The sequence below is a fragment of the Bos indicus genome, chromosome 11 (genome assembly GCF_029378745.1).
Source record: "Bos indicus isolate NIAB-ARS_2022 breed Sahiwal x Tharparkar chromosome 11, NIAB-ARS_B.indTharparkar_mat_pri_1.0, whole genome shotgun sequence".
NCBI lineage: Eukaryota > Metazoa > Chordata > Mammalia > Artiodactyla > Bovidae > Bos > Bos indicus.
Genome location: NC_091770.1, coordinates 67,969,400 through 68,113,578, shown reverse-complemented (window position 1 = coordinate 68,113,578; position 144,179 = coordinate 67,969,400). Strand labels below are relative to the sequence as shown.

General features: G+C 41.9%; 4 protein-coding genes and 2 long non-coding RNA genes across 13 annotated transcripts; 3 read left to right on the top strand and 3 right to left on the bottom strand.

Annotated features, from left to right (window-relative positions):
• Window positions 1–12,265: 12,265 nt before the first annotated feature.
• On the top strand, window positions 12,266–14,014 carry ASPRV1 (aspartic peptidase retroviral like 1). Its single transcript, XM_019969729.2, is given in 3 exon segments — window positions 12,266–12,358; window positions 12,360–12,397; window positions 12,399–14,014. Coding segments are annotated over 3 exon segments (1,011 nt in total). The 3' UTR covers window positions 13,279–14,014.
• Window positions 14,015–32,901: 18,887 nt separating this feature from the next.
• MXD1 (MAX dimerization protein 1) lies at window positions 32,902–63,378 on the bottom strand. Of its 4 annotated transcripts, none has more exons than XM_019970457.2 (7): window positions 63,279–63,378; window positions 56,650–57,919; window positions 55,805–55,904; window positions 50,955–50,984; window positions 37,769–37,883; window positions 35,892–36,051; window positions 32,902–35,703 (listed from the first exon to the last, which is right to left on the bottom strand). In XM_019970457.2, the coding sequence occupies exons 2-7, from the start codon at window positions 56,720–56,722 to the stop codon at window positions 35,513–35,515; spliced, it is 669 nt and encodes a 222-aa protein (XP_019826016.1). In that variant the 5' UTR covers window positions 56,723–57,919; window positions 63,279–63,378; the 3' UTR covers window positions 32,902–35,512. The 4 variants fall into 4 exon arrangements, with proteins under 4 accessions (XP_019826016.1, XP_070655021.1, XP_019826018.1 ...); XM_070798920.1 differs by lacking the exon at window positions 63,279–63,378 and having other exon boundaries at window positions 56,650–57,207; window positions 57,390–58,015; XM_019970459.2 differs by lacking the exon at window positions 56,650–57,919.
• SNRNP27 (small nuclear ribonucleoprotein U4/U6.U5 subunit 27) lies at window positions 58,155–74,680 on the bottom strand. 2 transcript variants are annotated; one of them, XR_011569322.1, is made up of 7 exons: window positions 74,521–74,680; window positions 73,258–73,378; window positions 72,505–72,617; window positions 71,696–71,775; window positions 68,044–68,108; window positions 66,917–67,078; window positions 58,155–63,378 (listed from the first exon to the last, which is right to left on the bottom strand). XR_011569322.1 is itself a non-coding variant. In XM_019970454.2 (6 exons), the coding sequence occupies exons 1-6, from the start codon at window positions 74,552–74,554 to the stop codon at window positions 67,024–67,026; spliced, it is 468 nt and encodes a 155-aa protein (XP_019826013.1). In that variant the 5' UTR covers window positions 74,555–74,680; the 3' UTR covers window positions 66,680–67,023. The 2 variants fall into 2 exon arrangements, 1 of the variants encoding a protein (XP_019826013.1); XM_019970454.2 differs by lacking the exon at window positions 58,155–63,378 and having other exon boundaries at window positions 66,680–67,078.
• On the top strand, window positions 59,149–63,660 carry LOC139185804 (uncharacterized). Its single transcript, XR_011569324.1, has 2 exons — window positions 59,149–59,249; window positions 63,022–63,660. It is a non-coding gene; the product is annotated as an uncharacterized lncRNA (long non-coding RNA).
• On the top strand, window positions 74,681–114,313 carry LOC139185803 (uncharacterized). Its single transcript, XR_011569323.1, has 2 exons — window positions 74,681–74,814; window positions 107,447–114,313. It is a non-coding gene; the product is annotated as an uncharacterized lncRNA (long non-coding RNA).
• GMCL1 (germ cell-less 1, spermatogenesis associated) lies at window positions 83,194–139,853 on the bottom strand. 4 transcript variants are annotated; one of them, XM_019970452.2, is made up of 14 exons: window positions 139,326–139,851; window positions 130,919–131,042; window positions 130,183–130,279; window positions 128,594–128,691; window positions 126,125–126,237; window positions 125,105–125,170; window positions 123,319–123,403; window positions 121,733–121,823; window positions 118,851–118,988; window positions 107,724–107,793; window positions 102,549–102,624; window positions 97,685–97,830; window positions 95,309–95,396; window positions 83,194–85,255 (listed from the first exon to the last, which is right to left on the bottom strand). In XM_019970452.2, exons 1-14 carry the CDS (start codon window positions 139,583–139,585, stop codon window positions 85,127–85,129), a joined length of 1,581 nt encoding a protein of 526 aa, XP_019826011.2. In that variant the 5' UTR covers window positions 139,586–139,851; the 3' UTR covers window positions 83,194–85,126. The 4 variants fall into 4 exon arrangements, with proteins under 4 accessions (XP_019826011.2, XP_070655019.1, XP_070655017.1 ...); XM_070798918.1 differs by having other exon boundaries at window positions 85,158–90,236; window positions 139,326–139,853; XM_070798916.1 differs by lacking the exon at window positions 83,194–85,255 and adding an exon at window positions 92,949–95,140 and having other exon boundaries at window positions 139,326–139,853.
• Between the last annotated feature and the right edge of the window lie 4,326 nt (window positions 139,854–144,179).

The following is a 144,179-nucleotide window of genomic DNA, read 5'->3' as shown; positions in this document are numbered from 1 at the left end:
CCTGGGATTTCTTTGGAAGGAATGATGCTAAAGCTGAAACTTCAGTAGTTTGGCCACCTCATGCGAAGAGTTGACTCATTGGAAAAGACTCTGATGCTGGGAGGGATTGGGGGCAAGAGGAGAAGGGGACGACAGAGGATGAGATGGCTGGATGGCATCACTGACTCGATGGACGTGAGTCTGAGTGCAAACTCCGGGAGTTGGTGATGGACAGGGAGGCCTGGCGTGCTGTGATTCATGGGGTTGCAAAGAGTCGGACATGACTGAGCGACTGAACTGAACTGAAACATCTTTTATGTCAGTAAAATTTATAATAAACTCATATACGTGTATATATGCATACATTATTTTCTCTAGCGGGTCTGTTGTTTAACGTTTATCAGCACACCACAGAGCAGATTTCCTTAGGCTGAGGAGTGATCAGAGACTTGGCTCTTTGGAAGGATACTCAGAAGAGGGAGGGAATAATCAGTGGAAAGAAGCTCCATCAATGTAGAGAGGAGGGGTGGGTGAGTGAGACCCAGGTGGAGGGATTAGTCTGATGCGTACAGAGTCCCCGAGAAAGGAGTGGGAGTGGACAGAAGCTGGGGCTTACTATTCTCTCTGCCTTGTAGGATGCAAGCCATCTTCTTCTTCTTTTTTTTTTTTTTTAAGAATATGCTATTATTTTTTTTTTCCTTTAACATTTTTTTTCTTTATTTTTTTATTTTATTTTATTTTTTAACTTTAGAATATTGTATTGGTTTTGCCATATATCAACATGAATCCACCACAGGTATACACGTGTTCCCCATCCTGAACTCTCCTCCCTCCCCATACCATCCCTCTGGGTTGTCCCAGTGCACCAGCCCCAAGCATCCAGTATCGTGCATTGAACCTGGACTGGTGACTCGTTTCATATATGATATTATACATGTTTCAATGCCATTTTCCCAAACCATCCCACCCTCTCCCTCTCCCACAGAGTCCAAAAGACTGTTCTATACATCAGTGTCTCTTTTGCTGTCTTGTATGCAGGGTTATTGTTACCATCTTTCTAAATTCCATATATATGCGTTAGTATACTGTATTGGTGTTTTTCTTTCTGACTTACTTCACTCTGTATAATAGGCTCCAGTTTCATCCACCTCATTAGAACTGATTCAAATGTATTCTTTTTAAAGGCTGAGTAATACTCCATTGTGTATATGTACCACAGCTTTCTTATCCATTCATCTGCTGATGGACATCTAGGTTGCTTCCACATCCTGGTGCAAGCCATCTTCTGAGAGCATGAGACAGGAAGCAAGGAGCTGAGGTGGTTTGGCTGCAGTGGTCGGTGAGGGGCAGAGAAGGGACCTGCAAGGATGAGGCTGACTCAGAAAGACAGGGGACCAGAATCCTAACCATGAGCAGCAGAAGCAGGGGTTTCAACCAGGTTCCAGTTCTGGGCCCCTCCCTGCAGGACAGATTGTTTTATTAATCTCCCAGGATGATTCCAAGAAGGAACAGAGGCTGGGAGAGGCTAAGTCCTTTGACCATGGCCCACAGCTGCTTAGTGGCTGAGTTGGGATTCAAATGTAAGCAGAGTGGATCCATAGACAAGGATCCTGCATAGCAGTGCTTGTCGCCTTAGCAAAGCCCTTCAGACTGTGCAAATTGGAAGTACCCTGGGAGAGAGGTTGGCAGTGCAGGTGTGGCATGTGTCAAGGGCTCAAATGCATTGCCTGGCAAACAGGCCTGGCAAAGTCACCTCACATGCCTGGTCCCAGCCTAGCATCTGTCTCCCAGCATGCTTCTGACATCACTCCACAGTGTCTACAAAGGATACTTTTTTATTACAGCAAATAGGGGCTTGTGTTATTTTGTATATTTTTGTTATTTTATTTTCTAATAATTCATTTTTATTGTTTTTTTTTTTTTTTTTTAAGTAAAATGTAGGATGGATTGTAAATGCACAAGGCCTTCACTTTCATACATTTGAGAAGCACTGTCCTAACCCATCCTTCTAATCATGTTGCTCCCTTGCAGGAAACCCTTAGTGATCCCCAAGAGGTTTTAAATGGTGAGGGCAGGGGACCAGTTCATGGTTGGGAGCTTAATTTAGTGTGTCATTACCAGCATTTAAAAAAGAAAAAGTAGAGTAAAATAGAAAACATGAGTGTATCACATATGGTAAGTGCATTTTCCTTATACACACATATATGGGCTTCCCTGGTAGCTCAGCTGGTAAAGAATCTGCCTGTAGCTCAGGAGATCTGGTTCAATTCTTGTCTTGGGAAGATCCCCTGGAGAAGGGATATGCCACCCACTCCAGTATACTTGGGCTTCCCTGGTGGCTCAGATGGTAAAGAATCTGCCTGCAGTGTGGGATACCTGGGTTCAATCCCTGGGTTGGGATGATCCCCTGGAGGAGGGCAAGGCAACCCACTCCAGTATTCTTGCCTGGAGAATCCCCATGGACAGAGGAGCCTGGTAGGCTATAGTCCATGGGGCTGGGAAGAGTTGGACACAACTGAGTGGCTAAGCACAGCACATATACATATGTAAATGTATTTTTCATATGTTATAATGCATATGTATGCTGGAGTATGATGAAAAATGTCTTCCTTACTAGGATCACAGTAACAGGTTTGAATAACACCAGTCTACCTGGTGAAGACAGCACTGCTAGCCTGACTTGCAAAGTCACAGAGGAGAGGCAATTGTTGAGGGAGAGCAGGTAGTGCTTCTGGGGAAAGAGTGAAGGTGAGCAGGGTCTAGCGGATGGATGAGCAGAGGGAATGATAGGAGTAAAGACCCTCACAGACCACGTCCTTCATGCTTAGATCGTGCTGGTGCTCCAGCTAGGAACTGGTCTGGCCCTGGCTTCTGGAAGCTTGCAGATGGCATGAAGACTACAGTCCCTGAGATGGGAGCTTAGAGGAGGGAGCCCTTAAGTCTGTCAGGGAAATCAAGGAAGACTTCCAGGAGATGGCAGTAGCTTAGCTGACTTCTGAGGGAAGAGTTAGAGTTCACTTGGAGAATAGGTGGGGAAGGCTTGCCCAGCCAAGTGACAGGCTTGTGAAAAGGCATGAAAAAGCCTTTCATGTTTGGGGAACTACAAGTCATTTGGTGTAGGTAGACCATGAGTTAGGGAGGGGCCTCACGTGCCCTGCTGAGAGTCAGGATTTTGTTTTGGCCTGAGGAGCCATGGAGGAATTTGGGGCAGAAGAATGACATGGGTGGCCTTCCATCTCAGGACTCTGGCATCCCCAGGAGAGTGGATTACCAAGGAGGGGACAGCGGGGATGGAGACTGTGGGACAGCTATTACAGTAGCTGGGCTTGAAGTAGGGCAGTAGCGGTGTAGAGGGCAGATGGACCTGGGATGGGGGTGGGCATGGAGGTAGGGGTGTGGGAGCTGGGGTAGGGACTCAGGAGGAGCCAGCAGAGGAGGCAGGCGGTGAAGGTGAATGATTTGGGAAACTGGCTCCACGGTGGTGCTTTTGCCCAGAAAAAGAAGAACACATGAGGCAGAGCAGGTCTGGGAAGACAATGTGTTTAGTGTTGAAAGTGGACTTGTGGGGTGTATGTGCCAGTGGAGCAGAGAGTTCAGTCAGGGTACAGGCTGGGGAGAGTGTAGAATGACAGGGGAAGGGCGGTAGAGGGAGCCTGGGGAGAAAGGCGCCATGAAAGACTAGGGGAGTGCTCTTTGAGGCACAAGATCAAAAAACTTGGGTCCCAGGAACCAGTGGGGGCAGGAGAGACCTAGGAGGAAAAGCAGATTGCCTGAGGGGCTCCTGGGATGCGGCCATTGGGAAGCCACTGATGCCCTTGGCAAGGGTGCAGCTCCAGGAGGAGGGGGCAGAAGCCAGGGGCTTGGGGAGTGAGTGGCACAGACACAGTGAAACAGAAGGAAGCAACATTGCTCTAGCCTGTATGGCGCCTTGTGCGAGGTGGACCTGCTCAGTGACAGGGGACGCAGGTGGCCTTGAGCCACAGTGGGGCACGTGCCTGCCTTGGTCCTGCGAGTGTGGACCAGCCCTTCTAGAAACTGACTGGGGAGGAAGGAGAGGAACAGTCATTAACCAAGGGGGATGCTGGACCAGCAAGGGACTTTTTTAGGATGTGAGAGCCTGGTGCCAGCTGACTCAGATGAAGACGGAGAGTCCATGAGGAAAGAGTACAGGACAGGAGCCTGCAGCCTGCAGGAAGCTGGGTGGCGGCCCTGGCAGGAGGGTCAAGGCTAGTGTTGTTGTCGTGAGTTTAGGGGGCTGGGCGCTGACGGGGAGCAGGATTGTATGTTGAGCCTGGAGCCTAGGGCCCCGTGTGTCAGTGGTGCTGCAGACAGGAGTTAGCTGAGAACCTCTGCTTTGGGGCTGGGGAGAGGACGCCCAGAAGGGACACCGACCCTGCCTGTCCTGGGTCACCAGTGGCTCCAGTGCCCAAGCCTGGGTGACACACAGACTGCTGGGCAGTGGGTCTAGAACCGGGCAGGCCAGGCTGGGGATGGTCTTGGCACAGAGCCTTGGTTTACTTTTTTTTTTTTTTTTTTTTAATTTGGTTGTGCAATGTCTTAGTTTCGGGATGCAGGATTTTTAGTTGCAGCACGTGGGATCTAATTTCCTGACCAGGGATTGAATCCCGGCTCCCTGCACTGGGAGCATGGAGTCTTAGCCCCTGATCACCAGGGAAGTCCCTTGTTTACTTACAATTTTACTTTTTATTATGGAATATTTTTAAACACACCCCAAAGTTATGGGAAACTCAAACTCTCATACCTATCATTTAGTTTCAACAGTTATTACTATTGGCAATGTTATTATCCCTTCTTTAAGTACCTTTTAAAAATTAAAAAAAAAATAGACAATTTTTTAGAGCAGTTTTAGATTCATAGCAAAACTGAGTGGAAGGAACAGATTTCTCATACACTCCCTGTGAAAAACTTTTTTACTTGAAAATAATTTTAAACTTATAGAACTTGTAAGAACAAGTTTATTTTTAAATAATGTTTTTATTAGAGAATATATTCTCAGAATGAATATAGAAGAAAATTAAGGTCCTCATGATCCCACCACCCAGACAAAGGTACTGTCCTTGTTTTGTTGTATTGGGTTGGCCAAGAAGGTTGTTTGGATTTTTCCATAAGATGTTAAAAAAACCTGAACCAACTTTTGGGCCAAACTAGTATTTTCTTCCAGTCTTTTTTCCATGTTTACACACATATTTTCAATTGGACTGCTGCATCTAGCGACTAAATGCCTTCCTGTCTTGTGTGTTAGCCCGAGGGCCTTCGCCCCCAAATCCCTGCACAGAGTGAGCCGAGAGCAACAGCAGTCCATCTAAATTGTGATGTGTGATTGCCCTCATTCCCCGGTTTCAGCTCATTCCCTCCTCTCTGGCACCCCTTTACTTTTTGTTTTTCTTGGGTAATACTAGTAGATTTCTGGCGGGATGAGGTGCCCAGTGCTCCGTGGACCACCATCTTGCCCACCTCCCATTCTCATCTCTCTGGAATTAGGGCACCCATGAGTCTTTCTTCCCCACTTACCTGAGAACTCTGTGAGGGCAGGGCTCAGATCTGATTCATCACCCAACGTGAAGCAGAGTTAGCCTCAAGAAATAGGTCTGGAATGGAACCAACCCGCTTCTTCAGCACTGCCCATCCCCATCTAGCTTCAGACTAGACTCAGAGCCTTACACACACTTACAGCTGCCAGCATGGTGTGTGACCCAGGGTAGGTGCTCGATAAATGGCTGTTACTGTTGCTACTAATAACCTGGAGATTTCCATCTGTGTCAGAGCTCCCCTGGCAGTTCCATCTTCCCTTTCCTGCCTTCCCCTCCTTCTTCTGGATGGTAAAGCAGAGACCACTTTGACACACCAGACGGAAGGAGCCACCCTTTGTCCCCTGTCTTCCATAAGTCAGGAGCAAAGCTGAGTTGGCCATGGATTCCAAAGCAGCAGCTCCTGTGCCGAGGCTGTTTTATATGTTTGCATTCCTCAAGATACCAGTTATCATTAGCAGCAAATTAAAGCTATTTTGGGATCAGTTCAAAGCTGCCTTTGAGGTATTTTAAGTTGGACAAAAGTCCTCTACGTGTCTAGCTTTAAGCTGAGCGTCCTGATGTCATTAGAAGCCCACTTGTACTTGGAGACTACAATCTGTATACCTTGATTTTTGTGAACGTTTCATAAATTTCAGGATTGTTTGTTAAAAGTGAGTTCATGTCTCCAGAGCTGTTTGGACTACCTGATGAGTCCTGCTGCCAACCTCAGTTGGCATCATTCCCCATGGGGATGGGAAACAGGGGGATCTTCTGGGGTCTTCCCTTAGAGCCAGTCCCTGTCGCCAGGTAGAACTCCTGCCCCTAGGGAGGGTGGCAGAAATCAGAGAAGAAAGGGATGAGGGCTTGGTCCAGGCTGGGGGCACCAGGAATTGGGAAGAAGGCGGGAGCCTATTTTGGAGGGTCTGGGTTGGGAGGAGGGGAGTGGGGAAGGCCTTCCGAACACCTTAAGTAATCTTCATAGTTGACTGAAAGATTAAAAACAGGGGAAGAACTGGTTTTGGCATATTGAACTTCTAGGGACTCAGCCAGAAACTTGTTCTGACCAGCTGTTGGTTGGTCCTGGCCTTGGCCCTGGGTCTGGAGGGCTGGCAGTGGCTTTAGGCCTGGGATCACTGTTCCCTAAACTTCTCTGGGACCCTCCAGTGTGATGGTCTTGCAGGCTGCTGACAAGGGGAGTTCAGCTGGTGGGTTGAGCAGGGCGGCATCCAGGTGGAAGGCTTTTAAACCAGGTGGTAGATGAGTGTCGAGGGGGTCACAAATGGGAGAAGGTGGTTCTGGAACAGTGGAGAACGGGGGCAGGGAGCTGGGGCAGGAATACTCTGTCCCCGAGCTGTGCCCAGGATCCAGGGTGGGAAACACACAAGGAAAAGCTGCCCTTGCGCCTTTGGCCACAGGTGATGTGAATGCCGGGTGTGGGATTCCCACTCAGAACAGCAGGCCTGGCCGTCCAGGGGCTGTGGTTTGGGGTTCGGGCACCTGCCAGTGCCGTGGATTTCCCCACATGCCTGGCTTGGGTCAGAGCCCACCCAGATGCCCTTGGATTCTGATCTGAATCCCTAACTAGATTTTCGTGCACAATTCACTGCTCTGCCCCTCTTTTCAGCTTGAGGACCTGATGCCACCACCCACTTAAGCAGGACACCGGAAGCAGCTGGGTCCCCACCTCCCAGGAGCTGTGCCATCAACCCTCCCCAACCCCACATTCACATCAACCCTCGGACAGGGCCTTGGGGGGAACGGGCCAGGTGGGAGCTGCAAGGAGCGAGGCAGGCTGAGGGAGTTGCTTGTGGTGGGAGAGCCTGCAGGCAGGAGAAACAGAGGGCGTCGTGTCTTTGGCCCCGCACAGTGAGGGCAGAGGGTGGGGGCAGAAGGCGGTGTGACCTACTTTCGAAGCAGAGTGGCTGTGACTGGGGCTCTTCAAGTGGTCAGCCTGCACACACACGTTGGTCTTAAACTCTTCAAAACCAGGCTGTTAACCAGCTGTATCCTGTTTTCATTAGCGTGTAAGCCACGGTGATGGGACCTGCCTAGTTTCCTGGGCCAGTAAGTATGCCCAGGGGCTAATAAACTGCAGGTGCCTCCAATAAATATGGTTTTAATACTTAGTGTAAATGTGTATGCAAAGAAATCTGTGAAAAGAAAGGTGGGAGCTGAGTTCTATATGCATGTTACATAATTGCTTAGTCGTTTTGAGCTGAGAACTAGAGTGTGACTGTGTGTTTGGTGTGGATTTTACATGCACAGGATGTGAGCACAGTGTGTGTGGGGGGGTGCGTTTTTGTGGACACGTGTATATGTGTGAGGGCTTCCCCGGTGGCAGGAGACGCAAGAGACATGGGTTCCACCCCTGGGTCAGGAAGATCCCCTGGAGTAGGAAATAGCAACCCACTCCAGTATTCTGGCCTGGAAAATCCCCTGGACAGAAGAGCCTGGCAGGCTTCAGTCCACGGGGTCACAGAGTCGGAAACAACTGAGTGACTGAGCATATATATATGATGCGTGGTAAGGAGGGTGTGTAGTGTGTGTGGGTATGTATGTGTGTGTTTGTGTGTGTATGTGTGTGCTAAATCGTTTCAGTCATGTCCGATTTTGCCTGGAGTGGGTTGCTGCGCCCTCCTCCACGCGGTCTTCCCAACCCAGGGTGCAAACCTGTGTCTCTTACATCTCCCGCCTTGGCAGGAGGGTTCTTTACCACCAGTGCCACCTGGGAAGCAGGTTTGATCCCTGGATCAAGAAGATCTCCTGGAATAGGAAATGGAAACACACTTCAGTACTCTTGCCTGCAGAATCCCATGGACAGAGGAGCTTGGCGGGCTTCGGTCCATGGGGTCACAAAGAGTCGGATACAACTGAGTGACAGCATATATGTGTGATACGTGGTAAGGAGGGTGTGCGTGTGTGCATGTGTGTATGTCCATGTGTGTATATGTCCATGTGTGTGAAGTCCCATCAGATGGGTTGGAGACACAACCAGCTACATAATTTACAGGGCCTGGAAAAAATGAGCGTGGGGCTCTTTGTTCCAACTACTGGGAATTTAAAGTCAGCAGCACATCAGACCAACCCTGGCCTTTCTGAGAGCAGAGTCCCTGGGACTTCACAGGTTGGATGCTCATGAAGCCGTCCCCACTTAGAGAAAGTGCACCTTCTGTCTCCCCTCAACCTTCTTTATTGCCTTGAAAACTCCTTAAATTTGTGTCTGCTCTTGCCCCATCCAGTTCCCAGGGTGACCTTGATCCTGGGAGTGCGGGGCGCCGGCCAGAGGCAGCTGGAGAGGAGCTGCAGAGCCCCTTATCTGGGCACAGCAAGGGCTGGTGGTGCCTTTTCTGCCCCTCCTGGTGTTACATCTGGGCCTCACCCAGAGCCCTGGAATCTGTAGGGTGTCTCCAGGCTCTTTGTTCAAAATGACCTCCTGAGAATGCCCAGGCTCCCTCCCAGGCCCCCCCACTTCCCACTCTGCATCCCAGGACCCCCCTAATCTCAGAACTTGAGGGGTTTGGCTCCTCTCTGGGTCTCACTGTACCCCAGCAGTGGTCAGGCAGAAGAAACAGTAAAGAGAAGGGGAATGAGGCTTCTGGGGTGTCCCCACTGCTCACCAAGGGCTTCAATTCTCAGGGGCCCCCGATGGGCCCTTTCATGGGCTTATAGTGTGTCACATGCCACCCCCCCACCCCGCCCGACCCCTAGGGCTGGGGAGGGATGAAATGGCAAAGGGGAGGCAGGGAGTGGGGCCAGCAGAGCTCAGAGCCCCAAAATCTCAATGAGGGGTGTGGAGGGTGGGGACCCTGTAAACCCTTCCTGTTTAACCTCCTCTTGGGATGTGCCTGCCTCCAAGCACACTTTGGAGATGCCAATGGGTAATAATGAGGGTGTTCCCACCCCAATACCTATATTTATCAATAATTAACCACGATTTCCTGGGTCCTGGGAGGAGGCAGTGGCACCTGGCCTGGCCTGGCTGGGCTGCGCATCAGTTCAACACCGACACGGCAAACCCAAGGTTCCTGAGTGGTTCTGAGGTGTTCCAGGGATGGGCCTCTCCCAAGGCTGAAGGGAGCTGGAGAACTGAGGTCACTATTTTCCTGATCTTCACGAGAGAACCTCCCTAATCCAACCCTTGCCAGCTCGCCTAATAACCATGAGGTCCCCTGTGTGCTTCTGTCTTGGGGACCCCAGGTGGGACTGTGTGGACAGCTAACCTAGAGGGGTTCGCCCTCAGGTCCAAGGACCCAGAAGAATAAGGGCTGTGGGGGAGCGTGAGGCAAGGGGGGCTGGAGAGGGGACTTGGGCACAAGTGGTTGGGCAGGAGTGGAGATGCTAGAAGCTTGTTAATCACTGGCTGTGGTGCTTTGCCTGCCCCAGAGAGAGTGACCAAGGTCTGCAGGCAGGAATGTGATGACAAGCTGGCTTTCCAGAAAAAGGGGGGCTTGATTTAGAATTTGCCAATTTCTGTGGTATAAATGCTCCCACCAAGTCTGGTTTCAAGCTGCCAGTTGGTTTAAGACTAACTCAGAAAATTCTCAAATATTTAGCCATCAGCTCTCATTGCCCACTAGATCACTGCCCCCTTCAGAGGCCATCAACAGCAAAGCCCAGGACCTAGCCGGATGCCTCTCTGAGCCCAACACACCTGCTTCCCTGCCTTTATTTGCAAAATGCCGTTACATGCACTGGGCAACTTGGGCCTGAGACAAGCCATTTAGCCATTCAAGCTCCTTGTTTTTCAGAATGGTGGAGTATGGCAGCTGGTCTGTCCTGCAGGTTGTCCCGATGCTCACTGGGGGGATAGACATTGAATGACTTGGCCAAAGTGTACACCAAACCCAATCAAGTGAGGACCATGACCCAGGTCCTGAAAGGCCACAGTCGGGGCATCCAGCAGTCCTAGTTGCTAGTTGAGAAGCCACCTTATTTCTTACTTCCCTCGGTCACATGCCAGCCTCCTAACTCATTCCCACTTCCAGGGGACCAAGGGTTCAAGGTGATGAATACCAGGGAGCCACTAAGTCAGTACCTGGGCCACAGAACAATGCCCATTCCAGGGACTGGGAGTCTATCCACAAACATCCACTTGCAGAAGGGGCTTCCTGGTCTTGTGGGTGCAGGGCCGTTTCTCTGGGTGCAGGTTTTGCATTGTGCAATCCTCTAGGAGACCCACCTGCCCAGTGACTCCACTTCCCCCTCCTCTGGGTTTCTGGAATGGCACGATGGCCCCACCTCAGCCAGGCAGCTGTGATGAGAGGTGTTGACCCAGCTGCCTCTGTGCTGGCTCACTGTGTCAGGTGTGAGGGGCTGACACAGCCACAGGGGCTAAGGGTCTTCTGGCATAGTCAGAGGCCCTGGGGCCAACCAGGGACTGGACCCAGGACTGGAGCCAGGGTCCTCTGGAATTCAACCAGGTACCACGTGATCAGTGGGACAGGGAGTTGGTGAGAGACAGGCTCTGGGCCAGGAAAAACAGCCCAGAGCCACAGGCGTGCTGCTGGTTCTTGCTCCTCTCCTGTCTTCATCTCTCCTGTTTGGTGACAGCACTCAGCAGGCTTGGAGCTCAGGAAAGAGCACCTACTTGTCCCAGAGTCAGTTTCTACTGGGCCTGGAGGCAGTCGTACATGGGCAGGACACAGACTTATGAATGAACCACACAGCACACTGCCATGGTTGTCACCTGGGAGTGGGCACAGAGTAGAGGGCTCTGTGGAGGGGTGGCATTTAAACAGGGTCATCAATGTGGGCCCCCCAGTAGCCCCAGTCACCCTGCACAAGCCCAAGTCAGACTCCAGCCATGAACTCCCAGATCTGTCTTCTGGGTATCCATGGGGTGCCCTGGGACGGCTCTCCACCCTCCCACCCCCAAGCCCCACAGGAGGTCCCACAGCCAGCCTCCTCCATCTAAAGCCATCCAGACTCTCACTGCTGGCTCTGCCAATACAGTGGGTGCTTCCCCCTCTTGGAATAAAAAGGAGTGGAATTCTCTTGCTGCTCTTTCCATAAATGCCCAGATGAAGAGGTGGTCTGAAGAACCTGGGGAACAGACTCTTACAAAGGTTTCTGGAAGGTGAGAGGGGAGAAGCCGAGGAGGGGGCCTGCCCAGAGCTAGAGTCAGAGCCTGACTCCAGGTTCTGGCACTCCACTCCCAGAAGGCAGAATGACTGAATTAGGTGTAATCAACCAGGGAAAACTACTGTAGCAATTGCATTCATGGAAAATGTGTGCATGTGTTCCCTCATTTAAAGAAACTATTTATGGGCATTCTTGATCCTGGGGACTCTCCTCCATCTCTCCAGAGAATCTTATGGGATTCTGTACTTGGTTCAGAGCTCATGAGAAACACCCAGCCCCTCACTTCAATCAGAGCAGAAACATAGTAAATGTAAGCTCCTTCCCCTTAACCACTCAAAGGGGGTCACACGAGGCTGAGGGCAAAGGGGCCTCCCCAGTTTAGAAGCTGATGGTCCCTGGTCCCTGCCTCTGGTCCCTGACTCCACCTTCCTTTAGCTGATGACAAACACCTGGATGTTGTAACGTCGTCCTGTCCTCATCTGTGATTCTGGGACACAGGCTCGGGAGGGTACCTGAGGAGGCCCCCTCTGACCCAGGCTGGCCTTCGTGGGCTGCCCGCGGCCTGTCCCGTTGATGGATGCAGAAGGGCGGGGCACTGATCCTGCCCGTCGAACAGGATGCTGGAGGGAGGGGGAGTGGGAGGAGCAGGGGCGGAGCTCCCAGAACAAAGGCGAATGGGGAGCCGTGGGGGGCCCAGGCTGGGTATCAAAAAGGCTCTGCAGCGTGAGCAGGCCACAGCTCTGCGCCCAGCAGTCCATCAGACAGCCTTCGCCTGGTCCCTCCAGCCTGCCAACAGCCGGCACCCAGAAACAGTCTGCTTAGAGAAGCCTTGTTCTCCAGCGTGATTGCGCTGACACTGCTCTGTGGCTTTCTCTACCTGCTGTGGGTTGTTGCTGCAGTTCCAGAAGGGAGCAGAGGGATGGCCGGGAGCGGAGTCAGGAGCCAGGAGCGAGCCTTCGTCCCAGAGCCTTTCGATGGAGCCAGTGTGGCCCCACACCTCTGGCTGCATCGCTTTGAGGTCATCAACCACCTCAACCACTGGGACCACATCACCAAGCTGAGGTTCCTGAAAGAGTCCCTCAGGGGAGACGCCCTGGGGGCCTTCAATGGTCTCAGTCCCGAGGACCAGGGAAACTACGAGGCTGTGAAAGAGACCCTCCTGAAGACCTTCGGGGGGCCCGAGGCTGCCCACAGCCACCTGCCCAAGGAGATCGTCTTTGCCAACAGCATGGGTAAGGGCTACTACCTCAAGGGGAAAATTGGCAAAGTGCCCGTGAGGTTCCTGGTGGACTCTGGGGCCCAGGTCTCCGTGGTCCACCCAAGCTTGTGGGAGGAGGTCACCGATGGCGAGCTGGATACACTGCGGCCCTTTGAGAATGTGGTGAAAGTGGCCAACGGGGCCGAAATGAAGATCTTGGGCGTCTGGGATACAGTGGTGTCCCTGGGCAAGCTGAAGCTGAAGGCAGCCTTCCTAGTGGCCAACGCGAGTGCAGAGGAAGCCATCATTGGGACCGACGTGCTCCAGGATCACAACGCAGTCCTGGACTTCGAGCATCGCACTTGCACACTTAAAGGGAGGAAGTTCCGCCTTCTGCCGGTGGGAGGGTCCCTGGAAGATGAGTTCGACCTGGAGCTCATAGAGGAGGAGCCCTCCTCAGAGGAGGGGGGGCAGCAACTCTCTTGTTGAGAAGCCCCCTTTGCCTCATCCCTCAGATATTGGCGGGAGGACCCACTGTGGTGGAGGGGACAGGCACGTCTCCTCAGGGGGTCACTGGACTTGGCCAACCCTCTGAAACCAACTTCCCCCCTCATGCCCCCCTCCCTTTTCTTTCTCCCCTCCCCGCTCCTCCCTCTGCAGCTGCTGAGTCGCTTTAGTCGTGTCCAACTCTGTGCGACACCATGGACTGCAGCCTACCAGGCTTCTCCATCCCTGGGATTCTCCAGGCAAGAACACTGGAGTGGGTTGCCATTTCCTTCTCCAACTGCAGGGGCCTTTATCTGCCCTGGTTAGGGGAAGCTTCCATTGGAAAAGGAACAGGTGAGGAGAGTAGGTTGGCTGTCTCAGAGGGGAGAGGTCCTTGTGATTGTCACACTGCTGTTGGTGGCCAAGACTTGGCGGCTAGAAGAAGGTTCCAAAAAGGCTACAATGATGGTCTTTGAGAGAGGACTGGGGGACCCCTTCCCTGGAGATGTGGCTCGATCACCTGTGGGCCAGGTAGTCTGACTCGACTGGGCTAGATCCTGGCTGCAGAGTCCTTTCAAGAAAGACCCAACCCTCAAGGCCAAGGTCATGGCTGCTTTGGGATTCTTCACTGTTGGGTCTTCCCACCTGCAAACTGTATTTCCTTCTGTCATTTGCTTTGAAACCCACTGCATCTTGTGCCAATAATTCATGACTTCAAACAGCAATAAAGAATGACTCATGGAAAAACCATGTAATGTGTTGATTGGGGATGAATGCAATGGATGTGAGAGGTTGGGGAAAACAGGGAATGAGTGGTAAAGAGAAGGAAGGTTCAAGTATTTTCAGAGGGTCTCGCTAGAAAACAGAAGAGAATACATGTACAGAGACAATATAGCTTGGATTTTCCAAGACAACCTCGATTTCAAATAGCTTGACTTATTTCCTCCATAATTCTTGTCATGTCTAATCTAATCCTGATTCCTCTAATCATTACAAACTGCAATATTTTAGTATCCAACTTGCCTCTTATACCCAAGAGTGACCCTCAAGTTGTGGTCTTGATTGGGGATTGGAAAATTACGGTTATTGTAAACAACTGATAAAGTCTCTGCCTGGAAAATAGGTTCTTACAGCCACCTGGGAGCCAGGACTTGGAGACAGAAAGCATAATTGGGGGCCAAGTGTTACCCTGCCTGGGGCAGCCCAAGGGCATTCTGCAGGACAGTGGAGGTGGGTGGGGGGAGGACACTCCAGATCCAGGAATGGGGTACCTCTCTCTTAGGGGATCTACCTCATATTTGCATCCAGGTTCCTGCCCCTCTCTCTAGAACTCAGTGGGACTGGGACTCTGAAAACTCCCCGGTCCAAAGGGAGACTAAGTGTGCAAAGCTTAAAGAACTTTGATGGGAGGCGGGAAGGGTCTTCTCCCTACATGAGGGTGGAATGAGCCTCTCCTGGGAGTTTCCATCTGGACATTCATGAGGGAGAGGGGAACAGCCTGAGTGGGAGTCAGAGGTGGGGATGAGCTTTATTCTAAGAAGCCTTTGGGGCCTTGACCTTGAACCTGTCTGAGCCGAGAGTAGTTGCTCCTCCCTCAGATTCCAGCTGTGATTCTCCTGGAAACTGCAGCACCCCCGGTCCCTAAGCCCCTTCTCCCCAGCATCCTAACAGGGATTGGCTACGTCAGCCACAGGGCGCGTGGGGCAGCAGCGGGTGCTGGATTGAGAGGAAGTTCTTCCTCAGGAATGTGAGGACCAGGGAAGTGTCAGCCCAGCCCTGGCCCTTGCCTTGGAGCCGAGGGGAAGGGGAGAAGGAGGTGGTCTCCTGGTATTCAGGTCCCCCATCCCCCATCTCAGAGTTGGTTTTCAACGCCTGACAAATACATCTCTCCTAGGCCAAACCCTCCCCAGAGGGGACAACCTAGGTGGCACCTCCCTGTGACCTATTTTCCTCTAGGTCCCTCAGATCCTAGGCACCTGCTGGTCTGGAGGAGGGAAGGGAAAGAGTGGGTGGGAGGGGAACAGGTGAATGGGGAGCTGGGTGCCAGGCTAGAATTTCAGGGCAACACCCAAGTTGTTCCCCACGGACGCAGGCTGCAGAGCCCTGCCTGTATGAACAGGGGCAGGATGACCTGTGTCCCCGCCACAGAGACCCTTCGTGCCCTGCTATGAGTGAGTCTGAGTCACCAGGCTCTCAGCTAGCTCTCTCTCCTGGGGGAAGCGAGCACCCGGGTGGGCCCAGCCAGACTGACGTCACAGCACAGGCCTCCTGGAGGAAGATTGGTTCCTCTTACCTGGAGACTGGACTGAGATAAGAGTTGCTGTGTGTGTGAAGGGAGCCTGGGTTGCAGGACCAGGACGCTGCTTCCTGGGAGCAGAGTATCGAGGGGGAGGGTGGTGAGCAGCCGGATACAGTGGGTTTCGGCCACACATCTCAGAGGGCTTGATCTCTGGGTGGGGAGTTGCACCTAACTTGTATGAAAGTGTTTGAACTGTGAAGGAGCAGCAAGATTCGCCTGGCTTCTGGGAACAGGACAGAGTAGAGGAACAGCAACAAATTCAGCTTGGCAGCCATGGCAGTATTCAGACTTCGGGTCTGAACTTGAGACAGTGGATAGGAGAAGACAGAAACAGGTGAGGCTGTGAAAGTCTAATTCTGGCTGCCTGTCAGAATCACTGGGAGGATCAATAAAATCCACTTCTTCCTGGTGGTCCTGTGCAGCTAGGCTCAAGAAGGCCTGGTCTTAATCCCAGCTGTATCTACCTCATTGCGACCCAGAGGGTGGTCCCTGGGCCAGCAGAAAGGCATTGTGAGCATCACCTGGGAGTTGTTAGAAACAGAGGCTCTGAGCACCAACCCAGACATGCAGCAGAACTTGCACTGAACAAAATCTCCAGGTGATTCTTACACACACAAATGTTTGAAAATTCCTATCCTAGAACTTTCTGATGCCTCTAGTTAAGGGGCAACTCATGATCCCCACCAGACACCCTTTTAAATAGTGACCCAGGTGGCTCTGGGGTAAAAGAATCCTCCTGCCAGTGCAAGAGTCGCAGGAGATGCGGGTCCCATCCCTGGGTCGGAAAGATACCCTGAAGAAGGAAACGGCAACCCACTCCGGTGTTATATCTTGCCTGGGGAAATCCCATGGACAGAGGAGCTGGCCTGCTACAGTCTGTGGGGTTGCAAGAGTTGGACATAACTGAGTGTGCATGCAAGCACCATATACTAAATGCCTACTAATTCTACTAACTTTGCTAGGTAATTCTTCATGCCTTTTTTTTTTTTTTTAATTAAATTATTTCCCTGACCAGGGATTGAACCTGCACCCCCTGCATTGGAAGCGCAGAGTCTTAACTACTGGACCACCAGGGAAGGCCCAATAATGACCTTTATAGTGAAAGAAAACAATTGTTCTCTGGTCCAGATCCAAGCCAGCCACACACTGCATTTAGTGGTCATGTCTCTTCAATCTCCTTTAATCTGAACCAGTCCTCAGTCTTTGTCTTTCATGATCTTGACATTTATGAAGAGCCTGGTCGGTTATTGTGCAGAATGTGAACCTACATTTGTGACTCTGATATTTTCTCAGGATTAGATTCAGGTTATGCATTTTTGGTAAGAGTATCCAAAAGTGATATTGTATCCTTCTCAAGTGGATCATATCAGGCGCTGTGGGACACCTATTTATTCCATTACTGGTGATGTTAACTTGAATTAGCTGGTCAAAATGGTGACAGATTTCCCTCTGTAAACTACATGTCTTTTCCCTGTATAATTTTTAAAAATATTTATCTTCTTTATTACTTATTTATTTGTCTGCTCCGGGTCATATTTAGAACACACAAGATTCTTTAGCTATGGCGTGCATACTCCTAGTTGCAGCATGCGGATCTAGTTCCCTGATCAGGGATCAAACCCAGGCCCCCTGCATTGAGAGTGCAGAATCTTGGCCTTTGGAGCACAGGGAAGTCCCTTCCCCATATAATTAATGAGTGTCTTCCAGGCTGAAGCTCTGAGACTATATAAATAGCCTTTCTTATCAGTCACCAATTAGACCCGTCAATGGTCCTGGCCTGCCAATGGTGATTTTCTAATTCTACCCTTCTACATTTGTTAGCTGGCATTCAACTCTGAAGAAGAGTTTTCCCCTCCTGTTTGTTTATTGTTTATTTAAATAATTGTAGACTCACAGACTATTGTTTTATTTGGTGAGCTATACTCTGTTACTATCATTCTGATGCTCACATTGTTTTAAATTTGGCCTTGGGAAACTCTTCAGACTGGTTTTTGTCTTTCTGGGACATGTCCCTACCATCATCTGAGCCCTTCTTTATTTATGTTCCAGGTTCATCGTGTACCTTCCCTGAACCACCCCTGAAACTGGCCATTTCTCCAAGACCCCTGGTTCCTTTAGGTGGGGTCTGGTATTTAGAAACTAGGACCTGGGTGTTGGGTATGCTTGTTACTACTAGGGTGTCAATACTCTTAGATGCTCTCAGTAGTCAGAACTAAGAAAAAAATAGTACATCTATGTATGCTTCTGTATGTATCTCTCAATATATATATATATGTGTGTGTGTGTGTATATATATACTCTCTATATATATTTAAAATTTGAGTTCACACTGAACCTCCAATTCCAACCCAGCACCATAGAGTTTATTCTAATCTCCCTCCTTTCCATATTTGCAACTTCTTTCTCCAGTGAGAAATCTGATCCCGGGTTACTTATTTGCTCAATTCTAAGTACCCAGAGAGTAGTTTCAGAATTGCTAACCCATAAGCCTATGAAAAACAAAGCCAGAAGCAACCAATTATTAATCACCTACTCAATGCCATGTGTGGGTGGTCCTTGGCAACAAATAAGAAAGATAAACAATGAAATTAGACTGCAGTCATCACAAGGCGAGTTAAGGCTCCCAGGTGTGCTTAGGTGCCCATCTGTGGCCATTAGTTTACCTTGAGGACATAATGTGTCCATCAGGAGGGCAGTTGGGGGCAGAGACCAAAGGTCACACATCCTTCTCTTACGGCAATGCTGAGGGAGTGGCCAGCCTCAATGCCCCAGAGAGGTGATCTGGCCTACCCACCTGGTCCTCAGTCCCCGAGGAGACACTGAGGCAGCTGTCAGAGCTGATGCCACCACATGTTTCGGTCCCATCAGGCACTGTCCTGGCCAGAATCCACTGCTACCAAGCAACCCTAGGTAATACGTGTGGATTCCCTGGCTTGGTGGCAAAGAGGACCGGCCGTGCTCAGGCCACTATGACCACCCACTCCACCTGGCTGTTGCTTCTCGCTGTGGACTCATAAATTGGTTCTTGAGTTCTGACTGCTCAATTTTGTGGGCCAGCCTTGCCTAAACCTGGATAGGGGTGAATTCTCCACCTGCTGCCTGTGGGACTTGCCTGGGGCCAGCCTTGCCCTGGCCTGTCTCTCTGAGCTCCACTTAGAGCATCTTCCAGCCCTGGGAAGGGTGTGAAGTGAGCCCTGCCCTCCAGGGATTCACAATCTGAAGAGGAGGAAGGCAGCCGGACAAAGGAAGCCCAAGCCTTAGAGTGGCCCAGCGTGGCATCCCCTCCTCATGCCCATGTGCGCATGGGCACAGGGGGCTCATGTGGTGGGGCTGGGGGTCAGGAAGGGCTCCAGAGATCTTTAAGTTGAGTCCTGAAAGACAAGTGGTTGTTCCCCAAGACGATGCAGGGTAGAGGGAGAAATGTGAGGGGAGGGAGGGAGACAAGCTGGGCTGGTGCTGGCTAACAGGGTGACTTGGGTTGGGGACAAAGGGGCAGGGTCCTAAATGGCCTTTGAGGAAACTCCAGAAAGCCAAGAATAACCAACGCTGGGTTTCTTCAGCTCTGAGATGCACTCAATTCAAGAGTGCATTATAAATTTAGTATTTTTTTAATTCTATTTTATTTTTAAACTTTACATAATTGTATTAGTTTTGCCAAATATCAAAATGAATCCATCACAGATATACATGTGCTCCCCATCCTGAACCCTCCTCCCTCCTCCCTCCCCATACCATCCCTCTGGGTCGTCCCAGTGCACTAGCCCCAAGCATCCAGTATCGTGCATTGAACCTGGACTGGCATCTCGTTTCATACATGATATTTTATATGTTTCAATGCCATTCTCCCAAATCTTCCCACCCTCTCCCTCTCCCACAGAGTCCATAAGACTGTTCTATACATCAGTGTCTCTTTTGGAGAAAGAAAAAATAAACCTTGTAAACATTAACGTATGTACCGATGGTTAACGTATGTACCAACTTTAAAAGTGGTAAAATGTGTTTGTGGAGGATGAGGTGGTGGTGGTGGTGGTGGGTCCTAAAGGAAACACTTGGTTTCATCTTGAGTACCAACTCAGATCCACGCAGCTGCCTGCTCGGAGGCACTGCGAAAGATGCTGGGACTGTGTTCAGACACTGCCAGCAAGATGGCACAGTTGATGAGTGATGTCTGTCCTGGGAGCAAGTGTGGAGAATAAGCACCTGCTTTGTCCATTGTGTGCAGTCAGGGGGCTTCATCCACAGGTAAGCGGAAGGCAGGGAAGTGACATGTTGACATCTGCATTTGTAACGCATCTGAGCCTCGCAGCAAACTCAGAGATGTGTGGGAAATGCCACTTAAAGGTATTTTCCCCCAATATTAAAGCTAATTATGTCTTACTCTGAGTCCCCATTCAACTGGGCTCTTAAGACAGTCACTCTCAGTCATTTTGGGGACATTTCCTGCTCTGGATTGGGGAAAGGTCCCAGAATCTTTGGCAGCACCGAAGCCTTGCAGGGAGAGGGGCTGCAAGTCATAGATGCCCGCATCTCTGTCCACAGGTTCCTTCAGGCCACGTGGCCGTGCTGATGTCTGTGCCATGCACGCTTGTACAAGAGGCCCGGGTCTTGGGTCCTGCCATCCTAGGGACGCCAGGCTAGCCACTGCCTGTGATGTCTTGTCACTTCTTTGGGATGAGGCTGCTGAGTGGTGTGAGGGTGTCTCTTCTCTCCAGGACTGACTGCTGTCCAACCCCTGTCTGGCCAGATCTGTTCTCATCTTTTCTTTCTCACCTACAGGCCTCCCCCTACCTCCCGTTCAGGACACTCGAACATATTGTCATCCGTGGGTTTGGGCAGGCACAAAGGATGGGGAAGGGACGTATCTTCTGATTTACAGGTGACACTGGCTTTTGGCCCAGGGACGTAAGAGAGCCCTAAAACCCGGTTACTTGCTCTAGATGGAACAGTCAATGACAAAAGCACACATTCACATTCTCCTGTGCCACCACCCGCAGATGGAGCACAGGGAACAAGTCGGGGTGGAGGGAGGCTGTCTGGGGTTTTTGTGGGATTTTTGCATTGGCTGACGAGGCTAAGCAGGCTCAGTGGGGAAAGGGGCCGATTCCCAAGATACCAACAGGATTTGGGGAACCTCAGTGATGGGCTATGAGAGGGGGACAAGTCTACATGAGACAGCAGTTTTGCCCTCAGGGCGCAGTTGGCAACTTCTGGACGTAATTTTGGTTGTTACAGCTCTGAGGGGTTGCTAATGGCATCCTCCAGTGCACGTGACCGCCCCCTCCAACCCGACCCCCCAACACAGAATTCCCCAGTCCTGCACATCAACAGTGCTGAGACTGAGACTGGCCTGAGGTGACTCGTGGATGCTGATGTGGACGTTTCTTTCTAAGTGTCACAAGACCCCTACAGTGTAGGTTTTACCCCGCTTTAACAGATGGGGAAGTTGAAATAGAGAAAGGTTAATCTGCTGTGTTGCTCTCACGGTAAATGATTGAACTGAGGTTGGCATTGAAGACTGCCTGCCTTTAGAATATTCAGTTCAGTCCACTGGAGCGGTTTGGACAAATGGAGTTTCGGCTAAAGTGAATTTAGGTTGTTTGCATCTATTATAAATAGAGCGAGGCAAGACAAAGTGGGTGAAAATAAATTTGAATAGCTGAAATGTTCAACAAAGAGGTCTTCATTAACTAAACAGTGTGTAAGGTATTTGCAGAACTCACTAACGTGTTAACTGTGGTCAGAAACATTCATTGATTCTATCGCTTTATAAAAAAAATTCACAAAAATAATCAAACAAGTAGAGGAGACATATTGGCGTTAAAATAAACTAGGAAGGAAAACCCTCCCTTAAACCTCACCCAAATTCCACAGCCTTTTTTGTTTTGATTGTTGCTTATTATTGCTTGATGAGTTTTTCATTATTTAAATTCCTTTTTCCCCTTTCTTTTACAAAAGCAATACTGCTCGTTTAGGAAAACCAGAAAATTAGGTCAGTCCAAAAATACACGAAGAAACTTTGCAAAGAGCCTTGTGCCCACTCACTCCGCCTAGGTCAGATGTGGCATATTTTTCCAGACCTTTCTCTGTAGACATTCATATGGATGTATTTCCCTTCATTCTTTCTCTTTCACTCTCTAACTCTTGGTTTTCCTTTTCAGCAAAAATAGGATTATGCAGTACTTTTCTGTTTTGTAAACTCATACTTTAATCGGCCAGTCCCCTATTTTTGGACACTCAGATTGTTTCCAACCTTTTGCTGTTACCAACCTCACAATACGGTGATGAAAACGAGCATACTGCAACCACGTGTGACACACACAAACCTCCCAGCTATACTGTTAAGTGAAAAACGCCAGACGCAGATCTGTACGGTGTGATTCCATTTACAAAATATTCTAAAACCAACAAGCAAAACTAGGCTGCAGTGCGTACAGATGTCTACTCAGGAGGAAAGTTATAAAGGCAAGAAAGGATATGATTATAGCAGAAGCAGGGTTGCCCTGTCCTTTTGGGTAACGAGGGTTCTGTGTTGGGAAAGGCCTTTGGGGGTGCCTGAGGGCTGACAGTGTCCTGGTTCTCGACGGGGTCGTGTCTATATGGGTGTTTATAATAATTCACTAAGCAGTACACTTATGTTTTATGGACTTTTATCTATATGTGTAACATTTAATGATAAAATTTTTAAATGAACAGAATTAAAATATTAATAATTGGCTAAAATATTAACTAGATATTTAAAGCAGAGAGTAAAACTATTCTGAAATTTAAGCAACATACTTGAAAAGGCGCAAAAGAATGCACTCCTCTTTTTTTTAATTAATTAATTAATTTATTTTACTTTACAATATTGTATTCATTTTGTCATACATTGACTTGAATCTGCCATGGGTGTACATGTGTTCCCCATCCTGAACCCCCCTCTCTCCTCCCCTCCCCATCCCATCCCTCTGGGTCATCCCAGTACACCAGCCCTGAGCACCCTGTATCATGCATCAAACCTGGACTGCCAATTCGTTTCACATATGATAATTTACATGTTTCAATGCCATTCTCCCATATCATCCCGCCCTCACCCTCTCCCACAGAGTCCAAAAGACTGTTCAATACATCTGTGTTTCTTTTGCTGTCTTGCATACAGGGTTATCGTTACCATCCTTCTAAATTCCATATATATGCGTTAGTATACTGTATTGGTGTTTTTCTTTCTGGCTTGCTTCACTCTGTATAATAGGCTCCTGCATTCCTCTTCAATGCTACATCAAAATTCTAGTTTTTGGAAAGTAAGGTGGAATGTCCTTTTTAGACCAAATTGTCCCTCAGGCTGAATTGTTTTCCTCTAAACTTCTTCTCAATCAAATTATTTGCTATCAAATTGCTTTTATTTTTGGCCAAGTCATCTGGATTATTCTAAAACTCAGGCAATTTCCATGGCTCTCATCGTGCTGCCTTCATTGTGCTTTGATGGTGATAAAGTCCTTAACATGTAGGAGAAAACTCATTCCGAGTCTCACTATCTGCTCTCGGGGCACATGACTTTGGAGACTATTGTCTGCTTCAGCTCTGAATTAGAAGTTCGTCTCTTACTCATTCACTCACTCACCCACCCATCCATCCATCTATCCATTTGTCCATCCATCCATCCCTCCATCCAGCCATTCAAGCATCCATCCATCCAGTGTGCTGGGCACTGGCCTAGGACAGAGCCACAGAGGAGAGTCAAGCCTCTGGTTTTGCACAGCTGTATTTGAATACCAGACAGAAAAAAAATGACTTGTCCTGTGGGGATAAAGAGAAATGAATCAGGGTGGGTGGGCGGTGGATTGAACTGATATGCAGTTTTATGCAGTTTTATGCAAAGGGGGTCAAGGAGTTCTCTTGGGTCAGCTGATGTTTGTGCAGAGCCCTGAGTGAAGGGAGGTGGCCAGGCTACCCTTCTAGGCAGAGGCCCAGCCCCTAGGCTAGGGCAGGTGAAACAAAATGAGTGAGGGGTAGAATGGTAGGATCTGAGCTCAGGGAGGGTTGTTGTTCAGTTGCTCAGTCATGTCCAACTCTTTGCAACTCCATGAGGGCCTTTTTGAATGAGTTGGCTCTTTGCATCAGGTGGCCAAAGGATTGGAGCTTCAGCTTCACCATCAGTCTTTCCAATGAATATTCAGGGTTGATTTCCTTTGGGATTGACTGGTGCAATCTCCTTACTGTCCAAGGGGCTCTCAAGAGTCTTCTTTAGCACCACAGTCTGAAAACATCAGTTCTTCAGCTCTCAGCCTTCTTTATGATCCAACCATAAGGATTCTGTCATATACTCTCACATCCATATATGACTACTAGAAAAACCATAGCTTTGACTATATGGACTTTTGAAATCGGCAAAGAGATGTCAGGGAGGGTGGCCAGGACCAGGTCAGGTGGGGACTCAGATGAGATTCAGATGAGACACAGATGTGCTGCTGAGCCAGGTGGAGTTCGGCAAGGGGGTTTGGGCCATTAAGGAAGGCTGAGATCTGAAATCTGTTTCGAAATGCTCATAGATGGGGGTGGGGAGAGCCTGGGGTGGAGTGAGGGGAGCAGAACCAGGGAGGAAGTTTTGCTGCGCCCTGTGCTGTCTTGAGCTGTTAGCCCCCATTCTGGGGGCCCCTACTTGCTCTGGTTTCCCCTATGGGCCTCTTTATGAGACCCGAGAGCTTTGCTCTGTGGTAGCCCCTTCACAGGAGAAGGCAATAGCAACCCACTCCCCTACTCTTGCCTGGAAAATCCCATGGATGGAGGAGCCTGGTTGGCTGCAGTCCATGGGGTCGCTAAGAGTCGGACACGACTAAGCAACTTCACTTTCACTTTTCACTTTCATGCACTGGAGAAGGAAATGGCAACCCACTCCAGTGTTCTTGCCTGGAGAATCCCAGGGGCAGGGGAGCCTGGCGGGCTGCAGTCTATGGGGTCTCGCAGAGTCGGACACGACTGAAGCGACTTAGCAGCAGCAGCCCCTTCACAGTGGAGACTTGGCATCCAGCCCACCTGGCGACAGGCCCCTGTGACTGGTGTGTTCATGACTGAACACAGGAGCCTGTACTGTCTCTTCAATTGCATCTGTCCATGACGACGCCCCTCACAGATCCACGACGCCCCTCATGGCAGCCTGTCAATAATGACTGGACCCTGATTCTGTTAGACGGTCTGCGTGCCAACTTGCTATCCAGGGGTCATCACAGATGTGGAGAACGTGCCAGCCACACTAGACTCCAGGTTCCCACAGTCGTGTTGAATGGCCAAGGGCTGAGGACAGTGTTCCATTTACACTGCCGGGCGCCATCTTGCAGATTGGCCTGTGTCCACTAACCCATGGTCCACTTGGTGGGGCCATGAGTAATTTAATAAAATGCTGACATTTGTGGGTGATTTACTTTTTAAAAATATGCACTAGAGCAGATTCCAGGCTAGTCCTATAAAAACACTATTCTCATTTGCTTTCAATTCAGTGAACTTTCTTGAGTTGGGAAGAAAAGGCGGTGTTCCTTCCGCTTCTGACAGGTGACTCAGACCCAGGTCAACTCTTCCGCTGCCTCCAGCCTGTGTGGAAAGCCCTGGAGGAGCCCAGTTCCTCTAGACGAGGTGGGGTTACCTTCTGCCCCAAGGCAGCTCTCTTTTATATTTTGGCAAATTCATTTCCACTACTTAAAGAAAAACACTTCACCTTCCCTCTCCTCACTGTTGACCCTCATCACCTCACCCTGGCTTAGTCAACCTCACTTCCCCCTGATTGCAAAAGAAAAGACCGGAAACTTTTTCATTATACACAGGCAGTGCTCCTATATGACCGTCCTCTTTGTTCTCTACATGAGTAGATCTGAAATGACTTCCAAATTTACATATATTAAAGTAGGAAACTTTTAAAATAAAAATCAAGGTGAAAGAAAAGACTAGGGGGAATTTAGAACACTAATTACAAATCACATAGTCTCACGTAATTACTAAAGGTGAGGTGTGCATTTAACTCTGAGCTTCCCAGCAGCCAAAGCAAGAAGACAAAGATGATCAACTCCATGATTCACCGTTTCTCTGAGGAAACACACACCCTTTCTTCAGGGAAAGCACTGGGATTCTTGCACTGGGTTCTGAATTTTTGCCCCGCCTTAAAGGACCTGAACTGAAGTGAAGTGAAAGGCATTCAGTCACATCTGACTCTTTGTGACCCCATGGACTATGAAGTGCATGGAATTCTCTTGGCCAGAATACTGGAGTGGGTAGTCTTTCCCTTCTCCAGGGGATCTTCCCAACCCAGGGATCGCACCCAGGTCTCCCGCATTGCAGGCGGATTCTTTACCATCTGAGCCACAAGGGAAGCCCAAGAATACTGGAGTGGGCAGCCTATCCCTTCTCCAGCAGATCTTCCTGACCCAGGAATTGAACCGGGGTCTCCTGCATTGCAGGAGGATACTTTACCAACTGACCTATCAGGGAGGCCCTTAAATGATCTAAGTGTGATGAAGAGAGAGGTCCTACCCTGATGATCTGTTTCCATTGATGCTTTTTCTAGACCCCATGCAGTTACTGCCTGGTGCTGGTCTGCTTGACCAGCAACTGCTTTGACTCAAGCTTTTAACTCCAAAATTGCAGAGAATGTCACCATGTCTGTAGTTGCTCAGAGTTCACACCTGAAGTGTGGCTTTTCCTTGACTGTCTGGCTAGTGCTCTAGCTCTGATTGGTCTGAATTCGCTGTTGGAAAGATGCATGCAAAGGCCGGGACTTGAGCATCTAGCACTCTTTTGATGAGTTACTTGAAAATGTCTCTCAGAGCCACCCCTGCACCGCCTGCTTTCTCTTTGAGGGTTGCCCTTACAGGGCTGGGGGATTCTGGGCTAGTTTTTTTTTTTTTAATATTTATTTACTTGGCTGTGCTGGGTCTTAGCTGTGATACACGGGACTCTATGATTGCAGCACGTGAACTCTTAGTTGCGGTATGTGGAATCTAGTTCCCTGACCAGGGAGTGAACCTGGGCCTGAACCTGGGCCCCCTGCATTGGGAGCTTGGAGTTTAGCCACTGGACCACAAGGGAAGTCCCATGTCAGGGAAGTCCCATTAGGGCTAGTTTTGCCTTTCTGAGCAGCACCCCGGGTGAGGGACCACCTGAAAACTGTGGCGGTCCCCCACAGTCAGTCACCTTCTGTCCCTGAGTCAGCCTTTCTCTGCTCCTCCTCTCAGTTTAACCACTTTCTGTCCACAATTTGTTGTCTAAACAGCACAGTCAGAATGACATATTTGAACACTTCCCTACCCTCTAATGTAATTTTACTTTCCAGGCTGATTTCTTTCTGAAAGTCAGAACTTTGTTTCCTGAAAATCTGTTGCATTCCTGACACTCCTCCAGCTCCTATCCTTGCTAGTGAACTAACTGTCATTGCTCAAAGACACTAAACTTTCTGACCACCAGGCCCTGGACTTTCCACACCGTGTTTCCCTTAATTCCCTCAACAGCCCCAAGAAGTAAATACTATTATATGTTCACTATGCAGACCCAGGAAACTAGAGCCAGGTCACCCAGAGTGGAAAGGGTGGGATCCTTCTGAGCAGAGTGTGTGTGTTTGACCGTCACCTGGGACCCCCTTCTGAGGCATCTAAGGGACACAATGCTCCTCCTGAGGACCTCTCCTCCCACTTGGCCATCCTGCTTGTCTTCATGGATCAGAATTCTCTCTGGTGTTTCATGAAAACATCTTCTGCCTTCTGGGAGGTGGGAATATCAACCAGGCAAGGCAGGAGTTAGTCAGACATTGTGTTTTTAACTGAACAAACTTCCCAGCAGATGGATGTTGGGTCTCCTATCCCCCTGCCCTCTGTGCAGGGCTGGGGACAGCCTCCAGGTGTCTTCTCTCCCAGGTCATGCTTTCTCTGAAGGCAGGCGGATCCTTGACACAGAGCTCTCTGCTTTGACTGTCCTCGCCCACCTCTGCCCCAGGTGCGGCCAAAGGGATTCTATAAAAGAACACCCCACCACCATCCCAAGGCTTCTCAGGGGGCGCTAGTGGTAAAGAGTCTGCCTGCCATGCAGGAAACTTAAGAGATGGGGTTCAATCCCTGGGTCAGGAAGATCCCCTGGAGGAGGGCATGGCAACCCACTCCAGTATTCTTGCCTGGAGAATCCCATGCACAGAGGAGCCTGGCAGGCTAAAGTCCATGGGGTCACACAGAGTCAGACATGACTAAAATGACTTAGCACACATGCTGAGGCCACAGTGAACCCCTTCAACCCCCCAAGTTCCCCAGCCATCAGCTCTTCCGTGGTCTTGGGGCCACTCCCTTTGCTCCAGTGCTGGTTCTTACCTCAGTTACCCACCAAGTCTGGAGCCTGTGTTCACAGAGATGCTGCCTTTGCTCCCAAGGAAGGAGGTTGGAGGAAGCTCCAGCTAGACAGAGCTTACCCTCCAATCTGCCTGAAGGAGGGTCCCTCACTCTCTTCCTGCATGTGGCTTCCTTTCCCTTTGGGCAGCCTGTCACCCCTAGTCAGCAGCCCCAACCACTTTGTCTGGGCTCCACACGGCCACTCAAGTCTCACCTGGGACAGAGGGGGCAGAGAGCGGACTTTCCACCCAGTCAATGCTGAGCCCTGAACAGGATTTCCTGTGGGGCCCTTGAGCCCTGGAAGCTGACTATCCCAAACAGAGGGGAAGGCCAAATGGGCTGTACGCACAGGCCTGCTGTACCAGGGTCTCCATGCAGGGAGTTTCACTGTGCCCCTCCTCGTCTAGGTCACATGACACCCAAGAGGTGGACAAAGCGGTGCTTGGTGGTGATGGGGTGATGGGGATCTGCCTATGCTAAGCAGATCTGTATGTGGTAAAGCTGGTTGAATCAGGAGAGTGATGTCACGGGGTCGTCAACCCAAAAGACATGGTAGAGAAAGAGCATCTTCAGTGCTTGGACAGAACGTCCTCCTTCAGGAGCTGCCTGGGTTGCTGCCACAGGCTCCGTGTTAGGGTCCAGAGACGGTGGTTATTCCTCACCACAAGCGCAGAGAGGAGAGATCTAGGGGAGGGTGATGACCAAGCCATGACAATCCCCAACTGTCTTGTGCTTTCCCTGTTTCGGCCCCGCTAACTGGAGCTGAAGGCTCCTCCACAGAAAGTAGGTGGCTGCATTCAAAGGCTTAAAACAGAAAAGGTGTCTATGCATGAAAAACTGATTACAACTTGACACAATTGCAATTTGCAAAATTTGAGGCAAGGGAGAGTGGGGCTCTGGCCAGAGGTCACCAGCCCCGTGGACTCAAGGCAAGATGCCTCAGCCTTCTCTCTGCGTCCCCACCTATGAAATGGGCATAATGATGGCACATCCCCAGGGCTGTGAGAGTTCCTGGCCAGGGGTTGGGGGGCACAGGGCAGAGCACTCAGTGCTTAATAAGCACTCAGCACGTGTAAGCTGACCATGGGCCCAAATAGCAGAAGAGAAGAAGACTCTTTTCATCAGGCTACTGTGAACAAAGTCAGGAAACCTTGAAAATAAGATTTGTCATCTGTGGGAGAGGTTCTCTTTAAGTGAGAGCTGTCTTGGTTATCTGTGGTTTAAAGCTTCCTCTCTCGGCCACAGTAAACAGGGGTCCTGATGCGAGGCAGAATGTAGCTTTCTTCCATGTTGCTGGCAAGTTAGTTTTGGTGGATTCAGTTTGGAGCCTGTCCACAGAGATGGGTCCCAGACTCACATGTCCTAGGAGGGCCTACCATATAGCCCCGCTTTTGGGGGAGAAAACAGAACAGGTAGGCCTTAGCTTTTCCCAAGTAGAACTACCAGAAGGAGCCTTTTTCATAACACCCTCACGTCATCATAGTTCACTTTTGGGGCACCATAAAAATCTTTCAAAATTTTTAGGTGGTTTTAGAATAAGAAGCCACTGGCCAAGAAGAAAGAAGCTTTTTCCTTAACTCTGAACAAGTGCTCTGCTGTGGGAACAACGTCAGGTCAGGACGGTGCACTCAGCTCAGCAAACTTGCCTGGCCAAGGACTTGAACACTAAGCCTGCTGCTCTAGAAAGGAACTCCGAGGGCAGGGTTTTGTGTGTTTCGTTCACTGGTATGTCTTCATCTCTAAGACAGAGCCTGGCCCCACCCAGGCACTCAATCCCTGTTTGTCAAATGAATGAATAGAAAGGGACTTCCCTGGTGGTCCAGGGGCTAAGACCCTGCGCTCTCAATGCAGGCGGGCAGTTCAATTTCTGTTCGGGGAACTAGGTCTCGCATGCCATAATGAAGACTGAAGACCCGAGTGCCACAACTAAGACCTGGCCCAGCCAAATAAGTGAATAAAAAATAATAAATATTTCAGAACAGCAGCAACAACAAGGGAAGTCTGAGTGGCAGTTACAGCCAGAGGAGTCTGAAGGAGAGATGGTTGGGATTTAACATGTGTCTTTGGTAGGATCGTGGATCAAGAAAAACAAATGAAGTCCAAATAAATTTTTAAAAAACGAATGAATAAATACGAATTAACCAAAGGGTTTAATATGTGAAAAAACAAATTTCCTAAACTGGGTGTGCTTTCTCCTCTCAGTGACTTGTCTTTCCTGGTGTGGTGTCCCCCTTGCACCCCATCACTCACCATGGGCTCCCAGCCACACCCCAGTCCCAGGAGCTCTCCCTTCTCCCTCACCTGCCTGGTTGTACTGACTCTTTGCCTGCAAGGGAAAACTTTCTCCAGGGCCCAACCTGAATGTCACCAGCTCTATGATTTCTCATAGCCTGTCCCTGCATGATTTTATTCCACCACCGACTGTATTGCATCGAATGGTGAGTACATCGCCCTCTTCCCCACCAGACCACGGGCTGCCAGAAAGGCAGGGTAGTCTGGTTTGCTGCGTGGCCCCGCATGCAGTCTGCATGATCAGATGTATTGCAGTGGAGCAGAGCCAAAAGCGAGTGCCTGAGCAGGAGAACAGGAGGAAAGCATCGGGGAAGGGCCTCAATCGGAGCCACACGATCAAAGCTCCCATTACAGAATCCAAGTCCTGAGAACTTTTGGCCAGCAAATTTTCCATGATTATTAAAAGGAAAAGAGAAACCTGATGAACTCAGTTCTCAAGTAAAAAACCACGAAAGGTTAAACTGGGTACAAAACATCAGGAAGACGAGAATTTCTTTAATAATGAAATAATTTATTATTTGTTAACGGTTGAACAATACAGAAGTTTACATATACACAGCAAAGATTCTCTAAAACATGGAGTAGTTCTCAAAATGCATGTACTAACTGTAGTAAAAAGCACCATTCTCTATGTCTTGACACAGGATTTACATTGGCATCATATTTACATCAAGAAATAAACATCTGGAAACAGAAATTCACACTCTTGTCTGCTGCTCCCTGTTTCGGCTGTTTACTGTTAGGGGGATGGCCCCCAACGTTGATGATTGACAGCGACATTCCTAGAGCACCAATTCTAAGGACAGGGGTCAAGGCAAGCTTGGTTCTCTGGTGAAAGCTAAAATGAAGAAAGCCCTCTCAATCCTCCACACCCTCCAGACAGAATAAGAAATCAAAATTTAAAATCTGGGTAAATCTTAGAAACAAGTGCTTTACTAATTCTTATTTTATGATTTTGAGAGAAGACAAAGATACTCAATTTCTTCAGCCATTCAATAGCTGATGGTAACAGTGCCAGGCAATTATTTCTTCTTTCAGAAGATAGGGTAAGAAAATCATCCATGTAATAAATTAATGAAAAAATCATGATAAATCACATATCATACCCCCCTGCCCCTATCCCCAAATATTTCCAAAAACAAAACATCCCACAGTCTACAGAGATCTGATCGTGTAGAATGAGAAAAAACACCTCATCTAAAAGGGTCTTTGGGTCATCTTCTCCCAGGAAGGGTTTTTAAAATCAGGAGTAGCCAGCTACTGAAACCTACTGCATCCAAGAGTTAGACATACAAAAATAAGAGACTGACATGCAGGAAATTGCTTTGCAGCCTTTGACTTTCTGGTGTTCAACACAGAGGGCAGGTAAAAGGGGAAGACAAAGACACTCGGGAAAACGAAGAAGAAAGAAAGGAGTGAGATTTGGGGGACTAAATGGATTATAAAGCACAATGAAAGTGGTATCCTTGCCAATTCAGTATGATATAAAAACCTGTTATATATCTGCATATACTTTTCAAAAGTAAGTTTTCTCTTTAAAGGATGGGGGAGAGGAAGAAGGAAGTCCACAAAAATGCATTATTAAGCCCCAAGATATTGCTAGGCAGTTGTTCTGAACATTACAATCCTACCGTTTATACTTTTTTCCCCCACACCCCAAGATTGGCTTTTGGCCACTTGAGGGACAGAGAAGAGACCCATAGGAAACCCAGGGAAAGACCCTTTGCTTCCTTTGAAAAAAAAGGAAAGGTTAAAGGAGAATGCCCATCTTTAAAAAAAAAAAAATCCTCAAGCCACTTAAGTGGCCAAATGTAGGGTCAGGGCCTTCTTAGAGCTCAATTCTGAATCAGCACTGAAATTATTTTAGCTTTGGGTTGACAGGAAGAAAAATCTAGGTCCTGCTCAAAAAGGTGATGGTCTTTGAAACACTAGCATAGATATGTGACTAGAGAAAGGAGCCGTGGTCACTATCAGCACCTTGAATCCAGATCTCTGCTTAGCAAAAGAAACCAAAAACACCCTGGGTGCGTGCCCGCCATTCTAAGCCAAAAGGCAGGGAAAGTTAGGTCTTCTGGGTGTTAGCAGAAGCACACAGAGATTTTCTCACTGCATGAAATTAAACTGCACTACGTACTCTTTTATTTTCTCACTTGCATTGCAATGGTTATCAGTAAGAGTGTAGATTTCTTCTTAGTTTCTTAAAACCAGTTTTCACATAAAAATATGCATGTGCCTATATTTACACACATCTATTATTTACGTACAACAGTCAAAGTCTTAAAGGCTGGGGTTTATATCTTTGCCCATCCCCTCCCCCCAACAACCCTAATAGAAAGGTTTTTCATTTTGCTTAAAAAATTAAAAAAAAGAAAGAAAAACCAGAACCAAAAAGACTGTCTAGCTTTTAACAGTCATGCTGGTGGATAAGTGAATGGCAGGGCAGACTGGCAAATCAGGGGGCTGATTAGCCACGTGGGGAAGAGGATTAGCTGCCTTGGGCTGAGTTTGCTGGTCCTGAAGCTTACAGTTTTGGTTACAGAGAGGCTTGTCTGGCACGCCGATTTGGTCTACCTCGAGCTTTGAAAGTTGTGTCTAACCCTGGTGTCAGTTTATCACAAGTGCATTAAAAATATAGAGATCTATCAAGTTCCACATTTATATGCCATCAAATGGAAAAGGACCAGACAAACAGTGCAAAGGTCAAATAATCACTATTTTATATCGGGACAGTACATTTCATATTTCAACCGAAAGACAAAAATGCAGTTTAACTCAAAAGGCACAACAATTAAAACACAGAAAATAACGGCATCTCTCAGATGCCTTATTTCTAAATTAAACAAACAAAATACATGAGTTTTGTTCCCTTCCCTCCCTCAACGCAAGCCCACAAGCTTTTCCCAAAGTCTTAAGTTTTCGATGCCATACAGCATCCAGCATCGTGGACTTGTGAGGCGCTTGAAGGTAGCAATTAAAATGCTTGCGAGGTCTAGTGAATGGCATTCAAAAGGGACCTCAAAGTGCAGTTATATCTTTTTTCAAACATGTTACAGGCTGAGCTGGCTCTTTGAACACTATCACTCTGCTTAAATTCAGGAAGCAGGCTTTAAAAATGCAAAAGGCATACAAGTTGTATTTCAGTGCAAATCTTCAGCTGGTAATTGGAAAAGATTCCAACAATTAAAAAACAGAAAAAAGAAAGAAAAATCTTTTGTATCACCTGCCCCTCCCCCCACCCAAAGCTGAAATGAAGAGAAAAACAGAACAAAACAAAAATAGAAGAATTACAGATGACTTTGGAATCATTTAGGAATCCACTACTTCCAATTAAAATTTTTTGAATACATTAAGAAATCATTTAAAAAGCAAAAATAAACACAAAGGTACTGTTTCAGACTGCTCTTCACGTCTAGAGTGAGCTTCCGTGTGGAGTGCGTTTGAACTTTTAGTTGTGGGCAAGGAGGGGGCGCTGAGGAGGTGCGAGGCTGTGCTGGGGGAGACCACAGGCCAGCTGGGGGCACAGGCGGCCACCACTCCCGCTTCAGCCAGTGAGCCCTTAGGTTGCAGTGCGGCTGTAGATTTTAGGAATGTTCTCATCACTTTGTGACACACACTCTGTTTCAGCGTCACAGTTATTACAAATGGTTCAAATTCAATGAAAAAGGTTCGCCAGAGGTTGGAAACATCGAGACCTCGAAAATATGAATGCAAAAATATTAAGGGGAAATGAACCAATTTTGTAGATACCTACATACAAAGTTTCTAGAACATCTATAAAAGCACAAAGTCATAAGAATTTATTTTCCATTACATTAGTTTATATAAAATGAATAAATAGTATTTATAGATTTAATGTGTCTTATGTACATATACATGTGCTCTGTTTTAGCTTAAATAAAAATGCTACAAAGTGGGAGACCACTTAAGGGAGAAATCATAACCAGAAAGAAAAATCAGCCTTTTAAACTATCAACCCAAAAGCCTCCATAAAGAAGTTTCTGGGTGCGTCCAAAAACAGTGAGGAAGGATTCTAGTAACACTGTACCATCCCCTCCTGTTCACCTGCAACAGAGAGTAGAAATGTGGACGTTTCCCCTTTCACTGATGATGGACACTAGCTCAGCTAGCGCCAAAGCTCAGTTATTGCTGAAAGTTACATAGGAAAATAGATTAAGATTGGACCAAATATCACTTATTCGGGGAAAAAAAAAAAAAAAAAGAGGCATAATCAGTTTGTGTTAAGTGGGAAATGGAGATCTCATTTATCTCTGAGGTAGGAAAAAAAAATGTTCCAGAGACAAGTAGCAAAACCAACTGGAAGGGGAAACATGCCTTCAGAGAGCAGGCACAGCACGGACCCAGGGACAGCGCACAAAAACAGACCATACCATTGCGTTTGTGAGGACAAATGATGTTGGAACTTCTGTAAGCAAGGTGTCCATCCGAAGGTTAGAAATACTGCTCCTGTCTGCACGGGGGTTGGGGTGTTCACTTGGGGTGTGTGTATACGTGTGTGTCTGTGTGTGTATGTGTGAGAAGGGCGTGTTTTCTGGAGGTATTCCTGACTCGTCACGGGTGGTGAGGGCCAGGGCTAAGTGCTCTTCAATGCCACTTTCAAAGCTTACTTTGGAGTTCTAAGATCAGGATCTCCACTTGAAAAGTTTGTTTCCTTCAGTTTCCTAAGCACAAGACACATTTGGACATTTCTGCTAGGCATGTCACACAGGAAGCCAGAAAACGTTAAGGAAGGTCTAGAAGAACACACGGGACAGTAAGTAAGAGGGGGAACTGCCGAGATGTGTGAGGGGCTTATTCGGCCTCAGAGTTCTTGGATGCTTCAAACGGATTGGAATGTACAGTCTCTCAGAGAGACTTGTGGAGAGAAAGAGAGAAGCTAGAGGATGCAATCAGAAATCCACGATCCTGGTCGGCGTCCCCCAACTTCGTGCGGGGCTAAGCAGCATTCTGCCACCCCAGACTGAGCAACATGGAGTCGAGATGCCCCCGGGTGTCCTGGCTGCACTGACTGGCTCAGCGGGGCCGGCCTGCCCGACACTGGGCAGGTGCGGGCTGCTCAACCCTTTTTGAGATGGAAATTGGGGATTTAAAAAAAAAAAAAGAAAAGAGAAAAAGAAAAAACAGAAACCCACAATCCTAAGCACTTCCTTGACAACTTTAAACGCAGCTGCTCTTGGTGACGTGGTACACGGAAGCCGACGTGCGAGGGGATTGTGGGCAGGTCCCATACGCTACCTAAATTGGAGCCGACAGGGAGGACCATCCGGGCGGCAGCCGAAGCGACCATGCTCTCCTAGAGACCAAGACACGTCGTCTTGTGACTGTCCTGGAGCTTTATTCTCTTGACGCTGGAGCTGGAGTAGCCCTCATCACTGCCCAGGCTTTGCATGCTTCCCCGCTCGTCCGAGTCGCTCACGCTGCTGCAGCTCCAGTCCAGGTCGCCCGTGAGATAGTCTGTGCTCTCGACGTCCACGTCAATCTCTTCTGTGGGGACGAGACAGACCTTGGTGAGGGCCTGCTTTGGGAAAGACGAGCTCGGCGGCGGGCCCTAACCACTGAGGGACCAGGAGGCCGGCTCCTGCAGGTCACACCCCTTGACTTCTCTAAGTCAGGGAGCTTCTTGGTCCCCCCTCTGCCCGGGTGGAAGGGGGCGGGGGCGGGGGGAGGCTCACCCCTGTCGGAGTCAGAGCGCTCCGAGGAGACAGTGGAGCCGGTGCTGTCCATCCGTATCCTCTCGATGCCCAGCTTCTCCAGCTGCCTCTTCAGGTGCCGCTGCTCTCGCTGCAGCTGGTCGATTTGGTGAATGGCTTTTCTGTCACAGTCTTCAAGTTTCTGTGGGTCGAAGGGGCAGTTGTTGAAGGGCGCGGGCACATTTCACAATCGGTGATGGCCCCGCACCTCCCTGTCTAGAGGTGAAATATGCCAGTTTCCCACAGAAGCCGTCTGCCGTGTCCCTTGTTGAGCTTCTCGCGGGGACAGCGAGCTGACTGGCTGGTGACCCCGTTTTCATCTACCTTTATCACCATCAACAGCACTGTGGAACCTGTACTGTTGTGTGGATTCCAGGGTGAGCTGACACACTGGCACCGGCCCCCTCAACTGCCACAGTGAAAAGACCGTGGCGGGAACCCCCAACCTGGTCTCCCTTGTCTGTGGTGACGCCTCCCCCAGCACCTACTCTCTGAGCAACTGTGTGTGACAGAAGCTTAAGAAACATACCTTTTCCTTTAAAGGTATGTTTATTCAAGTACACATCCCAGTTACACTGGTGATTTTTTATGTCATGCCAAGTCTCCGTTAACTTCTGTCTGTTGGCGGGAATGATATTCCCTTTTGAAGTTCTCATTCTGAACTGTCCAAATAAGAGCTTAGAAAACACATTTTCATAAATCACTTTGTTTTCACAAATCTGTTCTCCAGTGTCTCAGATAATTCTTCAGATAATTATGAAGATTGTGTAATTGTGGTTGTTTTGCTCTAAACAGAGGTTCTTGCCCCCTGCTGCAGAACTGCCATGTATGCAGGCTACTAACTATAATTCAAGTGACATGTGTCTGCTTGTGACTATAACTATAAAAACACGCTAAACAGTGATTTTGGCCCAGGATTTTACCCTTTGCTTTTCAAGACACATACTGTGTGCTGACTTTGTTTCAGACCCTCTGGGAGGTGCTGGGGATACAAGGTGAACACAAAGATCCGGTCCCATCCTTGCCTGTACTCTAACATAGTGGACGGAAACAAGTGAACAGTCACACAAACCATGGTCAGAGGTCAACTGTGACGAGTCCTAAAGGGAGAGATCCAGCAGTAAGGACCATCTCTTAACAGGAAGAAGGCAACTCAGTCATGGAAGGCGTCCCTGCACCGCGATACCTGTGCTGAGGTCTGAAGGATGACAAGAAGTCATCTAGGTGAAGAAGGGAGGGAAGAGTGCACCACGCAGAGGGCACAGCATGTGCAAAGGCCCCGTGGTGAGAGAGCCTGACAAGGGCAAGGGACTTAGCGCAGGGCTGGGTGGGGAGTGTCTGGCATGAGCTGCTGCTGCACAGGCCAGGGTGTGGGAAGGGGGCAGGTAAGGCAGGCCTGGCTCAGTATGTCCTGAGCAGCCACGGTACACTTTTCCATGTGGTGACATGTTGATTTGAACTTTGGCAGGACTGACCTTGGGAAGCAGGAGATTAGCTTGGAGGAGCCCTCTGAGGAGTCTGCTGCAGTACATGATGGTGTTTATGGAAACAGAGCAGGCTGTGGCATATGTAAGTCTTGAAGGCATGTGGCTAAGGAGCAAGACGATATCAGGATCAAGGGTGACCCTGAGTTTCTGGCTCGTACATCACATGGACAGCTGGAAGGACAATTTAACTTCTGGTTCTTGGGGGGTGAGAATTACTCGGTTGGGTGCTGGACAGGTTGAGTCTGTGATTCATCCAAGAAGCAGGTTGGAAGAGTTCAGAGGAGAGAACTGTCCCGGAGACAGTCTCTCATAACAACAAACAAACCCTCAGTGGGCAGGTCAAGACAAAAAGGTACCTCAGGATGCACTTACCTTTATGTGCAATTTGGCTTTTGTTAATAAACTCAACGTAGTGTGTCGATTTGATTCTGGACCAAGTGGCACCAGCCCCTTCAACTTTTCCAGGCATAAGCGAAGGTGGGCCCGTCTACAAAAACAAGATCAAAGAAGCACTTGAGACTTTCATAGCTGGCCAGAAGGCACCCGGGAGAACAAGCTTTAACAGAGTATGAAGTTGCCCAGGCCCACTGAAGACAAATGCCACCAGGGACTTCTGGCCAAGTGAACATCTTTTGAAATTAGGCAACTCTGATAAAAACCAAGGAGACGCAAAAATCCATGGTTTTCTAAAGTTGAGTCTATAACACACATCAAAGGTAAACACTGATATCTACATACTATACATGCCAGTGAGAGAATCCTTTGAACCCATACCTCTCTTTCCCCTTTCAGGATCACTAAATCACGACAACTATATCTTGCTGTATATAATATTTATCCATGTGAATGACAAATGTGTATGGTTATTCGTTACAATTATTTTAATAATAGCAAAGATTGAAACAACCCAACCCATCATCAATAGGGACTGGTCAAGTGAATTATGGTGCACCCAGACAGGAGAGTACTATGCAGCTATGAAAGACAATGAAAATATGCTCTATGCATTATGAGGAAAGAGCACTCAGATATGCTGTTAAGAAAAGAAAAGCAAGATACCAAACTATGCCTATAACATGCTATCTCTGAGTAAAAATAGAAGAAAAATTATTATCTATATTCATGTTTTCTTGTGTGACATAAAGAAAGTCTGAAATGATACATAAGAAACTAGTAACAGCAACTGGGCAGAGAGGCATCAGGGCTAGTCGGACAGGGACAAAGACAGAGAGGGGATTTTTACTGAATAATTTGTTACAGGTTTTGGTTTTTCAGCCATTCAAAAAGTTAAATGCATTTTTTCAAGAATAAGGAAAAAGCCCATCAGTGGTATTGCTATACCAACAAGCATGCTGAGAGCTGGCAAGGACCACCTGTATGTCTTGGAGCGGGACAGAACAGGAGGAAGGCCGCCCGAGGCAGAAGCTGCAGACACTCACTGAAGAGACAGTATTCACTACAGACCAGAAGCATAAGAGTCTCTACAATTCTGGAAATGAATACTTCACTGAAACCCTGGTTTAGGCTTTATTCTGGAACCTAGCAGATTTTGTGAATGTAAGAAACAGCTGAGGTTCAGAGTTCTTGCTTCAGTGAACCTCCACCTCCTCAAAGCCTTTGCAGGCCATTCCAGTCCACAGGGCTTCCTCCTTTTCCTGAGTACTTTTTATACAATTCATTGGGAAATTCACTGTTCTGCCTGAATTTTTTGGTATTTGTGACTTAACCATTCATTGCTAACTCCTTAGCAAGTTGGGATTACAACTTAACTATTGTTCAGTTGCCTTGATGCCTTCCCCTCTCATATATGTGCTTAATACATGTTTGTAGCATGGATGGTGTCTTCTATTCCACTGGACCAAGTTTCTCGGGGCTTGAGTAGTTCTGAGCCCCTGCCTCATCTGCTTCTGAGCCTCCTTCCTCATCTAGCTCTGGAGGTTGCCCTGAGGTCTCCAAGGCTCCCTAAGCCCTGATGTCCAGGGGTTAGGAGCTCGAGGAGTCCAGCATTCATTCCTGAGCTAGGAAGATGTAGTGGTACAAATTCTGTACTATTTTATAAGACTTCTGCTTGCTCTGAAAACCTGCCCATGTGGAATGGCCGCAAACAAGGACTCACATTAGAAGTGTGCTCCTTCAACTACTACATGAGGAGAAACACAAACACAGGAGCTGTGTATAAAATGTACTTGTTCACCTCTTCATAAAAGAGCCATGAAAACAGATCCTACTATTAGAAACACTATGAAAAACTATGATTAGTCATATATAGTTATCTAACTTATTCCCACTACAAAGTTTACACATTTTTTTAAAAGTTCAAAAATTAAAATGAGACCTTTTTTTCAGCCTGCTCACTGCAAACACTGCATGATTGAGAACAGTGTCATATTAGTCCTCTTATGATGTGGGTTTATCTACAGATATGAGTATGTACATTTTTAAGGAAGTTTGTTTTCTGATAAAAATAATAAAAGTCATCTTTCCATGCAGTGTCATTTCTAGTTATTCAGGGAGTCGGGCCCAGAAAAGACAATTTCACTCCCCAAATGTGGGTGGCCAAAGAACACTCCCAGTTGTGAAACTTGAAATCAGCCATTTGACTGATTCAAGCTTAGAGTAATACATGTTCGTTCAGTATTTGCTGACCTAGTTTTATGAAAATAGGGCCGCAGTGCTGCTGGATTTTGTAGAGATCCAAAGTCAGCGGGTGTCTTTGGAGTGCCTGCCTCGGCCTGCTACAGCGCCTCACTGCTCCAGCCCCATAGCTGCCCTGCCCACCGTGCCGCACACACATCCGCAGGCTGGTGCCTGGACCGACCTCAGGGGAGGGATGAGGTATGTGAGGAAGCTTCAGTTCTATCACAGAGCAGTGAAATTCAATTCTTGAGCCAGATGCAGAAAAGCAAACAGACCCCTCTGTAGCAGCTTCCACTGAGGGTCCTTGACTCCAAGACACACCCCTACCCCCAAGCTGGGACCCAGAATCCTTCAGCCAGCCGTGAGCACACATGGACCTCCTAGATCTAAAACAAGTAGAACAAGCTCCTGTCTCGGCTCTCTGTCCTCAGCCTGACCCCTCCCCTGCCCAGGGCTCTGGCCTTCTAGAAGGAGCCTACTGTTCCACCGTGAACCTGGCCTAACCCCCTCTTCCAGGAATTAGCAGGTTTGGCTGTATCTCCTCAACAGGAAGCCACTCGACACTTCCATCTGACCCTTACTTGGATCCCCTCTCATCACATATTCAGACAGACCTCTTCCTGTTGTCTAGAGCTGCCTCCCAGCTCCCCACCCCGACCCTGCCACCAGCAGAAAAGGGTAGTCAAATCCTGGCCCCCTCCTGCCCCAACTGCCTCCTCTTTTTGCACTGATCCAACTGCTTTGTAAGTGATGGACTTTGACAAACCTCATCTGCTGACTCTTCAGAAATATTGCTCTCGTTATTGTGAATAGGTTGATATACCTTTGATCTACAGTCGTACAGAGAAACCAATCTTTGATCTGGATGCTCAGAGTCAAGTGTGGCCTATAACTAGTGATAATTAAACTAGATGCAAACTACAGCTTCTCTTTGGTATGCTTTTTTTTTAGTATCTCAAATTTTATTTATTTTTGTTTTTAATTATTTTTATATTCTGAATGTGTCAGTCACTATACAACCAAATATTAGCGTAGTGATTAGGGTAAAGGTTTGGGACTCTGGCCTTGCCACTTATTTCCTGTGTGACCTTGAGCAGATTACTTAACTCCATGCAGCATCCGTTTCCTTGGCAGTAGAGGATGACAATGCCTCCCTGTGAGGCCTGTCATGAGTATTAACTGAGATGGGGTATGGAAGCCCAGACCAGGGTCTGACGGGAAGTGCTCTGTATATGGTAGCAGTTATTCTTTCAATCCTAGCTTCCTTTGAGGAAGGATAATTGCTGGGAGCAAACACAGATAATTATAACCCTATCATATTCCTTTCAAAATCAACAGGGAACTCAGAGTGTCTCACTCGGTAAACAGAGGCTGTCTGGTTAAAATCCAGTTCACTCAACTCTTCCTTAAGGAAAACGGACATCTTTTGTCATTAAAAGATTTAGTGGAAAATCTAATCCATTTTCTATGGAGATACAGGTCTTGCTTATGCCAAAGGTACTATTTTTTTTTTTTTTTTTAACATTTAAAATATTAGCAGGGACTTTACAAAGCTAACCCCCATCATGCAGAGGCAGGGCTGGAAGGGACTCCGCAGTATGGAGGGAACCATCTAAATCACATGAAGACTCCTGCTTACATCTCTAGTTCGAAGGCCAAAGACAAGTAAAAATTGGGGCAAATATGTACGGACCTTGGAAATGCAAGCTCATTTCCGGATGTGTTATCCATACCCAGAAAACCTAAAATATTTCATGTACGATAGCAAGAAGAAAGGAAAGCACGTCTAAGTACAGACTTAAAATAGTCTGGGAAGGCTCTCTGGGAAGAAAACTGTAAAACTTTGCTGAGAGACATAAGAAAATCTGAATAAATGGAAAAAATAGCACATCCCTAGATATGAACCCTCAAGGTAAAAATATCAATGTTACCCAACTTTTTCTACAAATTTAACATAATTCCAGGAGAAAAAAAATCCCCACAGCATTCTTCTTAATGCTGGGAAATTAAACTTCATCCAGAAGAATAAAGAGACTGCCAAAATTCTTGGAGAAGAATGAAGAGGACTATGCTATACTAATCATTAAGTTGTATTACAAAGTATCAATAATTAAAAATAGAATATACTAATACAGGAAAAGGTGGACAAATCAAAGGAAGAGAAGAAAAAAATTCCCAGAAACAGACTTAGGAATAGATGTGAATTGAGCATATAATGGAGCTAACACTGCAAATCCTTGGAAAAGAACAGATTACTCAGAAAATAGTAGGGGAGTGGGGAATAAATATCAAAAGACATTCTAAATATATTAAACATTTAAATATAAGGTATATTTGGATATGACTTAGTTCTGTTCTTAGTTTTCCTTAACTCATGTCAGCCATGAATTATGGAAAATTAAACCTGCAAGTGAATGAGGTCATCAGTGAAGTGGGCTCTGGCCTTTGGGGGGCACTTCCTGCCACTCAAGCTTGGCACTGACAGAAGGCACCTGGGTTCACCAGTGTGCTCTCAGACAGTTCTGAATGCTGCTCTTTTTATTTCTGCTTCCAGACTCAAGCTACTTTGATTCTATCCACACCTCTCTCGCTCAGGTGAGCAGATTTGTAAATTGATGGAAAGATGCAACAAAAAAGTAAGTCTCCAGGTAGAGATGATGCTATTTGAAGACAGTGCTCCTGAATTTACTCTGTTATCCCTAAAGTTCTACCTGATCGTATGTAGCCAAGACCAGGAGGAATGGTGTGAAAGAGGGTATGCAGGTGTGTGTGTGAGTGTACTGAGAGAGAGGCACTGTTATCAGACATTACTCTTCTTATGGAGGATGTAACTGGACTCTCGCTGCCAGAGTTTCACAGTGAAATGTATGACACAAAAACGTACCAGGCTGGGGCAGAGCCAACAGGATGGTAGCCAGTGAAGAGGACACATAAGTAATCAGGTTCACAGATGGAAATCCTGAAATATACACTTGGTTGTTTCATTCACTTATTAACCTCTAGCATCTCTCAAAGGATTACTATGCACTGCTACCTTCCTAGGTGCTGGTGATAGAATGCTGAGTGAGACAAAGTCACTGCCTTCGAGGTACTAAAAGTTTAAGTTTACTTCAAACATATAAACAAATTATTGCAGAATCACTTATCTCAGCTACCTGCAGGCTGTGACAAATAACAGCTCTCACTGAAAGTTCTAGAATGGACCCTCCTTTGCCCTCTACCGAACATTATTTTTTCTTTTCCTTTATCTACATCTTGTTTGACTTAACTTCTCCATAAGGGTTTTCAAGCTTTCACAGATTAGAAGCGTGTTTCCCTTTCCAAATAGATAACATTCATTTATCCTTTTACCTGCATGCTGCAGACCTCCTATGTATCTATTTGTTCTGTTTCTTCCATTACCAACTAACAGAAGTGACTGTCTTCCATTTCGTCTTAATCCACTTGAGTCTACAAATAATAAAGCATCTGCAGATGCTGTCCTAATAGTAGAACCTGATTTCTTTGGTAATTCACATGCCTTCTCTTTGAGGAAAGCCATGCTTAATGAACATGATCCACTGGACCTCACCGAGTACTAGTTTTCATTAAAACTGGGCCTAAGACTATTACCAAGGGAGAAAATAAGTTACATAAACCATACCTATTTCCTCTCCTACTTTTGTGTGGACACAGATTTAGCCAATTAAATAGTAAATCCTATATGATAACTGGAGGGTGAAGTGAAGTGAAGTCGCTCAGTCGTGTTCAACTCTTTGTGACCCCATGGACTGTAGCCTACAAGGCTCCTCTGTCCATGGAATTTCCCAGGCAAGAGTACTGGAGTGGGTTGCCATTTCCTTCTCCAGGGGATCTTCCAGAGCCAGGGAAGGTTGAATAACTGGTGGTTGAATAAAGATAATTTCCAATATGGGTATGTAATATGGGTATGTATGAGCTGCATAGTGATTTTAAAAAAGAATATTTAGTATAGACTAAGAAGAAATAAATCTTACGGTGTCAAAAATTTCTCCCCTAAAAGTGACTACAGGTCACGGAAATCATAACCTTCTCCAGATTTTGGGTTGAGACCAAAGCCTTACTGGATTACAAAAAAATCCAGGGGAAGAATACAAGTCACTCTTTGAGGGAAAAAAGTACTTTCCTTTTTCTAAAATGGTACCTTTATAAATATTGCCAAATGCATCCTTATTACTGACTTAAGTGGAATCTTGGAAGGTTTTGAAGATCTTTCATAACTGTGATGGTAACCTTTGTAAAATACACAAAGATAGCCATACATCCTCACTGTATGGGAACATGACACTAAGTACGCAATGCATAAACAGTAATTCATGCTGACTACATTTTAATAACGTCAGTTCTATATTAAAGTATTAAATACATAATAATCTATTTAATATTTCCTTTATAGAGCCCAATTTTAAAAAAACACAAAATATAAATTATAGTACCTGCTAGGTCTATCTCACCCTTCAACTATTAATGTCTAGGACAAAAAGTCAAGGAGTGCCTGAAATTGGCTGAATAATTAGCATGTCTCTTCTACAAGTTCTTCCAAGAGGTACAGTTCAGGAAAATGGATTATAGTAGCACAAATTAGGGTGCACCTCCACACCATCACCAGAGAGATCTGTACACTAATGCCTATACCTTTCCTTTGTAATGACCTGGCTGTGTCCTCAGGGCCCTGTAGCAACAAAACAATGTGGATTTGTTACAACATCCTAGAGTGAAATGTGAATGTGGTCAAGGGTGTTCAAAAGCGGAAGAGTGGTGCAATGCACACCACAACTCAGGCCCCTACCCCTTCCGTGGGAGTCTGGCCATTTGAAAAGCAAGACTCCAGAAGAAACAACTCTAGGGAACTGCAGTCTATTAGCATATCTTGCCAAGAGAGACCTGACTGGAATGGCTTCTCAAGTCAGACCAGATGCCATGAAATACTGTTTGACCAGATAAAAACAACAGCTTAGGTCAGGCTGCCGAGTCCTCCTCACAGAGCACACACAGAAATCTTTTGTCATGGGGTCAGAAGACTCTGGTAGAGGTACTCTCTCTAGACCAGCTGCTTAATTCCAGAAAGGCCTGCATGTGTGTACCATTCCAGAAAAAATGGGTGTCTACAATTAAAGGAGATGCTAGAGCCTTCTTTTGAAAAGGAGCCCATTCAAGCACCTGACTCCTGACCCACCGGCTGCAGCGTATTTGCATTCACTCAGCCTCCATTTTGCTGAGCAGCGTATTGAAGGGCATTCAAACCAGAGGAATTACCAGCTAAGGAAAAGAGACAGCACAATTATCATCAATAAAGGGCATATCACAGCAACCAAAGACTAAAAGGTTTCCCACCTCCCAACAATAATTAATTAGTGGTAACAACAGTGGGAAACCAGTAGCAATTTAAAAATATATACACATAAATCCAGGAATACCTTTTACAAGGCATGTGTAAGATCCACATGGAAACACAACAAAACTTGGCTTAGAGACATAAAAGAGATCTGAGTAAATGAACACACACATCAAATCCTGGATGGAAAACTCTAATATGTAAACATGTACTTTTAAAGGTTAATTTATACTGAAATTATTTCGTTTGCATTTTGAAAATCCCCAAAGAATTTGGGGTATGGAGAATTGAAAGACTAACTATGAAATTCATCAAGAAAAATAAACTGGTAAAATAAAAAAAAGGAGGAGGAGGGAAGAATAGGGATTTGCTTCACCAGATCCTGAAGTGCATGAAACCACAATGATTAAAACTGTACACTGGTGCAGGAAGAACAGACAAATCAGTGGAACAGAAGAACAAGTCCAGAATCAGACTTAGCCTGAATTTAGTACACACAGAGGCAGCAACTTTAAATAGTGTGAGAACACCGATTCTGTAAAGGTAAATGACAAACAGGGCGACCGTATGACACCTGAAGGGACAATACCTTTTTTTTGGCCACATGGCTTGTGGATCTCACTTTCCCAACCAGGGATTGAACCCACACCCTGCACTGGGAACATGGAGTCTTAACTGCTGGACTGCCAGGAAAGCCCACCAAGGGGCAATTTCTTTCATACACACCCTTCATATTTTAGAATCTTTTCAAAATAAAGAAAAAGATAAATGCCTCAGTAGAGAATTGGGCAAAGCTTATTTAACAGGCTTCCCTGGAAGCTCAGACAGTAAAGAATCTGCCTACCATGCAAGGAGACCTGGGTTGGGAAGATCCCCTGGAGAAGGGAATGACAACCCACTCCAATATTCTTGCCTGGAGAATCCCATGGACAGAGGAACCTGGTGGGCTATAGTCCAGGGTGTTGCAAAAAGTTGGACACAACTGAGCAACTAACACTTATTTAACAGGCAATTCACATACACAGACACAAACTGTCAAAGATAATAAAAACTGTTAAACTGTCTTAGTAATATAAGAATGCAAGTTAAAACAAGCTGTGTGTTTGCTTTTTATCTATCAAAGTTATAAAAGTCTAAGCTAAAACATAAACTTCCGAAGGTGAAGGAAAATATGGCCTATAATCTGCCTGGTGGGCAATCTAGCAGTCAATATCAAAAACCACAACCATTTGGATACCAGTCATTTCACAACCATGAACTTACCCTAAAGAAATAATTATCTATTTATCTATAAGATAGTTTAAGGAAGCATCAATTATGTCAGCAAAATACTGGGAAGAACCTAAAATAGGAGACTGGTTATATGAGTTATGGCACACCATATGATGTAATACTGATTTTTAAAAAGTATGCACAAAAATCTAGTGGACACAGAACTTAGTAGGAATGTTGACAGTTGTTGCTGCTGCAAGGTCTGTTACCAGTGATTTTTATTTTCTTTGTGCTTTTCTGAACTTTCCAACTTACTAAACTATTTTAAAAGTTTCTTTCCAAAAAACCATTGAAAAATACATTTCAAAGTTTCACTGATCTCCTTGGGCTGCTAGAATTATGGATGATTTAATTTTTAGTGTATGATTTCTGAAGGCTTTCCTGTGGTTCAGTAGTAAAGAATGTGCCTGCAATGCAGGGGACTCAGGAGATGCATGTTTGATCCCTGGGTGGTGAAGATCCCCTGGAGGAGGGCATGGCAATCTGGTCCAGTATGCTTTCCAGGAAAATCTCATGGACAGAGGAGCCTGGCGGGCTACAGTCCATGGGGTTGCAAAGAGTAGGACATGACTGAAGCGACTGAGCACACAATACACTATATTTCTCAAAATTTTCTATGAGATCAGTTTTAAAACGAAAGAAAGATCATACACTCACCATGGGTGTTTCCTTAGGAGGCTAGACCCACAAAATTAGTTAAAATGCAGAGAAGCACATACCAAGTGACAGACGTATCTACAGTGACACCAAACTGAGCCCTCCACCCTGGGGGCTAGGGTTCTGATGGGCTCTGGACCCCAGCACCTAGTACCCAGCATCTATGGTGCTCCATGAATGCCTAGTCTATTGAATGAAAATTACTGCTGCTGCCTCTGCCACTACCACCTCCATCTCCACCATTCTAGAAATCTTTTAATTGTCCCACCACTGCCAAGATTATTAAATGGGCAGTTTGAATATAATATCCTCATAGTGGAGTCCTGATGCACACCAACTATTCAGAATCTCTTAAGAGCCACAGAAAAGGTTTTGGTGTGAAAAAAACTTAACACAAATCTAATTAACTCTGCAATGTTAAAGAGGAAAAAAAAATCCAATTATTAGAATTCTTTTCTCAATTGCCTTTTTTTTTTTTTTTTTGAGAGCCACAGCAATCTTTTTTTTTTTTAATGTGATGTTAAGGAAAAAATGGCCTAAGTGTATTAGCATTTTGCAAAGTGGTCTTCTTTTGTAGGATTCAGCTATGAAAACCAAGGAGATACAGCTGTTCAATTGACCATCAAACCCTAAAATCATAAGCATCTACTCTACAAGAGAAGAACCCAACAACTTTAACTCCCTCCCCGCCCTACCCCACCCCCCCCCTCCCCACCCCACCCACCCCTCCCCGTCCCCCAACTGAAGCAACCAGCGCTTGGTTAAATTAACTAAATGTGAGTCCTTACTTCCCTCTCTTCTGCTCACATGCTTTAGACTAGAGGATAAACGATCAAGACCGTAGAAGACCAAATTCCAAAAAAGGAAGGACAATAAGGAAACCAGACCACTAGCCCTTCAATAAACAAATGTTGCCTGGGCACAATCTGAATTATAAGCAACTGGCCCAGTTATGACTTCAAATCCAGTTTTCTAGAACTTTTACCTCCATCGCTTCCTGTGCAGACTGTCTCTGCATCTTTCTCATTAGACAAACTACATTTCTCTAGGATGGAGACCATGCTGATTTCATACCCCAGTATAAACTTACTTAATACCCTAGTACTGAGCACAAGCTCTTAAGACATGGTAGGCAGAAAATAAACATTCTTGAACTGCTAAAATAAATGATAAAATTGACATCCTGTGGTATTCCTGCAGAGGTGAAGCACAAAGCTGGGTACACCTAAGAGCCTTTACCTGAAGGGATGACATTTTAATAATACAAATAAATGCCTATGAGGAGGAGGAGAACTAGGAGGCTTTTCAGCAGAAACAGTCCCAGTTAACCAGTTCCCCTAAAAACCATGGAGATGTAAGAGAATCTAAAGATGAGAAAGAGAAGCCACATCAGACTACCTTTCCACCTTCAGAAGAGATACTCTGGAGTTTCCAGTTCATGATACGTAAATCCCTAATGCATAAAGATGGTCTGATTTCAAACATGGTCAGTCACAATCATAGAGAAATTGAAAGGGGAGAAGGATGCGGAGAAGCACATGTGCAAGGCACACTCACCATCCATCTCCAACACACACACACACACACACACACACACATACACGGTGGAGTAATGCTAAATGTTTGGCCTGTTCCAAGATTCTCCTCCCTAGGATGCGGAGAAGCACATGTGCAAGGCACACTTACCATCCATCTCCAACACACACACACACACACGGCCTGCACACGCACGCGTGCACACACACACACACACACACACGGCCTGTTCCAAGATTCTCCTCCCTTGTCAGGTCTGGTCTTCCCTTTCACTGATGAAACATGCCATTCAGATTCTGACTATCAGAGTCAGACTCTCTTCAAAGAGGGTTTGCATGAAATAACCACATGTGTTTAGAGAACCATCATCACACATCATCCTGTTCATGCAGAGCACTGAGAAAGCACTCAGTCTGGATGGACAGCCTGTACTTCAAATTGATGGGAGTTCAGAGACCAGATTGGAGAAGGAAATGGCAACCCACTCCAGTGTTCTTGCCTGGAGAGTCCCACGGACGGGGGAGCCTGGTGGGCTGCCGTCTATGGGGTCACACAGAGTCGGACATGACTGAAGCAACTTAGCAGCAGCAGCAGCAGCAGCATATTGCTTGGTACAAAAACTTGGAGGAAGACACTCCTGTCTGCCCAGTGGGATTACCTTAGTGTATGGAAGGGGGTCGGCTCTGGGGGAGGGTGGTTTCATGGCTTTTTATTTGTACACCCCTGTTGGGTTTGGCTTATGGCAACAAAGATACATTATTTTTGTAGTTTAAACAAAAGTACAATAAAGTATAATTTAAAATGAAAAAAAAAAATAAATAAATAAAAAATACTAGTGCAGGATCTCAACCCAAACCAATTAAATCAGAATTGCTAGGGGTGAGGTCTGAGCAGTGTGTGTGGGGGGGTGGGGGGTGGGTGTGGGTGTGTGTGGGTGTGTGTGTGCGCATTGTGGGGTGTGTGCGCATTGTGGGGTGTGTGTGTGTGTGTGTGTGCGCATTGTGGGGGGTGTGTGTGTGTGTGTGTTCCCTAAAGTTCCACAGAGAATTATTAATTTTTTTCAGCATAATAAAAGCAAGTGGTTATGTTTTGCATTACCAGAGGTTGAAGAAAAGGTGCTTTTAAAAACACTCCCCAGAGAGTTTATTATACAAGATTGGTAAAATACTGATAATTGTGGAAGCTGGGTGATGGATACATAGAAGTTGATTACATTATTCACTCCACTTTTATATATTTGAAAAATTCTATAATAAAAAGTTACTCTATAAAATGAGCAGAAATAAAAATGTGTTCTCTTACCCCAAAGAGTACATGACTGTGTGTGCATGCTAAGTTGCTTCAGTTGTGTCTGACTCTTTTTGACCCGAGGGACTATAGCCTGCCAGGCTCCTCTGTCCATGGGATTCTCCAGGCAAGAATACTGGAGCGGGGAGCCATGCCCTCCCAACTCATATGAGTGTATGTGTATACTATATTTAATGGAAATAAACATTAAAAAGAAAACATTAAAATAAAAGCTTTGCAAGTGATTCTAATGTGCAACCAGAGTTGAGAGTGACTAGGCCACATCATTTGAAAAATAAGGAGGCAAATGAGCAGCAGAAGGGAATCAGGTGAGATGTGGTAAGATGGAGCCCAGGGAGGGTGGTCTGCCTCCTCATCTCCAATTTCTGCTTTGCATACATTTACCTAAATTTTGAGCATCTTTACTCACAAGTGAACTTCTGTATGTGCACGTATATATATCTGTGTGTGTACATGATTTAAGACAGCACTACCAATTATATTCAGTAGCATGTAATTTTTGAAAAACACTATTTGTGGGAACATTACCTCTGACTTAAAATGCTTTGGCCTTAGAATAGTCACAGGGAAAGCACTGCTGGGGAACAGCAGGCTGTGGGGATGAGGGTTGGGGGTGTCATCTTGGGAGCTGGGGAGTCCATCTATCTAAGGGCTTTACAGGCAGTGCTGATTACAGGATACTGAGCGAACTCTAATATCAGGGGCTCACTGTGAGAAGCCAAGAGCAGCAACCAAGTGTCAATGAAAAAATACATCAAAGCTCCCCCCATCCCACACCCGGAACCCTCAACTCACCTATTCTTCTCCATTTCATTGTGAGTCGATCTGAAAGAGGGAACAATAAGAGAAACATTATTCTTATTTTAAAGGACTGCTCCAATGCCAACACAATTATTTTAACTTCTTTCTCTCTCAAGCTGGAAGGAGAGAAGACAGAGGAAGGGCTCTACCTAAGAAATTAGTCCCTCTGGGGAAATAGATAAACATAAATATCTCAAACAGCATTCAAGAAGAAGTGACAAACTGAGAGGCATGCATTCCCTCGTGGAAAAGTAATCCATTTTAAGAAAGGAAATAAAAGGGTTCTATTTATACAAAGGGAAAACAACTGCACAATGTGATGCGAATTTGGGTTATATAATACCACAAGGCTTTCTTTAGGCTGAGCATGGAACACCAGAAATTTGGCATCCCCACCCAGCTCTGCAGTTCTCTAGGTGTACTATACACCAAAATTGTACGCTAGGTTGTCTGACTATAGGATACAGTTTTAAAAGGATAAATATAACCCTTCTTCCCTCAATCTTTCTACTCCTTGAAGTTATTTTATTGCATGCAACCTCCCAAAAGATGCTACTGTTGAAGAGCTACCAAATGCTTTTAGGAAGGGGCTTCCAAAACTCAGTTCAATGTAAAGATGACAGGCTGGTTAAGGGCAGCCCTTTGGGTGGAATCTGAGGTCCAGCTTTGCCACTGACTGATACTGTGGAAGAAATACACATGCTTACCGTCCTGTCCTTGGTTAACTCTTGTGTAAAATGGAAATAAAAATGATTGCCAATTATCTACAGAACACATGTGGATCAATGAGGTAGCAACTGTAAAAGTGATGAGAGAGGTTTGGATGAAAGCACAGGTGTGTGTGAAATCAGACTATTAGTGCGTTTATAGCTGACCCTGAATATAAGGCCTGGCCTATGGATTCATGGACAGGTTTTCATAGATGTCACAAGAAGTCAGTCAGTGTGGCTATCTCAGTGTCCATCTCAAATAACTCATCCCAACTAGTTAAAAATAAACTTGAGGAAACTGCCAGCATTATAAATGAACTGAATCTTGACCTTACTTTTGGAAATTCTCTAGAATCTAATCAGTTCAGGAGAGATGACACCCTGGCTCAGGTCAAGAATTCTGTGGGGCAATAATTGGAACTTTACTGGGTCTTGGAAATAAATTCTCAGAGTAATCATGGAGAAACCCTACTTCTGTGAATGCTCGACCATTCATTCACAGCAAGGGGCACCACCATCCCGTTCATTCACACCAGAGACTAGTTGTGGGATTTGGGGCATTCTTGAAATGGGAAATTTCTAATCCAGCACTAAACTTTTTTTCCACAAGCCTTCTGGGATACAATTTTCATTCACAAGGAAAAACAAACAAGACAATAATGACAATATTTTAAATCTTAGAATATTTGTTTTCTAGATAAGGGCTATATGAACCTTAAAACTGGTTAACTTAAAAGCTTTAAGTTGATTCACTTGGTTACCCTTCAGTGTTTTTCTGATGTATACTTCACTTCCTGCAATGGCCAGCAGGATATCACTGTTAACAAGAGTCTGGCATGCAACTGCAAACCTTTGGCTTGATAGCACGTGGCATTCTGGTTTTAACAGAGAATAACAAGTTCAAAGTCTGGCACATTTTTTAGATGGATGAAAATATATGATGACAGGTGGTCAAAATTACCCTGTTTAACTGTAGACATGGACCATTCTAAGGAGGTGGAGGAGAGAAGGGTGGATATTTGAAAAGAACATGGTGTCCGATTACAGAAAAATCAGACACCACAAGTCACCCTTATGCCATCTGGATTCTTTGAAGATACATATAAAAAAATTAAGAATTCCCAAGATAATCTTTTTACAAATTCCATAAGCAGCACAACTCTTTCCAAACTTTGAACAGAGTTTTGGAAACTATGGATCTTATTTGATTACTTAAGAGTGTTGAACACATGGTGATTTTTACAAGAGGACTTACACCTAACGGCTAGGGCATTACTGAAGTACATTTGGTTTAGTGAAACTGAATTTGTCTTTAATAAAAGGGAGGCCATTCAGAAAAGGCCGTCCAGAGACTCCCTGCCAACTCTGTTGATGGGAAAACATTTATATTTTTAATTAAAGCATAAGAATATATAGACACCTTGTATCAAAATCATTTTCCATGTGATTACTGAAAAGATTGGATAACTCTGGACTCATTGATAAAAGATCAAATGTCATCATTTAAAAATATATTTTAACAAAAATATAACTAAGCCAAACCAGTCCCTGGGTTAAAAAAGACTCACACTGTCAAGTCAGCTATATGACCACTGTCTCATAAAAGAACTGGGTGACAAGGGCTGAACTTCCTCTTTCACATGAATGCCAATGCCTGCTTCACCAATGTAACAAAACACACTTTTAAAAACTCTGGATTTCAAATGTAATTATTTAAGTAACTGATTTAAAAAATCAGTGGGAAAGAAAAAAAAATTCCATCTTCCTGTAGTTCTCCAGATGATTCCAGAACAATCAATATTCACAATTTCACTTGTTTTTGTTTTTAGACAAGCAATTAGAGAAACTTAAGATCTGCATTTTCAGTTTCCAAGAAGTTTGCTATGCAGCTAAATTTTATTTATTTTTATTGTTGTCCAAGGAAGAGTAACCCCCAGATGCTACAAGCAAAGAGCTCAGCATTTCAACCTGAATTAACAAGCATACACTGTTACCAATGGTTATGTAAACCAGAAGTAATCTATAGCTCTTACAACAGTTCAAAATTCTGACCATAAATGGCCTTGGATATAAGTCTGATTCAAATCAAGGGGTCAAACTGCATTCTCTGGGGAGATGTCTCATTGCTCAGGTAAGGGTCATTCCAAACAGGTCATGAAGGAAGTGATTACATTTAAAGAAAACAACCTGCTGTTGCTTCATCTGTTTTGCTTGGTGCAATCTCCAGGTTTAATCATGGTCTCGCAGAGATCCCTGCACCACTTAAATTACTGCACGAATTCATCATTAGTCAAGAATATGGAAAACTGTGAGAGCCTCCTGTTTCTAACTATGGAAAGCAAACCAAATCCATTTACAGAAATAATAGAGCTTTCCCCCAAATCCAGAGTTGCAATCATTTTCCCAGGAATAAAGCTGGATATTAAAGAAAAGAGAAAGAATCTATTTCTTGAATTGAAATTCTCAACTATCATTATTTTTCTTTCCTAATCACCTTTTGGAGAAGGGAATGGCAATCTACTCCAGTATTCTTGCCTGGAGAATCCCATGGACTGAGGAGCCTGGCCGGCTATAGTCCATAGGGTCACACAGAGTCAGACACTACTGAAGTGATTTAGCATGGCATAGCATGGCAATCACCTTTTGGGGCCAAGCTACTTCTCTTCAACAACATCCCCTTCTCCTCACCACTGAACATCCCCTCAACAACTTTTCTGTGAAACTTAGGAAAAAACAAAGTACTAAGGATTAAGCCTTGACTATTAATGTGAACAATTCCTCTCAAATCATGAGTGGACAAGAGTAAAAGTAACAAATGAACTATACTTTTCCATAAAAATAAAGCAAAAGGCTTCAATGTCTTTTCAAAAAGTTATTTAAAAAAAATACTATAACAAAAAGCAACACATATTGTTTTATACCACTGCACACTACAAGTCAGCATCAACCTTCTTAAAGGTTGTCAGCACTCGTGCACAGATCTACTTGCTGCCACCTTCAGATAATGCCAAAGGTGGGAGGGAAAGGAAGAACCACCAGGTAACTAATTAACAGGTTCATCCTTCCCGTGCCTTCCTATTTAAGAGCTCGGCACATATGTGCTGCTCACTCATATCCTGTGGTTCTTCCAACGCTAAGGACAATGGGGTGAACCAAGGACAGAAGAGGAAGGAAGAACAAGGGAGTTAAAGGTTTAAGTGGGAAACTTCTGGCTTTTAGTAGTCTATATAATGTCACAGACACTAACCAAATACAGTTATTTGCAGAGTGTTCATGAGAATGGGAGACAGACAAGGATTCTAAATCAGTAAGGAAAATGTCAATGATTTTCAATTACTGGAATAAAAGGTATAATTGAATGAGTCTAATAAAAACAGATTTCCTAGCTAACGTATATATTCAGGGGAAAGAGGGGGAAAAGGGAGTGCAACAGCATTAATGGAGTACTCATTTATACCAGGAAGTACATTCAGGGTTTTATTATGTGATTTCATTGACCATTAACCAAATACTTTCCAGTGAGACTTACAAATTTCAAGAATTGCATGATTAACGTAAAAAGCTTGTGGCATATGAATATTTTAATATTATATCAATCTATTCCTCCATCACCAAAAAGCAGGTTTGAACCTCAATTGTTCCTCTTTGCCATTATAAATAGAGTGATAGATTATCAGACATATCACTGTATTTAATTTACACGTCAAATATGAAATCCTACCACCTATGCCAAATCAATACTTTAACATATTTATAAAATCTTCACTATGAAAAGTAAAAAGTGGGTAATGTCCAGTATTTTCAGCTATAGAAAACTTGCCCTGAATCTTCAACTTCTGAAGGCAAAATACTGTCACTGCTGCTTAATTCCACTTGAAGTTTCCACAGATTTTTTGTTCCAAAGGGAAGAAAAGCAAAATTAAGTTCTGGGGGGAAAAAGTTCATAAAGAAATAGAAAACACTTCCATTTCTCTTTTCTTCTCAGTCCCCTCAACCCAAATAGAAGGGTTTCTTCCAATGCCTTAGGACTATGTATATATTACTGAATCAAGATAGCCGCTTCATTTACCAGTTAAAACCCAGTATCATCTGCGGCATAACCTAAAAGAGAAAGGAAAATGTTTACCAAATTACCTGCTACTGCTGTTATTCTTCTTGGATTTGCTCCTCCGTTTTAAGGCATCTCTGTCCTTGTTATTGTATGGTAACATGGAGGCATAACCATGTTCAGCTTCTAGAAAACCGGAGGATCCAGTTAATGAATGAACACAGAACAGTCAACACTCTCTCCCCTTCACAATATTTCCTTTTAAAAATGGAGTTATTTTTTATTAAAAGAAGACTGTGGAAATAATTAAAAGGAGCAAGGTGGAATTCTTAGAACAATGATTGTTTTTTTAATTGAGTGAATACCCTCAGTTCGGAGCAGGTGTAAGGAGCATTCCAGCTGCTCATTGTTGAGAAAGACAGCAAGTCTCATGGAGCCTGAGTTTCCCATTGGCAACGTCCAGCAGGTTGGTGTATATTAAGTGGGACCGGCCTCAGACGAAGGTGCGGGCCCAGACACCGGGAGCCAGAGCCGAGGACGGAGGATGCGGGGCAAGGGAGGCGCTGCTCCGCCGACTGGGAGACCCGGCGCCAGGCCCACTTTGGGGCGGGCCGGGAAGAGCCGGGTGAGGTAAACCAAGCGCTTGGCTGAGGGGGCCCCGGGCACCCCACTCGCGACGGGGTGCGGAGGGGGAAGCGCTCAGGATCCCGGGGGCAGCAGTCCCTTTCTACTCCCATTCATTGACTTTGGGGGCAGCGACGGCCTCCCTTCGGACCGCGCGTGGGGAAAGCTGGAGGGGTTGGGAGCGCTCGCGGGTCGCGCTCTCAGCTCCTCCAACCACCCCCGGAGAGGCTGGGCGCCCGGATCCGCTGCCAGGCCCCTCAGAGCTCCCGGCACTAGCTCCGGCCGAACCCCTCCTGTCCCCGTGCACCTCTCTCCCGTCGCTCCAGGTAGTCGGCCGCCTCCAGCAGCATCTGGATGTTCATCCGAACCGCCGCCGCCATTCTGCACCGGGGGCCGGAGCCACGGGACCAACCCCCACTGGACACGGGCTCGCCGCCGCCGCCGCCGGACACCCGCGCCCCGCTGTGGACCCCGCAGAGCAGGGCTGAGAGAGCCTCTCTGGCGACCACGCTCGCCGGAAGGGGGAGGGGACCGGCGAGCTGGGCACCACCGACACCGTGACAGAACCTACAGAAGAGCAGCAGCCGCCACCGCCGCGGAGTGTTTATCCCCGACTCACCGTCCCCCGCCCCCAGGCCCTTCTCTTGACAGGCCCACTTCGGCTGCGTTCCTCATTGGGCGCCCCAAAGAATTCCCCGCCCCCAGACCTGTCCGATAGGGGGAAGGCACTACGGCCCCGCCCCTCAGAGTCCGCTCCTCTCCCTGGTTGGTCACGCTTGACAAGGCCCGGGCTCCACCTCCTCTTTCCAATTGGTGACAGGATTCTCAACTCCGCCTCGTGCTCCTTCTCTGTTTTCCATTGGTTCTATACCAACAACCGGGCCCCCTTTTGCTTTGTTAGTATTGGCCAAGAGATACAGAGAGCAAGCCACTTTGCCTGTCTCCCATTGGTGGGACCTTCCGACACCGCCCAGCTACGATGACGTCATCTTTCCCCTGGCTAGCGATCCCTGAATGGCTAGTGGTTAGACGCCGGGCTATTCCTACCCGAATCTGGCATTGGATTGCAGGGCTGACCCAGGCACCGAGCAGCGATGATTCACCGACCCCTCCTCGGACCTGTTGCCGGAACGGGTCTCCGGGGAAAAGTTGCGGGGATCTGCTGGACGCCCCTAGAGTGGAAGCTGGCACCGCGCGTCACCTGGGCGCTCTGCCCTGCTCGGGTTCGGGGCCAGATCTCTGGGCCTGCTGGCTGCGGCCCAGAGGTTCCAGGCTTTCCGGGACCAAAGGCCCCGCCGACAGCCCGATAGGGCGGTGGGCCTGGGGCTCCGGCGAGCGCCACGTGGCTGTAGCGCTCGGCGGGGGAGACTGTGTTCAGTGCTCGCCACCCAGCGTTTTTTTTCTTTCCCCAGAAAGCACTGGAATCGCGAGGCTGTATACCCCGCCCTAAGTGCTGGCTAATTACTCCCTCATGCGAGTGGATTTTAAAAGCTCAGAAACTTCCTGTACCTGCAATTGACGTTGAATTCTGAGATTTGTTTGACATCTCTTTCAGAGTCTTTCCTTCTCTTTTAATTCTAGAGGAAAACATTCAAAAAGAATACTTCCTATTCAAGACGGCTATAAATGATGTTTGTGTGTGTGTGGTACAAATATAAATGTACGTAGAACAGAACTAAGATTTTTAAGAATTGTTCCTTAAGCTATCTCGAGACCCAAGTTATAATACACTGACAGCTCCATTAAAAAAGGTGAAATAAAACTCTTGGTAAATTGAGACTCTTGAATATAGAAATGAGTAAAGCATGAACATATTTAACAAAGCTTTTAAACAGTTTATTGTTGCCAATATGTGAAAACAATAGCTTGTCAGGTAATTTACCTACATTATTGCTAATCCTCAGTAGAACCCCACTAGATAGGTTAATTATCTACATTTTGTATATAAGGAAACTGATGCCCAGAGAAGCTAAATGACTTTCTTAGACATCCTTTCAGCCAGAAATGGAAACTGAACCTAGATCTGTTTCACCCAAAGCCCATACTATGGGTGGTAGTTTTTCCAAAAAATAGGAATTAAGAACCGGATCTCCATGAGTCACAAACAGTGACACTCAAACACGGGGAAAAGAAAGAAAAACATGTAATTATGATGGTAAGTTTTAAATATGTCTTTTCTAATGGTTGACAAATCCATTAAACTCAAAAGAATAAGAATAAATAGAGTAACCCAGTCCTTACATACAGAACACATATTTTCTGGTTTTAATGGTTAATTGGATCTAAAAGCTGCTTCTTTACAGCAATTAATACACTGAAGATAAAAGTTTTCAAAAAAGCACAAAAAGCTAGAATTGGGGATATAAGTTTATAAAAATTATAAAGATATAATTTTTAACTGCAGGTTATTTGTAAAACAAACCTGAAAACAGTAATGAATACAGTTTTTACTGACAGTAAAAACACTGATTTCATTCTTAATTTTGGATTCTGTGTACTTCTATATTTTCTCTTTGATTTTATTATGAACATTTAGCATCTCTTTATTCTTTCTCTTATCCTCAACTCTTTTTTTTAAAAAGCCAGTCTTATTTCAAAATCATGATCCTTCCCCTGGAATTAGCCTGATTGAAAATCACACTTATAAAATTAAAAAAGGAAAAATGGTTGAAATTTGAGTCAGATATAGCAAAGGAACCATTTAAACACCAATAGGTTTAGCTTAAATTCCAAACAAAAATAAATTATATAATATATAAAATCAGAGAATTAAGACTAAGGAATAGACCTCTTTCTGTTCCCTGGCAGCACTGGAAGAAATGATCAGTAAACCAGTAATACCAACTAGGAATTAGTATCATGAAGAACTCCAAAGGGTGTCTGATGCCACCTACTGGATATCAAGCAGTAAGTATAAAACAAAGGGTTTTTTCTTGTTTTTCTAGCAATTATTTTATACAAATATATTACAATGAACGACCAGTTAGATAATCTGAAAGTATAGATTTTGAAGAACTGAAATCCTAAAATGAAGAAGTGGTTACCCCCAGCATCTAGCACTTCAAAGGCATTACACAAGCACTAACGGATAGGCAAAACCCTCAGAATAAGAACCTGAAATTCCAGAATGTTTGAACCTAAATTTTATGACCAGAATTTTAAGTAAAAAGCCATATGAAATAGAATAAACATAGGCTGACAACAGTTTATATATATCCTTGAGCAGGTATCAAGCTAAACTGATAGAATTGGAAACTAAAAATATAGTGAAAATGGGAAGCACAAAAGATTGTATTTGTCAAATAATCTTTATTTTTTTTAAAAAAGCCCTGGTTTCCTTCCTCTGAGGCGTTTATACTCTAGGTGGGCAGAGGATAGTAGTAAATACCAGTGCTGAATGGCAGGTTTATTAAATGCAATGGAACTTCTGACAGAGGTGCATTTCAGTTGAGTTCCTCAGAGTACAAAGAACACAACTGTTGGTATTCTAATCCTTTAACTGTCTAAAAAGTTCCAGAACTGATGAATGCTGAATTAAAAAACACTATAATGACATTAAAATGAATTTTGTTTTCTGAGTTTCTGAGGAACTTATTTTATTCTTCGAAATGTAAAAATCAGGACTGTGATTTACTGACTTAGTATTAATCTTTCTTTGTGGCTACTTGGGACACTCTAACATCATGATATCCAATATCACAAAATTAAAACTTAAAAACCTTTAAAAACACTGCTCTGCAAAAGTTAATTACTCCACAAATATTTGCTACTTTTAAAAACAGAGCAGTGGCTAAACAGGGGTACATACATTACACAGAATGCTATGTAGAAGTTTAAAAAAAAAAAGACGAGTGTATATATATATATATATATATATATAGGCATGGAAACATCTCCAAGGCAGTGCTGAGTAAATAGCTGAGTTGTAAGATGATCCCTGCAGCATATTATCTGTGTAAAAAACAAACCAACCAACCAAACACCTCAAACTGGGCTTTTTTCCTCATTTCCAACACTAAGTCTGCTACACACACACACACACACACACACATACACACACATATATGTCTGGAAGGAAACACTACAAAGGATTCACAGTGAATCAGGACTGTTCAAAAGGGATTAAGCAGTTATGTTTTAAAATTTTTATAGGAAAAATGTGTTCATTTAAGAGTTGGATAACTAAAAGTTAACTTAAAAACTTAGGGAAGTGGAATGAAGTTTAAGTCACAAAGAGAAAGACAAATATCACATATCACTTATATGTGGAATCTAAAAATAAATGGTACAAATGAACCTATTTAAAAAATAAAAATAGAGTCACAAATGTAGAAAACAAACTTATGGTTACCAAGAGGAAAAGGAGGGAGGGATAAATTGCAGGACTGGTACTGACATATTTATACTACTATATATAAAATAGGTAAGAACCTACTGTATAGCACAAGGGACTCTACTCAGTACTCCATAATGACCTATATGGGAAAAGATCTTAAGAAGAGTGGCTGTATGTATAATTGATTCACTTTGCTGAACAGCAGAAACTAACACAACACTGTAAATCAACTATACTCCAATACAAATTAAAAAAAACAACAACACTAAGAGAAGTTGTTAAGTGAAAAAATGTTACTAAACTACATTCATGTACAGGTATTCACTGAATGCTTTACTGGGTGCCAGGCACTTGTGGTGCTGGGGCTACCGCAGCAAACAAGACAGAAGCCCTGCTTCTCAAAGTTCAAAGGCATAGTAACAGAGTGTCAGGGAATGATAAACTATAAGGAGAAGGAAACTCTGCAGAGCATGTGGAAAAACTGGAACCCTCACAAATTGCTAGTGGGAATATAAAATAGGGCGGTTGCTTTGGAAAACAGACAGTGCTTCAAAAAGTTAAACATGGAGTTTAACTATATAACCCAGTAATAGCACTCCTAGTTACATACCCACGAGAAGTGAAAACGTATGTTCATACAAAACTTGGATACAAATGTCCATAGTAGCATTATTCATAATAGCCAAAAAAGTGGAACAACCCCAATTCCCATCAACTGATGAATTACAAATTACAGTGTGACAGGTGGGGGCTTCTCAGGTGGCACAGTGGTAAAGAACCCACCTGCCAATGCTGGAGACAAAATCGGGTTCGATCCCTGGGTCGGGATGATCCCCTGGAGAAAGAAATGGCTACCCACTCCAGTAGTCTTATCTGGGAAATTCCACTGACAAGAAGCCTGGTTGGCTACATCCATAGGGTTGCAAAGAGTCGGACACGACTGAGCATGCACACACGCATGCACACACATCCACAGAACAGAATATTATAAACTATAAAAAAGGGACGTGTGTGTGCTAAGTCCCTTCAGTCATGTCTGGCTCTGTGCAACCCTATGGACTGTAGCCTGTCAGGCTCCTCTGTCCATAGGATTCTTCAAGCAAGAATCCTGGTCTGGGTTGCCATTTCCCCCTCCAGGAGATCATCCCAACCCAGGGAGTGAACCCAAGTCTGTCTTCTGCATTGGCAGGTGAGTTCTTTACCACTGAGCCACCTGGGAAGCCCTTGAAGTACTATTTATGATACAAGATGAATGAATCTTAAAAACACTGTGCTGTGCACAAGCAGCTAGACACAAAAGGTCACATATTGTGTGATTCCATCCATTTGAAATGTCCATTTACATGAAAATGTCCAGAATAGATACACCTTTAAAGACACAAAGTAAATTTAGCGGTTTCTGGGTTGGAGGGTAAGGTGGAAGGGGAGGGATGAGCAACAGCTGTTAATGAGCATGGAGTTCCTTTTTGGGATGATGAAAGTATTTTAGTATTACTGGCGATAAATATATAACTGTCAATATACTAAAACCACTAACGTGGTATACTTTATTTCTGGCCATGCCACAAAGGGCTTATGGGATCTTAGTTCCTGCAAGTTAGTGCAGGGTCTTCATCACTGGACTACCAGGGAAGTCTCTGAAATGATATACTTTAATAGGTTGAATTTTATTTCAATTTAAAAAAGCTAAATAAAAAAGAGTAAAACAGGGTAAAAGGATAGAGAGGGAAGGGGAGGCTGCTGTTTTGGATAAGGTAGTCAGGAATGACCTTATTTTGAGCAGTGACCTGAACAATATAAAGAAGCTAACCATGTAAATCTGAGAGGTGGGAGGAGGGAGAGGAGGGACATTCCAGGAGGAAAGGCAAGTAGGAAGACTCTTAAGGTAGATGCATACCTATTTGTAAGTAACAGCAAAGAGGCGAGTAGTGTGGCTGCATGCAGTAGCAAGGGGTGAGGCTGCAGGAAGCCATGGTCCAAACTGTACAGATGTGTACACCCACAGTAAGGACTGGTCTTCACTCTAAATGATAGAAAGCCATCAGAGCCAGAAGCAACGACCAGAGGTACATTTATAAGGTTCACTCTGCTGCTAGGTGGGGAATAAACTGAGGCAGAAGGGAAGGAAGGAAATCTATTAGAGATGGCTTCTGTTAGTACAGGTGGGTGAAAAATGGTCAGATTTGAAGTACATCTAATCACCACAATATACACTTTAAATATCTTAAACTTGTATTTGTCAATTATATCCCAATAAATATGGGAGAAAAAAGTGGTTGGATTCAAAATATACTCGAATGTTAGAGCTGAAGGGATTTCTAATGAATCAAATGTGCCACACAGGAGAGAGGAGCGAAGAACGAGCCTAAGGAGTTTCACCCTGTGCAAAGGTGTAAATGGAGAGGCCACTCAATGAGATGGGGAAGCCTGAGAGAAGATGACTGCGCAGGGAAATCAGAAGTCAATTCATCTTAAATTTGAGGTGCCTACTAATCCAAGTGCATCTACAAGACTGGAACTCCATAAAACAGTCAGGCTAGAAGTATACAATGGAGAGCCACAGCAGAAGACATTTGACGCTTTGTGAAGGGATGACTCACCAGAGGCAGACAGGAGAGTCTAGGGGTTGAGCCCTGGAGCACTCTGACATTTGGATACTTAGAAGATTTGGCACAATTTATGTCTTCTGAGAGAAGCAGCCTGTTAGAAGAAGACAAGAATGCTCCATCTTTGTTATTCTTACAGAATCAGATGATCTGATGGATAAAAGTTTCTTCAAAGCAAGACTTGATCTCATCTCTAGATCTTTAAAGATTTCTTCCTCTTCCATTTCTTTGGAGTTAGCTCACAGAGAGTGAACCTATTGATCTACTAGGTATTCTCAGATTATTTCTTTACAAAGTATGCTGCCTTGAGGATCTCAAGTCAGCATACTAAAATGACAATCATACTGAACACCACACTAAAATGACAATCCAAATACCCATTGTTTGATTTGGGGCATATTATTTCATCCTAGAAATTTTAGCTTCCCAATAAGACAAGTGGGTGAGCTTTCCTTTAGATGTGCACAAGCGTGGTCAGAAACAGTCCTTATCGCAGATACTTTACAGATAGGCTGTATTTCGGAGGGTCAGGGTATGGGAATCTACTCAACTCATTTGGCAAAAAGTCTAAGCCGAATAACCCAACTGCTTGGGGTAGTGACACTTGTGCAGTGGGTACTACAGGTTGTACAGCTGATGTAGCACATTTAACGAACTATAATTGCTACCCTTAAAAAAAGAGGCAATAAGGTTTCCCTGATGGTTCAGTGGAAGAGACTCCACCTGCCAATGACAGAGACACAGGTTTGATCCCTGATCCGGGAAGATGCCATGTGCCATGGAGCAGATAAGCCTGTGCACCACAACTATTGAGCCTGTGCTCTGGAGCCCCAGAGGCACAACTACTGAAGCCTGTGCTCCAAAGAGAAGCCACTGCAGTGAGAAGCCCACCCACCACAACTACAGAGTAGCCCCACTCTCTGCAACTAGAGAAAAGCCCGCAGAGCACCAAAGACCCAGCCCAGCCAAAAATAAAATAAATCAAATCATTTGAAAAGGAGTTGGGGATGGACAGGGAAGCCTGGCGAACTGCAGTCCATGGGGTCGCAAAGAGTCAGATACAACTGAGTGATTGAACTGAACTGAATATTACACACACTGGTAAGAAACAATCTTAAGATGTAGCAGTAAGTGAAAAAACAATAGGTACAAAATAGAGTGTAAAGTTTGCTTAAACTTGAGTAAAAAACACATATACATGTAAATTATATGCTTATGTATACATGGAATATCTCCAAAAGGATATAGTTAGCTCATCAAATTGTGTTCCATGTGTTTATATTAGTTACTAAAAAAAAACCCCCCAAATTAAAAATCTAGCCACAAAGCCTCAAATATCACTGAGATAGGAAACAGAACAGGTAATGGTCATTAGAAAAAGAGATTCCTTCAAATAAGAAAAAGAAAAGCTTGCCAAAAGACAAATGGAGCCAAGGTTTGAAATACGTATTTCACAAAAGAAATATACACATTCTTAAAACATACATCTTCCTTAGAAACTAAACAAAACCAAACGCCATTATTTTAACCTTCAGACTGGAAACTTAAAAAACAACAAAAAACTTAAAAAACAACACTTAATACTGGTACACGTATATAAAACAGGAATGCTCATACTTTACTGGTGATGCTTGGGTTTTAGCCTTCTAACCACACATATATCAAAAGCCTTAAGCATGGACACAAAGGGTAAAGCATGCACCTTTCTCTCACCCAGCAATGCTGCCTCCAAGACCTAAACATGAGCAAATAAGGCAACAAGTACAAAAGAATACATGCAAAAAGGATACTACTTCATGGGTGTTGTGTTTTGTTTTCCTTTACCCCTAAATAATCTACTCATAGCTTTGATTATAACAGCAAATCTTGGAAGGGAAGCCAATGTTTACCAATAAAAGATTAGTTAAAAAATTACAGTATAACCAAGTAGCTACTAAAACCTAAGTTTCCAAAGAATTTATAAGAGCATTTAACAGATGTTCACAGTACAGGGGAGAAAAACAATTAGCAAAGAAAGCAGCATCTGATCTCTTTGGCTAGGGGCAAGAAATATACACCCATAGGAGCCTGGAAATACAACACCAAAATGTTAACATTCTGGGGGTAGATTATAGGTGATTTTTGTTTTTTTTTCCTACCTTCTGATTTCTCCCAAGGTTGTTTTTTTATTTAGATGGGAATACCAGACCACCTGACCTGCCTCTTGAGAAACCTATATGCAGCTCAGGAAGCAATAGTTAGAACTGGACATGGAACAACAGACTGGTTCCGAATAGGAAAAGGAGTACATCAAGGCTGTATATTGTCACCCTGCTTATTTAATTTATATGCAGAGTACATCATGAGAAACGCTGGGCTGGAAGAAGCACAAGCTGGAATCAAGATTGCTGGGAGAAATATCAATAAATAACCTCAGATATGCAGATGACACCACTCTTATGGCAGAAAGTGAAGAAGAACTAAAGAACCTCTTGATGAAAGTGAAAGAGGAGAGTGAAAAAATTGGCTTAAAGCTCAACATTCAGAAAACGAAGATCACGGCATCCATTTCCATCACTTCGTGGCAGATAGATGGGGCAATAGTGGAAACAGTGGCTGACTTCATTTTTTGGGGCTCCAAAATCACTGCAGATGGTGACTGAAGCCATGAAATTAAAAGATGCTTACTCCTTGGAAGGAAAGTTATGACCAACCTAGACAGCATATTAAAAAGCAGAGACACTACTTTGTCAACAAAGGTCCATCTAGTCAAGGCTATGGTTTTTCCAGTGGTCATGTAGGGATGTGAGAGTTGGACTATAAAGAAAGCTGAGCACCGAAGAATTGATGCTTTTGAACTGTGGTGTTGGAGAAGACTCTTGAGAGTTCCTTGGACTGCAAGGAGATCCAACCAGTCCATTCTAAAGGAGATCAGTCCTGGGTGTTCATTGGAAGGACTGATGCTGAAGCTGAAACTCCAATACTTTGGCCACCTGATGCAAAAAGCTAACTCATTTACAAAGACCTTGATGCTGGGAAAGATTGAGGGCAGGAGGAGAAGGGGACGACAGAGGATGAGATGGTTGGATGGCATCACTGACTCAATGGACATGAGTTTGGGTAAACTCCGGGAGTTGGTGATGGACAGGGAGGCCTGGCGTGCTGAGGTTCATGGGGTTGCAAAGAGTCAGACACGACTGAGCGACTGAACTGAACTGAATAAGCATGTATTGCTTTTTAACTGGGGAAATACGGTATTGGGACAGGGGCAAAAAACATAGAAGACACAAAAAATCCAGTTATATTTTTTCAATATTCTAATTTTTAAAACTATGAAGAATCATGATATCTATATCTATGTATATGTGTAGGGAGATTATTTTTTTCTAGTTATAAAAATATTAAATACAAAAGGGTAGAAATTATTGCTTTATTTGAGAAACTTACTTCCAAATTACTTTTATGTATTTTAAAAAGTCATAAAGAGCATCCAAGAAAAAAACATATAGTTTCCATAGGAATAAGGACAAAAAAATGGGGTTGATGACTGCCCCAAACGATATTTCCTAAAGGAAAAAAATGTAATATTTAACTTCTTTTTTTTTTGAGGCTAGGTAAGTGAACTACACACATCATAAATAAAATTTTCTTACTTTACAAGGAGGAAGGACTCTGATCCTGTTTTTGATGCATATTAAATACAAAAATCCATTGTTCTGATCAAGATGAGGGAAAAAACATCATTCTTCAACATTTCAGCTCATGCAATGAAATCCAAAGGTCTGTTGAATCCACCTTTTCGATTCATGTACTGCCTATGATGAGAAAATTTATTTATTAAAAAAATTGTGGGTTTGTCTTATAAAAGAAATAATCATATGCTTCAGAAGTTAAACCTATAAACTATTTCTAAAACGGCAACGTCTAGGGCAAGAAGTATTCAAAGTCAAAATCTAAACAAAAGCATGGAAATATACTTTCAGTATTATTTGGGAAGATTCTACAGACTTAAAAAAAAAAACCAATTGAAAATCCATATTTAAGTAACACCAAACAGCTACTAAGTTTAAGGAAAACAGAGAAGAGTTTCAAATAGGTACCTATCAAACAAATCTGATGACACACTGTACTAGTTCTCCCCATAAGACCTTATTTGAAGGTAATTTTATAATGGACTGTTGATTCTAGTATTTTAACTCACAGCCGTCTCAAATCACACTATTCATATTTCTAAATTAACTGAAGTATTAGTCTAAATTAACTGAAGTGATAAAATGTAGAGAAAAAGAATGTTTGCAGATGTCTTGACTTTTCTGTTCATGCAGTGAGATTTCAAGTATGGATTGGTTTGTTTTGTGGTATTAATAAAATATGCCTATACTTAACAGATAGGTATTTACAGTTGAAATCCTTACATAATCAATTTAGATAAATAATTGAGAAGGAATCTATTTTAAAACCTATAATTATAATGAAATTAAAGTCTAAAGACTTGAGATTATGCTATTTTGAAGAAAGAACTACTTATAACCTAAAATTTTATGCCAACTACCCTTTCTCTGTAATAGTTTCTGGTTCACAGGTAAATTTAAAATTATTTTAACATACAAGAATATAAACAAGGAAGAGTAAATCAAGGAACAATATGGAAACCTAACTAAAGTAAGGGATTGTATGGAAAACTGCTACATTTCCTACAAACATGATTATCCCATAACAAATTCTTTCTCAAGCATATAATTTATATTAGTTCAAACATAATAATGGCAGCTATGCATACCTATACTTTCTCTTCTGAGATACATTTATGGCATAGGCATTTACAGAGCCATCCACCTTTTTCCCCTGGAGAGAAGCAAAAAACAAAAACCAAAACACACACACAAACAAACAACACACAAGAGAAAGAATATATTAAATGCCTTGATCAAAGAGCTGGATTCCACAGACCTCTTTAATGGCAAGATTCATTTAAGCATGACATAGTCCAATGACTGAATTTTCAGATCCTGATGATATCGCAGGAACTCTCAAGTGTTATAATCTTGTTCACATTTTTATAGTCACATATAAAGAAATACCAATATTCAAACCAACAAATGCTCATATGTATTATGTGCAAGGCATGCAGGGAAAGTGGGTAGCAGAGCCTCACCTTTTCTGGTCAGAGAATTCTTCAAAACCAGATACAAGTTATGGATATCTCCTCTAGAAAAATTCATATCCACAAAAATTTAACTTATGACCTGAACTGATGGGATTCTCAAATCAGTCACCATTCATATCTAATCCCATTTCTTGCATAGGCTTTGAAATTTTGATTTTTAAATCAAGAATCAGGATAACAGATACTAATGTTGTATCACTTGTACCTCAGACTTTCTTTTTCATTAATTTCTTTATGGGTCTTTTGATTCAGCAAAATGAACTCACCACTTTCTGTTCCTCATGCCTAAACTGCCTTCTCAACTCCCATTCAACCTTCAACCGTCTGGTTTTTGTGCATTCTTCGAGGCCAAGTTAAATGACCCAGCTGCTAGGAAGAGCTCTCTTCTCTAATTTCCACAGAACGTTAACTGTGCTTTCCTCACAATTCCCTCCATTTTCTACCCTCCATTTATCAAGATGTCTAATCATGATGATAACATCTACACAATCACCATGTGTAACATCACACTGTTGTTGTTTAGTCACTAAGTCACATCCGACCCTTTGCAACCCCATGGACTACAGCCTGCCAGGTTCCTCTGTCCATGGGATTTCCCAGGCAAGGATACTGGAGTGGGTTGCCATTTCCTTCTCCAGGGGATCTTCCCCACCCAGAGATCAAACTCAAGTCTCCTGCATTTAGCAGGTTGATTCTTTACCACTGAGCCACCAGGAAAGTCCATTAATCTTTTTTTACTAAGTTCAGTTACTAAAGGCTAACTGATTTTTGAAAACTATTTGTAGAGTTGTGTATTTTTAGCTCTCTTCTTATTTACATGTTGGAATAGAAAATTTGTCCATAAACAAAACCAACTTTGAAATTTTTTAGAATGTTAAAATAGAAGGGAAAATAAGTGACTAATTTGGCATTTGAAGAGGTTCCACCATAGATTAGTGATGAAATATCATAAGATACACATTACTGAAAAATACAAATGAGCTGAGGAACTATAATTGAGAGTCCTGAAGCCAAGTGCATATGAAATAACATCCTTGTTGATGTCATTAAAAAAACAACTGACATCATTTGTTCTTGTGGTACTCCATAATTTTTATGGAATCTATAAATTCTCACATAATTTTTCCTTTATAAACAAACATCTTCAGCACAGACTACATTTAAAAGTAGTGGCTCCATCTTTACATCTGATACTCAGGAATTCCAAACATAACGTCAGGCAATAGTAAAACCAAAAAAAAAAAAGAATTCTAATAAGGTCCTTCACTATTCTTCTAAAAACAGTGAAATTTAGTTGTCTCATTTTGAAAATATGTTTATTCATCCAATATATGTATTAATAAACCAGTTTACTTACAAACGCTCATTGGAATAGCAAATAGGGAACTGGTATATTCAAGAAAAAAACCTGGTACAGAAATCGCATTAAATTTTAAAATGGGGTTCACATAACCATTTGTGAGAATCAAATAGCTCATTCTTAATTTTCTCACCTCAAAATAGTCATGCCTCTGGTACTCCTCTTAGGCCACACACTGTCATTTAAAAAATACACAGGAATCCTACAGAATGACATCAGTTAGAAGCTCTTAGAGCATCTGTGATTACCCCACTCCATTCATGACATAATGGAACACAAGATTAGGGGAAGTGGATTATTTTTGACACCTCCCCTCAGAGATTGCAACTTCTATTTGCAAAATGAAAAGGACTTAAAATTCTATAAAGAAAGTTTTAACAATATATTTTCTCTCCATACACACTCTCCCTGTCTATTCTTAATGGCTTCCTCTCTATCCTCCCTTCTCTCTTCATTCAATTTCCTCTCTCCCTCCATCTCCCCTTTGCTCTATTTCTCTCTACCCTATCTCCTTATCTTTCTCCCATCTCCCTCTCCACAACCTCTCCCTCTTTTGCCTCACCACCTCGTTATTCTTTTCAATACGATGGTCAGGGCTAGAGAGCATTCAAATTCCTGTCAATCCCTCTTCTTGAGTTATGAGATATGTATGCTCCATCTAGTCAAGGCTATGTTTTTTCCTGTGGTCATGTATGGATGTGAGAGTTGGACTGTGAAGAAGGCTGAGTGCCGAAGAATTGATGCTTTTGAACTGTGGTGTTGGAGAAGACTCTTGAGAGTCCCTTGGACTGCAAGGAGATCCAACCAGTCCATTCTGAAGGAGATCAGCCCTGGGATTTCTTTGGAAGGAATGATGCTAAAGCTGAAACTCCGGTACTTTGGCCACCTCATGCGAAGAGTTGACTCATTGGAAAAGACTCTGATGCTGGGAGGGATTGGGGGCAGGAGGAGAAGGGGATGACAGAAGATGAGATGGCTGGATGGCATCACTGACTCGATGGACGTGAGTCTCAGTGAACTCCGGGAGTTGGTGATGGACAGGGAGGCCTGGTGTGCTGCGATTCATGGCGTCGCGAAGAGTCGGACACAACTGAGCGACTGATCTGATCTGATGCAATGCCATCTTTATCTGGCAGCTGCATTTCATTCTGTTTCATAGCACTTCCCTTTCCTACAATCCTTTTTTTGGTTAACTCTATCAGCCTGACACCTCAAGAGTCATCACTGACTACTCACCTCCATTCCCACCACCACTAACTCTTGTTTCTGAATTGTTCTCAGTTCTCTCTCCTCAGGTCAGGCCTTCATCATCTTTCACTACATGACTAGGCAGTTCTCCTAGTCTTTTGTTTGCCCTCCACGAGGCCCCAGGTCATCTTTCTAAACATACATATAATCTGTTGCTCTCTCGCTTAAAAACCATTGCTTCCTCTCATCACCAAAATAATCAACTTAAATTCCTCAGTATGGCTAAGGATATCAGCCTTCTGTGATTTGCCTCCCACCTCTATTTCTAGCCCCATCTATAGTCACCAGCCCATCAACATCCTTTCTCTAGTTACTGAATTTGCACCTCCTCCAATACTCTATGCCGCTTCACGCCGACAGGGCATCTCTGTGAGCTTTTCCCTCTACTTCAAATGATCTTCCTCCTCTTCTTTGATCACCTCTACTGGCCCTTTAAGATCTAATTCAAATATCCCAAGCAAATACTTCCTGAATTCCAATGGCAGCCCACAACTTCCTTCCCTTGCTTTCAAATCCCTTCACACAAACAGTTACTGTCTTCTAACAGAATAAACTTGCATCATTGGAAGAAATTACAAGTGATAATAAAAGAATATGGAAAAATGGGGCAGATCAGTTCACATTAAGAATACCTGACTAGCTACATGTTTTACTTACTTTTGTGGAGTCAAAGGAGGCAAATCCCATTAACTTCATCATTTCTATTTCTTCCTCTGTTTTGCCCTCTAAGTCTTCCTCTGCAAAAATAAGTGATACATTTTAAACTCATTTTATACATAAAAAAGAGAGCTGGCAATAGATTAATAGTTATTCCACTTTACCAGCAGAAAATATACTAAACAATTAGCTAAAGACTTGAATTTAATGAAAAATCCCTCAATTTGGATAGAATATAACTTAAGGTGCAAGGAAAAAGTGTGATCTCTATCCTCCATTGTAAGAGATTGCTTAAAAGGATATGCTTGGCATCTTTAGGAAGGACCACCTTCAACATCAGACAGTGAAGATACTTCCAAAATAGAATATTTTCATGTTTGTAACTGTCCTTCCTGTATCAAGAGCACCAAATAACTAGTAATTAGGGTACAATTAAAACAAAATCTCAAAACCATATGCAAATGAACACTATGTATGTGTGTGTGTGTGTGCGCGCATGTTCAGTTGCGTCCGATTCTTTCACAACAGCATGGACTATAGCCCGCCAGGCTTCTCTGTCCATGGGATTTTTCAGGCAAGAATACCAGAGTGGGTTGCCATTTCCTTCTCCAAGGGATCCTCCCAATCCAAGGACTGAACGTCTGTCTCCTGCATTGCAGGCAGATTCTTTACCGTTGAGCCACTGGGGAAGCCCTTAATGAATACTGTCAAAAACTTAAATAGCTAAAGATTCAAAAATTATACTTAATTTTATAATTGAATTTCTAAACAAGGCTGTACATTTCCTACAGTTATTTATCTAATATTACCAGTTATCTGACGTTCTTTGCTTTTGGTTTCTTTTGTTTCTTTCTTTTCCTCATCTCTTCTTTCTTTCAGTCGAGAAGGGGAAGGAGATGTGGATCTATGTCGTCTTGGGGACCTAATATTTAATAAGGAAAGATGTTAGAAACAGAGACATACCTGGTGACTTGTGTTGAAGAGCAGAGATATACATGAGTGCATGAAAGGTAAAGGCTGAACAAAAGCTGGATTCTAGAGAAAGGAATTTGTTCCTCAAAGCAGAATGAGGAACAAAGTTCTGCCTAGGCCCTGACTATTAACAAAAAATTATTTATTGTTTAATTATCAGTTACACTCAGTATAGCTAGGCTAAAAATTTTTTGTAAGGCAGAGAAAAGAAAACAAAAAGTGTATTTGATGGTTATTAAGAATCAGAGTCCACTTCTAAGATTCTTCCAAGATCTCACACTCTTGATTATATGGTTGAATAAACTATTATCACCAAAAGTTTATAAAAAAGTAAGACTATAATATACAAAACACTTCTTACTCCTGCTAAGTGCTTTTCATGTATTATTTCTCAGTTATTCCTCAAGGCAACTCTATTATGTGGAATGTTATCAACCCCATTTTACCAATGGGAATGTTAGGTTTAGAATAAAGTGGGATAAAGTTCCGCTGATTTCATGAAACTGTAAGTCGCTTTGTAAGCGATAACAACAAAAGTCAAGAGCAGCGACTACGCAGCTGTGGTAAAACTTCTGCTTTGCTGCACTTACCTGGAACGCCTTCTGTGTGGGGACCGAGAACGGCTTCTTCTCCGATCTCGCTCCCGGGACCGGGACCTTTCTCGGCGCCGGCGTTCTCTTTCCCGGGATGTGGACCGGGACCGCCTACGCTCTAATAAAAACACAAAATTGCAGAGTCAAAAATTACTTCAAACATCTACTGGATGGTGAGCCGACCAACAGTAATATAATGCGAGCCATTTCTAGATGTCACATTTAAAAAGTAAAAAAAGACACATGAGATTAATTTTAACAGTATAGATTTAACCCAAACTTGGCTTCCCTGGTGGCTCAGAGGTTAAAGCTTCTGCCTGCAATGCGGGAGACCCCGGTTCGATCCCTAGGTTGGGAAGATCCCCTGGAGAAGGAAATGGCAACCCACTCCAGTATTCTTGCCTGGAGAATCCCATGGTGGGAGGAGCCTGGTAGGCTACCGTCCACGGGGTCGCAAAGAGTCTGACACTACTGAGAGACTTCACTTCACTTCACCAGCATTTCAACACGCATTTATTTTTCCGCACTAATCAAGGAAAACCGGTGTGTTCGACACTTAAACAGCAGTTCTCAATTCGGATTGAGAACTTGTTAAGTGCTCAATAGCCCTCTGTGGTTCGAGGGCTCATTTAACTTTTAAGATCAACCCTGATTAGCTGAAGGTGATAAAAACTAACGAGGGGGCAGAATCGAGGTTCTAAGTGAAATCTTCCCCTCTCATTGCCCCCTCTGGGGGCTGGGGCCAGAAGTCATTATGAGGTGAGCACCCTGAACGCAAACTCCTAAACACTGATTTCCCTACTATAAACCGGGGAGGAAACCCTGAGCGCTGAAGAACCTGGCGGCAGCACATGCTGAGTGTTAACGGAGTGTGGCATGCATTCTCATGTCAGCTTTGAAAGATAATATTTACCCCAGATGTCTAATTACGGGAATTCGGACGCAGGAGGGCTGGATGACTTGCACTAGGTACAGAAATTGGGGGAACCATGGCCTGACTCTAAATTCCCAAGCCACAAGTAAAACAAAAGTTACTACAGGAGGCTGACAAAGAGTTGGCCAAACCCCAACTGGGTAAAAAAAACTGCCTTCAAACCGGAGGGCTGAAGCGTGTAGGGCCCAGGTCTTCGTTCCCAGTAGACCCCTCCCTTCTCCTTAGAAGAAAAGGTTCCCCCCTCTCCGCGGCCCTTAGACTGGGAACCAAAGTGGGGACGAGTCTCCAACCGAGCCCTAGACCCTCAGAACCACTTCTGGACTCACCCCTCCGTGGGGAGCGGCTGCGACTGCGACCCATTTGGAATCCTTCTCCAGTACAAGTCGACCCGGAAACGGCTGTGCAACAACTTCCGGGAGGGCCGGGAACTGAGCTTTCACCGCCGACTGGGAAACGATAAAACGACTCGCCAGGGTTCCGGCATCTAAAGAAGGGAGGCTGCCCCAACCTGGTATCACCTCTTCCGAGCCCAGAGGTTCCGTGGAGAACAGAGTTGTCATCTCTGCTCCTCCAACCCCTCTTTCCTGGTGGCTGCAGTATCTTCTCTCCTGTATTTCGAGGTGGGCATTAGAATGTGCTTTGTTGTTGTTTAGTCGCTAAGTCGTGTCCCACTTTTTTGCGACCTCGTGGACTGTAGCCCTCCAGGCTTCTCTGTCCATGGAATTCCCCAGGCAAGAATACTGGAGTGGGTTGCCAGTTCCTCCTGCAGGGGAAATTCCCGACCCACGGCTGAAATCTGGTCTCTTGCATTGGCAGACGGTTTCTTTACCACTGACCCACCAGGGAAGCCCCTGCTCCCTGTTGGTATTCTAGAAATGTCAGGAAAAAGCCATATATAAACCACCCTAACACAGTTCTCACCCCCGCCCTGCCCCCATTATTCTTTCCTACCATCTTGTCCATAGGCAAAAAAATATTTCATATCAAACCAATCTAAACTTACCATATACAAAGTTTTAAGTCCACACGGGGAAGCAGTAGGGCAGGTCAGGAGGCAGAGGGAGCAAGGGGAAAGCAAGCATGGCTGAGAGCTTTTGTTGAGTTTTGTTGGAGGGAACAGCAGAGGCTGGGAAGCAGGCTAAGCAGGTTCTCTAAGACTGACCAGAGGCTCTTGAGATTTAAGGGCTGTCCAGAGCTGTTGGTACCTGGCCCTGGGATCTGTGGCAGAGGGATAATGCCTTGACTTGTGAGCTTGATAAAGGAGGTCATAGAGTAGGGGCTTCTTACTGGCTGGCTTACATATTAAAGTCAGACTCATAAGGGGACTCATTTGCTATCTCGAAGAATTAGCTAGTCCTGGGAAGGGCAGTCTTGGCAAGGCCCCAGATGTCAAAACACTAGAAAATGAAAGCAATTAAAAAGGAATGATTAATACAAGTATTCACAAAAATATTTATTGCACACCTAGTACCGGAGGATTAAAAAAATTTTTTTTAACTTTTAAAATTTTTGGTTGCGCTGGGTCTTTGTTGCTGTACATGGGCCTTCTCTAGTTTCGGCCAGCAGGGGCTACTCTCTAGTTGAGGTGCGCGGACTTCTCAATGCTGTGGCTTCTCTTGTTGCAGAGGACAGGCTCTAGGCTTTTGGGCTTCAGTAGTTGCAGCAGGCGGGCTCAGTAGTTGTGGCATATGGGCTTAGTTGTTACACAGCATGTGGAATCTCAGGGATCCAACCCATGTCGCCTGCATTGGCAGGTTGATTACTATCCACTGTATCACCCGGGAAGTCCTGTACCAGAGGATTAATCAATGAAAAAAGCAAGTCTGTTCTTGAGTACTTGCAGTCCACTGAGGGATACAAACAAGTAAATAGTATCAAGATGCAGGAGAGGGGCAGAACCAGATACTAGGAGTTCACATGAAGTGGATACCTAACTCCTTTGAGGGGAAGGGTTCTCAAGGAATGTTTCCAGGAGGAAATGATGTCCAAATGAGACCTTAAGGATGAGTAGAAATTAGCCAGGTCAAATGGGGTGACTTTTGTAGTGGGGACAAGGAAAGAGATTGTCCAGGCAGAGGAGACTGCATGTGCCAGGACAAGAGGCAAGGGAGCAGATGGGCTAAAAGTAGAGACCTATGGAGCAAGGAGTGAACGTGTGAAGACCAGACTGGAAGCCTTGTAGGCTGTGGTCAAGTTACCCTGATGTAAAAGCAACAGAGAGCTGTTCATTCAAGGGCTTTGAGGATCGGAGGGAATCACATTTGAGTTTATTCAGAGAACATGTTGGGTAATGTGGAGACTTGCCTGGGAGGTGGGGGTGCAAAACGGCTAGGAGGATGGTATAGTGGTCTAGGTTGGGACTCCAGTCACCTAGACTAGAGTGGTTATCAGTAGGTAATGTGGAAGTGGCTGAATCTGAGAATTGGTAAAATTGGAAAAACTTGATTCTTAGATGTCTGCATGAGAGTTTGAAGATTCAAGGAGACATCCAGGTTTCTGGCTTGTGAAACTGGGTAGATGGTAACATCATTTGCTAAGATAAGGCATATAAGTTTTGGGTGAAGGCTGTATATCTGGACCTACTAATGTGAGGAGCCATGCTGAACACCCAAAAGGAGATGCCAACTAGATGCGTATCTGGAGCTTGGAAGAGAGCTCTTGGCTGGAACCACACAGAAAAGGAATCAGAATACAGGTGTTCATTTGAAGCCACGAGAGTGCATGAAACCACTCAGGGAGGCTGAGAGAAAAGGGCCTGGAGACAGCTAGAGGAAGAACCCCAAAAGGAGACTAAGGGGTAGCCAGAGAAACAGAAGGAGTGTTATCAGGTAAGTTTTAAGAGAAGTCTGCTGTTTCAAGAACAAAGTGGTTAATTTAAAATGTTAAAATGAGAAAAAAAAAAAAGAAAAACAAACACCAACCCCCCCCACCGCGCCCCTGCCCCACCCCCCACAACCCCCCACCGCAGGCCATCTAACCTAAAGGATTTAGCAACAAAGTCTTTGTTCACTCAGTTTTATGGAGTTGTGAATGACTTTTACAGTGGAGAGCGAATTTGTATACCCCCCCTTTTTTTTGGTCTTTGTGGCTTTTGAGATCTTAGTTCCTCCACCAGGGATTGAACCCAGGTCCCCCTCAGTGAATGCATGGAGTCTTAACCATTGGACCACCAGGGGGTTCCCTGCATAACCCTCTTGAAAAGTTTGGCTTACGCAGGGCAAAATATGGGTGGAGGTAAATCTGGAGGTTTTGTGAAGATGGGAGAAACCTAAGCATGTTTAAAATATTGGTATGAACAAGTCAGTTTAGAGAAATAAAAAAGTACGAGAGAAAGAGAAAACCAAAGGAGTAAAGTTTCCTAAAGGGACAGCCCTGAGATTTACCTCAGGCAGAAAAGCACCCCCTCTCCCCCACCTGAAGATGTGGGACAGAAACTGTGCTCTGCTAAGGCTTCCTTGTTTACTGATCAAGTTGCCCTCTCTCAGAATATAGATTATCCATCACTGTGTACTTTCAGCACTGTTATCTTGAAGAAAAATCCTGTTTATAATACATGGCGTGAGGTTCCCTCATTCTAATGGTTATTTTAATGACTTTACAGTAGGGTAAAAGGCATTTGCACCCCACTCCAGTACCCTTGCCTGGAGAATCCCATGGACGGAGGAGCCTGGTGGGCTGCAGTCCACGGGGTTGCTAAGAGTCGGACATGACTGAGCAACGTCACTTTCACTTTTCACTTTCATGCATTGGAGAAGGAAATGGCAGCCCACTCCAGTGTTCTTGCCTGGAGAATCCCAGGGACGGGGGACCTGGTGGACTGCCGTTTGTGGGGTCGCACAGAGCTGGACACGACTGAAGCAACTTGGCAGCAGCGGGGTAGGGTTGGAGTGCTGTCAACACTTGTGATCATACTTACAAGTTCCCTCCCTAACCAGACAGGGCAATTTTCCATAAAGGTAAATTTGTGTATGTTGTTGTTTTGTCACTAAGTTGTGTTTGACTCTTTTGTGATCCCATGGACTACATAGCCTGCCAAGCTCCTATGTCTGTGGAATTTCCCAGGCAAAAATACTGGAGCGGGTTGCCATTTCCTTCTCCAGGGGATCTTCCCAACCCAGATATTGAACGAACCTGCTTCTCCTGCACTAGCAGAGGGATTCTTTACCACTGAGCCACCAGAGAAGCCAAAAAGTATATGTACTTTATATAAGAACATTCAGTTCAATTCACTCATGCAGTGTCCGACCCTTGCGACCCCATGAATCGCAGCATGCCAGGCCTCCCTGTCCATTACCATCTCCTGGAGTTCACTCAAACTCACATCCATCGAGTCGGTGATGCCATCCAGCCATCTCATTCTCTGTCGTCCCCTTCGCCTCCTGCCCCTAATCCTTCCCAGCATCAGAGTCTTTTCCAATGAGTCAACTCTTCGCATGAGGTGGCCAAAGTACTGGAGTTTCAGCTTTAGCATCATTCCTTCCAAAGAACACCTAGGGCTGATCTCCTTTAGAATGGACTGGTTGGATCTCCTTGCAGTCCAAGGGACTCTCAAGAGTCTTTTCCAACACTACAGTTCAAAAGCATCAATTCTTCGGTGCTCAGCTTTCTTCACAGTCCAACTCTGACATGACCACAGGAAAAACCATAGCGTTGACTAGACGGACCTTTGTTGGCAAAGTAATGTCTCTGCTTTTGAATATGCTATCTAGGGTGGTCATAACTTTTCTTCCAAGGAGTAAGCATCTTTTAATTTCATGGCTGCAATCACCATCTACAGTGATTTTGGAGCCCCAAAAATAAAGTCTGACACTGTTTCCACTTTTTCCCCATCTATTTCCCATGAAGTGATGGGACCGGATGCCATGATCTCCGTTTTCTGAATGTTGAGCTTTAAGCCAACTTTTTCACTCTCCTCTTCCACTTTCATCAAGAGGCTTTTTAGTTCCTCTTCACTTTCTGCCATAAGGGTGGTGTCATCTGCATATCTGAGGTGATTGATATTTCTCCCGGCAGTCTTGATTCCAGCTTGTGCTTCTTCCAGCCCAGCGTTTCTCATGATGTACTCTGCATATAAGTTAAATAAGCAGGGTGACAATATACAGCTTTGACGTACTCCTTTTCCTATTTGGAACCAGTCTGTTGTTTCATGTCCAGTTCTAACTGTTGCTTCCTGACCTGCATATAGGTTTCTCAGGAGGCAGGTCAGGTGGTCTGGTATTCCCATCTCTTTCAGAACTTTCCACAGTTTATTGTGATCCACACAGTCAAAGGCTTTGGCATAATCAATAAAGCAGAAATAGATGTTTTTCTGGAACTCTCTTGCTTTTACGATGATCCAGCGGACGTTGGCAATTTGGTCTCTGGTTCCTCTGCCTTTTCCTTTTTTTTTTTTTTTTTACTTTAAGTGAGGTTCGTCCCACAGCAGTCAGCCTATGACCGCAGCACTGCACCCGCGCACTGATCTGCCCTTCCTGCGCAGGCGCGGCGGAAGCTTGGGGACGCCCCACCTCTGGACGGGAAGCAGCTGTCCTCTGCCTTTTCTAAAACCAGCTTGAACATCTGGAAGTTCACGGTTCACATATCGCTGAAGCCTGGCTTAGAGAATTTTGAGCATTACTTTACTAGCGTGTGAGATGAGTGCAATTGTGTGGTAGTTTGAGCACTCTTTGGCATTGCCTTTCTTTGGGATTGGAATGAAAACTGACCTTTTCCAGTCCTGGGGCCACTGCTGAGTCTTCCAAATTTGCTGGCATATTGAGTGCAGCACTTTCACAGCAGCATCTTTCAGGATTTGAAATAGCTCAACTGGAATTCCATCACCTCCACTAGCTTTGTTCATAGGGATGCTTTCTAAGGCCCACTTGACTTCACATTCCAGGATGTCTGGCTCTAGGTGAGTGATCACACCATCGTGATTATCTTGGTCGTGAAGATCTTTTTTGTAGTTTTTCTGTGTATTCTTGCCACCTCTTCTTAATATCTTCTGCTTTTGTTAGGTCCATACCATTTCTGTCTTATCAAGCCCATCTTTGCATGAAATGTTCCCTTGGTATCTCTGATTTTCTTGAAGAGATCTCTAGTCTTTCCCATTCTGTCGTTTTCCTCTATTTCTTTGCAGTGATCTCTGAGCAAGGCTTTCTTATCTCTCCTTGCTATTCTTTGCAGCTCTGCATTCAGATGCTTGTATCTTTCCTTTTCTCCTTTGCCTTTCGCTTCTCTTTTTTTCATAGCTATTTTTAAGGCCTCCCCACACAGCCATTTTGCTTTTTTGCATTTCTTTTCCATGGGGATGATCTTGATCCCCGTCTCCTGTACAATGTCACGAACCTCCGTCCATAGTTCATCAAGCACTCTATCAGATCTAGTCCCTTAAATCTATTTCTCACTTCCACTGTATAATCATAAGGGATTTGATTTAGGTCATACCTGAATGGTCTAGTGGTTTTCTCTACTTTCTTCCATTTAAGTCTGAATTTGGCAATAAGGAGCTCATGATCTTAGCCACAGTCAGCTCCCGGTCTTGTTTTTGCTTACTGCACAGAGCTTCTCCATCTTTGGCTGCAAAGAATATAATCAATCTGATTTCGGTGTTGACCATCTGGTGGATGTCCATGTAGAGTCTTCTCTTGTGTTGTTGGAAGAGGGTGTTTGCTATGACCAGTGCGTTCTCTTGGCAAAACTCTATTAGCCTTTGCCCTGCTTCATTCTGTATTCCAAGGCCAAATCTGCCTGTTACTCCAGATGTTTCTTGACTTCCTTCTTTTGTATTCCAGTCCCCTATAATGAAAAGGACATCTTTTTCGGTGTTAATTCTAAAAGGTCTTGTAGGTCTTCATAGAACTGTTCAACTTCAGCTTCTTCAGCGTTCCTGGTTGGGGCATAGACTTGGATTACTGTGACATTGAGTGGATTGCCTTGGAAATGAACAGAGATCATTCTGTCATTTTTGAGATTGCATCCAAGTACTACATTTTGGATTCTTTTATTGACCATGATGGCTACTCCATTTCTTCTGAGGGATTCCTGCCCACAGTAGTAGATATAATGGTCATCTGAGTTAAATTCACCCATTCCAGTCCATTTTAGTTTGCTGATTCCTAGAATGTCAACATTCACTCTTGCCATCTCCTGTTTGACCACTTCCAATTTGCCTTGATTCATGGACCTAACAGTCCAGGTTCCTATGCAATATTGCTCTGTAGAGCATCAGACCTTGCTTCTATCACCAGTCACATCCACGACTGGGTATTGTTTTTGCTTTGGCTCCATCCGTTCATTCTTTCTGGAGTTATTTCTCCACTGATCTCCAGTAGCATATTGGGCACCTACTGACCTGGGGGGTTCCTCTTTCAGTATCCTATCATTTTGCCTTTTCATATTGTTCATGGGGTTCTCAAGGCAAGAATACTGAAGTGGTTTGCCATTCCCTTCTCCAGTGGACGACATTCTGTCAGACCTCTGCACCATGACCCGCCCATCTTGGGTGGCCCCACAGGGCATGGCTTAGTTTCATTGAGTTAGACAAGGATGTGGTCCTAGTGTGATTAGATTGACTAGTTTTCTGTGATTATGGTTTCAGTGTGTCTGCCCTCTGATGCCCTCTTGTAACACCTACCATCTTGAGTTTCTCTTACCTTGGATGTGGGGTATCTCTTCTCTTACTTGGGTTTCTCTTACCTTGGACCTGGGGTATCTCTTCACGGACACCTCTAAGGCACATTAAACATTAAGCATCTGTGACTCCTACATATGTACTATCTTGAGACTTGGTTAAATTGTTTTACCTTTTCTAGTCCTATTTTATGTAAAATCACCAGTCTTTACAAAAGCATCCTACTTTTAATCTTTACAGAGGGCTTCCCTGGTGGCTCAGATAGTAAAGCATCTGCCTGCAATGTGGGAGACACAGATTCAATCCCTGGGTTGGGAAGATCCCCTGGGGAAGGAAATGGCAACCAACTCCAGTACTCTTGCCTGGAAAATTCCATGGATGGAGGACCGCCCCCCGCCCCGTCCACAGGGTCGCAAAGAGTTGGACATGACTGAGCAACTTGACTTTATCTTTACAAATGGATGCATACTATTGAGTCAGTAATTTCACCACCAATTAGATATAGTTTGACCACTAGTTAATAGAGGTTGATGATGTTTGAGGTTTTCTGTTTTTGTATCCTTTTATCATGGACTTTCAGAAGAATTGCAAACTCTGTGGTTGGGAGGAAACTACTGTGACTTTTTTAATGTAGTTAATGGATTTAGGTCCAAATTACTTGAAGTTATGATTCAACACATCATTCTAGGTGATTGATAAATTATCTACCATTTGCATTCTATTATCCTTTTCTATTCTTTACATGGGTTCATCTTTAAGGGAATATAATTCCTGACAGTTTCAACGTTAACAGTCCAATATTCTAGAGCACCTCTGTTCAACAGAACTTTTTGCAATGATGAACAGACTATATTTGCACTGTCCAATACAGTAGCCACTAGTTACTTGTGGTTAACTAAGCACTTGGAATGTATCTACGTGGCTGAGGAAGTAAATTTTAAGTTCTATTTATTTTTAATTAGCTTTGATAGCCACAGTGACTCTGGTGACCCTATTTTTACATCTGATGTTGAAATTTGCTTATTAATGATGGCAATCAATCCTCTTTAAAGACTTTGAAATGTGATAAAATGTTGGCTACTAAATGCTTGGTAAAAAACCAATGACTACCACTAATCATTTAATTTTGCCTACCTTGCTAAGTTTCAAGCCAAATTTTTGAAAAAGAAAGGTATATTTATATATCTCTAGTAATTTAGCATGGAACTCTAGAGTATTTCCTCATAAGGACCTCTTCTTTACTGATAGCCAAGTAAAAATAATTATTAGTTGGCTAAATATTGTTTTCTAGCCCTTGCAGCTTAAAAAAAGACTTGGCAAAGGTTATAAGGCAAAAGGTGACCAACACAAAAATCTTCATATATATTAGTTGATATAAGACTCCAGCTGATACTTAATACTTTATTAAGAAGATTCCAATTAAAAAGAATGAAAAGTATGCAAAGTATTTGGTAAGAAAACAAAAGCAGATCTTTACTATCAGTGTGGAGTACTAGCTGACAATTACTGGTTTCTCCAGTGAGACTACAACCTACTTGTGACTGAAGAAATAATTCTTTTGTTTGTAAGCAATTTGGCTAGGAAACAAACAAGGGAAAGGAACCATATATAATTCCACTTTGATCAATTCATACAAGTGAAATGAAATAATTTTACTAATATACTCAAACTTTAATTATCTTTACTCCCAAGGTTTGTAAAAATTCAGTTATTTAAATTTGATTTAAATTTGGTATTTATATTTTTAATATGTAAGGGTAAGGAATCTCTGATGTTACAATAAGACAGGAAAAAAACAAAAGCATCTCATGAAAGAGATACAGCCAAATACAAAAACAAGAAATGTAGTCTCTTGATACAGCCAAATTATTGTATTAAAACCATTCAAACTACAGTTCTAGGGGTAGAGATAGGGAAGGCATTTAAAAGCTTCCTTTAAATTCACCATGAGGATCAATTTTGAAAGGACAAAAGTGATTTATGATCTATGGACATATCGCTAGGGAATAAAAACTAGCAATGAGTTCTAAAAGTTAAATCTAACTATAAAAAATTCAAACTTGGAAAAAAAAATTCTGGTTTCAACTGAGTTATTTTTTTGGTTCATTTTATATGTTATTTATTCTTTCTCCAAATGAGTATTTATTATTTGTACAGGTACACAAAAGTAATTCCCATTTTTCTTAAAACATACTAAAAATATTTATTAACCACAAAAAATACTCACTTTGACTTGAAAAATGATGAGCATGGCTATTTTCAAAATAGCAGTAAATGCAAGAACCGAACATATATAAATCATGAAAAATGTACATCTCATTTTTGACAAAAATAAGTTCTATTTATACATTAATGCTTTATTATCAGCTTCTATATGATATCCTCCGACCTTATTTACATTTACTATGAGATTTCTAATATTATGTGTAACTCAAAGGCACTCAATTCGGAGATTATAAAGTCCTGAGATTCCCAACTAAAATTTGAAAATAAATAATTCAAAGACCACAGAATATGAAAATGTTTAACGTATAATATTTGGTATATAAATAATCTGTGACCTAATAATAAAGTTGTACAGAATGTCAAAGAAAAGACCATAAAAGGCAAAGGAATATCCTTGGAATCAGACTAATTTTCTTCCCCTATTCAAGATCATTTGAAAGCCTGAAGCTGATTTTTTTCTTGTTAAAATTCTAGGAAAGCAAAATAAAAAAGCATGAAAATGCTTAAGTTAAATAAAAGTTCCTCAGCTTAGTCTTCAAAACCATGAAAAAATATTTAATGACTAATAACATATGTAGACTAGAAGAATATCTGACTAGTAGGAGGAATCATAAAGAGCAGCTGGAAAAAAAATTAAGGACAGCTTTAAATATACCAATTGAAAGAGCATTTATAATTGGCCAGATTATTCCTTTAGCATTCTTTTAGTCAGATAAAAATGAAACTAACAGATGGATAATTGAGGTTCATTAACATTAAGTAGGATCAAAGTTCAAGCTGAAAACTGACTCTATGTATGGTTGCAGAGAAATGGGAAATTTACCTATAGCAATTTTCTACTGATGCTAAATTAAAAAGCATGAGTTGATATCTTTATTAGCAAATGGTTTGACAGATATTCTCTTGGCTTTAAAATGCTTTTCCATATATGCATAGAAATGTAATGAGGATAAGAATAGTCTTCTGTATTATCTGTACAGTTCGTAAGGCCTTTGTCATTGTTAGTCACCTTAGATGTGAATATCTGCAGGGCCATTAAATTAAAGCTGGCAAAAAAGTTTTCAAAGTGCTACTGTTTCCAACTGGTGAGTTCTTCAGTTTTCTGGATTTTCTGGATGATGACTATTTTCAGTTCTTTTTTCTGGCGATATATACAGGAAGTTACAGCAGATATATAAAGGGAAGATCAGAAGCCTGCTGTCCAAGTTCATCACTACTTGTTCCTATAAAACAAATTTGTTACTTTAATGATAATAGTAGTAGTATAAAAATAAAACAGAGAACCAACTGTTGAATTGAGTGAACTAAAGGTTAGTATGGTGGTTAAAAGTTTGCATCTGAAATCTGACAGTCTCTGTTCAAATCTCAAGACTTCCACCCACTAGCTTTGTGACCTCAGGCAAGTCACTGACTTTATCAACTGCAGCTTCCTCACTGTAAAAGAGGAGAATAACCAGTCCATAGGATTATACTAGGATTAAATGAGACAATGCACATAGAGGGCTCAGCAAAGCCAGCTATATATTAAGTTACCAATAACGGTAGTTATTTTCATTACTGGAAAATTTCTATCAAGTACCTACATATTTTATGAACAGATAACGGCCCAGAAATACAGAGAATTCTCATTTGGTTTCTATGTCTGATGGTCTTTATGTGCAGCAAATACTTGATGGGAGTCATTATTGTCACAACAATAAGCATGGCCCCTTCCCACCCTTGTCTAAGATTTCCCACCATCTCTAATGCAAACAAGTTATTTGTCTCTTGGAACCTAAAATACATTACCATGTAAAATCAATTTCAAGTTCAGTTACATCAATATACATGAGAGCAACTTGAGATTCTAGAGACAGGAGTTGATACTACACCTGAGAGCTACAAATATAACCCTCACTCACTCATGTTACAGATCTCTGGAACCGTTTACCAGCAGGTTTTCATGAAAAGAATAAATCCTTTTAGAGTATAAGCAGGAGCCCTGAAATGGGAACTCCTCTATTTTTTCAATAGTTGGATATATTCTCTGAACTAATATGCATTTGTTTTATCTTTATACATTCTGGAGAATATACTTTTTAAAAAAAGTTAAAAAAATATTTATTTTTGACTGTGCTGGGTCTTTGATTCTGTGTGGACTTTCTCTAGTTGTGGTGAGTGGCGGCTACTCCTCATGGTAGTACACAGGCTTTAGGCGAGCGGTCTTCAGTAGTTGCAGCTCATAGGCTCAGCAGTCACGGCTTCTGGGCTCTAGAGTATGGGCTCAGTAGGTGTGATGCACGGGCTTAATTATCTGCGGCACATGGAATCTTCCCGGACCAGCGATCAAACTCATGTCCCCTGCACTGGCAGGCAGATTCTTATCCAGTGTACCACCAAGGAAGTCCCTGAAGAATATACTTTTAAAATACTGTTTAAATCTAGAATTTTATATTATTTACTGAAGCATGTGTTCCTACTAAGGGACTAAAGAGGGACTAAAACTGCAACATTTGAGTGACAGACAAAGGCTCAGCTAGATACAGCTTCTGTGTTGGGGGAGCAGCAAGATAAATTTGGATAAAGAAGGCAGGGAATAGAAATGTTACACACAGACACACACACTATAGTCTCCAAATTGGGCAAAGTGGTATTTTGTTGTTTAAGTGAACAAATGGATATGATGACAAGTCAGATGAGGCATCACCTGGGCTGATGGTGCAAACAGGGCTGGCAGACAGCAAGCATGTCAAAGCACAGTTGACCTTCAGATGCTTAAGTCACCCTGGACTAGTCAACATGTGTAGCAATAACCTGACTCAAGGCAGATTTACTAAGTCTATTGAGGACAAAGGCTTTGATGATGTGTGTATCTGATGATAAAAGCAAGATTCTCTACTCACAACTCTTAAGAAAATTAGCATTCTGGTATATAAATATAGTTAAGGTTGGTGGGGGAGAGTAGGTCAAAGACCCAATTCTGGGGAAAGAGAGCCATGCAGATATCACTTGGGGGCTGAATGGACATACCAATTTCTGATTATAACACTGTACTAATCCCCATTTCCCGTTCATTAGACACCTAATTCTTGCTTTCTTAAAACCTTTAATGCCGCCCGATGGCTCAGTTTATATCTATACATGCACCTTTATCTTTAGAAAAGCTCCATTTTCCTTCTTCCACTATGGCATGGGAGCAGTGAAGCCCATACATCACAGCATCAGACATAGTGGTGGTATCTTCCTAGTTTTCATCTGTTTCCAGACTGTTTTTTCTATCTTCTCTGCTTCTCTGAGGCTCATGTTACTTATTTCTACTATAGCTCTATTATTTCTAAATTCCAGAATCCTTAAGTCCAACTCCTTACTAGAAATCTTCGCTTAGACATAAAGCAACTCAAGTTTAAATCATCAGCTACTGAATACTACCTACCGTTTCCATTCTTTTTGGGCCGTCAGTGCTGTCATGCTTGCAACTGGTTTTGATTCCCCATCCTAGTTCTTAAATACTTCATTCCAGGTTACTTTTTTTGCCCACCCCTTAAATACCAAGGCTCCCTAGGTTTCCATCCTGTCATATTCTCAACATAATTTCCTGTAGGTTGTCTGATCCAATCGTTATTCCTAGCCCAGGCACTGCTGATAAACGCTAGACCCATTTATCCACCAGTGTTCCAATTTTTACCTCAGTGCCCTCAAATCAAATATGCTTTAAACAGAATTCATCATCTCTTTACCCCCAAGTCATGTTCATTTTCCTTCCTATAATTCAAATATAAGGGAAAAAAGTTTCCCAAGTCACAAAGCCAGGTACTATCTCTGACTACTTTCTTCCTCACGCTCACACACACTTAAGCATCAAATTCTACCAAGTGCACCCCTTAATTTTGAGAACCTATCAACATCTCTTCACCCCATTACTATCCTCCTTAAGTTGAGGTTCTCGTTGTTTCTGATCTGGGTTACAGCAAGAGCATCTTTTTTTTTTTTTTAATTGGATATTGGTTTATTTTTTTAAAGGGTCTTTACTGAGGTATAAACATACAAGTTACATAAAATATACAATAAGTTCTACTACATGTATATACACTTGAGAAACCAGCATACTCAAGATAATAGACATATCCACCCCCATCCATCCCCCTCAGTGTCCTTAGGTTCCTGATGCTTCCTCCACCCTCTGGAAACCAACTGCCTGCTTCTGTTCCATAGTCTGCCTTTTCTAGGGTTTTAAATAAAAAGAAGCATACAGAATGCACTCTTTTTTGTCTCACTGCTTGCATTTAGCTTAATTATTTCATCCATGTTCTGTGTACCAGTAATTCATGCTTTGTTTACTGCTGATAATTTGGATTATAGCAATAGTTTCTAAAAACTGTCTTCTTGCCATTATCATGCCTCTAAGCTCAAAATGAATTCTAAAGACCTAAATGTAAGATCAGAAACCATAAAACACTAAGAGGAGAACATTGGCAGGACATTGTATAAAATATAAAATCATAGCAAAGTCCTCTATGACCCACCTCCCAGAGTAATGAAATAAAAACAAAAATAAACAAATGAGACCTAATTAAACTTAAAATCTTTTGCATGGCAAAGGAAACTATATAAACAAAGTGGGAAGACAATCTTCAGAATGGAAGAAAATAATAGCAAATGAAACAACTGACAAAGGATTAATTTCCAAAATATACAAGGAGCTCATAAAACTGAACACCAGAAAAACAAACAACCCAATCAAAAAAGTGGGTGAAAACTTAAACAGATATTTCTCCAAAGAAGACAAACAGATGGCTAATAAACACCTGAAAAGATGCTCAACACCACTCATTCAGTTCAGTTCAGTTCAGTCGCTCAGTCGTGTTCCAACTCTTTGCGACCCCATGAATTGCAGCATGCCAGGCCTCCCTGTCCATCACCAACTCCCGGAGTTCATTCAAACTCACGTGTATCGAGTCAGTGATGCCATCCAGCCAATCTCATCCTCTGTCGTCCCTTTCTCCTCCTGCCCCCAATCCCTCCCAGCATCAAAGTCTTTTCCAATGAGTCAACTCTTCGCATGAGGTTCCTTCCAAAGAATACCCAGGACCGATCTCCTTTAGAATGGACTGGCTGGATCTCCTTGCAGTCCAAGGGACTCTCAAGAGTCTTCTCCAACACTGTAGTTCAAAAGCATCAATTCTTCAACGGTCAGCTTTCTACACAGTCCAACTCTCACATCCATACATGCTACTGGAGATCAGTGGAGAATAACTCCAGAAAGAATTAAGGGATGGAGCCAAAGCAAACACAATACCCAGTTGTGGAGTGACTGTGATAGAAGCAAGGTCTGATGCTGTAAAGAGCAATATTGTATCAGATCAGATCAGATCAGATCAGTCGCTCAGTCGTGTCCGACTCTTTGTGGCCCCATGAATCACAGCACGCCAGGCCTCCCTGTCCATCACCAACTCCCGGAGTTCACTCAGACTCACGTCCATCGAGTCAGTGATGCCATCCAGCCATCTCATCCTCTGTCGTTCCCTTCTCCTCCTGCCCCCAATCCCTCCCAGCATCAGAGTCTTTTCCAATGAGTCAACTCTTCGCATGAGGTGGCCAAAGTACTGGAGTTTCAGCTTTAGCATCATTCCTTCCAAAGAAATCCCAGGGCTGATCTCCTTCAGAATGGACTGGTTGGATCTCCTTGCAGTCCAAGGGACTCTCAAGAGTCTTCTCCAACACCACAGTTCAAAAGCATCAATTCTTCAGCGCTCAGCCTTCTTCACAGTCCAACTCTCACATCCATACATGACCATAGGAAAAACCATGGCCTTGACTAGACGGACCTTTGTTGGCAAAATAATGTCTCTGCTTTTGAATATGCTATCTAGGTTGGTCATAACTTTCCTTCCAAGGAGTAAGTGTCTTTTAATTTCATGGCTGCATCACCATCTGCAGTGATTTTGGAGCCCAAAAAAATCAAGTCTGACACTGTTTCCACTGTTTCCCCATCTATTTCCCATGAAGTGATGGGACCGGATGCCATGATCTTCGTTTTCTGAATGTTGAGCTTTAAGCCAATTTTTTCACTCTCCTCTTCCACTTTCATCAAGAGGCTTTTGAGTTCCTCTTCACTTTCTGCCATATGGGTGGTGTCATCTCCATACCTGAGGTGATTGATATTTCTCCCAGCAATCTTGATTCCAGCTTGTGCTTCTTCCAGTCCAGCGTGTCTCATGATGTACTCTGCATATAAGTTAAATAAACAGGGTGACAATATACAGCCTTGACGAACTCCTTTTCCTTTTGGAACCAGTCTGTTGTTCCATGTCCAGTTCTAACTGTTGCTTCCTGACCTGCAGATAGGTTTCTCAGGAGGCAGGTCAGGTGGTCTGGTATTTCCATCTCTTTCAGAATTTTCCACAGTTTATTGTGATCCACACAGTCAAAGGCTTTGGCATAGTCCATAAAGCAGAAATAGATGTTTTTCTGGAACTCTCTTGCTTTTTCGATGATCCAGTGGATGTTGGCAATTTGGTCTCTGGTTCCTCTGCCTTTTCTAAAACCAGCTTGAACATCTGGAAGTTCACGGTTCACATATCGCTGAAGCCTGGCTTAGAGAATTTTGAGCATTACTTTACTAGCGTGTAAGATGAGTGCAATTGTGCGGTAGTTTGAGCACTCTTTGGCATTGCCTTTCTTTGGGATTGGAATGAAAACTGACCTTTTCCAGTCCTGGGGCCACTGCTGAGTCTTCCAAATTTGCTGGCATATTGAGTGCAGCATCTTTCAGGATTTGAAATAGCTCAACTGGAATTCCATCACCTCCACTAGCTTTGTTCATAGGGATGCTTTCTAAGGCCCACTTGACTTCACATTCCAGGATGTCTGGCTCTAGGTGAGTGATCACACCATCGTGATTATCTTGGTCGTGAAGATCTTTTTTGTAGTTTTTCTGTGTATTCTTGCCACCTCTTCTTAATATCTTCTGCTTTTGTTAGGTCCATACCATTTCTGTCTTTTATCAAGCCCATCTTTGCATGAAATGTTCCCTTGGTATCTCTCATTTTCTTGAAGAGATCTCTGGTCTTTCCCATTCTCTTGTTTTCCTCTATTTCTTTGCAGTGATCTCTGAGCAAGGCTTTCTTATCTCTCCTTGCTATTCTTTGCAGCTCTGCATTCAGATGCTTGTATCTTTCCTTTTCTCCTTTGCCTTTCGCTTCTCTTCTTTTCACAGCTATTTGTAAGGCCTCCCTAGACAGCCATTTTGCTTTTTTGCATTTCTTTTCCATGGGGATGATCTTGATCCCCGTCTCCTGTACAATGTCACGAACCTCCGTCCATAGTTCATCAAGCACTCTATCTATCAGATCTAGTCCCTTAAATCTATTTCTCACTTCCACTGTATAATCATAAGGGATTTGATTTAGGTCATACCTGAATGGTCTAGTGGTTTTCTCTACTTTCTTCCATTTAAGTCTGAATTTGGCAATAAGGAGCTCATGATCTGAGCCACAGTCAGCTCCCGGTCTTGTTTTTGCTGATTGTATAGAGCTTCTCCATCTTTGGCTGCAAAGAATATAATCAATCTGATTTCGGTGTTGACCGTCTGGTGATGTCCATGTGTAGAGTCTTCTCTTGTGTTGTTAGAAGAGGGTGTTTGCTATGACCAGTGTGTTCTCTTGGCAAAACTCTATTAGCTTTTGCCCTGCTTCATTCCGTATTCCAAGGCCAAATTTGCCTGTTACTCCAGGTGTTTCTTAACTTCCTACTTTTACATTCCAGTCCCCTATAATGAAAAGGACATCTTTTTTGGGTGATAATTCTAAAAGGTCTTGTAGGTTTTCATAGAACCGTTCAACTTCAGCTTCTTCAGCATTACTGGTTGGGGCATAGACTTGGATTACTGTGATACTGAATGGTTTGCCCTGGAAACGAACAGAGATCATTCTGTCATTTTTGAGATTGCATCCAAGTACTGCATTTCGGATTTTTTTATTGACCATGATGGCTACTCCATTTCTTTCTTCTAAGGGATTCCTGCCCACAGTAGTAGATATAATGGTCATCTGAGTTAAATTCCCCCATTCCAGTCCATTTTAGTTCGCTGATTCCTAGAATGTCGACGTTCACTCTTGCCATCTCCTGTTTGACCACTTCCAATTTGCTTTGATTCATGGGCCTAACGTTCCAGATTCCTAGGCTTCAGCAATATGTCTACCGTGAACTTCCTGATGTTCAAGCTGGTTTTAGAAAAGGCAGAGGAACCAGAGATCAAATTGCCAACATCCACTAGATCATGGAAAAAGCAAGAGAGTTCCAGAAAAGCATCTATTTCTGCTTTATTGACTGTGCCAAAGCCTTTGACTGTGTGGATCACAATCAACTGTGGAAAATTCTGAAAGAGATGGGAATACCAGACCACCTGATCTGCTTGTGGTACATACATACAATGGAATATTACTCATTCATAAAAGGAATGCATTTGAGTCAGTTCTAAAATGTGGTGGATGAACCTAGAGCCTATTATACAGAAGGAAGTAAGTCAGAAAGAGAAATATCATGTATTAACCCATATATATGGAGAAAGATGGTACTGAGGAACCTATTTACAGGGCAACAATGGAGATGCAGACTTATGGACACGGGCAGCGGGGGAAGAAGGAGAGGGTGGGACAAATGGAGAGAGTAACATGGAAGCATATACACGACCATGTGTAAAATAGACAGCCAATGGAAATTAGCTGTATGACTCAGGGAACTCAAACCTGGACTCTGTAACAACCTAGAGGGGTGGGTAGGGGTGGGAGGGAGGTTAAAGAGGGAGGAGACACATGCATACCTACGGCTGTCTCATCCTGATGTATGGCAGAGGCCAACACAATATTGTGAAGCAATTTTCCTTCAATTAAAAATAATTAAAAAAAAAAAAAGACAAACTACAGGACAAAAAAAAAATGATGTTGCACGTATACATTTATTGACAAGAAAAGCTACATACAGCAAAGTGGGAAAAAAGCAGGTTACAAAGTAGTTTAACTATAAGATAAAATTCTGGAAAAAGAATATAGGAGATGAAAAAAGTGTCATCTCTCAGCGAACCATGTATGATTTTTTCCTATTTATTTTTATTTTCTATTTTTCTATAACAAATCTCCATAAGCTACATAAAATACATATATGCAACTCCCATAGCTCTCTACAGATCTCGGAAAAAGTCCAAACTCAATCCATAGCCCATCATGCCCTGCTCTACTCCTGATCTCATTCTCTTTCAAACCTCTCAGTTCCTTGAAGGACCCATATGCTCCCTGGGCTCCATCTGAGGATTGGTTCAGGTATCCATTCACTTTTCAACTTGTCCAGAAGAGGCTTTCCGGAGCTGTCCCTCACCACTTCCCAACACCCAAAGGTTAGAGATATCTCCCCTCAATGTTAGTCTTTGAGCCCATCTCTCTTGTGCTACTCAGCTTTATAACATAAGCCTCTCTTCATATCCTCCACTTCTAGCATAAAACCTAGCATGTAACAGGGACACAAATGTTTGTTGAATGAGCAAATCAAGGAACACTAGGAATACAAGTATCTTGGCCTGGTGATTTTTAATTAAGTCTCTGGCTGCTTTCGTCCATGACAGTGTTTTTTTAAGGAAGTTCTAAGTTGAAGGCAAAGACAGACAAATGTTCATGCAGCTCCAGAGGGTGTGAGAGAGACCAGTAGAGAATTTTAGTGGAGGCAGATTTGAACTTATTATGTATCTGCCTTGTCATTTCCTACCTCACATGACAGAGTCAGCTTTTCATCCCTAAGAGTTCTAACAGTGGTTAAGACCCTCCATAAGAATGCTGTTAAAGAAGTTCTCATACAAGGCAGGGAGGTCAGATCTATCACTTCCAAGGCTGCTCCATGCAGTGCTAAATTCTGATATTCTATGATAGGCTCTTCAGTCTGAGGAAAACTGCTAACTTCTTTGTGTGTGTGTTTTGCTTTTTGTTTTTTTCTTTCAAAACTGCTAACTTCTAATAATTTATGTAAACTATAGACTCTTGATGGAGAAGGCAATGGCACCCCACTCCAGTACTCTTGCCTGGAAAATTCCATGGACAGAGGAGCCTGGTAGGCTACAGTCCATGGGGTCGCTAAGAGTCGGACACGACTGAGCAACTTCACTTTAACTTTTCACTTTCATGCATTGGAGAAAGAAATGGCAACCCACTCCAGTGTTCTTGCCTGGAGAACCCCAGGGACGGGGGAGCCTGGTAGGCTACCGTCTATGGGGTCACACAGAGTCGGACACGACTGAAGTGACTTAGCATAGCATAGCATAGCATAGCATAGACTCTTGAGAGTCCCTTGGACTGCAAGGAGATCCAACCAGTCCATTCTGAAGGAGATCAGCCCTGGGATTTCTTTGGAAGGAATGATGCTAAAGCTGAAACTCCAGTACTTTGGCCACCTCAGGTGAAGAGTTGACTCATTGGAAAAGACTCTGATGCCGGCAGGGATTGGGGGCGGGAGGAGAAGGGGACGACAGAGGATGAGATGGCTGGATGGCATCACTGACTCAATGGACGTGAGTCTCAGTGAACTCTGGGAGTTGGTGATGGACAGGGAGGCCTGGCGTGCTGCGATTCATGGGGTCGCAAAGAGTCAGACACGACTGAGCAACTGATCTGATGTGATAGGCTCCAAACCCTTTATAAACACAGTATATCCTTTGAAATGATGGTTAGCTGTACTAGAAACAAACTTCCTTGATTTTTAACAGCTCTCATTTTATTTTTTGAAACTGGTTTCCTTTGGCATCATGACATTTTGAAACTTATACACGCATGTGATATATGAAGAAACAAAAGGTCTCAGATAATTTTAGGAACACTGTAGATGTCTGTCATTTTAGAAACCGACTATGCTAGCAGATTAGGTTCTCTTAATATCCAGGATCTATGGAAACTTAGCGGATTGTTTTTAAGGTCTCTCTTATTAATGTATAAATAAATGCAATAATGAACACAATGGAGAAAACAATTAAGAGTCATAACTTTTTGAAGATCATGTCCAGGATGAATAATTATTTCCATACTGTCAACTTTTTCCTGCCCCTCCAATCAAATTGTGTTTCCTTCTTTTTTGTCTTAGTGACACTTCTGCTAGAATGGAGTAAACTTTGAATGAGTAAACATGGCACTTCCATCTTTACCTTCAAAAAACTCTCAAACCAATCTTTAAGTCAAATATTAAAATCTTACGAATTTTCAAAAAGGAGTCAAAAGACAAATACTACAATAAAAATTTAACAGAAAAGTAATCAGACATACCTGGTCCTTTTCAAGTGTAAGTATCTGATAGCCAGTTGTTCTACTGCATATTAGTTTTCCACTGCTATCAAAAGAGGCCAAACGTAATCTAGAATACACACACAAGCACAAAAATAAATAATGATTTTTTAAAGCACACATTAAATAAGCCCTACCTTACTTTAATTTATACTTTTTTCTTCCATATTCTTTTACTTTAAAATTTTTATTTATTTATTCTCTAGAAGTGTTTTATTTGATAATACTTTGCAAAGTTTTTCCAAACTATAACTGATTCTGTTTATATTTTTAAGCTTGTGCTATTATATACATCTGGGATATAAAAATAATTTATGTTATGCCTTTTTATTGTGATAAAATATACATAAAACTTACCATTTTAAACAAGTTTAAGTGTATAGTTCTTGACACCAAAGACATTTCACACTGTTCTGTTTTAGTCAATACCACCACTCATTGGAAAAGACTCTGATGCTGGGAGGGATTGGGGGCAGGAGAAGGGGACAACAGAGGATGAGATGGGTGGATGGCATCACTGACTCGATGGACGTGAGTCTCAGTGAACTTTGGGAGTTGGTGAGGGACAGGGAAGCCTGGCGTGCTGCGATTCCTGGGGTCGCAAAGAGTCGGACATGACTGAGCGACTGAACTGAACTGAACCATCCATCCATAATCTTCACTTCTTCCCTAAATTAAACTCTGTACCCAGTTACATGAATTCCCCATTTCTACCTCAGCCCCTGACAATCACCATCCTATTTTCTGTCTCTATAAACTCATCTACTCTATGTACCTCATGTAAGTGGAATCACACAGCACACGAACTTTTGTTAACTGGCTTATTTCACTTAGCATAGTGTCTTCAAGGTTCATGTTACAGCACATGTGAAAATTTCCCTCCACTTTCAGGCTGAATAATATTGTTTTAGGTATATGCCATGTTTTATCTGTCCATCTGTTGACACTTGGGTTACATCCACCTTTTGACTACTGTGAATAATGTTGCTATGTATACAAATATGTTTGAGTCCTTGGTTTCAATTCTCTGGGGGTAAATAACCAGAAGAGGAATCGCTGGGTGATATGGTAATTCTGTTTAATTTTTTGAGGAAATGCCATACCATTTTCTACAGAGTATGCACCATTTTAAAATTCCTAAATTTATCCACATCTTTACCAACACTTTTGTTTTTGATATTAGCCATCCTAACAGGTGTGAGGTGATGTCTCACTGTGGTTTTGATCTGCATTTTCCTAATGATTAGTGATGCTGAGCATCTTTTCATGTGCTTATTGGTCATTTGTACATTTTCTTTGGAGAAATATTTATTTAAGTTCTTTGCTCAATTTTGAATCAGTTTTTTGTTGTTGTTATGGAATTTAGATGTTCTCTATGTATTCCAGATATTAATTCATCAGATATATGGTTAACAAATATTTTTTTCCTATTCCACGGGTTACCTTTTCACGTTGTTAAGTGTCCTTTGACACATGATTTAATTTTGATAAGTTCAACATTTTTTTGTTGTTGTTATTGTTGCCTGTGTTTTGGTATCATATTGAAGAAATCACTGTCAAATTTAGTATCAAAAAGCTTTCTTCCTGTTTTTTCCCAAGAGTTATTTTATTGTTTTGGCTCGTATGTTTAGGTCTTTGATTCATTTTGAGTTAATTTTTGTGCACGGTGTAACTTAAATATGACTTTCCAGGTGGCACAGTGGTAAAGAATCTGCCTGCCAATGCAGGAGATAAGAGTTTGATCCTTGGTATGGGAAGATCGCCTAGAGAAGCAAATGGCAAGCCACTCCAGTATCTTGCCTGGAAAATTCCACAGACAGAGGAGCCTTGCCGGCTACAATCTGTGGGGCCACAAAGAGTCTGACATGTCTGAGCATACACACACACAAGGTAGACATGAATCCAGGACTTTAAAATAATCTGTTCAATAAGCTATTTTCTAATTTGCCAGCATCCTCTCCAGAAAAATATTGCCAGCTCAACTATTAGGCAAAGTTGAACATCTGAAATCCTACAGAAAGTTAAGGATAGTATGAGACATGTTTTCCTATACAAGTACCTTGTTATATTTCCAATTTGGACCTTTTTGGATTAGCAGCAAGGCAATAGCTTTAAGCCCAGTATCAACCCTATACCATTTATATTTTAGCACATTCTTTCTTCCTGATACATTAGATCTAGGGTTTATACTTTTGACTATTAATACACTTTATAAGAATAGAGCCTTATCATTGCCTTCCCGTTTCATTGTATATTGTATCTTACCAAAGTTCTACCACTGTTGGTATAAATTATGGTTTTATTTCATTTTTATAGTTCTGGAGTGAGGAAGAGTGAGGTGGTAAAACTTCATCCTACCTAAATGCTATGCTCCTTCGAGGCTGTAAACTGACAGATCCACTACATGGCTGATTCAGTGTATTGCGTTTGAAAATGATGTATCGATTGGTGTAAGTTACAAGCAGGTCAAAGCCAAAGTTAAAACCTGTCCACCGCCAGCAGTACTGAAATACAAAAGAGAAAGATTTACTTCATTTTATCATATTAGCAAGTCAAAAATTAAAAGATCAAAATGTCTTTTCTTTTTTAAATTCATTTCAAATATTCCTGTATCATGGTTTCCTAATTTTGTCAGTGCCTTAAGACTTACCACACAGAATACATATAAAAGGTTTGCTACACAAACATGGTGTACATCAAAGCCAGCAAAAGCAGCCTTTATGATCATTATTCCTTAAGGTACTTTCTTAATATTGTCTCTTTATGATCTATTTCATCAACTCTCCACACTGTAATTTTATCATAACTAATATGGCTTTTTACTACAATTCTAAGGAGGTGTATAGGTTCGGAAACTAGGAGTCTAGATAAAGGTAGTAAGAATCCATTAAAATTTCTCCTGCTTTAAAAATACCTTAATAAAAATACCTTATTTATACTCTGAAATACCTTAAGTGATACCTTGTGTGATCTCTCTTACATGTAAAATCTAAAAAAAAAAAAAAAATATGTACAGCTACAGAGAACAGCTGGGTAGTTGCCAGAGGCAAGGGGTAGGGAGTAGGAGAAATGAATGAACACTGTTTTTTTAAAAAAAAAGTTTAAAAAATTTAAAAAATACTCTAAACTAACCAACAGAATCACCAACTGAGTTTTTTTAAATACCATCATGAGGGACTTCCCTAGTGGCTCAGTGGTAAAGAATCGCCTGCCAATGCAGAAGGGACAGGTTTAGATCCCTGACCCAGGAAGATCCCACGTGCTGTGGAGCAACTAAGCTTGTGCACCACAACTATTAAGCCTGTGCTCTAGAACCGGGGAACTGTAACCACTCAGTCCACGCGCCCTTAGAGCCTGTGCTCTGCAACAAGAGAAGCCACTGCAATGAGAAGCCCACGCACCACAACCAGAGAAAAAGCCCACAGAGCAACAAAGACCCCAGTGTAGCCAAAAAATAAATAAATAAAACCATCATGAGGCTCACAAGTTTGTTTATTCTATCAACTAATAGTTAACAAGACACTATTAAATAAAGTGGCATGCTACAATGAAGTTGAAGTTAGGGCTTTGAGTGCTTGGTTGACACTATGAATTACAACATTAAACCAATAGTTCATTGATTATTTATTGAGCACATATTTTGTGCCAGGTACTACCCTAGGCATTGAAGAAATGGCAGTAAATAAGTTTGAGCCCTAGTAAATGTATATTTTAATACATGTATGTTTGTGTGGAGGAGGACAGAATGTAATTCCAGGAGAGAGTGACAGGGCAGAGGATAGGGGCTGGCAGCTGGGGAGCCTACTGGTTCAGGCAGGTGGTCAGGTAATGTCTAGGGAGATGCTACATGACTAGAGCCCTGAGTCAACTAAGGAGCGGACCAGTTAGCTATCTGGGAAAAAGTGACTTAGACAAAGGGAACAACGAGTCCAAAGCTCTGGAAGGAAAAACATGCTTGGCATATCTGAAGAACAGCAAAAAGGGCTATGTGGCTAGGGCAATAACTGAGGGGGATAGAAGCTGGAGATGAGTTCAGACAGCCAGTCAGGGGCCAGAGAATATAGGGTCCAGTGTCCATAGTAGAGAAGAGTTTGGATTTCTTCTAAGTGTGATAAAAGTCTAATGGAAAATTTTAGAGGAGATAACATGATCTAACTTGCATTTTAAAAAGATGATTTTGGCTGTTGTGTGGAAAACAGAATGTACAACAAGAGTAAAAACAGGGAGAGCAGTTATGAAGCTCCAATACAGTCCAGGCAAGGGGTAATGGTGACTTGGATTTGGGTCACAGTAGAAGACAGGGCAAGTATATTTTGAAGCTATATATTTAAAGGAACTTCTTACAGACAACAGGTGTGGAATGAAAGAAAGAAGAATCCAAAGTTTGGAGCCTATACAATGAATGAACAAAGGTGCTATTTATGGGTTGGAGAATACTTGGGAAGGAGGAGTCTGGGAATGAAAATCAGAGTTTAACTGGGCCCATTCTATCTGAGATGCTATTAGGATTCTAAGAAAGATGTCATGTAAGAAACTGGATACAGGAGTTAGAAATTGGTGTTAAGTCATAGGACTAGAGATCACTTAGTAGCCAGCCAAAGAGCAAAGACAAGGAAGAAGTCCAAGTACTGATCCTCCAGTCATATCAATATGTATTGAGAAAGAGATGGATCTAGCAAAGACTTAGAGGAAGCAGCCAATTAAGTAGAAAGAAAACCAGCACAGTGTGCTCTCCTGGAAGTCACAGAGAAAATCTCCAAGGAGTGAGTGAGCAGATGGGTCACACTGCCAAGAACTTTCAGAAGACTAAAAACTACTTGATTTGGTAATGCAGGAATCAGTGGTGATAGTGGCATGGCAGTTTCACTTGAGTTTATTGGAGTAAATGAATTGGAATGGAGACAGGCAACTTTTTTCAATGAGTTTTGCTTAAAAATGGTACAGGGAAATGAAGTGGGAGCTAGAGTGGAATGTGGGTCAGGGAATGGTTTAAGATGGGTGATGCTGTAGCATGTTATATGCTAAATCAGAATGATCCAGAAGAGAAAACTGACGATGCAAGAGAGGGAGGTGATGACTGTATGAACAAACCTTCTGAATATGTGAGAAGGGATGGGGTCGTTACAGGAGAAGGGGATGGATTAGGACAGAAACAGACAGTTCATCCATTCTGATAAAAGTACAATACATGGCTAAGATGCAGGTAGACTGGTAGTATTGTTGGTAGAAGATGCACAGATCCTCTTCCTATTGCCTTTACTTTCTGAATAAAGAAAGAAGGAATGCCACTGGATAAGAATAAGGGTGGCAGCACTGCCCTTGAGAAGGTATGAGAGTTACTCCAAGTGTGGGAGGATAAGTTCACTAGGGAGACGCAAGGATCACACAGCATTAAAGACCTGCTTGAAGTTTACATTTACAAACAAAACCTGCTTGGGCATATTTGGTGTTTTTCCTTAGTTGAATCCATTTGTATGGAAGCAGGCATGGAAAGCAGGGGTTTCCCTGGCAGCTCAGTGGGAAAGAATCAGCCACTCCAATATTCTTGCCTGGGAAATCCCATGGATAGAAGAACTTAGCAGGCTATAGTCCATGGGGTCTCAAATGAGTCAGACATGACTTAGCGACTAAACAACAATAACTGGCATGGAAAGCATGGAAAGGAGGGATTTAACAAGAACTGAGGACTAGCCAGGTGAATTTGACAGAGTGAAAAAAGGAAAAGAGAAATGAAGAGTATAAGCCAGGGACCAATTTCAAGACGTAACAAAATTTAAGTCAAGTAAAGAAAGAAGTAGGGATGTGGTGAGAAGGTAAAGGGAAAAAGTAAGAGCAATGTAATGTACATTCCAGTGGGGTTAGAAAGATGTTGGGAGGTCAAATAGGAGAGGGAGAGCGCTACAAAGATACATTCTGCAAACAGTGTGCTTAAAATAGAGATTTTGAAGGGGGTGTATGAATCAGGCATACAAAAATGGAGGATATGCTTACAGGAAATGGGTACCTGAGATAGAGTGGCGCACAAGATCACGGAGGGAAGGAAGGTTCAGGAAAAGATACTAAAACCACTGAGACTGCTAAGAAGAGTAGGGAGAAAGCAAGCCAGTGAGCCCAGGGAGTGATGGCCATAGTCAGAGTAGTGAGTGGTGAAGAAGTATGCTTGTCAAAGGAGATATCATTCAACTATGACGAGGGTGGAACAAGGTCTGGGAGCGGCAACTAGGATGACTAAGGAATAAAGACGCTATTTCTCATTCATATTCTGATCATTTATCACAACTGTTAACACAAACATAAAATAATAAATCTTTAAAAACTTAAAATGAGGGAAAATCTGGGAGAAAAATAACCAAATTGTTATCTAAATTAGGCTGGCAATCTGTTTCACATATGATAATATACATCTCCAGTCCAGGTTTGATGCATGAGACAGGGTGCTCAGGGCTGGTGCACTGGGATGACCCTGAGGGATGGGATGGGGAGGGAGGTGGGAGGGGGGTGGTTAAGGATGGGGAACACATAGAAATAAAAAGTTTAAAAAAATAATAAAAAAAAGAAAAAAAAATTAGGCTTTTTTTTTTTAAGATAAAAATTACAATTAGGGTAGAGTTTTTTTAAAAAATGTAATTCATGTCTCCTTAATGGCTGTAAAATCAATTAATGAGTCACACTCGTTTTTAAAAATAAATTAAGGAGAAACAAAGCTTGGGACACAGCAGCTGTAAGCACCGTTTTGTGATACTTTTGTTTCCCTTGTAAGAATTTGCACTGGGTGGTAATGAAAAACAATTCTTAATGTGGATGGCAAGCAAATCAAAAGGCTTGAATGTCTTTCATCTAGGGTTGTAACTATAAAACAGAATCACTCTTAAGACTATGTAATGGCTCTCATTAAAGATATTAAGATATTAATAGGATTAACTTATTTATCTTAATTTTTGGATTACTAAGGGATCTTCTCATATCTCTTATCTAGACTCCAGAGGTTGAACAGTCTCATGAAAAGCTGACAAATTAGTCACCACTGAGCATGTAACTCCTTGCCCAGGAGATCATGCTACAGAAACTAAAACACACAAAAATGCTCTTCTGAGCATTTATGACTATGTCATAATTGATCATTATGACATGATAACATGTATCATGACCGTTACTGAAAGCATATTTTGCACTAACAGTATAACAATTTGTATAAGACTATAGAGTTACAACCCATACTTACTTCACCATCTTTGGCAAGCTTTCTACCACACCTCATGCTATTTCCCTCTAGTTCTTCTTTATTAATTTCTTGAGGCCTAGAATTATACATAAAACATGAAATCTCATAGAAAATAAGCAACTAATAATTGAAAAATAATTGTGAGTTCAAATCAACAGGAAAAAATTGCTACTAGATTCAACATTTTGTGGTATGGATGAAGATTAAAATGCAGGGATTACATCTAGCCCATTACCTTTGCTAAATAAAAAAATTTTAAATCTTTAGTGTTTTACTTATTGCTTTGACTTCTAGAACACTTTTACAAGAGCAGAGTAAAACCAGAGAAAAGGTGGGGGAAATCTATGAGAAATTCTGCTTACTAAGAAAGAAAAATACTTAAAGTCTAACTATTAAATAAAATATATAAGATGCAACTTGGTATCATCTATTATTATTGTTTCACACACAACCCATTTTTTAAGAGCAGAAAAACCAAGTTCAGCATTTAACAGGAAACTGCTGTAGAACTTTATCAATTAATCTTTACTTGGCCCTTTAAAAACCATAATCAACTAAGAGAAACTGTTATTTCAGTATGAAATAATAAAATGACATTATTACTAGCTTAGAATTCCAAATGATAAAAGTAATATAATATACTCATTCATATATAGCATTTATTAAGTACCAAGATACTGGGGCTATCATCATCTCATAAATATACTGAAACAAATACAACAAATAAAAATTAATTAAATGTAGATAAAATAAAACATGCCCATGACATCCAAGAGCCCAGTCTAGTAGGGAGCTAGACTTAAGTAATAATATAATAATGTGGAGAGAACTAATGTTAAGAGCATGAAGAAGGCACAGGTTTATTGCCTGGGGTTAAGAGTGGGATCACCATGGTGGAAGTATTATTTGTGCCTGAGAGGGAGTTTCTTGAGGTAGAGGTCAGGGATGACCTCTACGCAGAAGGCCATTCCAGGCAGAAGAACAGCAGGTAGAAAAGGACCAGAGCATGAAAGGTTACCAAATGTCTGAAGAATGTAGTGCAGGCAGAACCTAAAACGAGCGTGAGAGACGAAGCAAAAGGCATTTGGGACAGACTGCTGAAGGGCTGCCCCTGATGCTACATTAATATGAGTTTTAAGATGAGAGAGTTCCCATGTATTTTTTCTGTTACTTTAAAATTTTTTCTTATGAAAAATTTAAAACCTGTAAAAGTAAACAGCATAATGAGCCGATTTTTTTTTTTTTTACCATCTAGGTTCAGTCATTTTGTTTTAGTTTTACTCTCAACCCACTTCTTCCCATACTCCTCCCAACTACTATTTCTGAGGCTGATCCTCCAGACACCATATCCTTTAATCTGTAAATAGTTCAGTATGTACTTCTTAAAGATAAGAACTTTCAAAAAACATTGACACAGATTTATCACACATGAAGCAATAATCCCTAACTAAGCTCAAATGTCCCTGGTCCTATTTAAGCAGGGAAGTGAAAATATATTTCTACATAGGAAGATAATCCTGTTGGCAATGTGGAAAAGAATTTGGAAGAAGAGAACCCTGGAGGGAGACTTTACTAGATTATAACCTAGAGTCCAGGGAGTACACTGTCCTTCTCATTTTACTGGCCCTGCAGTAGCAAGAAGATGCTCAGCATGTGTGGAATAGAGTGCTTCATTAGGGGCAATACAGCCATATACTTCTGAGGGCAAGAAAACCACTTATTCTAGCTCAGACTCTTAGGTAAGACTCTATATTATAAACTCAAAAAGGGTATACATGAGGAAAATCTTGAAAAAAAAAAAGAAAAGAACATCCATCATATAAAAATTGAATATACAAAAGAAGTAGGTAGGATGGTTTATAAAATATTTCATACATTAAAAAAGTCTTCACATCTGAATTCCAATAAATAATTTACTTTCATTTTTTGGAGGGATTTTTCTTATTCCTATTTCAACTATCTTACTAATTTCTGCAAAGTAAGTATGCTGTGAATATATCTGGGAGAAGATGAGATATAAATTGTAAGTAAACAGAAACTAAGAACCCTGGATAACAATCTTGTAATCATTATCATGAGTTTATAGAACCCTTTCATAGACTGTTTAGATATAAACATACTAGGCTATTATTTTAGTAAGTTTTCTGGTATATAAAAATAAATTAAGAGACTGGGGCAGGAAAAAAATTAAATGTAAAGCCCTTCTATAAACTTATAGGTGGATTGTTTCTTCATGCTGCCTATACCAAGGAGCTAGTATAAAGATCAAACAATAAATGTGGAAGTACTTCTGTGAACTGCAGAGCACCACACACTGAAAGAACAGATAATATGCTTCCTCTTAAAATGAAGACAGTACAGAAACATTTTGTAGAGGGGTCATGTGCTTTTGACGAAGGCACGTATATCTAGATGAGTTAATTCACCTTAGACTCAAGTCTTCAAAAAACCTATTACATTAGTAAAATTTGACAATATTACCACAAATAAGAAAATCAGCTTTACCTATACATATATATGAAGATCATGCTTTATGAAAGCATCATTCCAAGTAACATTTCAATTAGGTTAAAAGAAAACCGTAACACTGAGACAAAACGCATAAATTATTCAATTCTACTAATAAAACAAATGACAATGCAAATGCCCCATTATACTAATTTACCAGAAAGATAAATATTTATAATACTGACAGTTAAAGAAATATAAGAATAAACGTTGATTACATGATCTTTTCTCTAACAGCTCTTGATTTTAATATTGTTAGTTTTTCCAACATAATGAGTCCATTTAAAAATTCACAGCAAAATCCACACACCTATCATCAATTAATCTACAATAATGGAGGCAATAATATACAAAGGGGAAAAGATAGTCTCTTCAACAAGTGGTGTTGGGAAAGCAGGACAGTTACATGTAAATCAATGAAATATGAACACTTCCTCACACTATATACCAAAAAAAAAATATTTTATATACCTAAGTATAAAGACATGATAGCATAAAACTCCTAGAAAAGAACAGGGAAAACACTCTCAGATATAACCCAAGCAATATTTTTTTAGATCAGTCTCCCATGGCAAAAGAAATGAAAGCAAAAATGAACAAATGGGACCTAATCAAAGTTAAAAGCTTTTGCACAACAAAGGAAACCATAAACAAAATGAAAAGACAACTGACTGAATGGGAAAAAATACTTTCAAATGATGTGACTTTCAAGGAATGTTAATATCCAATACATACAAACAGCTCATACAACTCAAAAAGAAAATGAACAACCCAATCAAAAAGTGGGCAGAAGACTGAAATAGACAATTCTCTAAGGAAGAAATACAGACGGCCAATGGGCACGTGAAACAATGCTCAATATCGCTAATTATTAGACAAATACAAATCAAAACTACAATGAGGTATACTCTCATACCAGTTAGAATGGCCATCATTAAAAAGACCATAAATAATAAATCTGGAGAGGGTATAGAGAAAAGGGAATTTTCCTACATTGTTAGTGGGAATGCAAATTGATGCAGCTGCTATGAAAAAATGGTGCAGAGGTTCCTTAAAAAACTAGATTAGAGACACCATATGATCCAGCAATGCCATTCCAAGGCATATATCTCAAAATGATGAAAACTCTAATTCAAAAGGATACATGCACCCTAGCACTATTTACAGTAGCCAAGACATCCAAGTAACCCAAGTGCCCATCAACAGATGATTGTCTTAGAAAGATGTGGTGTACACACACACAAATTTATAAAGTGGAATATTACTCAGCCATAAAAAAGAATGAAATAATGCCATCTGCAGCAACATGGATCTAGAGAACATTATACTATGTGAGGTAAGTCAAAGACAAATTATATGATACCACTTATATGTGGAATCTAAAAAATAATAAAAATGAATCTATACAAAAATACCCAACAAACTTACTTATAAAACAGAATCAGATTCACAGGCATAGAAAACAAACTTATGGTTACCAAAGGGGAAAGGGGGGGGGGGGGCAGGTAGGGATAAATTACGAGTATGAGATTAACAAACAACTATACATAAAACAGATAAGCAACAATGATTTATTATAGAGCCCAGAGAACTATATTCACTATTTTGACATCTTGTAATAAATTATGATGGAAAATAATTGGAATATATATATATACAAATATAAAAAACTGAATCTTTTTGATGTACACCTAAAACTAACACAATATTATAAAATCAACTAAATTCAGTATAAAAAAAAATTTTTTTTTTAAATAAAAAATGCTATGATGTACCACGGGAGCTTCCCTGGTGGCTCAGACAGTAAAGAATCTGCCTGCAATGTGAGTTCCATCTCTGGGTTGGGAAGATCCCCTGGAGAAGGGAATGGCTACCCCACTCCAGTCTTTTTGCCTGGAGAATTTCATGGACAGAGGAGCCTGGCAGGCTACAGTCCATAGTGTCACAAGGAGTCAGACACAACACACACACTGTCAGGAAGCATTTAACAGGAGGCTTCCTGTGTGCTGTTTTGGATCTGTCATGAATCCTCTGTCCCTTATTAATTCCTGAATATTTAGGAATCAAGAGGAGTTGGCAAACCGCTCCGGGGGCTGAGGAACGCATGCATTTCCTTCATTAGTTTTTCCATACGGTGATAAGTAACTATTTACAACCCTCTTCCTTTTTATGAACCATAAGGTAAAAGTGATTATTTACAACCCTCTCTCTTTGATATGGATTGCCTTATGATAATTTGTAAGTCTGGACTTTTGATTTTTATCTTTGCTGAAAATAGCTACCTCTTAAGACAGTATATATACCCACACTATGTTGAATAAAACACCTTTGCTCCATCAGAGCTTGGGTCCCCGTGTTTTTCTTTTACTCTTGCTTTCTCTCTCTCTCAGGCTAATTCTTTGGAGCGCAGAAGCCCGCTGAGCTCACTTTCTTGCCCGGACTTCTAAGACCTTCTCGAGAAGGAGCACTGTGCTTTTACCCCCTCAAGAGGGCATCCAGTGCCTACGTGAAGCAGTGCAAGCCCTGTGTCAAAGGCTTTATCAGTTTTCTGTGTAAACCAAGGAATATCAGCCTCTTACTCTCTTTTACTTTCTTATTGTCGACTCCAGACCACCAGGTTCCAGTCCATTAAAGGACCCCAACAACACACGATAACACTATACTTACCCGACCTCACTGTCTTGTTCTGCTCGGAGCATAGCCAGCCACTGCTGTTTATACACAGAAGATAGCCATTCTAAAATGTAAAAACAAATATAATAATAATAAGAAATATGGAAAAACAAAGGATTTAAAATTTTAATACGTTGATAAAATTTTTACCATATTAAAATTCAAATTTAAAATGGCAATAAGTAAAGCTGGTAATTTATATTTTAAAACTATGCTACAACAAATTGCATTCATCTCACACGCTAGTAAAGTAATGCTCAAAATTCTCTAAGCCAGGCTTCAGCAATACGTGAATCGTGAACTTCCAGATGTTCAAGCTGGTTTTAGAAAAGGCAGAGGAACCAGAGATCAAATTGCCAACATCCGATGGATCATCGAAAAAGCAAGAGAGTTCCAGAAAAACATCTATTTCTGCTTTATTGACTATGCCAAAGCCTTTGACTGTGTGGATCACAATAAACTGTGGAAAATTCTAAAAGAGATGGGAATACCAGACCACCTGACCTGCCTCTTGAGAAACCTATATGCAGGTTAGGAAGCAACAGTTAGAACTGGCCACGGAACAACAAGATTGGTTCCAAATAGGAAAAGGAGTATGTCAAGGCTGTATATTGTCACCCTGCTTAGTTAACTTATATGCAGAGTACATCATGAGAAACACTGGGCTGGAAGAAGCACAAGCTAGAATCAAGATTGCCGGGAGAACTATCAATCACCTCAGATATGCAGATGATACCACCCTTATGGCAGAAAGTGAAGAGGAACTAAAAAGCCTCTTGATGAAAGTGAAAGAGGAGAGTGAAACAGTTGGCTCAAAGCTCAACATTCAGAAAATTAAGATCATGGCATCTGGTCCCATCATTTCATGGGAAATAGATGGGGCAACAGTGGAAACAGTGTCAGACTTTATTTTTTGGGGCTCCAAAATCATTGCATATGGTGATTGCAGCCATGAAATTAAGACTCTTACTCCTTGGAAGCAAAGTTATGACCAACCTAGATAGCATATTCAAAAGCAGAGACATTACTTTGCCAACAAAGGTCTGTCTAGTCAAGGCTATGGTTTTTCCAGTGGTCATGTATGGATGTGAGAGTTGGACTGTGAAGAAAGCTGAGCGCTGAAGAAGTGATGCTTTTTAACTGTGGTGCTGTAGAAGACTCTTGAGAATCCCTTGGACTGCAAGGAGATGCTGGGAGGGATTGGGGGCAGGAGGAGAAGGGGACGACAGAGGATGAGATGGCTGGATGGCATCACCAACTCTATGGACATGAGTTTGAGTGAACTCCGGGGAGTTGGTGATGGACAGGGAGGCCTGGTGTGCTGTGATTCCTGGGGTCGCAAAGAGTCGGACACAACTGAGCAACTTAACTGAAGTGAACTGAACTGATGGCCTCATGATGGTAAATGTTATCTTCCTTCGCCTTAGGACTCTACTTTAATCACATATATTTAAATCTTTAGTTAAAAGTATATTCTTACATTTAATGGTTTTCTTTTCATAGCTCATACTAATTTTCATGTGAGAAACATACCAAAAGTAGTATTTTCAGTGTTTACAAAACCTTTAATAGAAAACTGAATAATGGAATGTTCGTGTACGGCATTATCTAAAAGCAACTAAATAATGAGAAGTAAATCATTTCTAAATTCTTAGATGAATCAAGCACACTCAATAACTAATTCTGACACATTCAGTTCAGTTCACTTGCTCAGTCGTGTCTGACTCTTTGCGACCCCATGAATCGCAGCATGCCAGGCCTCCCTGTCCATCACCAACTCCCGGAGTTCACTCAGACTCACGTCTATCAAATTAGTGATGCCATCCAGCCATCTCATCCTCTGTCATCCCCTTCTCCTCTTGCCCCCAATCCCTCCCAGCATCAGAGTCTTTTCCAATGAGTCAACTCTTCGCATGAGGTGGCCAAAGTACTGGATTTTCAGCTTTAGCATCATTTCTTCCAAAGAAATCCCAGGGCTGATCTCCTTCAGAATGGACTGGTTGGATCTCCTTGCAGTCCAAGGGACTCTCAAGAATCTTCTCCAACACCACAGTTCAAAAGCATCAATTCTTCGGTGCTCAGTTTTCTTCACAGTCCAACTCTCACATCCATACATGACCACAGGAAAAATCATAGCCTTGACTATACGGACCTTCGTTAGCAAAGTAATGTCTCTGCTTTTGAATATGCTATCTAGGTTGGTCGTAACTTTCCTTCCAAGGAGTAAGCGTCTTTTAATTTCATGGCTGCAGTCACCATCTGGTTTAGATAACTGTTATAATTAAAATTACTGTAAATGCAATAGATGTTTTCCTTCAGTAATAAGCATATTAATTTTTCTACAAAATGAGACTTTGGAAGCTGAGATTTTTATTATTTTACGTAAAAACATGGACTCATTAAACACCTAAGTTGAAATGGCTTAGCACCATATTTATTTTTTTGTTTTTATTTATTCCCAACTAAAAGGACAGTTTTTCTATTTTAAGTTAAGTGATTTGTCTATCTTTACCAAAAGGCACAGGGGGAAACCCTAGTGCAATTAAAATCTGGATTGTCACTTCATAATTATCTACCTGTGCACTGATTTATTAGTGTCCTTTCTTAAAATTCTCCATAAATATACTTTTGAGTGTTTCTTTCCTCAAAATAATATTGTTGCTAAATAACTGCTAAATATCTAGGTGACAAACAATTCATCTTTAGTAGGTAAAGACTAACAGCAAAGCTTATGTGACTCAGTATATCTACAAACATATTCAATCTTACTTGCAATGTATTTGGATTTTTAAGTTTTGTTTTACTGTATTTTATTTTTTTAAAAAACAGCTGATCCCTTCCCATTAAAATGATTTCTCAACTCACGACTGGTACTGCTAAGTCACTTCAGTCGTGTCTGACTCTGTGCGACCTCATAGACGTCAGCCCACCAGGCTTCCCCGTCCCTGAGATTCTCCAGGCAAGAACACTGGAGTGGGTTGCCATGTCCTTCTCCAATGCATTAAAGTGAAAAGTCAAAGAGAAGTTGCTCAGTCGCGTCCGAAGTGAAAAGTCAAAGAGAAGTTGCTCAGTCGCGTCCGACTCTTCGCGACCCAGCCCACCAGGACCGCAGCCCACCAGGCTCCTCCATCCATGGGATTTTCCAGGCAAGAGTACTGGAGTAGGGTGCCACTGCCTTCAGGTTATACCTATAGTTTGAAATTCACTGATCTAGAGATAGAATATGGCTTTTCATGATTCACTTATAAAAATGGAATGAAAACGTTATACATTCACATTCACAAATATCATATAAGCTATATCCCATGAAAATAATTTAAAACTTAGTTTCAACAACTTTGAATGATCTCTTTCGAAACTAAAAAACATTTTTTTTTTTGGTTGTGCCATGCAATTTCTTAAAAGCATTTTTAACAAGTTAAAAATGTGTGTACATATTTTTGTCCCTCCTTTCTTGCCTTAAATAAAAGTAAAAAGTCAAACTAGAAATCTTTTCAGTCACTGGTAGTTCACCCAATAGCATCAGCCTCAAATAAGTCAACAGAACCACTCGTTCAAATGCAGTGCTGGCAACTGATACATAAGGAGAAATCCCTAAAAAAACAAGACTGAAAAACATAGAATGAACAGTGAAACAATTTCCTTTATGTAGAGCTTTTAATATGATTATATGCAGACATATCTCCAAAAGGTAGAGTTTGCCAGAATCCTTGTCGGCAGTTAGTGTTCAGTGGAAAGATTCTGTAAAAGTGCCTTCAAGAAACTTCCACTTAGTGAAAACAAGTTCAATCACTTTTTTAAACTTTATCAGACCAAAATCCAAAACAAACTCAAAATGGGCACATCAAGGTGGCACTGGATAGCACTATAAATCAGCAGTTGCAGATCTAATTGATAAGTCTTAAATGTAAACACAGTACTTTTCTAATAGAAAATATAAGTCAGAATGAATTTATTTAGATAATTTCTCTTGTTTTATACAAAGGATATGGGGAAGGAGGTCTCCAAAAGCAAACTATTTGAAAATCTAAATGTCTTATTTACAAAACTTTAAAAAACAAACAGAAAAATAAGATACACCCCTAGCTTGCCTAGTATTTTATTGCTTAAATGAAAGTGTATATTCAGGTATTTCTTGAGAAATCTGTATGCAGGTCAAGAAGCAACAGTTAGCACTGGACATGGAACAACAGACTGGCTCCAAATTGGAAAAGGAGTACGTCAAAGCTGTATATTGTCACCCTGATTATTTAACTTACATGCAGAATACATCATGAGAAATGCCGGGCTGGATGAAACACAAGCTGGAATCAAGATTCCCAGGAGAAATATCAATAACCTCAGATATGCAGATGACACCACCCTTATGGCAGAAATTGAAGAACTAAAGAGCCTCTTGATGAAAGTGAAAGAGGAGAGTGTAAAAGATGGCTTAAAGCTCAACATTCAGAAAACTAAGATCATGGCTTCCAGTCCCATCACTTTATGGCAAATAGATGGGGAAACAATGGAAACAGTGACAGACTTTATATTTTTGGGCTCCAAAATCACTGTAGATGGTGAATGCAGCCATGAAATTAAAAGATGCTTGGTCCTTGGAAGAAAAGCAATGACCAACTTAGCATATTAAAAAGCAAAGACATTACTTTGCTAACAAAGGTCCATCTAGTCAAAGCTATGGTTTTTCCAGTAGTCATGTATGGATGTAAGAGTTGGACTATAAAGAAAGCTGAGCGCTGAAGAATTGATGCTTTTGAACTGTGGTGTTAGAGAAGAGAGTCTTGAGACTCTTGAGAGTCCCGTGGACAGCAAGGAGATCCAACTAGTCCATCCTAAAGGAAATCAGTCCTGAATGAATATTCAATCAGTCCTGAATGAATATGGAAGGACTGATGCTGAAGCTGAAACTCTAATACTTTGGCCACCTGATGTGAAGAATTGACTCATTTGAAAAGACCCTGATGCTGGGAAAGATTGAAGGCGGGAGGAGAAGGGGACGACAGAGGATGAGATAGTTGGATGGCATCACCGATACGATGGACATGAGTTTGAGTAGATGATGGACAAGGAAGCCTGGCGTGCTGCAGTCCACTGGGTTGCAAAGAGTCAAACACAACTGAGCGACTGAACTGATATTCAGGTATATACAACATACAAAAATCTACTCACAACCAGTAAAGCTTATAGCAAAAAACAGCCTATAGGTTGAACTGTTATATGAAGCACATTGTCAGAATTAGATCATGAAGGTGAAGGAAAAAGTCTACATAATAAAAATTCCTATCTGGATAAGTAAGAATATCTTATACAGAGCATCTAGGTATATTAGTATAAAAATGGAGTAGTTCATCTCAAAGATCTTCTTGTATAATAATCTAAAAATCTAGTTCCAAAAGATGACAATTTAACTTACTGAGAATAGTATTTTTCAATAAAACTAATTATATGAATTTCTGTATTATATCTTTCCATTTTAAGCAACTTATTTTCATAAAATTCATACTTTAACAATTATCATCTCTACCTTACAAAAATATTAAAAATTTCCCCATTATACCCACAACAGTAATTCTTGACATTAAAAAGTTACAAGGATACCCGTTAGGGAATAAATCTATTTCACTACTTTGTTATCAAGAGCCAAATTAAACATACTTGAAAAAATGGTGATTCAAAATTACTGCTTAAGTTTATACAATTGGATATGCAACTTTAAAGAGATTAAACATAGTGGAATTCTTTTAAGTAATCAGTAAGTTGCAGTTGGGGACTTCCCTATAGTTCAGATGGTAAAGAATCTGCCTGCAATGCAGGAGACCTGGGTTCGACCCCTGGGTCAGGAAGATCTCCTGAAGAAGGAAAGGCCACCCATTCCAGTATTCTTGCCTGCAGAATTCCATGGACAGAAGAGCCTGACAGGTCACAAAGAGTCCACGAGGTCACAAAGAGTCCAACACATGCTTACTCAGGCTAAGTGACTAACACACACACAAGATGCAGTTTAAAAAAAAAAGCAGGGCACCGGGGGACTTTAGAACAGGAAAGACTTGGGGTGGCATTTGAGCTCTGCTTCTAACTAGCTGTGTGACAGGATAGTAATATTTCATGTATAAAACGGGAACAATTACCTTGATAATTTTAAAGATTATGTTACATAATAGACATTAAATGCATAATCTGGCGTATTACTGGGACACTAAAGAATTTACACACTTTTTCTTCTCTCCTTTATAGTTCTTAGGTTAGGAATTAGAATCTAAACTTATTTGACAGAGTAAATGCAGTAGATTTATTCCCTTATGGGTATCCTTGTAACTTTTTAATGTCAAGAATTACTGTTGTGGGTATAATGGGGAAACTTTTAATATTTTTGTAAGGTAGAGATGATAATTGTTAAAGTATGTTTTAGGACACAATTTTAGTTTACACAAACTCAGTGTCTACTACCTATCAAGTACCTAAGAGAAAAAGATGAAAAACATATGGCCCAAGAGGGCCACAGATATATTCTACACTAGAGTAACCTAGCAAGAGATAACGATGCCTTAACAAGGAAGTGGTAGCAGGTAAAAAAAAAAAAAGGTTTGAGAATTATCTAAGAAAAAAATATACAGGGCATGGTAAATGGATGTGGAAGAAAAGAGTTTGAGGAGGAATAGGATGACTTTCAGGATTCTGCCATTTTTGTGAGGCTGGGCAAGTTATTAATGTTGATGACTGATAAGCAAATATAGGAAGAAAAAAGAATGCAGGGACTAGGACTGGAGGGGAAAGATTAAGTATTTTTTTGAATAGATGAACTGAAGCAATTTATAGATGGCACGCTATCAGTTGGATATCTAAGTATGAAACTCAGGGAAGAGGTCAGAACTGTATTCTCTCAATAAATCATAGGAATGAAGGAAATCATTTGGGGACACTATGTAGAATGAAAAGATCAATGAGCCAAGGGCACCCTTAGGAGGTTAAGAGGTGGGCAGAGTAAGAGAAACTTACACAAGAAAATGAATGGTCAGAGGGACAGGGAAAGAATCAGAAGAGTATAGTATTTGTAAACTAAGTTAGTACTGTACAGAATTAAAGAAAAAACTAACAAACCATGATATAAAATGCTAGGGAAGTTAAAATAGGACTAACATAAGATCACTAGATTTTATAAAAACAGGACAATCCTAACTTTTGCTAGAAAGTTTCAGTAAAATAATGGGGGCAAAAGACAGATTGTAGTGGGTTGAGAAAAGTCTGAAAGGTAAGAAGATGGAGACAGCAACTATAGACTACTCTGAAGAAGGTGATTTTAAGGCAGAGGAATAGTTACCATGAAGGGGACTCAGGGTCCAGATGGGAGTGGAGGGATTTTTGTTTTGTTAATGAGAGGTCTGACCATATTTATAAGCTGAGGGAGAACAGGAAGGGCTGAAGATACATATTATTAAATGATAGCATAAAATTATAGATTATGAACACAGTAGGAAGTTGGCCTGAAGAGAAAGGAAGCACCTCAACCTCTGGGACAGGACAGGAAGGAGAGGTGAGTAAACTAGAAATCTGAATAAACCTTTGCCTGATTATCTTGAATTTATATAAAAAACAACAGAGTTCCCGTGGGCTTCTCCTCGTAACTCAGTCGGTAAAGAATCTGCCTGCAATGAGGAGACACAAGCTTGATTCCTGGGTCGGCAAGATCCCCTGGAGAAGGAAATGGCAACCCACTCCAGTATTCTTGCCTGGAGAATCCCATGGACAGAGGAGCCTGGCAGGCTATAGTCCACAGGATCACAAAAGTCGGACACGATTTAGCGACTAAACCACCACCACCCACTGATAGTGAGGTGACTGGAGAGGACGCTTGAACAGGGGGGCAGAGGTTTGATAAACGATTCCTGAAGCAAATTAAAAACAGTGACCAAGTAAAAGTGATATAAGGAGTCACAAGGTACAAGCTTAGCAATGAAATATGAGTTTGCAGTGGTACCAATACAAAAGTTATAGAATGTTCTGGAGCAGTACTCAGCACAAAGTAGAGGGTATTAGAACAAAGAAGGTTTAGTTTAGTTTTAGAATTTTGTAAAGTAGGACAGAAAGTTAAAGGCAACTGTGACAGAGAGCAGTTCAGATGATCTAATATGAAATCCAGGTCTGAAAGGAAGAAAAAAGCAGGAGGCTTGAAAGACTGGCAGAAAATGGAGTTTAAAATGGACTGGAAATCAAATAACAGTGTAAGAGGAATGAGACTATGAACCATCTAGAAGGTTATTTATAGCCTGCAAACTACTGGATTTCTGATGCTGAGAAATTTGGGGTTACAGAAAGATTCAAATGTAGCAAGGGCTTAATGATCAGCAGATAAATGTTACAGGAGTTAAGGTCAAATTACTCAGAGGCTAGTAAATGTAATGATAATATGGACACATTACATTACCGAAGAAGGGTGGAGAATTCATTTCACATTTAAATGAATGTGAAAGAAAAGACTGGGGGTCAGAAGAGAAAGAAGAGAGTATGAGCTGGATCACGTGCAACAAGGATTTAGAAAGGGCACTAAGGTGGCTGGGCCGATGACTATCTGGCCTCCTAACCCTTTATTAGCAGGATGTGTTGAGAGAAAGTCCTCCACAGAGGGAAAATACTCTCTTCTGAGAGAGCTAAATAAAATGGAGGGAATATAGGAGAGGACATAAAGAGAAAGGTCTGGGAAAGATGGTAACAAGATAGGTCAGAGGTATCAATGGGGAGGGAAGCAAGACAATGAGAGTATAGAACAAAACAGACTTAATGACCTCACCTAAGGTAAATCTAATTCATGAGAGCTGGACCACAAAAAAGGGTGAGCACAAAAGAACTGATGCTTTCGAATTGTGGTACTGGAAAAGGCTCCTGAGAGCTCCTTGGACTGCAAGGAGATCAAACCAGTCTGTCCTAAAGGAAATCAACTCTGAATACTCATTAGAAGGACTGATGCTGAAGCTGAAGCTGCAATACTTTGGCCACCTGATGCAAGGAGTCTACTCACTGGAAGATCCTGATGCTGGGAAACATTGAAGGCAAAAGGAGAAGGGGGTGACAGAGGATGAGATGGTTAGATAGCGTCACCAACTCAATGGACATGAACTTGAATAAACTCCAGGAGATGATGAAGGACAGGGAATCCTGGTGTGCTGCCGTCCATGTTGTCACAAAGAGTTAGACACAACTGAACGACTGAACACAACAAATCTAATTCTATGAAATAATGGAATTCAACCGTGCTCAACACAGTTAAATCCTAAAATACTACCATGTTTCTACACAAAGTCTGGATTTAATTTGGAATTAACAGGTGGCTCAGACGGTAAAGCATCTGTCTACAATGCAGGAGACCCGGGCTCAATCCCTGGGTCAGGAAGATCTCCTGGAGAAGGAAATGGCAACGCACTCCAGTATTCTTGCCTGGAAAATCCCATGGACGGAGGAGCCTGGTAGGTTATAGTCAGTCCGTGGGTTTGCAAAGAGTCAGACACGACTGAGCGACTTCACTTTCTATTAAAATTTTAATTTTTTTCTCATTTAATCTCATTAAATCTTGAATTTAATTCTGACCTAAAGATGATAAAAAATGTATATATTAAAATTTCCCAGATTACTGAACATATAACTCTGAATAATGTTAACACATTTGGCACTATTTCTGAAAAATGATCAGTGAATTTTAGCTAAATAACTGAAACTATTTTCACTTATTTCAAATCTGGGATACATTCCTATTGAGAGCATATACCAAGGTATCTTGAAGATGTGAGCTATACGGCCACTTTTTGCCCTCTCACAAACAGCATGGGATTTAATTTTAGTTATACCCTGCTTTTGAAATGATAATTTATTCGGATATACAGGAAAAACTATTTGTCCATTTATATTTTAAAATGAAAAAAGTGCCCTCTATTTTAAGTCAGAAAAAATCATGGATGAAATCTGGTCAGAAATTTGGGATCTAAATTCTTTTCAATTTTATATTAAAGCAAAATATTTCAGACTAGAAATATTTATGCCCATCTTACATTTCAAAAATATACAGCTTATCCCCTTGCATCACAGACACACCTAAATTAAACTACTTTAAAACAGACTTTATTTTTTAAACTCTTTAAAAATTCATTAGAGAGAGCCTTAAAAGAAGTATGATTAGAGTGGGAGTATGGAATAAGCCCTGGCATCCAATGTCACACACTGCTAGTGTCTGGTGTATAATATACACTAAAACTAGTATAAAGCTGCTATACTAAAGGGGCACATGATCTTCAAATGAAATGGTGACTGAGCAAACAAATCTCAGACCCCCAACCCACACAAATATAATACAAATGAATTATTCAAAATTAACAAAAAAGCACTGTCTATAAACCTGCCTAGAGTGATTTTATTAAAAAATGCATTACTTTAACTACCAGAAATGTTAACTCTCAGTTTGTTTTCTATTGAATACCTTTATAAATAAATGTACCGATTTTAACAATTTAAATCTATAAACACAATTATGTCAAAAACTAAGATGCCAAAAAATTATAATTTTCAGATAAATCTATACAAATTTACAAGTAAATCTTCAAATGCTACTTTCTATTTCTTAAATGTGAATATAGTACTAAATTTAATCCTACACAAACACTAGCTAGAAAATTAAAACAGTAATTGTTTCACAAGTTTTAAGTCATAACCAGCAAAGATATTACATTTGCTTTGACATAAAGCAATGTCTTTATGTCTTTAAGACTAGGATACGAAAAAGAAAACAGCAAATTTAAGGAGTATTAATAGAAAAAGAAGTTGACCTTTAAATAACACTTCAAAGTCTAGTCCAAAATAGTGTACTGGTAAGGCAAATTAAAGAACACCCACATTATAGAATACTATACAGCCACTTAAATGTTCTGAAGAGTATTTAAAGATATGGGAAGATACTCATAATATATAATGTGAACAAAGAAAATTATCTACATGGTATGATTCTGCTTGGTATAAAAATCCTTGCTGGAATTAAGGATAACTTCTATTTTCTTCATTATTATTTTTCTATGATATATATATTTTACTATTACAATCAGAAAGATTTTACTTAAAATCACAATTTTATCCTGTTCTTACCTGAAGGTACTAGAGAATCTTGTTCAATAATTCTTGCAGAGGCCAAATCACTGATAATATACTGTAACCTTAAATGTCTGAATACTGACACAAATGGTTTTCCTTGCTCAGTTTCAAGGAAGGTCATACCTTCAAAATCTACAAAACAAACAAAACCAAACAAAAAAGCTTAAACTAAATAGACATTCTTTTCAAAATGTATTAATTTATCTCTTCAAACTTGGGGAGATTTAGAAAAAAAGCCCCAGGAAATTAACTTTGGTCCTAATTAGACCCTTGGGCTGGGAATTCAATTGATGCCTTTCTGGGGGTTGGAGCTGACAGCACATAGCCCAGCAAGGTGGGAAAGGAAGGGTTGAGAATGGTGGTCGAGGGTACGATATCTTTCCAGAATCCCTTTTCCCAGGGACTGAACACTTCAGTGGAACTCTAGCCCAAATACCTCATTCAAGGGTCTTCACAAGACACGGAACATTTCTTGGCATCTTTCTAATTTACACTTTAGTTACAAGCGATGAACATTACTCAAAACCTTAATTCTCTACTACAATACAAAATAAGATACAAAGACATTGTAGCTGTGAATCTGCAACACAAGGGTAGTATTTATTGTTAAAATAATTGAAAGTTATGGGTCTTTTCTTCTAGGGAGAATTTAAGCTTATTTCCAAAAATACTCTCAGCTGCATTCCAATATGCTCTCATGAGTGGGAACGAAAGGTCTGCTGCTATCAAGCATGGACTTGCACATAATCCTTAGCCTGTTTTCTGTTACAAGGTATACCCACAGCAGTGGACTCAGCCTTGTTGCTGTGATAGGAAATAAAGGAAGCAATCCTTAAGTATAACTATGCAGAAAATTTGCTAAATTTCTATTGTTCTCTTGGTCCTGACGCATATATATCTGAAAAGACAAATAGTTAAGATAACCTAAGAGGAATATTGGGCTTCCCCTGGGCTTTCCTGGTGGCTCAGATGATAAAGAATTTGCCTGCAATGAGGGAGACCCGGCTCAATGCCTGGGTCAAGAAGATCCCCTGGAGAAGCAAATGGCAACACACTCCAGTATTCTTGCCTGGAGAATCCCATGGACAGAAGAGCCCGGTGGGCTATAATACATGGCGTCGCAAAAGAGTCGGACACGACTGAGCAACTAAACAACAACAAAGAGGAATATACTAAAATATAGTGGGTAAGGGCTACAAGTGATCTTTTTGGTCTTATTTTCTGGGTATCTGTCACTTTTATAATTTAAAAACTGTTTGAAATAAACTTCTGAAGTCCTCTTTGAAAAACAAGGGCATCAGACATACATTCTGCCTTATGCAGTAAATGTTTCCCTGCAAAGTTTTCTTAAACTGTATACTTTTATACTACTGAGGCTGGGACAGAGAGCCTAGAGTGGGAAAACCAGAAGGCAGAGGGAACCACAGTTTCCTATTCTAGCTTCTGCCACTTAGGCTACAAAGTAATTTCTCTCTTGATGGACTGTTGCAGTTAATCCAATTGGAGCTCAAATGAGCATAAATTTATGTCAAAATTTACCTAACATCTACTGCTTCTATTGACCCGCTTTGTTTTTTTAACTTCTCTACCTCCTTTATCTTTTTCAGCTTTTACTTCTGTTTTTAACTTAAATTTTCTCCTCTACCTTTTTCCTTTACAATTTCTTAAATCCCTCTTTAACTTCCATAAAGTATAACTTAAGACAGAAATTTAGTGTTTTATTCTTGAAGCAAATCAAGTTAGATTTTATTGCTATGGTCATTTATACATTTTGGTTCATAAGCTTCAAGGAAAAACAATTAGCTAGTAAATCTCACTACATAATTCTAGAAAATTTATTTAAATAAGACTAAAAGAGCACACTGAATTTTAATATAAGAGCCTCTATTCATCAATACACCTTTAAAAAAGTTAAAAAACAATCTAAACTGAAAGATAAATGCAACACATATTTGTGACAAAGAATTGGTTATCAAGAATATATAAAGAATGCCCATATATCAGTAAGAAAAGACAATTACATTACTAAAATAGGAAAAAGACCTGAACAGACATTTCACAGAAGAAGAAAACATATGCTGATAAACACACAAAGAGCTGTTCAATCTCTTCAGTTTTCAAGGAAATGAAAATCAATACCACAGTATAATAGTTCAATAACAACAAAAAACAGGATGATATGTTGTCCAGGAGTGAGGTGAATCTGGCTTGTATTGGCTCACAGGAGCTCATGGCATGCATTTCTTTCCAACTCCACATTCAGTAGTATCATGTTAGCCTGAAATTAGTCATGCTAAGAAAATTTATCATTGAAAATTTTTTTTAAATGCTATAAATAAGTGATTATTTTTTCAGAAAGCCAGCTTACTAGCACATCACTATGTTATACATTCATGTTAAGACATGTGTAGAATACCATAACATTATTTTTTAAAAGCAAGGGAAAAATAAACACAAAACTAAAGACAGTGGTTGGGGAAAGCTGAAGTGACACAACAGAAAAGAAGCACATGAATAGACTGAGTTTTTAATGTTCAAGTACTTGATTAGTTCATTGAGGTTCAATACATTATTTTTTTTTTTTTTTTTAAAGAAAAAGGTAGTTATGCACAGGTAAAAAATGATAGTGAACTAAGAAAATCATGAACTAAGGACTGTGATTTTTATCCACTTTTTTGCTCCTGATGGCCATTAAATTTTTTTTTTCTGTAATCTCTTTTATCCAACCTAAATTTTTTCAGTATAAATAAGGGACTGAGTTAGATCATTCCCAACGTCCTCTCCAGCTCTAAAATTCTCTATTTATCAATAAATCAGGGCTCAGTTTTAATTAAATTTCAATAAAAAAAAGTTCTGAATAACAATTTTAATCACACCTTTTTTCCTCTTAGAAAACCAGACATCTGTTTCAGTCAAAAGCTGTTTCAAAGATCCATTCCAAGAAGGCACAAGTTGAAGGAACATCCACTAGATTAAAAAAAATAAGAAAAAAACCCCGTAAAACTTCATCATTTTGAGTTCACATTTTCAAACTGTTTTCTTAAAACACAGTATCTAAAAATTTAATTTCCATTTTATAAGCAACTGAAAGAAGTAAAACTATTACATGATATGCTCATGATAAGCCTTAAATTCATCATGGCATTAATCGTGGTCCAAAGATAAAAACTAGATGAGCATATAAGGAATAAGCTAATACCTGAAAAATATTTATGGTTTCAAATGCACTATAGTTTTAGTATTAAAAAGGTAAATGTCCTACATGTGTGTGTACACACATACATATAAAATATACTATATCATAGAGTGTAGATACAACACATATACACAATATATAAAATATACTAATTTATTTTACTCAATTAACAATTAAGTTTCATGACATCCTATGTGAGATTATAAAAGAAATTAAATATGCGAAAAAGGAATTTCTCATTGTCTAACTGCTGTTGAGACAGTATGCAGAGTAATGAAGAACATGAATTTTTAAATCCTGGTCCTGTCAACTAATAGAGAGGGGAATTACCTAATTTCTCTGGGCTTTAATTTCTTCATTTGCAAGATGAGCATGATAATATGTCAACCTCACAGGACATTAGAATTAATATGGGTAACATAGAGCAGTGCCTAGCACATAGTAAACATTCAATACTTATGAGAAAGAATGAATGCTACCAGTGGCTCAGAGATAGAAATGGGCTGTCTACCTTCCTTTAATGACTGGTTACCACATTTACTGAACTTCCTTGAGGAAAAATAGTAATAGAATCTCACCCAGAAGGTGACTCATTCCCAGGTTTCATGACCATGTTAATGTAAACTTGGTGCTAAGGACAAAAGGCTAACAGCAAAATCATGCCGTGGGGAAAGCACAGACTAGAACTCACAGACCTGGGTTCTGTCTCACGTCTGCCATGTAGTAACTGTAAGAATTCTAAGTGTTACCATCTACAGAACAAAAGTAATAGCCCACTTGTCTCTTCAGAGTTGTGAAAACTAAATTATACTAAAAATGTTGAAACCTTACAAAAGGATGAAGTGAGACATATGTCTGAAGTACAAAAGACCTGTAAAAGAATCTCAACATTCTCTAGAAAAATTTGTTAAAAATTTCATCATAAAGTTATTAATTCAACTAAAGCTCAATTCTGAAAACATTTCTGAAAACTGCATAAAATATTTAACATTTCTGATCATGTAAATAACATGTTAATTACTGGGGAAAAAAAACCTTGGAAAAAACAAATGTATTCCTAGAAGAGAAAAGTATAAAGAATACAATTAAAATTACTCATGATACCAATTCCCTAAGCCTAAAGACTTAGCATTCTGGCATATGTCCTTTTCCTTTTCTTGCATGTATAATCACTCTCTCACCACTGGACACGAGCTATTTTCAGTTTTTCACTATTATAAGCAATGCTGAGTGGCTATCTTTATACATATCATATTATGGAAATACCTTTTTAAGGGCTGTGTATACATCCATCTCCACTTGCATCACAAACAAGTTAGATGAACCAATGAGTTGTTTCATGACATTTATACTAGAAAAGATAAAATAGAAGTAGTGAGCCTCTCTTTATACAAAAGTTAAAGACTCTGGTAGAACTGAAAATGTTTTTAAAAGTCTTTTTTATCAAAAGAAAACATGGAATTAAAAAACTACATCAGTCTTTGTGCCCAAGACAAAGAATCTTAGACAAAAACAATCTATTTGAATGTAAGAATACTTATAATTCAGACTGTATGCTGCAAAAGGTTTTTTCTTGCACTGCTGAGGAACAAAAAGCTTGCTCCACTGATTAATCAAGGTAAAGCAAAGTCCTAATAAGATAAGTTTTAGCATGCTCTCATAAAGTAGCAGCCTTCCCTTTCTTTTGCCTTTCCCTTTCATTCAATTAAAATTCTGTCAAAATTCACTGAAGAAGATATATCTTCAAAGTAACCTTTTACTTCCAGGCTTAAGAGAATTGCTTAGTCATAAAACAAGTTTTTATTTTATTAAGGGAGTAATATCAAAAAATAAGTGTTAGTATAAATTTAGAATGGAAATGATATTACTAGCTCTTTTCTTTTTTCCCCTTCCCCCCACTACCCTAAACAAGCCAGAAGAGCATCTGAATTTTTACGATGACCACTATGATTTATTTTCCTTTTGAAAAAAGCTCAATGAGAATTATAGAAGATAAAAAGTGTTTCTAATGACGTTATGCCTTGACATCATTAGGTGATGATTTTCTGGTAGAATACAATACTTCTCAAATCTTTCTATCAAAGTACCTCTTAAAGGCAAATGAAAGGAAAGGATCCAGGAATCTAGGAGAAGGCTAGCCATAAAAATAACATTTCTATTAATTTTTGTATTTATAAGCCCAAAGAAACTTGAATTCTCTCCATTCCATGATGTATTTAAACATAAAAATGTTTACTTCTCTCCTACTCCTCCCTACCTTTCTCCCCTCAAAAAGTCAGCAAAATTGACAAACCAGTAAGCCACTGAATGTGGCTTTGGTTTTGTACATAACAAAGCCTTTGGTTTTGTACATTTCCATCAGAATGCTATACACTCCCAGGGACATTTGTACCCCTGTTTCAGAAGCACCACTGTCAAGGTACTGCAATCCTGAAAGTGATTATGGCCTTTAAAAGTTCATTCCCACTCTGAATTTCTCAGACCCATAGCAGATATGTTAGCTCCATTATTACAAATAGGTTCAGAGAGAACAGAGACCATGACATAATCATCTCTGCCTCTTTCAAAGCCCTTAACAGAGTACCTTTACACATAGCCGTCATTCAGAAATTACTTGAAGGGAGGAAGGAAGAACAAGCAAACTAAAACAAAAGACCACCTTAATTGTAAATTTAATTTCATCAGTCTTAGTAACAAGTTTAAGACAATTTTCTCAAATGTAATTTCTGGATAATAAGAGATGGTGGTTTTTAAAATAAATGTTTAGATTCTTTAAGAGTCCAGCTAAAGTGAGGTAACCCTAGAGACTTTCTATAGTTTGACAGCAGCAATGAATTTTTCCATTAAAATTGATTAAAACAGTAGACATAATATGCACTGTATCAAAAAAACGCATTGTATCATTTGCAACAAAGGAAAGAAACTTAGATACATTTCATTAAGTTCACTTTTTCATAATATATTTTTGTTTTATATAAAAATGTCTTGCATACTTTTAACAAATGAAGAATAGTCTTTTGGATAATTATGAAGCTATTTAAAATTCAAATACCTCAGTTCTTTAAAAAGTTCAACATTCTGGTGAGTCATCAAATTGTTTAGAAGCCATTCAAGGCACCTGAAATTAAAACATGGAATTATTTCATTATACAGTATATATTTATGATTTATTAAGCAGGACATACAGTTAAAGTAAAAACAGAATATTAATCTTGCTAGGACATGCTCAAATATTTTAATTTAACAACTGGAAATTTAGTACTGATTTTGTCAGCAGTTAGTAAGGGAATATTCCCTTAATATTAATAAGAGCCTTTCTAATTGAGAAAACTTCATTTTCAAGTTTGTGTTAAATGGTTTATGAAGGGCCTTACATACTTCTGTTACCTTCTTTATAATTTGAAAATGGGTACTGCAATTCTCAAGACTTAAAAACACTGCCAGTAGTTGCACTGATATACAGTCAGCCCTCGGTATCCGCAGGTTCTGTATCCGTGGATTCAACCAACCGAGAATTGAAAATATTGGAGAAAAAAATAATAACTTCAGAATGTTCCAGAAAGCAAAACTTAAATCTGTCGCAAGACAGCAACTATTTACATAGCATTTACACTGGATTTATAACTATTTACATAGCCTTTACATTGGTATTATAAATAATCCAGAAATGATTCACAGTATACAGAAAGATGGTTACTTGAATATACTAGATCATTAAATAAGGGAGGTGAGCAACCGCAGATTCTGGTATCCACTCAGGTCCTGGAACTAATCCCCTGCGGATAGTGAGGGACGACTGTAATGGCTATTATGCCTACTGCTTTAAAACATTTAATAGAAATGTACTGTAAAGAGGGACCATAGTTTTTATAAGCATGTATAACCCACCCACAGTCACAGAGACCACACTTTTGAAGAATTTACTAATTAGTCCAAATATAAAAAGGAACCTTTTATAGCAAATTCTATTCTTTTTTTTCTTTTTTTTAAATACCTATACATTCTCTTAAGAAACCAAAGCAGTCAAATTCCCAAAAGTGGAATGAGAGGAAACACAAGTAAGGTAACTCACTTTTTCTTTACAGAATCTAGTCCATAGGTCCCTGCCGATGTGTAATAGCCACACACAGTTTTCACATTAATTGTCTCCTTCATTGTCTCACCACACTGCTGTATTAAACCATCCTGTAAATATAAATAACCACTGGAAAGGCCCATTTCATACGGGAAAAATTAGCTCTGAATATGTGCTTTCACATATTAAAAAGGAAGAAAGAAAGAAAACCACTAAGTGCAGCAAGCCTAAGTCTTTTTTGAAAGTCCAGTAAAAATTCCTAAAAAAAAAAAATCCAGCAAGTATTCAACTAAATACTTGAACTGAAAAACGGAAGGGAGAGGGTAAAAGCAGTAAGACAGAGATAAAAATTGCTACTCTCTTTTCTGTTCTCCTCTCTGGGACCTTTGCAAACTTAAGCAGCATTCTGTTTTGCCGTTCTTTTAAAACTAAGACCTTTTTACACAGTCAGACGACTATGTGATGGGCTGGGCAAGTACACAGTATGAATCAAGAGCAAGTTGTTATTAAAGTTTAAAACACCTATCAATAGCTAAGAAATACACCTAAGACAAATATAGTATTGTTTTAAACACGTTGAAATTTTAATCTAAAATGTTTATATAGAAGATTTCAAATGGCTAATTTTATTTAATATAGGGAAAGAATTATCATTTTTTACTCAAATTTCTGAGCTATATTCACCATGCAAGAGTATTACTGTTAAATAGCTAAGTCATAAAGATAATGCAGAAAGTGAGTTTACTCAAATTTTTGAACTACATCCACCATGCAAGAGTATTATTGTTAAATAGCCAAGTCACACAGATAATGCAGAAAGTGAATTTAGAATAAAACCTAAAAAGGATTAAAAGTTACAAAAGTATAATTATTGAAAATAAGTATCAAAAGGATCAAAACGTTAAAAAGTCAAATTACCTCAGCCAGGGATATTTAACAAGCTATTAACTATTATTTCAAATAAACCAGTATAAAAATGCCACATAAAAAGAAACTTAACTTTTTAAAATGATCAAAATAAAATGTTGACTCAAACCGGGATTTTAAACTTTCCGGCAAGCTATTCTAGACTCCGCCCCTTTCCTTTTAAAATCCATCTGTGTCATCAGGTCTAGTGGATAATCCCTGCTTAACCTCCCAGTATCCAGTTTTCCTCTCCATGCTTTTTACCCTCATCTAGACCCTCCTGTGGATTACTGCAATAGGATTTATACTCAACTTTCCTTTCAGCTCATCCTTCACACTGATCCCAAGCATTCTTCCTAAAATACAACTTTGTCTTTCCTCGGATTAGAACTTTTCAAAAGCACTTATGCAAAGTGTTAACTTTTTAAAAGGTACTGAGGGACTTTCGTGATCTGGCCTCTGCCTCTTTTTCTCCAACCCTTCTATTCTATGCTAGATCTGTGTTCCACTCAGATTTTCTAACGCTCCATTATTTTCTCATTTCTAAGTCTTAGTTTTCTGCATGAAATGCTTTTTCTTCCCCTCTCTTCTTACTTCACAAGTAAACACATTTTTAGTTTTTAAGACTCAACCTCAAACACAACTTCCTTCTCTTACACTACCAGGTTAAACTGACCACTTTGCACATCCACTAAATGCTACAGAAAGTTTATCATCATATCTATAATATTGGACAGCTCTTACTTTAGTTTTGGGGCCTGTATATCAACTCTTCCTCCTCGACTCTACACTTATTATATTGTGAGCTTCTTGAAGGCATAGATATCTTTATTTACCTCTGGATCTCTATGCCTAGCTTGACACACTGCTCAATATACTTCTGTTGAATAAACAAATCTGTCATTCTGTCAATAGGTTATATACATTTAGGTGGTTTACACGCAATTATTTCCTAAGAAAACATTTACATAGTAAGCACTCAATGTTTTCCGAATCCATGAACTATATGAATTAATAATCAAATCATAAGCCACTTGCTTCATAATAGTCAAGATAAGTCATTAATGCACAGAAAGAAGTGAAAGTCGCTCAGTCATGTCTGACTCTTTGCGACCCCATGGGCTATACAGCCCATGGAATTCTCCAGGCCAGCATACTAGAGTTGGTAGCCTTTCCCTTCACCAGGGGATCTTCCCAACCCAGGGATTGAACAGGTCTCCTGCATTGCAGGCGGACTCTTTACCAGCGGAGCCACAAGGGAAGCCCCATTAATGCACAGAAATCTATAAATGGATTTAGACAAGTATATTAGTTTCACATTATAGTCATTCTAAGATCTCTACATAGAAACAGCCTGCCTTCATTTTACACAAATATCAAGACCCTCCTCATTTGTAGTAAAGTTTTTGGTTTAACATTTTAAATGACTTATCACAAAAGAAATATTTATATATTAATTTTAAAAATTATAAAAAACTAGGTTTTATTATTGTTTTTGGAAGGGATACCTTGAAACAAAGATACAAGTATTATTATTTTTTGAGTAATATGCATACTTACCAATTGCAGCATACAAGCTGCTGCCAAAATGGCAATGACTCGACTTGGCTTTATTAAGACATCATCTCGATACAATGACCCAAACGCCACCTGAAGTGCTGAAAGCAAAATACACAGAAGCAAAATACACAGATAGAATAAAATAACAATTTTAGCTGTAAGAATATTACAAGAATAAGGACAGTCTTTATACACTAAGACATATGTCTAAATCTAGTCTAAAAGGATAAGATGATCATCACTAATAAAATTACTGCTGCTGCTAAGTTGCTTCAGTCGTGTCTGACTCTGTGCAACCCCAAAAACAGAAGCCCACCAGGATCCCCCGTCCCTGGGATTCTCCAGGCAAGAACACTGGAGTGGGTTGCCATTTCCTTCTCCAATGCATGAAAGTGAAAGTGAAGTCGCTCAGTCGTGTCCAACTCCTAGCGACCCCATGGACTGCAGCCCACCAGGCTCCTCCATCCGAGGGATTTTCCAGGCAAGAGTGCAGGAGTGGGTTGCCAATAAAACTACTAGTAATGGTTATGGACTGATGATGCTTTAATAACAATGTTATACATTTCCATCAATTCTATCAAATCATGCTGGATTCTCCTACATCTAACCTTGATGTCAGTTAGTGGTCAGAATTAAGACACCCTTGGAAAGAGTTTTATGAAGATATTCCTGAGTAGATCAATCATTAAGTACAACTACACAGACCAAATGACAGTCTTAACCCTGGTGGTTCAGTGCTTCACTGTGGAGCATGGAATATCTCCTGGTCCTGTGAATGAGTGCTCAGCTGTGTCCAACTCCTTGTGACACCATGGACTGTAACCAGTCAGGCAGTCCTCTGTCTATGGGATTTTTCTGGCAAGAATACAGAGAGTGTTGCCATTTCCTCCTCCAGGGGCTCTTCCTGACCCAGGAATTGAACCCGCATCTTCTGTGTATGCTGCCACCACAGCTATTTGAACCTGTCCATCCTTTTCTCTATTGCCATTCTCATGTGTGTCCTGCAAGGCTGGCTTTATAAACATTCTTTACCCATGAGGTTAGTACTGGGTACTTCCACTTCAGTTATCAAAGAGGGAAGCAGGAGCACCAGGATAGAAGTTAGAACTATAGTCTGATCCTACCTCACTAAACTGCTCTGAGACCTAAAATAAGTCTCTTAAATCCTCCTGGCCTCAGCTTCGTCATCTAAAGACCATTATAGCTCTAAAACAATACTGACTACCTGATACATCTACTTGTTCCCAGAAAAGATCTTTCTGTACAGGGAATAATCAATGAATACTGTTTACTGGCTTACTGTTTACTGGTCATACTTCTCCTTTCTTCACTCTACATCCTCTATATCCCAGGCAGATATATTTTTAAACATGAAGGAAACGGACTGATAAAGCTGACATGACTAAGATTAGGGAGACACAGAACAGAATTGATAAAGTATAGAGTAAATCAATAAAAATTGTCACTGTGTGTGTTAAAAGGAGCTTTTTTCCTAGTTAACAAGGTTAGAAGAAAATACTTTCTGCCAAAAGGATAAAAAGGTTATGTTTTTATCATTTTTACATAATAGTAATTATGGTGGCAGTTACCTTCTATATCAATATTCTGGTCAGGAATCTCCAGTTCAATGGTATTCATGCTGGATTCTTTCCAAGAACCACTGAACATACTAGAAAAGTAGCCAGACTTAACAAAATGAAAAAGAAATTATGATAAAGAAACTATCAGGCTTATCAAAATACTATGTTTTTAATTAAAGAAAACTAAATTCTCATATTACTGTCTGAACTGAATTCCTATGTTACTACTTGAACCAACTAAGCTTTTCACTCAGTGGAACAATTTCTGAGTATATTTTATATATATATATATATGTTTTCCTTTTCAATAGTATTCTAAATGCAAGCATAGAAATTATACATTTAAGTATCTCATAAACATATGACAGCACACAAGATGGACACAAAATAATCTACTAAGGAAGTGAGAAAAGAAACTAAAAACTGTTGAGTCCTTCTTCTATCCTTTTCCCCTAACTTTTTCCATTTTTGTCAACAGAAGGCACTAAAATAAGTACCTCACTGGAATGACAAAAACATACTCCTAGGCCAGTATGACAATGAAAATTCAAAATCTGTTTCCTAGACCAAACTTAAGTTTTCACTAACAATATTCACAGTGTATCTCTTACAGAATGAGACTTGCCATCAGACAGGACAAATACTCATGCAAAAGACTATTGTAAAATACAATAAGAATAAGACTTAAAAGAATTTGAGTTAAGCAACTACTTTGGCTACTCAAAGAGAAAAATAAAATACTTACTTGACATAAATATATTTTGTGTAAGCTCCACTCTTCTCCTAGAGCACAAATCTTAATGTCACTGTTTTCACCATTTAAAAATAATGTTTGATAAATATATTTGGATGTACTCTTCAGTTTTTTCCTGTTAAAAGAAATGCAAACATTATGTATGTGTAATACTGAGTATTTTACTTATTTTGCATGTAACTCTAAATACTCTTTTTGCTCAATTTCTATTAAATACAACCAATCTGCCCACGGTATAAAAAGAGAGATATTATGCATTCAAATGCGCTTATGTACGGAAGGGCACATAAAAAACTAGTAATAGTGGTTACCTCTGGAGTACTCTATTCCCAAGAGGGGCAACAGTGGATAGAGGGGGTGGGGTGGGAGGAAGACCTTTCACTATACGCCTTTTTGCAATTTTTGAATTAAGTCAATTACCTATTCAATAAAGATAAGTCAGCATGATGATTTTGCTTATTTTTTTGTTTAGAAATCAGCACTATGGACAATGTCAATATAGTTGCAATAATATTGCAACTACAAAATGAAGAACAAGACCTACCCAAGTATTTTAGTAATTTACATTTGATCTTACTTTAGTACCAACAACTTTTTTTTAATGTAATTTATTTTTATTTTTGGCTGCACTTGGTCTTCATTGTTGTGAGGGCTTTTCTTTAGTTGCGGCAAGCTGGGGCTACTTTCCAGTTATACTGTGCGAGTTTCTCACTGTGTGTCTTCTCTCATTGTGGACAATGGACTCTAGGACATGCAGGCTTCAGCAGATGCAGCTCTGGGGCTCTAGAGCATAGACTCAGGTGTTGAGGCACATGGGCTTAGCTACTCTGTGGCATGTGGAATCTTTCCAGACTAGGGACTGAACCTATGCCTCTTGCATTGGCAGGTGGATTCTTTATCACTTAGCCACCAGGAAAGCCCCCAAACTATTCTTAAACTCCTTAAAATGTGTTTTTCCCTAAATTAGACAAATGGTTTACAGCCTCAGACCAAAGATTTTCACAACTATGCTCAATGGAGAAGTGTGTCTTAGGGTTTACAAAGGAGAGTGAGGAGTGAATTCTGGGTATCCCATCTAACCTCAACCAGAACAGCATCACGTATTATTATGCATCTGTAAATATCCTGGATTTGGGCATAAGATTTAAAGGAAGAACTGTGTAATTTTTGTTTTGACAATCTGTGATCAAGATGGTCCATCCAGTAGGTGAGGAAACCCCTAGGCAGAGGCTGATCAATATTTTTCATACTCCTGGCCAATCCTGACAGCTTTCCTAGTAAAACTTTTAAATGTAAACAAAGAAAAAAAATCATTAATCATTGATTAATGAAAAATGTAAAATTAATGATTAATGTAAAATTAATGATTATTTTTATTAAATGTAAAAAAAAATCAGTAATCATTCTGACAGCGTCTTAAATCTGTGTATTGAATACCTCTTCCCAATAGACAATAAAAATCGCACATGCTTTGGTGGTAGACAGACTTGGCTTTGAGTCCCAGCTCTATAACAGCTCAGTTACCTTACATGTGAAAAAAGGGTATAAATATTCACTTCATTGGGTTACTGTAAGAGATAAATAAGACAAGTAGTCTCCAGTTCCTAAAAGCACTCTCTCTAGATTATATGAAGATTAAAAGTGCAGAAAGGAATAAACCCACAACAGGAAAAAGGTGAGGTTGGGCTTATCATGTGCTGAGAGAATTCTATGGATCTGGAAGTTAGAAAACAAACTGGAATGGAAAAGAGCAGTGAAAGCCATAGCCCAAAATGTATCAGGATCTAGAATGGAGGCTGAAGCCCTTCAGAACTGTGGGGTGGGGATGGGGCTGGGAGGATGAGATCTCAAGAGAAAAAGAAGGCAGAAAATGGGGAGACTTGTTCCCCTAATGACCTCCACCACTATGAACACAGAGTACAGATAACTCCTGCAAACAGAATCCAAGGTTTTTCTAGAAAGAAACAATATATTTATCAGGAAGAATTAAGACTCTGGTGTAGGTGTTGGAGCCCCACACAAAGCTATCCTTATCATGGCATTTGAGCAATATGTAACCTGTTACTTACCAACCTATTCACCAGGATTTAATCCTGGATCCCAAACTGTGTGCCAAAGCACCTGGAACACCACAGCAAACTCAGGGAGGCATGTGAAATATTACAGACTTAGAGGAAATCACAGCAACATCATTCAGACACTATGTGATCTATGCTATTTACTTGTTTGGACCTGACTATTAAATGTTTCTTTAGGGCCAGAGGTGCCAAGAAAAACATTATTGAGACACGAAGGGTACTGTGAACCAATAACGTTTGGGAATCTCTGTTCTAAAACAGAGCGTGTCGCACCCATATACAATCATATACAACTTAGTAGACAGTCTTCCTACTCAAAGGGGAGGCTCAGTAGTAATAAATCTATTTATTCAACACACACACACACACACACACACACACACACAAGCTACCCATTCTGAGGCAGCCAACCAAGGATCTCCCAACATGAGGAAGTTAGGAGTATTAAAGACTATTTTTAAAAAGAGAGAATTTGGCATCAGAGGAAACGTATAATTCAGGGAAAAGAGAACTTAAAAAAAGAATCCCAACACTCTAATTATAACTAGCACACCTACAGAGTTGAGATTTTGTTGTTGTTCAGTAGCTCAGTCAAGTCCAACTCTTTGAGACTCAAGGACTGTAGCACACCAGGCTTCCTTGTCCTTCATCATCTTCCGGAGCTTGCTCAAACTCATGTCCATCACATCGGTGATACCATCCAACCATCTTGTTTTCTGTTGACCCCTTCTCCTCCTGCCTTCAATCTTTCCCAGCAACAAGGTCTTTTCTAATGAGTTGCATCGTTTGGCCACCTCTTCGCATCAAGTGGCCAAAGTACTGGAGCTTCAGTTTCAGCACCACAGTTCGAAAGCATCAATTCTTTGGCACTCAGCTTTCTTTATGGTCCAACTCTCACATCCACACATGACTACTGAAAAAACCATAGCTTTGACTAGATGGACCTTTGTCGGTAAAGTAATGTCTCTGCTTTTAATACACTAAGTCTGTCATAGCTTTTCTTCCAAGGAGCAAGTGTCTTTTAATTTCATGGCTGCAGACACCATCTGCAGTGATTCTGGAGCCCAAGAAAATAAAGTTTGTCACTGTGTCTACTGTTTCCCCATCTATTTGCTATGAGAGTTGAGATTATTACATTTATAAAATAGGATGCTATGATAAAGGATGTCTCAGAAGAGGGAGAAAAGAGCTCTTAGGACCAAAAACATGGTTGCGGAAAAAAAAAAAAAAAAAGACAAAATTAAGGAAAATTTCCTAGAACATAAAGCAAAAAAGGCCTAGAAAGAAAAAAAGAGAAAGAGGTACAGTTCAAGAGATCCAAAATCCAGTTGACAGGGGTCCAAGAAAGAAAAAACAAAGATAACAGAAGAAAGGGAATTACAGAAGAAAGTTTCCCCAAAGCAGTCTTTAGACTGTAAGGATCCACCAAGCACCAAGGCCATTTAAAGACCTATATTTAAGTACCTTCTAAATTCCAAAATACCAAAGAAAAAATTCCAAACGCACCAGAGAGAAAAAAAAAGTCACCTAAAAAGAAAAGAGAATTGGACCAGTATCATATTTCTCATCAATATGGCAGGCTAGAAGACAATGAATTAAAATCATCAGATATAAAAAGTTATTTCAGATTAGACTTCTGCTGCTGCTGCTAAGTCGCTTCAGTCGTGTCTGACTCTGTGTGACACCATAGACGGCAGCCCACCAGGCTCCCCCTATTAGACTTCTGCACCGAGTCAAAAGATGACTAAAGTAAGAGACTAAATTTACAACTGGGTAAGCACAACATCCGCTGGATCATTGAAAAACCAAGAGAGTTCCAGAAAAATATCTATTTCTGCTTTATTGACTATGCCAAAGCCTTTGACTGTGTGGATCACAATAAACTGTGGAAAATTCTGAAAGAGATGGGAATACAGATCACCTGACCTGCCTCTTGAGAAACCTATATGGAGGTCAGGAAGCAACAGTTAGAACTGGACATGGAACAACAAGACTGGTTCCAAATAGGAAAAGGGGTACGTCAAGGCTGTATATTATCACCCTGCTTATTTAACTTCTATGCAGAGAACATCATGAGAAACGCTGGGCTGGAAGAAGCACAAGCTGGAATCAAGATTGCTGGGAGAAATATCAATCACCTCAGATATGCAGATGACACCACCTTTATGGCAGAAAGTGAAGACGAACTAAAAAGCCTCTTGATGAAAGTGAAAGAGGAGAGTAAAACAGCTGGCTTAAAGCTCAACATTCAGAAAACGAAGATCATGGCACCTGGTCCCATCACTTCATGGGAAATAGATGGGGAAAACAGTGGAAACAGTGTCAGGCTTTATTTTGGGGGGCTCAAAAATCACTGCAGATGGTGATTGCAGCCATGAAATTAAAGGACGCTTACTCCTGGGAAGGAAAGTTATGACCAACCTAGATAGCATATTCAAAAGCAGAGACATTACTTTGCCAACAAAGGTCCGTCTAGTCAAGGCTATGGTTTTTCCAGTGGTCATGTATGGATGTGAGAGTTGGACTGTGAAGAAAGCTGAGCACTGAAGAACTGATGCTTTTGAACTGTGGTGTTGGAAGACTCTTGAGAGTCCCTTGGCAAGGAGATAAGCCCTGGGTGTTCTTTGGAAGGACTGATGTTGAAGCTGAAACTCCAATATTTTGGCCACCTGATGCAAAGAGCTGACTCATTTGAAAAGACCCTGACTTTGGGAAAGGTTGAAGGCGGGAGGAGAAGGGGACGACAGAGGATGAGATGGCTGGATGGCATCATCGACTCAATGGACATGAATTTGAGTGAACTCTGGGAGTTGGTGATGGACAGGGAGGCCTGGTGTGCTGCAATTCATGGGGTTGCAAAGAGTCAGACACAACTGAGCGACTGAACTGAACTGAAGCACAAATTACCTTCTTTAGCAATTTTCTTAGGAAAATATACTTGAGGATGTAGTTCCCTCAGAAGAGTTCATAAAAGACACAGGCTACAGAAAACAGGATCTAATCCTACACACGGGGTCAATGTCTGTCCCAAGATAAGTGTTGACCTACAGGGCAATGAATCCAAATTGGAACAGGAAGATGAAGGGACCCGGGAGGGAGGTTTGGGTTTAAATAAGACGGACTCCACGCAAGTGTGTTTGGAAAGAGAAAAATCTGAAGACAGGATGAAGGAATATAATTCTTTTGTCCAATGGGTGGAAGCCAGTCAAAGAAGTCCAGGAAAATAAAAAAGCAACACACACACAAAAAAGAGTATTGTTCTAATAAGCTACAAATGAAAACAGGGTTCGAATTTAAACACTTAATGGAGTGGAAAAAAAAAGAAAAAAGATTCAATTTAATTATGAGTTTAAAAGATTTCTCCCAAGACAAAAACAAGTGGTTGTGACTTTGGACCCAGGAAGTACGATTTATAATCCTAGCACACTACTTGACTCTGCAGTGAACAACATTTACATAGCTCTAACAAAAAATAACTGTTCACTAGATTTCAATTTTGAGACACTCTATGGACAAGAAACTAAAGATCTGGTTGCAGAACAGCTGAGTTTTAAGTCTTGTTAATGTAAAAGTAAAACATGCACTTGACAAAAGGTCTTAGGCAGAAAGTGGGCCTGGAGACCAAAGCTTTTCATGGAGTGGTGGCTGAGGTAGAAGTGCACACGAGACAGACTCAGGAAGCATATTAGTGACAACTCACAAAATTCCTGACCTTAAAAATTTCTTACACCCTTTCTCCACGCTGAGCTGAATAAACTAGTCATCTTATGCTGGTATGCTAGTATAACACACTAGATTCTGATATACACTTCCTAATAAAGATTTGCTTTATTCGATTTTCCATTCCACTCTACTCATGTAATTTGGGGGTCAGCAAACTTTTTCTATAAAGGTCTAGACGGTAAATATTTTCAGTTTTGTGAGCTAGACAGCCTTCAAGCTAGTTTTGTTGGCATGCCAGTGGGTGGTTCCTTGCTAGCCAGTCTTAGCCTTCCACACCCTAGCAAACTCTTCTACCATCTACAGGGCCACAACTCCTCTAACATTTGAATCTCAGCTTGGAAAAGGTGGCCCTATTCCAAACTTGTTTCTTATTTGGATAGTCTGTCTCAGCCCTAGAAGTAGTGACTGCTCCCTATGTCCTCTATTCTTCTATTTTTCAGAGATCTCTTTACTTCAATAATTTAATGCTATGCTATGCTAAGTCACTTCAGTCGTTTCTGACTCTGTTCGACCCCATAGACGGCAGCCCACCAGGCTCCCCCGTCCCTGGGATTCTCCAGGGAAGAACACTGGAGTGGGCTGCCATTTCCTTCTCCAATGCATGAAAGTGAAAAGTGAAAGTGAAGTCGCTCAGTCGTGTCTGACTCCTAGCGAATCCAAGGACTGCAGCCTACCAGGCTCCTCCGTCCATGGGATTTTCCAAGCAAGAGTACTGGAGTGGGGTGCCATGGTTATATTAAACTTTCTCTACTCAAAGTACTATGTAATTTCTTTCAAATGGACCCTGACATATATATTTCTATGTGTGTGTGTTAGACGCTTGCTGCTAAGTCGCTTCAGTCGGGTCCGACTCTGTGCGACCCCGTAGGCGGCAGCCCACCAGGCTTCCCTGTCCCTGGGATTCTCCAGGCAAGAACACTGGAGTGAGTTGCCATTTCCTTCTCCAATGCAGGAAAGTGAAAAGTGAAAGTGAAGTCGCTCAGTCGTGTCCGACTCTTAGCGACCCCATGGACTGCAGCCCACAAGGCTCCTTCGTCCATGGGATTTTCCAGGCAAATCCTTAGACGCTTAGTCATGTCCAACTCTTTGCAACTCTGTGGACTGCAGCCTGCCAAGCTTCTCTGCCCATGGAATTCTCAGGCAAGAATACTGGAGTGGGTAGCCATTCCCTTCTCCAGGGGATCTTCCTGACCCTGGGATAGAACCCAGGTCTCCTGCATCGGCAGATTCTTTACATCTGAGCCATCAGGGAAGTCCCATATATTTTTACAGTGACATTAAATACAGTGGTCTAAATACTAATTAATCGAAAGGCAGAGATAATCCTATTGCATTTTTTTAAAAACAAGACTCAACTAAATGCTGTCTACAAAATACTACTTTAAGACAGGTTAAAAGGGAATCAAGACAAAGTGATACTGGCTGTAGTAATACAGATGTAAACGTCTTTGTATTTTGTAAAGATAAGGGGAGCCAATTCATCAAGGAGACATAATATTTACTGACTGCTTCCATACCAGGCACTGTGCATTGTATGCATTCTAACATCCGTCAAGTCCTACAAGTAAAGTATTAGCATCTCCATTTTAGAAATAAGGCTATTAAGTGCAAAATATAGACTAGAACTCAGAACCTGAGCTCTAAAAACTATACTACACTAATTCTCCAAAAAGGGAACTGAACAGTTTGACAGTCGGGGTCCATTTGTGTAAATATAAACATAAAACTGTATGAAAGGATTTAGAAATCAAATTACTTACAGAGGTTATTATGCTATTCTTATTTTATAATAAACACGTAACGTGTAGCATAAAATTTTACTCTTTTAAAGTTTTTTAAAAAAAATTACATCTATGTGACCCCCTGATAGCCTTAAAAAAAGGTAGCAACGAGACTCTTCATGTGAAAATATATTCAACTTACAAACTACATTTTAGTTCCCAAGTAAATACTCCGTTTTTCAACTCTTCTAAAAAAAAAGAGGTTAAGCAAGCTGCCTTACACATATCCACGGTCAACGACTTTGAGTGCTAGAGACGCTAAAAAGACTCTCCTGCTATTGAGGAACAACTGTACACACAACTGAAAATTTCACCTTTACAGTTAAAAAGAGCTCCTGTACGTAACCATTTCCCTTCCGCTGTGGGACAACAGGAGTGCCCATTTCAGGGCCTGAATGTACGTGTCTTGTACTATTCAAGGCAGCCGGATGCAAAACAACTTAATTCTACTGCCACCCACTCAAGAGAGGACCGAGGTGTATTACGGAAGGCCGGCTGGCTGGCCCTGTCTAAGGTTTAACGAGGCGCAAGCCTGGCTTGGCGTTTCTCAGTCTCATCTTGGGGCGGTAGCACCACCCTGGAGGCGTCTGCGGTTAACAAGCCAGACCACTGGGCGTCTCCCCAGGTGCACCCCATCCGGCCCGCCTCGGACCGGCTCCCAGGTCTACCCCGTCAAGGGCACGTCCGGCTCTTCACAGGCTAGGGAGCGCCGCAGCCCCCGAAGCCCCCAGGACTCACCCCCAAGCCGGGGCGCGGGAGCCGCCCAACAGGTGCGAGAGCGGGCAGTGCGGGCGTGTCCCCCTCCCCGCCCCGTACCTTCGAGGGGTGTTGAGAAGCCGCTGCTGCTCGTCCCCTTCCTCCTCATCCTCGTCGGTCTCGGAATCGGGGTTACAGTAGCAGAAGGTCCCGCTGTTCCGCTTGCGCTTGTGACTGCCCGGACAGTAACAGAAGCCATGGCCGGGCGCGTCGCCGCCAGTCTCTGGCCTCCGGGCGGAGCCCCCAGCTCCAGAAGCCGGTTCCGGCTGGGCTCGGGTTCGCCCCGGGTGGCGTAGCACCCGGCTGCTCAGCAAGCCCATGGGTCACAGCTCCCCGAGACGGCAGGGAGCGCACCTCAGGGAGCCCAACACAGACGGTCTCCCGCCATGGCCGGCCACCACCGCCAGCCTCCACGGAGCCCGAGTTGCCTACACCGCCACCTTCTCACGAGCGGCCACGACCGTTGGAGCAGACGCCACAGTCTCCATCCTCCGCCCCGTCCGCTGCGTCTGGCCGCCCCTCGCGCGCGGACCGCAGGACCTCACCCCGTCGCTTTTGCAACAAAGCGCGTAACGTAGGGCGCATGCGCACGGCGAGCCTCCGGAAGGGGCGGGGAAAAGCGCGCGTACGTCACAGGTGGAGCCTGCGCAGAATGGGTTGAGGGCGGGAGCCGTACGGCGGGTGTGCTGTCCTGAGGTGTTTATGCTGAGCTTGGCTGGTCTCTCCAACAATACTGAGTTGGAGGCAGAGCTGCCCTTTAGCTTTAGTTTGGACATCCCCTTTGTGTTAGCAAGACCGGCAATTCTAGCTCATTTGTTCTTTCTAAAGATTCCCTAAAGTCCAGATGTCTTCTGGGCCCTGTGATCGGCACGGGGCAAAAAAGACATTGCTGTTTGGGGGTCTTTTTTGGAGGAGCTCATGGAAAAGAAATGCAAAAAAGCAAAATGGCTGTCTGAGGCCTTACAAATAGCTGTGAAAACAAGAGAAGTGAAAAGCAAAGGCGAAAAGGAAAGATATAAGCATCTGAATGCAGAGTTCCAAAGAAGAGCAAGGAGAGATAAGAAGCCTTCCTCAGTGATCAATGCAAAGAAATAGAGGGAAACAACAGAATGGGAAAGACTAGGGATCTCTTCAAGAAAATTAGAGATACCAAGGGAACATTTCATGCAAAGGTGGGCACAATAAAGGACAGAAATGGTATGGACCTAACAGAAGCAGAAGATATTAAGAAGAGGTAGCAAGAATACACAGAACTGTACAAAAAAGATCTTCACGACCAAGATAATCACGAGGGTATGATCACTCATCTAGAGCCAGACATCCTGGAATGTGAAGTCAAGTGGGCCTTAGAAAGCATCACTACAAACAAAGCTAGTGGAGGTGATGGAATTCCAGTTGAGCTGTTTGAAATCCTGAAAGATGATGCTGTGAAAGTGCTGCAGTCAATATGCCAGCAAATTTGGAAAACTCGGCAGTGGCCACAGGACTGGAAAAGGTCAGTTTTCATTTCAATCCCAAAGAAAGGCAATGCCAAAGAGTGCTCAAACTACCTACCACACAATTGCACTCATGTCACATGCTAGTAAAGTAATGCTCAAAATTCTCCAAGCCAGGCTTCAGCAATACATGAACCGTGAACTTCCCAGATGTTCAAGCTGGTTTTAGAAAAGGCAGAGGAACCAGAGATCAAGTTGCCAACATCCACTGGATCATGGAAAAAGCAAGAGAGTTCCAGAAAAACATCTATTTCTGATTTATTGACTATGCCAAAGCCTTTGACTGTGTGGATCACAATAAACTGTGGAAAATTCTGAGAGAGATGGGAATACCACCTGACCTGCCTCTTGAGAAACCTGTGTGCAGATCAGGAAGCAACAGTTATAACTGGACATGGAACAACAGACTGGTTCGAAAAGGAAAAGGAGTACGTCAAGGCTGTATATTATCACCCTGCTTATTTAACTTCTATGCAGAGTACATCATGAGAAATGCTGGGCTGGAAGAAGCACAAGCTGGAATCAAGATTGCTGGGAGAAATATCAATCAGATATGCAGATGACACCACCCTTATGGCAGAAAGTGAAGAGGACCTAAAAAGCCTCTTGATGAAAGTGAAAGTGGAGAGTGAAACAGTTGGCTTAAAGCTCAACATGCAGAAAATGAAGATCATGGCATCTAGTCCCATCACTTCATGGCAAATAGATGGGGCAACAGTGTCAGACTTTATTTTTGGGGGCTCCAAAATCACTGCATATAGTGATTGCAGCCATGAAATTAAAAGACGCTCCTTGGAAGGAAAGTTATGACCAACCTAGATAGCATATTGAAATGCAGAGACATTACTTTGCCAACAAAGGTCTGTCTAATCAAGGCTATGGTTTTTCCAGTGGTCATGTATGGATGTGAGAGTTGGACTGTGAAGAAAGCTGAGCGCCACAGAATTGATGGCTTTTGAACTGTGGTGTTGGAGAAGACTCTTGAGAGTCCCTTGGACTGCAAGGAGATCCAACCAGTCCATTCTAAAGGAGATCAGTCCTGGGTGTTCTTTGGAAGGACTGATGCTAAAGCTGAAACTCCAATACTTTGGCCACCTCATGAGAAAGAGTTGACTTACTGGAAAAGACTGATGCTGGGAGGGATTGGGGGCAGGAGGAGAAGGGGACGACAGAGGATGAGATGGCTGGATGGCATCACCGACTCGATGGACGTGAGTCTCAGTGAACTCTGGGAGTTGGTGAGGGACAGGGAGGCCTGGTGTGCTGCGATTCATGGGGTCGCAAAGAATTGGACACGACTGAGTGGCTGAACTGAACTGAACTGAACCACGTGTGAGCTTGGGGTCGCAGAGTCCGACACGACTGGGCAACTGAACACCAACCATGTGCTAGGGTCACGCCCTGCTCAGGCTTTCCAAGAGAGGAGGACCTCGAATGTGGAGCTTTGCTAAGCCCTTGGGTTTTTGTATATGTGCGTTTTATTTTTTAATACATTTTTAAAATTGAAGGATAATTTTTACAGAATTTTGTTGTTTTCTGCCAAATATCAACATGAGTCAACCATCGGTATACATATGTCCCTTCTCAGCCCTTGGATTTGTTAAGCAGCCCCTTTCGCCGGCTCTTAACTGATTACAGCAAGTCATTCCCAGGACTCTTTTTCTTCTCTCCCAGCGGCAGTGGGATGTCTGAATAGGCTCCATACCGGGTCTGTCAAGGTTTAAAGTGCCTGCTGGAGGTCCAAGCAAAACTTACAGGTATCTGAGCAAAAATTAAAGTTGTATACCAGCAGTATGCAGCCATTGCTATGGACCCTGGGCAGTCAGCTTTCATTCTCTGATTACCTTCTGCTAGTTTTTAAATGAAATGTTTATGACAGTTAAAGTTGCTCCATTGTGACTCTTTGCGACCCCATGGACTATACAGTCCATGGAATTCTCCAGGCCAGAATACTAGAGCAGGTATCCTTTCCCTTCTCCAGTGGATGTTCCTAACCCAGGGATCAAACCCAGGTCTCCAGCATTGCAGGCGAAGTCTTTACCGGCTGAGCCACAGGGAAGCCCTTATAATGACAGTGTTTATAATGAAATACCATAAATGGAAGACTTAAAATGAATTAATTACTTTAATATGATAAATACCTATGGACCCATAGGTCCATGTAACTTAAATTTTAGTAAAAACTTCAGTATATTATACTAGCTTTGATTTATTCAAGTAGAACAATACAGATAGGCAGAAACTCCCTTTCCTCTACACTATCCTCAGAATGGTTAGATTACTATTCCCATGGATGTTTTTATGTGTACCCATAGCAATATATTTTCTTTTGCATGTTTAGACATGTAATTTAATGGAATCATTCATACCTATCATTCTGCACCTTTCTTCTCTCTCAAAATTATACTTTTGAGACTTAATCAATTGACCAATCTCTAGTTAATTTTCACTACTCATTGTATGACTAACCCAAAATTTCTTTATCTTTTCCTTCACTGAGGGATTTAAGTTGGTTCTACTTTAAAGCACATAAGAGCAGCAGTGAATACCATGTGCAGAGATTCACTAAATAGATCCCCAGAAGTGAATTTGCTGGGAGCTTTATATAACTTTATTATCTATTGCCAAATTGCTCTCTGAAATGATTGCATTAGTTTATACTCCCATCAGTGGTATATGTAACTTAGGCTCCCAGTGTACTCAGAAATATGAACTGAGAGAGGCTGGCTGAGGTAGCTTAGAAAGGAAATGGGGAAGGGAGGAGCAGATCCCCTGCTGCACCTCCAGAATCCCTTTTGTCAGCACAAAAGGATACACATGGAACAGTTGTGGGCCACTATAAGACAGCAAGTGTAGGATCATCTTAGATCCTGTCTAGAAGGACTGGGTGGCATGACAGACTTTAGCACAGAGCCTGAGTTTCTAGGGGCTGCAAAAGGAGAACTGCATTTGCTCTGCCAAAGGAACCAAAGATGAGTAGTTTATTGATGATGGAGTTGTACAGGAATTCAGGATTGTTTTTAAGAATTAGCTTTAAACATCTGATAGCATCACACAGCATTGATCATCTACCATCACAGCTGCTGCTGCTAAGTCACTTCAGTTGTGTCCGACTCTGTGCGACCCCATAGACAGCAGCCCACCAGGCTCCCCCGTCCCTGGGATTCTCCAGGCAAGAACACTGGAGTGGGCTGCCATTTCCTTCTCCAATGCATGAAAGTGAAAAAATAAAGTGAAGTCGCTCAATCATGTCCATCACAGCACTAGTAGGTAAAAAGTTTCCTGTTCCCATTTACTCTCCTCCTTCCTGCTAGGTTGGGAAGGGGAGGTCTAGAAGGAAGCCAAGGTGAAAAAAGAAGCCCACCAGATCACTGTCTCCAAATGCCAGCTCTCTGCTGGCAATAAACCAGAGATGAAC

Excerpts from the sequence above, each read along its gene's own strand:
- MXD1 (XM_019970455.2), bottom strand. The coding sequence starts at position 56,168 with ATGGGAAACTCAGGCTCCATGAGACTTGCTGTCTTTCTCAACAATGAG. Across the intron at positions 50,985-55,804 it reads AAGAATAACAGCAGTAGCAG|ATCGACTCACAATGAAATGG; the intron begins GTAATTTGGTAA and ends TCCCTCTTTCAG. Across the intron at positions 37,884-50,954 it reads AATGAAATGGAGAAGAATAG|ACGGGCCCACCTTCGCTTAT; the intron begins GTGAGTTGAGGG and ends TTGTTTTTGTAG.
- SNRNP27 (XM_019970454.2), bottom strand. The coding sequence starts at position 74,554 with ATGGGTCGCAGTCGCAGCCGCTCCCCACGGAGGG. Across the intron at positions 73,379-74,520 it reads CAGCCGCTCCCCACGGAGGG|AGCGTAGGCGGTCCCGGTCC; the intron begins GTGAGTCCAGAA and ends TGTTTTTATTAG. Across the intron at positions 67,079-68,043 it reads TCTCAGAAGAGAAAGTATAG|GCAGTACATGAATCGAAAAG; the intron begins GTATGCATAGCT and ends TTCTCATCATAG.
- GMCL1 (XM_019970452.2), bottom strand. The coding sequence starts at position 139,585 with ATGGGCTTGCTGAGCAGCCGGGTGCTACGCCACCCGGGGCGAACCCGA. Across the intron at positions 126,238-128,593 it reads CAGCTTGTATGCTGCAATTG|GATGGTTTAATACAGCAGTG; the intron begins GTAAGTATGCAT and ends TTATATTTACAG. Across the intron at positions 85,256-95,308 it reads TTACACTTGAAAAGGACCAG|GAACAAGTAGTGATGAACTT; the intron begins GTATGTCTGATT and ends TTTGTTTTATAG.